This window comes from Haliotis asinina, chromosome 11 (genome assembly GCF_037392515.1).
Source record: "Haliotis asinina isolate JCU_RB_2024 chromosome 11, JCU_Hal_asi_v2, whole genome shotgun sequence".
NCBI lineage: Eukaryota > Metazoa > Mollusca > Gastropoda > Lepetellida > Haliotidae > Haliotis > Haliotis asinina.
In genome coordinates this window covers 7,264,547-7,368,456 of record NC_090290.1, presented here as the reverse complement: position 1 = coordinate 7,368,456, position 103,910 = coordinate 7,264,547, and the positions used below count along the sequence as shown (strand labels likewise).

The following is a 103,910-nucleotide window of genomic DNA, read 5'->3' as shown; positions in this document are numbered from 1 at the left end:
TCAGCTGTCACAACCGCCATGTGCCGGAAACAATGACCCCCACCATGTCCTTCAGACAGACTGAAGTACAGATCATGGAGAAGTTCGTTAGTCTGCAGATCAGACACGTCAGCACAGAATCATGGCCGCGTTGTCTTATGGCTCCAGTGTGACATTGTGAACTGAATCCGATTGAGCTGACCTGATCTAACTGTAAGGGCTTTGTAGCTATTCACAACACGTCCTTTCCGTTATCCGATGTCAAAGATCTTGTCCATAAATCATTTGCCTGAATTACCAGTAGAAGGGCTTAAGGAAGAGCACCACGTGTTGGGCATCGAGGCAAGATAAGATAATACTTTAAATGAAGTAAACTGGGGAAGTACATGGCAAGTCAACAATTTACAAGCAATGCCCTGTCCTGTCGATCTTCAGGTGGTCATGCAAACTATATATTTTAAGACATTAACACGATGGCTGATTTAAGGTTTTCTGTGGGTGTCATACTCTTTTACATATCTCAACACCAACTTTATGGAAGAAAGACACGCAAGATGTTAATCTATAGATAAGACAGTTTCAACACACACGTAAAAGCATAAACTATATTTCAGATGGCCCCTTGTGCTTATGGGCAGCACTTGCCAATCCATGCCAGTTGAGTCGTCAGGGCGTCGTCATGCTGTACAGACCAAATTGCTTTTTATTGTCTGATGTGCTGATTTCAGTAGCTATTCGTATTTTCCCCCGATTTTACGAGTACACATTCTTTTGTGGAGACCCTCTTACGTATTCCAAAGAACGCTCAGGGACAGTCAGTTTGACTCATAAATAATAGCAAAAAAACGCTGACCGATGAATTGCAGTCTACTCGGAAACTAATAAACATAAAACACTCATTTAAACGCATTATCAAAATATCAGAGCAAGTCTGTGCGGGTTTCCCACAATTTATATCCTAAAAATAAAACAAGAAGTATCGTTAAAATATTGAAAGAGTTCACTCACTGTTACGATCGAGGAGTGCAAAGAAACGGACAACCAGATGTACGAGGAACGATGGAGACAGCACAGTACAGGCTAACTTAGTCGACACGTGCTTCTCAATGATGAGATGGGACAATAGGATAAGATAAGCTTTATTATCTCGGAGGAAACTCTTTTTGTATACAAAGCGGCCTCAAACTGAATACATTTCAAATGCACAGGAATATACATAATTACATGCTCGAAAAGAATGCTGTTGATAAAAGAAAGCTGATGATAATTAACCATATAGGTTAGTAGTTAGTCAGTAATTAGTAGTGATCGCATGCATGACTATTAACAAAAGTTGTAGCATTAATAAAACGAATAGAGGTGTGACGATACAGAAAATTCACGGAATGTTACGATTCGATTCAAAACACATCATGATATGCTATCTTAAGTTATTTTCTTTCGAGACGTATATTTTGATATCAAGTAACAGTGTGAATTTTTACCTAACCCTCGATTTCTAGTGACAACTAACAGTTTTGAGGTCAGCTATACTCATCATGGCATGAAAACAAAGTATCGATATATTTATTGTCTGATAAAGTATAACGATTATCGATACTACGATATCTCGCCACAGTTCTAAAAACGAATACTGGATGGCATGGCCGACTGTCGAGTTCTGTTTGTTTCAAGTGATGGTAATCGAAAGCGACGTCCAGATGAAAGTAGTTCAAAATAGTGAGATAAAATATGGGTGCTATCAATTCGTAAATGAAGGGAAAGGCACACTGGTTATTTAGCTGGCAGCATTAACAATTTTGAAAAGTTTTGTTTTTGTTGCGAGCCGACAAATCCCCATACCAACATAAAATATTGTAGATCACCACTCTTTGAATAAAGGTTTGATAAAAAGCAAATCATTGTGGTCCAGTCATTAAAGTCAATTCAGTTCAATTCTTCATTGTTTGATGTGCCCATATACAAAAAGGAATACATATATGATCAACTTTCAAACTAATCAAATATCTTATTAACAAAATTACATTGTAAATAAATAGGGCTGCATTGTGTTGTTTTGTCGGTTCTTTGCAGGAAAGTAAGGAAGAGAATAATTGAGCACTGATTTGAAATGGAGACAGTTGTGACAGATGCTTGTTTCTTATATTTTCATACACAGGACAGATAAACATAAAATGAAATTCGCTTTCAAAAAAGTAACAGAATGGACATAATCTTTGGATTTTCCCCACCGGCACACATCTTCCACTGGTAATTAATATATCATTAAGGCCTATTTTAAAACGTATAAAAGCATTGCGAACATTTCTGTAGCAAAGGGGAGGGAGATAACACTCTGGCTCAAGCAAAGACTTAAATTGACGATATGAATCATATCTAGACTTCCGTTAATAGCTGAATGCCATTTCTGCTTACACATATCAATAGCCCAAATACGAAACTGTCTAATAAACATATTCACATTGCCAATTGTCTGTAACAGGTGCGAATATGAGATGTCCAGTTATTCTTTCCAAGATAATCAAGTGAGTGAGTGAGTGAGTTTAGTTTTACGTCGCACTTAGCAATATTCCAGCTATATGGCGACGGTCTGTAAATAATCGAGTCTGGACCAGACAATCCAGTAATCAACAACATGAGCATCGATCTGCGCAATGGGGAACCGATGACATGTGTCAACCAAGTCAGCTAGTTTGACCACCCGATCCCGTTAGTCGCCTCTTACGACAAGCATAGTCACCTTTTATGGCAAGCATGGGTTGCTGAAGACCTATTCTACCCCGGGACCTTCACGGGTCCCAAGATAATCAAGATGTAGAAGCATCTTGAAGGCGTTTTTAGGCAAACGCTGTCCAGGCATATCAAATATAATTATTTTACACCAATGTTTTAAACAGTGACAATAAATTGATATGTACAATGGGAACATCCCACATTCATCATAAACCATCGCATGTGGTGTTGACAAAGCAACATTTAGAAACTTTTTACAGGCAAGCAAATGAATTTTCCTATAGTATAATAGTCTTTAAAACACCATATATCAGATCCATACAGTAAAATCGGTTGTATCTAGGAGTCAAATAGTTTGAAATAAATAGTCGGTGGAATAACACTGAGCAGAAGAACAATAGAGTGAAGTTGTAACAGAGCTTTCTTTGCTCTCTACGTCAGGTTAGGTACAGACGTATTCAGAATTAGCGTATGGGTAAACAATATGCCAAGGTATTTACATGTATAATCATTGACCACAATCATACGTTTTTCTTTAAAAAAACCCCATTTCTCTCTGGCCGACAAAGGACCACCTCTATGGAATACAACAATATTTGTTTTATCTAGATTCACACATACTGTCATTTATCTGCATAGTTTAACTACTTCATTTTGAAGACAAGGTACAGTACTGGACACAAGAATGTCATCATCAGCAAATAATAACATAAAAAGTTCAGTTACATCGGGAGAAAGTCGGATGCCATATTTACTTTATGATATCTGAATATAACTCGTTAATGAAAAAAGAGAAAAATAGGGGACTTAAAACACATCCTTGACGCAAGCCGACAGGACAATCAAAAAAGTCACTTACGCCATTGCCACAGCGGACACATGAATTTTGCATCGATCTTATGATACCATACATTTTGCCCCTCAAACACCTATTTCTTAGACATTTCCACATTCTACCTGCATCTACAGAATCAAAAGCCTTTTTGAAATCTACAAACGCAAGATACAGATTCCGCTTGCTAAAGGATAAATATCTTTCCATAACAGCATATGATGTAAATATATTATCAAATGTTGAGCAGTCCTCTCTAATTCCTGCTTCAGATTCCGGTATTAATCCCTCATATTCGACCATTGTGTTAACCTACTGCTGATAATAGATGTAGACGTTTTACCAAGAATACTAGTCAGCGAAATACCCCCATATAATTGTAAGAATTTGTGCATTTGCGTTTTTATACAACGGGATAATAACAGACTGCGCCCACAACGACCTGTGTAAAATCCTCGATTAAACATTTTTACCAGGAAGGGCATAATGTCAGGTGATAGGTATTTCAGTATTTCCGAAATAACACCATCACGTCCAGCAGGTTTATCGACTTAAAGACAAGACAAGTCTCCACTATATATCATATTATGCCATAGGAGATTACAGCACAAGGCTATCATTCAGCACCATTCTGTTTGCTTTATATAGAGCGACTCTGTAGAGAACGCATATTTTTCCCAAACAGTTTCGATCTGTTTAAGGAGTTACCGAGTCGCTCAAGACTTGATGATTAGATATCATATTTGAACTTTCTTTCTTTCTTTCTAAATCCGCAGTAACCTTTGTGATTATATTCACTGTGACATCATCTAAACTTTCCTAGGGCCTTCCTGCTATCTATCCTCGCTTGTGTACAAGCTGTCTACAATTCTGACTCATGTCAGGATCAAAATGATTCTTTTCATACTTGAAGCTGAATGAAGAAGACAATCTGCAATCCCCTCTTCATTGCAATTTTCAGATTTATGTAATTAAAAACTCAAAGATTCAAGGCTCATTACAGGTGACATCAGCTCAGTCACCATGTTGATTCCATAGGATCTGTAAGTGTCCTACCCGGTTATAATGCCGCCATGGATCACAGGCAAACGGTAGCGCAAATGGAGTTGCGCAGCATAGATAATATGACAAGTGTACTTATATGCGAGCGAAACGAGCAAAGGTTGGCAACGTACTTCCCACGCTTCGGATCAAAAATTTTCTCATGTCAAAATATAATATCGACACCATCAAAAGTACACTCCCATTTCATCATTTGGTTGTACTCTCAGATTTCCTGTCCCATGTTTAATAACTACTCACGTGAAACATGTTTTATTCAACATTTTAAGGAGCACTCGTGGTATTCAGATCTTTCTTCGCCCCCATTACACCTGCCCGCTTCCGGTTGAACGAGTTGACCTTAAAATGTTGAATAAGACATATTTAACGCGAGTAATTGTTCAACACGGGGTCGGAACTGTGAGATCACAACCCAGTGAAGAACTGGGCGTATACCTTTGATGATGACGATATTTTCTTTTGACATGAAAAAGTATATGTCGAACCGAAGCGATGAAAGTACGTTGCCAACTTTGCTCGCTTCGCGCGCATGTAAGAAAACTGGTCATTTTCTCTATGCTGCGCAACCCATATTGCCTAGACATGGATATGGTGCCATGTTTTCTCCTGGACAAATGATGGCATCGTAACCAAGAAACACTGCACTTTTCTCAGCTCATACAAAGCGAATGTCCCTGTGATGCAGTGCATTTCCCGCTGATATAGTGTGGGCACTCAGATAGCTGCAGATTAACACAGACCAACCATTACCGTCATATATATAGTTTTTAATTAGTTGGCTTCACATTAATTTTCGACTCGCTGTGAGCATGCGCATGCGTCGTTCTTTGTTGTTGTTGTGAGAAGGTGATGTGTAGAAACGACGGTGGTTGTTAGATGTGTTTATGCAAGTACTTGTGGACACAAATTGAGCAAATCCCGATTTTTGCTTCATAACATAATTGAGATAAGTTGCATTCGACATAAAACTATATTTTTTGGTTTGATTTCATTTTCTTTACAGAGTGTTTACACTCTCGGTAAAACATACGACCAAACCGGAAGTGGGCATTTTTACACGCTCTGTGCATGCGCACAGCGAGTCGAAAATTAATGTGAAACTAACGAATATGTACTAAAGTGCATCCACGGGCATCGGGTTATAAAGTAGTATAGAGAATGAAAAACGTTTTCACCATAATTCTGCTCATCAACCTCCACTATGAAAGGACAAACTTAGTGGAACTTCATTTTGTCCCATTCTCTCATTGTCCAGGGCTGTATCCTCTAAGGGGGTTAAGGTTCTTTATAATTATTGTCCTCCTAGGAGGGTAGTAGGTTCCAGTACGTTCAAAGTAAATTTATACTTACTACTTTTTTTTATCTCCAGTATACATGTCACGTTAAAATATGGCTAGACTGTCAAATGTTGCTAACATCTGAAGAGATGATGTAAACCCAGCTCGGGTCCATGCATGGGAAGCAATTGTACTGTAAGTCCGCATGGCCCCTTGTATAGTGATGTACCTTCAGCTGTTGGCAATATATGTAGACTAAGTCTACTTTAATATTGTATTGCCTTTTCATTGTAAGCTGTTTCAAAAATACATACTAGTTTAATTTTCATGGCTTTAGTGTTCTTTGCTGACAGGTTTTGTAGATAAATACCTTTACGTATTCTAGAATTATTACGTGGTGTTAGTCATAATGTGGCTGAAATATTGCCAGTTGACATTACCGTAACTCACTCACTATCTCATTGTTTACACTACTATTAACACGACAGCTCATATCATCCTTGCGCTTGCCTTGGGAAACTCCCCTTATGTAATCACACAAAAATGTACAAAAATGCATCGCTTTGATAAGTCCCATTCCCGTGGGAGGTTATATCACTAATCATCAAAGTAACTAATATGACATCCACTTTCAAAAACATTTTTCTCCAGTATGGCGATGAGTCTGTCCACTGTAGTGTCTGGGGCAAGGAGCTTTTTCGCCATGGCTGAAAAAATGAGAGTAAAAAAAAATAAGTAAGTACCCCCCTGTCATCTACAAACGCAATGACTCGCCAAGGATATTTAAGCACAGTATTTAAATATTTACATGTACGAAAATCATACCCTCTACCTCCCCAGCACAAAGAGGGTGATACACATGTTCCAAACTTTCGTGCAATCTTAACGAAACCCACTGTGTAATGTGATTAACAGCTTTTCTCAACTTGGCTGTAAAGGAAAAGTCCTCTTTGGTAAAATGATATGTTAATCACTGAATATTTAATTCAAACTGGTTCTTGCATCTAGAGATCTTGTCAACGTATGCATACCTCTTAAAGCTTGGACGTGTTCTTCTGCTTTTGTTTCCTGGATCCCCTCTGTATGGAACATTTTGGTGTCGACAGGGCCAGGATCATAGCTCAACACACGGATATTAGGCTGCTCCAGTGCAAGCGTCCTCATGAACATCTCACGGAAAACCTTGCCTGAAGCATTGCAACAGGATGATTTCAACAGGACCCCAAGAAAATAGAAGAGTGGCTCATGTCTGATGCTGCAATAGGGATTAAACTGACTCCACAAATCATACTATTTGAATTAAAGGAAAATCGAAATGATCCTTTGAATATAATTTTGCTTCTTATTCAACAGTTTTTTTCACTACCGAAAATACGGAATACTACCAGATCCAAAAAAATATTTTTAGAATCTGCTGCCAATACTATTATGTTTCAAAATGTATAGCTTTTACCACCTGCTCATATGACAGCTTTACAAAATTTCGATCATCACTACATACTTAATTTGCCTAGCAATGTACTACCTGCCATGGGTATAGTCCATATTTGACATTTGACATTAGCCAAGACTCCGATATTAGCACCATTAGATAGATACATATACAGTATGGTTCAAAATTATTGAGAATAGCTAAAGCATTTCATATTATTAAACGAGAACAAATCAGGTAAAATTGAATGTATTGTGAAAGTGAACTGACCTTTTCATGTTGTGTAGGTAACAATTTAATATTTTATCAAGTCTCCTTGAGCTTCACGGCACAGTCTAAGACGGGTAGGCATACTTCCTATCAGAGAGGTTAGTGTCTCGTGAGTTATGCTGTCCCAGTATCGGACCACTTCTCTCTTCATGTCTTTAATTTTTGTCAACCCCTTTTGATTCACACATACCTTCATCATCCCCCAAATGTTCTCAATGGGATTTAAGTCAGGACTATATGCAGGAAATGGTAATGCAGTCACATTTTTCTCCTGAAACCACTGCTTGGCATGTTTTGCGGTGTGTTTAGGATCATTATCTTGCTGCAAAATCCAGTCATTTCCATAAAACACATGTGCACTTGGAAGGAGAAAATTATCTAATATGTTAGTGTAGCGTTGACTTGTCAGATTTCCCTCAAACACACACAGCAGGGTCGTTCCTAATAAGGATATCCCTCCCCATACATGAAACTTTGGGCTGTATTTAGGTCGTCGATACAACGGTGCTGACGCAGACTTTGTCCATATTTTCACATTATTGGGATATACCCATATTGAGCTTTCATCAGTAAAAATCACATTTTCCCAGTCAAAGTTTTCATGTGCCAAACACCACTCAACACGCCTGTCTTTATGTTCTTGTTTCATGAGAGGAGAAGGAATTCCAGTCTTTTTCTCCCATCCAAGATCAATCAAATTTCTTCTAACTGTAGATTTTGATACAACTGTTGATCCCCTTTCTATCATTTCATACCTGATGTTGGAGATGCTTGCCCTTTGCTTTTTAGACGCTAAAATTCCCAGCCGGACGCGATCTGAGAAGTCCAATTTTCTGGGTCTCCTTGCTCCTTTCTGGTGCCCAAAATCCTTTCCCTCTTTAAAATTCTTCCTAATCCTATACACAGTAGAAAGAGGAGTTCCTGTTCTCTCTGCCAATGTATTTACATTATCAATTCCTTGATTACACAACTCAAAAATCAACCTTCTTTTATCTTCAGCAGACATTGTTGACAGTGCTGAGGAAAATGACGTCTGCTACAGATTCAGGGGAGGTAACTCTAAATGTACTATACTCAGTAGGCCAAGATGAGTTACCTCCCTTATACCATTACTTAGTTTTAAGTATCAGTGAATCGGTTGAGGTGTTAGGATAGCTCAAAGTAAGAAGAACAATTCTCAATAATTATGAACCAGACTATACATAGTGTTCAGAGCGTGCAGTTATTAACCTGATTTGTTGATAATAACTGTTACGAGTGTGTATTTTCTGTATATTTTGTTATTAATTCAGTAATAATTATTATTGGGTCACAATGTTAAGCGTTTTGAATATTAAATATGATGGGTCACATTTCGTTTTAATAGCTGGTCAACACTTTTATAATTCTTGTTTTCCGGAATTTATCTGCTCCTAGTTTTCAATGTGTTTACTTCCTGGGGACTTATTCTTGGGCATTCTACAGTGTTGACGTTGTTCGTTTGTGCCCGAACTTTCGGGAAATGACTTAGTAAATATATATAAAGGCTGGCTGCCGTGCAGGGGGTGACACTCACACTCATTCATGGTTACATCTCTGCCGCGCTTGATCATCAAAACCCGTCAACGCCTGACCTACATTATCTGCTGTCGCGCCGATCGCTGTGTTGACATTCTGCCATAGTTGATTCTTTCTCACACCAAGACTTTGGTGAGTTTGCTATATTGTATTTTGTGACCAACTGACTAAGATTTTGTCTCTCTTGAATTGTACCTGAAATCTGCATTGTGACTTTGTATACCTCTCATTGCAAAATAACACAATTTTGAACGTTTGTGACTTGTCTTTGTTGTGTTTTTCTGGTTCACAAGGGGATTTCTTAAATTGTTGTCACGGTAAATTCTTAACCGTAACATAACATATAACACGTGACCTGTACTTTGAAAAGATGTGCAAACATGAAAAAGACAAGAGGTCAAACAAAATGGGGATGGTGAGAATGGAACGTAAAGAATATGCAGTAAAATAAACCATACAAACATCATTATCATTTGGTTGTGTATAAGTTGTCCACTAAACTGACCTGAACAATAAAGTCCCCAGCTGGCTACAGGTCTATTTACAGCGCCTGATGATATGTTGACAGCCACTTTAGAAGGTACATCTTTAAACACCTGCATAAACTGAGCATTCAGTGCAATAAGTCCGGCCAGGTTCACATTGAGATACTGTGATACCTGGCTTACGTCAGTTAGATTCCGACAGAACTCACTCCCAACAGATCCAGCATTGTGTACAATCATTGCCTGCTGGAAGTCGCTTGCTCGTCTTCCCTGCAACAGTCAGTCAGGTGGGCTGCAGTATCAGTACATCACATCATGTCTACAAAGACATCATATATTTAGACCAATGCATTTAAAAATCGCCATTAAATACTTCTGTGTACAGGGGTTTAGCAACCATTATATAAAATAAATCGGGCTTACACATGATTTTTGCTGGTAAATAATTGTTTTTCTAATTCTTGCCCAAATTACATACAAGCACATTATCAGAACAATGCAAAATGGAAATCCCTCTATGGATCATATTGACTACAATAATCTTTGATGACAAAACATTACCAATACAGTCACCATGTACAGTTAACAAGTCATTCTCCATATGGAAGCTGCCTTTCTTCCAGTGATGATTGTTTCTCCATCGACAATCATATGTGAATCTTGCACATCTTTATATTTATTTTTCATTTGTTTATAATTTCATTTAAAAAAACAACAAGAAATACCCAATGCGTTGTATCAATGCATTAAACGATGTCAGAACATATTTGCATATAATGAAGTTACATTTCAGACAAATTATTTTTCTGTCTATGTCAATTATAGACCAGTTTATGTTCTTATGATTTCCAAATATTGATTAGATAGAAACATTTTTAAGTTACTAAAATCACCAAATGTTAAGCTAACACACTTCAGAACTCATAATAGAAAACGGCACTTGGGCAAGTCCTCAGTACTACCTAAATATAAAAGCTTTGCAACGTATATCGCGTTTACACTCAAGAAATGACTTGCTAGTATGCATCTGGAATATGTATATGACAATCAATGATAGCATCAAGGGGTCCCTAACACTGAATAACGGATTACTGGGGAAATGTTTTCACACGAGAACAAGACTAAATAGAGCAGGTCACTGGACTTCAGGCACCTGAGGTTCGAAATGAAATTCTGATTCATAACGTTTGAAATTTTGGCACTTGCGTTTTGGTAAAGAATGACATACATTATAACATAACAAAGTAAAATAATAATTATCACTGCCAGTTGTTTAATAGAAGTTCTGTATCAATCTTATTTCACAGAATTTCACTAAAACAGCTATTGTTTCTCCCAAAACGCAGACAAAGCCCACAGAGTTCTATGAGTACCAAGCAAGATTATATCTTCAAAAGGCCAAATTCGCGATAATCCTTTACAGTGTAAACAATTAAGGTGTTATTTCATGAGGTTTTCCCATTGGTCGGCTGATGTACGATTTAACGGTGCAGTTAGTGGGGTTAGATGGTCATAAAACTAGGCTTATTTACGGTATTATGCGGTATTGTATATAAATACCCAAACTGAGCAAAACAGTTATTTTTTTTGTTTACTTCACAACATTATTTACAGCTGCAACAATTTTGAACAAATTCACTTGTTTATGAACATGGAAAATATTGGTTAAAGGGAGCAGGAAAAATACTAATTCAGACGAAATTGGAGATTCCGTAAATGGAATCATTTTACCTTCAGAAAGCAAGAAATTGCATCAGAGAGCATATGATTTTTAAAATTTCCCCGGCCGCTTCGCAGTCTCAAAAGTAGATAGTGCCCCGCATAAAAAAGTTAACTACCGCCTTGTTAGGTGTGATGACTCGGCATTCGGCCATTTTCGTGCCGTTTGATCAATGTATGCTATTTAATAGAATTATTTCAAGGGGTTAGGGTTATGGGTAAGCTCTTTAGGGCGAGGGTTGGTGGCCTAATTCCGTATATAGTATATAGGTAGATGTGCGGTGTAATGTATGAATACCATTTATTGCTTATCCTTTTGTATTCTAATACTTTTTTCACCAAAAAACGGGGTCCTAAAATGTCGAAGGTATGCTATGAAATGCAGGAATTTGGGGCTCATGGAGACTGGCCTGGAACCTTCAAGCATTTAAGCCACTTTAACATGCTACATTCTTCTTAGTAATGATTCGTACTCAGCCTCGTACCGTCACTAGACATGCTCATGTCTCCCTCATTCCATAGTGCGATCCACATTACCCGTAACATTGCCCCCAACAACAATGTTGTTTATGATTTTCATAAAAGCACGTCATTCATGCATGCACCGTGAAATCACCGTCTGACGCTTGACACAAACAACCGTTTTCGGTTCGTGGTGGCGCGGTGGGCGAGCTGTCTAAGGCGCCAGGCTACAAATCCAACGAGCTGGAGGTGCCGGGATCGAGTCCATCTGTGTCCGGGTGTAAAATACTTTGGGGGTCAATTTTGTGTGCAGACCCTTTCAGTGTTGTCACAACCCCTAGTGTGCTGTACACAACCCTGTGCACTTTGGTAGATGACCAGATGGTGGCCACACGAATACCAGTCTAAGTAAACTTCGTCTCAGTGTATTTCGTTACACTCCACCACTGAGTCTAACAAAACCTAGTGGAAGGTCGCGTCAGGTAACCTTTGAGCAACCAATGACGGTCCAATCAAATGTGAGATGGTTAAATAGACTATTTAGGGATCGGGGGGACTTTCAAAATATTCAGGTCACCGACACAGATCTCTCCACAAACAAAAATCAGCATATAACACAGTTATTTGACCTGCAGTATATATGCTTTGGGGTTTCTGTTGACATGGTTACCATTAGCTAATATTTCCGCAAATTAACATCCTTGAATATTGTCAAGGCTGTTTACTCACCGTTGTCATATCAGTACGTACGCCGTGTGCATCACCCGGAAGCGATCGTACGCTAAACAGCATTCGGAATCGTTCGGGTACGAACCTTTTCGAGATAAAAAGTTCATAAGGGATGTGCGAATGTGCACTTTCGCGATTTGGTAAGTTGTGTTCTGATTGGTCAATCTCAAAGGTTACCTGACGCGACCTCCCATAAGGTTTAGTTAGACTCGGTGGTGGAGTGTAACGAAAAGTACTGAGGATAAGTTTACTTAGACTGCACGAATACATACACGCAACACCTCATTGCGGGTAGAACAACGAGCAGTAAACATGGACAAAGTACTGTGACTATCTGACCCAGTCCACCCAGCTGTGAATGGGTACCTCGAAAGGATGGGAAAGCCACATTAACTCGGTGCGCCTGATAGGCTGCAAGAGTCCTATGATCCCCAGGGAGTTGAGACTGAAAATACTGTGTGCCGTTGCTATGGACATGCAATGATCGAGGGAAAAGCCCTTGAGTAGTTGAACTAACTGGATATCGGCGCTATACAAATATCTAGTTGTATTGTATATCGGCTCATTCCACACCACACGGTATTCTGGAAATTACGGAATGGGACGAGTGCGCTAAATGGCATCAAAGCCATTCGCCCTTTGTCCGTAGGCGCTCCCCTATCCCTAACCCTAACTAAGGGTCAGAAAAGGGTCCCTAATCCTCAGAAATGGAAAGGGTGCCTAAACCCTAACCCTGCAGATCAGAAAGGGTGCCTAAACCCTAACCCAAAGGATCGAATGGAAAGGGTGCCTAAACCGTACCGCTACCCCCAAGGAATGGAAAGGGACCCTTACCCTAACGAATGGAAATAGTGCCTAAACCCTTACCCTAAGGAATGGAAAGGATGCCTCAAGCCTTACCCCTAAGAAATGGAAAGGGTGCAGCAACCCTTACTGCGAGGAATAGAAAGGGTGCCTCAACCCTTACTGTGAGGAATAGAAAGGGTTCCTCAACCCTTAGTGTAAGAAATCGAAAGGGTGCCTCAACCCTTACTGTGAGGAATAGAAAGGGTGACTCAACCCTTAGTGTAAGAAATCAAAAGGGTGCCTCAAGCCTTACTCTAAGGAATAGAAAGGCTGCATCAACCCTTACTGTGAGGAATACAAAGGGTGCCTCAACCCTTAATGTGAGGAATAGAAAGGGTGCCTCAACCTTTACTGTAAGAAATCAAAAGGGTGCCTCAACCCTTACTCTAAGGAATAGAAAGGGTGCATAAACCTTTACTGTGAGGAATAGAAAGGGTGCCTCAACCCTTACTGTGAGAAATAGAAAGGGCGCCTCAACCCTTAGTGTAAGAAATCAAAAGGGTGCCTCAAGCCTTACTCTAAGGAATAGATAGGCTGCATCAACCCTTACTGTGAGGAATAGAAAGGCTGCCTCAACCCTTACTGTGAGGAATAAAAAGGGTGCCTCAACCTTTACTGTAAGAAATCAAAAGGGTGCCTCAACCCTTACTCTAAGGAATAGAAAGGGTGCCTCAACCTTTACTGTAAGAAATCAAAAGGGTGCCTCAACCCTTACTGTGAGGAATAGAAAGGGTGCATCAACCTTTACTGTGAGGAATAGAAAGGGTGCCTCAACCCTTACTGTGAGGAATAGAAAGGGCGCCTCAACCTTTAGTGTAAGAAATCAAAAGGGTGCCTCAACCCTAACTCTTAGAAATTGAAAGGGTACCTCAACCCTACCCCGAAGGATCAGAAAGCGTTTCTAAACACCAACTCTAAGGAATGGAAAGGGTGCCTAAGTCCTAGCTAAGGATCAGAAAGGGTCCCTAGACAAGAAATGAAAAGGGTTCCTCACCCATAACCCTACCCCTAACGGAACAGAAAGATCCCTAATTGTAAAGATGGGAAAGGGTGTCTAAACCCAAGGCCTAACCCTAAACCCCCTCCCTATTGTTAGCCCTAACCATAAACAGACCTACCAAAGACAAAAGCTCACATTTAGCGTGGAAATTGGAACATAAACATAATACCTCGCTACTGAAACAACAAAAGCGGCAACTTTAAACCGCTAAAACTGGAGTGAAAAACGAAAAACATGCAGCGTCGATTTTGCGCATGCGCATACGGAAAAGGAAGTTTCGACCGCATTTTGCCATTTTCCAGTTTGAACAAAAGGTACATTAATTCTCTTTAAAAATTATTTCTGTTGTGTTATTTGGCAATTATAATCATCACACTTGTGTGCACATTTGTTTAGTTTACCTTCCATTCGTATGACACGCTTGACAGTAATTACAGTGGCGTATTCAATACATTATCTACGCGAGGATACGCACGGTTGCTCGGAAATTCGACAGAAGCGCGGATCATCATGCACATGTGAAGCGGAGGCCAAAGTTAGCAGAGGAAAAAATGTTGCAGTTTCATAGGTTTCCGTTGCCGTTTTCATTGTTTCAGTAGCTAGGTATTTATGTTGCTATTTCCACGATGAATGTGGGCTTTTCTGCGTTTCCGCGGGAAAGTTTTTTTGGTGGGCCTGATAAGGATCTGGCAGAGACGAGATGGAGCAGTTATGGCAATGCAGACGAGACAGCGCAGTACCGCTACATGCAGTTGGATATTTTCCGAGCGGGCATGGGCCAGTCAGGGCTGTTCCAGCTATGGCCAAAAGTGCACTCTCGTACATGTGTGTCCACTTACCTGGAGGGTGTCTTGGAATAATTTTTCGTACTTTTGTTGATCAAGCGTCCCCTGATCAAAAGCATGGGTCACACTCAGAACAGCGGGATTTGCTTTCGTTGACAAAGTCTTGGTGACTGTCAGCTGTTCCACATCCCTCGACAATGCAATGAGTAGGGATCCTGGCGGAAATTTAGATGCAAAGTTGACAGTGATACTTCTTCCGATGCCTCTGCTGCCACCGGTAACAATGCATACAGTTTTGACAGAAAACAGCCCTTTTCCAGCTACGTCAGCCATTGTCTCAAGAATGCAGGGGTATCCAAGTGCCTCGATGCGGTCCTATACAATGAAGACACGACCCTGCATAGATCATGTCTTGACTGTATTAGGACCGTATCGCGCTTCTCGGCTGGTACAGAGGGTGCAATGAAGTTGTCTCCCTTTCAAACTGATTCCTCATGTAGATTACCAGACACCATATATTAGCCTGTGGGCAAACTTTCAAATACTGTCGGATATACGAAAACAAGCTGTATTTACACTATTACTCTGTATCCCTAAAATTTAAACAATTGCAAATAACATAATAGTTATTTCTTTGTAACTGAGAGGTCACTGGTGATTGATCATTAATTGCCGAGGGCGTAGCTCGAGACGCAAATTCATCGACCTGTTAGCAACGACCAGGCTTCGTGTGATTGAATGAAGTATAACTAATTTTTTACCACGCCCATATTCTGCTTTCAAATTTCGAAATCTGCGCGGATTTTAATTTTTTTTTTATTATTCTGTTTGAGATAGCCGCCATGTTTTTTCTCGCGAGTGGGATAATACTGTAGACGACTTTCCACTTCACAAATTGTTGGCGAATCTGAAGATGCTGAACTCTGGACTGATACAATCGATTACATCACTCTGACTAACACAGAGGATTCATCAAGCCATGGACCCGAGGGACCAAGGAACAACGAAAGTTTCAGAACACGTCTATGTTAATTTTGAATCATGTTATGTTATGTTAATGTCTGAAGCATGGGTACAAATCGTTTCAAGCCATCCCTATATGGAGCAGACGATAGGAAAAACATAAGAAGATTTAGAGTTATTCCCCTTCCATGGATTTGCCTTCGCAAAACATCGGTAATTTCCGTGCATCATAGGAGATTCAATGTTATTCGAGATGCAGAACTGCTGTCAAATGAGTTCGGCATTCCCAGCGGGGTACAGAGAAAATGTTACTCGCTTGTAAGCGGGGTACATTGAAAAGAACAGAAAAGTGCTCATCCAATCTGAAAATGATATTTATGCGTGAGGCAAGACAGCAGTACTCGTTCCCATCAAATGCAGAATCTGAAAAATAATAAAGGTTGTGGTCACGATGTTATAATTAATGAATTTGTTAACACCCCAAATTGTTTAATAAAATGCAGTGGCTCAGTGGAATAATTCTTTAAATGTAAAGGTGATAAAGAAATGCCAATTAGTCTCATAAGCTGTCTTGGTAAATTATTTACAAGCATCCTTAGTAACAGAATTCAAAACTTTATAGAAGAGCAAAATATCTTATCGCAGGCACAAGCTTGATTTCGAAAATCGTATTCTACAAATGATCATATATTTATTCTCTATTGTTTAATAGATTTGTTTAGATATAGAAAGAAGAAACTCTCTTGTTGTTTAATTGATTTTGAAAAGGCCTTCGACAGGGTATGGAGAGCAGCACTCTGAAGTAAATTACTTGATCAAGGTATTGACGGCAATTGTCTAAAAAATTAGGGCTGATTTGTCTAAAATCCATGTACAATGGTATAAAATCACGCGTTAGTATACAAGGTGCGGAATCGGATTTTTTGCCATATTTAGTTGGCGTTAAGCAGGGTGAAAATGTATCTCCTGTTATCTCTATTTTCTTTGTTCTTAAATTATTTAGATTTTTTTAATGTCCAGTGAATGCCCTAGTGTAATTGTCCACTCAGAAACATTCAGTATCATGTTAGACTTCTCCCTCAAACTTTTTGTTCTTCTATATGCCGAAGACACCGTCTTCCTAGCTTCTTCAAGGGATGATCTCCAAAAAGCTATTAACCATTTTGAAGTTTATTGCAAAACCTTGAAATTCACTATTAAAAAAGACTAAAATTCTTGTATTTGGTGGTAATAAAAAATAAATGCGTAAAGATATTTTTTCTACACAAAGTCCCTTTAGAATATGTCAATGAATATAACTATCTTGGAGTTATGTTTGATAAAAACTGTTCTTTCAAATCAGCTATATCAAATCTCAGCCAACAAGCTACTGAAGCCATGCATTTTGTCTTTTTGTCGCTAAATGTATCAATACAATGCCAACCATATCTCTTTGTTTCGATGTTGAAACCAATTTTAATGTACACTTTATGTCCACAATGAAAGTACCCATCGTTGAAGATGGGTTTCATGTATAGAGAACATTTTAATAACATTGGTTTGAGCGATGTATGGCTCTCACAGTCGCCTATTTCATGTTCCTGGATCAAAAATACAGCTCAGTCAATCTTAAATGGCAATGCTATTCAACTTTGGAGCTCAGAGGTGGACAGTTCCCCAAAAGGCCAAACATAGTCTCTCTTGAAATCTCGGTTTGAATTTGAAAGTTACCTTACGTCCCTGCCCTTTAACAAAGTTGTCGCCTTACTCCACTTTCGTAGTTCTTGCCACCATTTACCATGCAGTTAAAGGAAGATGGAATAGGATACAAAGAGATGAGAGTATATGTAAATTATGTTGTTTAAATGACATTGGTCATGAATTTCATTATATCTTTAAATGTATACATTTTCGAAAAGAAAGATCAATGTATGTACCAAGTCACTTTGTAAAAAGAACAAATATGTTAAAATTTAGATCACTATGTACGCGTTAAGAGATATCTGTCCTGAAAAATCTCAGCAAATTCTGTAAATGTATCATGCAAACTGTAAAACCTTCTGGCTAACCACTATTCTGCTATATATTCACATCTAACTGCCATTTGTACCTCATGTGCCTGAGTGTAATAAAGTTCTGTTCTGTTCTGTTCTGTTCTGTTCTAGAAGTGAAAGTTAGGCCTCGCATGCAAGGTGTGGTGGTCGGAAAACAGCATTACGACAGGGCGGATATATCAGGTTAGACTAGCAAATAGTCTCTCTGAAATGAATATGTTTTACAGATACAAAAATGGTAGAAGACAGTAAAAAGTAAAATATAATGAAAAGGAGCCACGAGACTTTCTTCATTTTCAACCCGAATCTGTTGAAATATGCCACATTTTCTAGACTTGCGTGGGCTTTCTTCTGTATATTTACTTCAGGGTCTGTATGACAGACTAGTGTCAGGTGTACTCAGACGTGTTTCTTGTTTAAAGCCAGGCTCAGTAATTGTTTAGAGGACTATCCGTCGATTAACCTATCTAAGGTGATCGTAAGTCACTAAGGCTAACTTAGTGCAGTGTTAAAGAACAGAAGTTAAGGCTAACCCTAGTAAAGGTTGCCCTAGGCTACACAAACTCTTGAATGATATGATCACAACAAAAATGCATTTCCGAGGCGCCTATAAATCCACCTGTGAAGTGGCCAGTGGGGCTGTACAAGTTCAAAACAAGCTGTGAAGACAAAAACACAAGGAGGTGGAATGCATGAAGATCGGGATCTTTCTTTAGGGCTGATTTGTTGATCTGTAGTTTGTTGGTGCAACTGGTGATCGAAGGGATTGGGGAAGATTGTTCCAGAGGTGGAGATATGTGGAAGGGTAAGCTCTGTCACCCATGCTTGATTTGCTCACTTGTCTACACAGGAGGATCTGGTACACAGTGCTGAGAGTTAGTGAGTGAGTTTAGTTTTACTTCGCACTCAGCAATATTCCAGCTATGTGGCGGCGGCTTGTATATAATCAAATGTCGACGAGACAGTCCAGTGATCAACAGCATGAACATCGATCTGCGCTGTTGGGAACAGATGACGAGTGTCAACCAAGTCATAGCGTCTGACCACACGATCCCTGTAGTCGCCTCTTGCGACAAGCTTGGGTTGCCGAAAGCGAATTCTTACCTTGACCTTCGCGGTTAACAGTACGAAGGGATCGGCATGGCATGTGAATGGTAATGAGATCTTTGAGATAGATACACAGGTTGTTGTCACAGATGCAAGTGTCTGTCAGCATGGAGACTTTGACCTCAATGAGCCCTGACCTCCCGATCCCCGTAATATTAATCGCTGAAGACATGTTTCGAACAGATCTTCACGTGCCCAAGCTTTACTTATAGTCTAAGCTAGTTAAAATAGTTTCTGAATAGCTCATTCTGAAATGTTTATGTGAGGATTTAAACTGTTAATTGTTTTCAACCAGCCTCGGGGGGGGGGGGGGGGGGGGGGGGGGGGTCATGGTTTCACACGTGCCCATGTGGGGAATTTAACCCAGGTCTTCAGCGTGACGTGCGAGCTCTTTTCGAGTCAGATTGGCAACAGCGTTGTCTTACAGGTCCTATTTTGTATACAGGTCGCCGGGTTGTGCTGTTGAGAACACTCACTCTTCGATTACGCTGATTTAATTCTCACTAACCGAGAACCAAGGTTTAATTCTCAACATATCAGATACGTTAAGTTCATTTAACACATGAACCAAAAATACTAAATGTGACAGACCTGTGCCAAAAATAACTAGATTATATGTTGTTGAAAGTACGAGCAATTTGAGATATTCCGTTCAGAAAGAAAAAAATATCATCAAAATCTTCGACGATGACATGACATATCACAACGCATAGCAGATACGACTGGGACAGCATGCGGTTGGGACCTTGGTCACCTTGTATAATAAAGAAGTTGAACCGTAAAGCAATTTTAGTTTGATTCCTCCAACTTCTAAACAACCTTCTTTGAAACAACCTACACAGAGATGTTGTAAATTATCCCTGATTGAATCGAGTGTGGACCAGACGTACTTCCTTTTGTTGAAAATGTTTTTTTTTGTCTGTGTCACAGGTCTGTCTTCCTGTTAGACCGAGAAAATCTTGTTTTATTCATCAACGTTTCTACATGTTCACCGAGGTAATATTTTACGACCGATTCTTTTAATAAACAAAAGTACATGGGTCCTTCGTGCAATCGTGAGAATTACCTCCTTCTTAACTAGACGGCGCTGAAGTATGTGACTGGTCCTTCCACATCGATACGCGTGTGCATCACCAGGACTGGTACCCATGCCCTTCGATACCTTTTCGACGGCTCAACGCACAGACCCGTGAAGAGGGGAGCGCAATCGCTCTGAGGTGGACTAACCAGTCTCAAATTATTTCGCGACATTAGTTTCTTGTGTGGTAGACGAAACCCAGTAAACAACATAAGTATTACGACATATCTGAGTACAGGACGAAAGTTTCAAAGTGAGAATATTTCCGAAATTTTCACGATACGGACCACTTACATCCACTAACGGCATGTGATGGTAAGTCATATTCTTTCAATGGCGTGTATTGCAGTGGTTGTCAATATGATGCATCGTGTCTAACCTGACACTAGTGACAGACCACTTGTAAGCTGAACACAGCTACTTAGGCCATTGGTGACCTTAGCGTGTTTATCTCAATTTACAGATGCATGACTCATTCATAATTCTCCTTGTGAAATGTATTCACTCTGACACCGATCGTGTATTGATGTTATCAACCAAGTTGCCTTAGCATGAATACACTGGCACCGTGAGTATACTGGCACGTCAACAGTGCGCAGTCCTGATACCTAAACCAGCCCAAAATCCAACTGAATTTCGGCTTTGATGTGGGTGTTAAATGCTGTCAGGTTGCACACTGGTACAGGTTTTCCATAGCCGTCTATAGCAACCTTATGTTTATTTTAGATAATCCAGAATATCAAAAGCCATTTCTTCTACACATGGGTACAGTGAGGCCTTTAAACTAAACGACAGAAACACAAATTTGCCAGCGTATTTTCCGAGCACAAGAAGATGAACACATCAACGCCAGTCCTGCAGTAAATGTCACCTACTTGAAAATGTTTTAAGCACACATTAAGCATAAATCATCGTGATAAGAATGACAGCATTATATATGTAATCTTGTCAGTTTGAAATACTGATAGATGTGCTTTTGAAAAACAAAAATCACATCCACTGTCTCATGTCTCAATCTGGTCAGAAGTCTACATATGCAAAGTTCTGGCTTAAGTGTGTAAGTGATTCTGATTAATTTAGTGGAACCTACAGATGACTCCAAAGTAACTTCAGGTCAGAGTAGCCTTAAGAGTTAATTAATGTCTTCAATGGCATTAACTGAACAAAGCGTTTGCTCATCACACTGAAAACCAGGGTTCCATTTTCCACAAGGGTACACTGTGTGAAGCCTGTTTGTATTGTGCCATTGCTATGATATAGCTGGTATTTGACGCTTCTTAAAAAATATTAAATGTTTCTGGGGCATATTTTTTTCAAAAGTGACGAGGACAGTAGGACATTGTTTAACATAATTCAGCTTGCTACTTTAAAGTGATGACTAATATATATCATGAACATTTTAACTTGAATGGAGTCTTCAAGAAATATTTAGTCATGAATTTTCAGTTACTGAAGTGTGTTTTGTAAGAAATAAACATGCTTTTAGGCCCTGACAGCTTAGAAGATATTCCATTGTCATCTGTTTCAAACTCTAAAACAGAAGTTCCAAAATTATATTCGATTATGAGAAAATGTGATCGATTGCTTGGTTATATGGTAATTGTGGCCAATCTTCGATTAATTCAATTAATCGGAACACCACTACTCTTAGCTGAGTTCAATTTTAGACCCATGAAGGTCTGTGATGGAATAGGTCTTCAGCAGCCCAATATGCTTGCCATAAAAGGCGACTATGCTTGTCGTAAGAGGTGACTAAAGGGATCGGGTGGTCAGACTCGCTGACTTGGTTGACACGTCATCGGTTCCCATTTGTGCAGATCGATGGTCTTGCTGTGATCACTAGATTGTCTCCTCCAGACTTGATTATTTACAGACTACTGCCATATAGCTGGAATATTGCTGAGTGCAGTGTAAAACTTAACTCACTCACTCACTCAGTTAAATTTTGCATTGCATCTGAATTTTTTCAGCCATATAAGATTCCCTCACTCAGTCTCAAACAGACAGTCACGTGAACAATTGAAAGAGTCTCATATTTTACTTGCACTTGTTTGGTAAGATTACAAAGTTCAAGGCCACGTATTTCCAGGTGAAAAACTTACAAGTGTTTGCATGTACTTATGATCATGTCACTGGCGGCTCAGTTTTTTGTGAAACCATAAGGCGTGACCATAAGGCGTGACGATTCGTTGGTAGGCATCGGTGCATCGATCCATGGGTGGCCGATACAGGGAATCAGTGATTACTTTTACATTGTCATATATCCCAATGTGATACTTCAAATAGGCAGTGGTACATTGGTGTTTAACCTTGAATGCTGCCGAATCACGCTACCTGTCACGATATACTTTTTTTTAAAATCAGCACACTCATTATTCTGATTGTCTGACTGCACTGATCAAACGTGCTTTTGATCAATGTTTTCTGTTTATAACAGTATTAATACTATTATGTTTTATTCATTTTGTTCTTGTTTTGAAGAAAGGTGCCTAATACGACTTTTTACAGATTACAGTTTCTTTCATTTCAACATTGTTTTTGGTTTTGATCTTAAGATATTTTATAGTTGGTGTGACTGTTGGAATTAGTATTATGATACGTATGATATCACCACCCTTATATCGGGATTCATATCATCTCACAATTTTAGTGCAAAATTCCTTTGCAATATATGGCCGTGACTACAATTTTAGTATTGTGATGTATCAAATCGTAGGTTGTATGCAAATACCAGCTCTTATCATCACACGTAGAAACTATGCTTAACAGATGGTCAGAGTTCTACAATCATATTTCATTTATAAATGTGGAAAATGTTTGGTAAGAATGGTTGCTTTTATTTAGTAGTATAAAGAAGTTTGGTTACAATACTGCAAGAGAGAAATGATATGGCACTAAAGGAATCCCAATATTACATCACTGTATTTCCTAGTCAGGACAAGATATTATGTATACTAGTTTCCAGACAACTGACGTATGGCGGTTGTTGTTTGAAGTCATTAAAACGTTCATTTTCTTTCTTACCATAAATTATGAAATCAGTCAGGAGTACAAAACAAGAACTATGTACATGATGTATTTGGTTCTCTATATTATTGCAGTTATTAGTGATAAACTTTAATCTTGTAGTAAAATGGCACAGGGAGATTTTAGAACATGTTATTTAATTGTTGTCAACATCGTTATTCTTCACTCTATAACACAGAAAATTCTATTGAAAAAAGGTAAGTTGCATAATTTCTTTGGCGACTTCTTGAAAGTATTTTATTTGGTAAATAGGTTAAACTTATGGTTACTCTTGCAGTGGAAGGGATTGACACCCAAGATGGTTGCATCAAATCCATCGATACTTGTGATAAATCTTGTGTTGAAGTCAATAATTCATTTTCACAGTTCTTTGATTGTAGTATTGGAGTTGATCAAGGCTGTGTCTTGACTTCCTTTTTGTTTTCTATTTGTTGGAATATTGCTTAAAGCAGCGTGAAATTTGCTTTCTCATTTCACTTTTGGAAAATGTTTCGTTTGACAGGTGATTGCTTTCAACTGATATATTTGTACATAAATAAATGTTCTTTTCTTATTCAATGAAGTCAGCAAAAATGATTTGTCAAGCGTTACATGTGATATATGTCACAGGAAACCTAAACTTCCATGAAATGTCACAAAGTGTTCCTCATTGCAGATTTATGAGCACAAAGGCAGACATGTTGAAATTTCTTTGATTGAACCATGTCATGGGAACAACATTTACATGAATGAACTGCTGCCTGTGGTTGGAAATGTGACTTACATGTGGGTCAACATGACAGCAAATGTTACCTGCACTGTGCAGTCTGGACAAAGTGAAATTAATCCCTGCTAGACATGAAACACACACACCCTTGCAGAATTTTAACATTGGACAATATTGGGGCAATGTTATCACTGTTGTTATTTCACATGTACTTACATATCTGTAAACGCGAGCTTGTGGGAATCACTGTCAGTTTGTGTCCCAAACAATGAATGCTATTTCTGAAGAAACCTGTTAGTAAGCATTAAACTTTTTTCGTCTTCAGTACTAATATCACAATGTCTACTCCACCATTTTGAATGTATTAGATTTCAACCAATCAGATTCATTGTATATCCATGCATCAGTTTTACAGTGAATATTATTTATCAAAATTCATTATATATTTAACTGCCACCTGCTCATCAAGCAAGTGTTGGTGTCCCTTAAAATCAAACATGTAGGCGCCCTTCAAAGCCCGCGATTTTGCAGAACCAATGAATCAGTCTGAAGCTATTTGTTTTCCTTTTCATTCACCTGATGAAGCATATATTCCAAAATGTTCGGTTCGTCAAAATAAGTAGGTGATATATGTAAATTTTCATCTCTATGTCTTGGTGTCAGGGGTTTTCGACAATGTAAGACAAGAACATCTTTATCTTAAAGAGTTTGGATACTATGGTTTGTGCGCATACCTTATGCGACGGGATGTGACAGTAGGAGTGCATATTTATGTTACACAGTTTTTTCACTATATCTTGTTTCTAATCATTCGTCATGATATTTTGGTGACTAAGCATTTATCTTTAGATAACCCTGGGCAAGAGTTATCTCTTGTATAAAATTTAATTCGGGTATGCTGTTGGAGAAATTGTTGATATCCTCTGATAACATATTTTTATCCCCCGGCATGTATTGGGATATAGTCGACGCCTCATCTGTCTGTCCCTCCGTAATCATTTTGTTTCCGGAGCATAACTCAGAAACCGTTCAATATTTTTAGACCAAACTTGATAGATGTAATAATCTCAACCTGTAGTTGTGACGTTTGCTATTTACAGAGTTTTGGCATTTTTGTTTTTTTTCGTTTTCCATGGAACATTTTGGTGTTAGTCTAATGGTGGGGTGGGCTTTGTTTCCGGAGTATAACTCAAAATCCATTCAATACTTTTCAGACATAAAAGTTTCAGACATAGTCTCAAAAGTGAGAGGTGTGTTTCGTTTCTGGAGCATTACTCAAAAACCATTCAATATTTTTCTGCAAAACTTTGTGGACATATCAGTCAGAAGTCGAAGTGGTGCGTTTTGCTATGTACAGGTTTGTTTGATTTATTATTTTCTCGGTTTCCATGGATGGGCTTCGTTTTCGGAGCAGAAGTCAAGAACCATTCAGCATTTTTCTGCAAAACTTGGTAGATATATCAATCTGAACCTATAGTGGTGCCTTTTGGTACTAACAGGTTTTTGTGATTTATTATTTTCTCGGTTTCCATGGAAATGTTTCAGACATAGTCTCAAAAGTGAGAGGTGTGTTTCGTTTTGAAGTAGAATCGATGTGAACACCAAGATTCCTCACAACATCTGATGGACAGATATCCGCATCTGCAACTTTGAGGGTGACAGCATCCACCTTGCTTAGTTGTTGTGTTGTGCCCATGACTTCCATGGAAACGATTCAAACTTAATCTAAGAAAACATCAAGTAACTGTCAGATGATTTGTCTTTTCAAATATGTGGGGGCCAGGGGGATATGTCATCTTCTGATGACACTTGTTTATTTATGAGTATTAGACTAGTGTGAATTTACTATATAAAGATTCACTTTATAAAAAAATCTTGTTGTTATAAAAATGTTTTTTTGATTGATGAATCAGTTTTTTTCTTAAGTTCCTGATATTTTACTGAAATATAGTTATAAAAAACACATACTGAATGATAAAAGTAACCAGTTTACCTTTTAAGAGAACTTTTATTGACATATTGCTTTGTACCCGCCCTAACGACAAAACTGCTTGTGCATTCTCATTATGCACATACTCCCCCGTGTAGAGCAGTTGTTGAAGTTATCAAAATGCCGAATTCAGCTTGCTTTGGGACGTGTATCACTTCTGTTCCCTGTTTTAAGACTTCAGCTGAACAAGATTAGTGTTCCAGATAAACATACTTAAACTTTGCATTGTCTATCGCTTGGGTCAGTTAGTTGATTCCTCGTGCCCTGAAATCAGTACTCAACACTGAGGTTATGCGAAAGCGAAAAATACTCACTCTAGCATTTTCCTGTTTTTGTTTTCTGTGCAAGAGGATGTTAACAGAGGATATTACATGAGTGTCCATGTCATTTTATGTTTGTGACACGAGTGCCTAATGTTGGTATTTCCCGTGCGAGAATGAGGGATATACTGGTATTTTGGCACACGTGTCAATAATATAGTATCAACAATGATGTGGGCATGAATATTATATTCTGTTGACAACCAAAGTTGTCAAATTGAGGATGGTATACCCAAATCTACATTCAATCACAGGCTGGATACCCGTCGTTTCTGCATGTAAAATACAACATCACAGAAGAAATGTGACCTCATGACAATGTTCATGACGTGATGTCAACATGACAAAGTGATATTTAGCCCTAGGGTGTCGTATGATTAATCTGAACCACGACATGTTCGCCCACATTGGTAATGATACTGTACACTGAACTGACATGACAGCCCTTATCCACACATGACAACAGTTTTAGATATTCCTGATATATTATTTGTAAAATAACTTCCCATTGCTGTAATTTTAAAAAATTGTTGACATCATTACCTCGTGACCCTGTGTATTGTATGACACCCGTCACAATTGTATCGGCAAAGAAAGAAAATCTTGGAATATGAGAGGGGGTGGTTGGCGAAAAATAGGAATCATGAAATATCTTTTGTTTCATCAATCTTAATGATTCAGAGAGGGAAAGCTTTCTGTTCAAACTGCATAGTTTCTAGTACTGGCTTGTTTATTTGCTCTTTGTTAACAATCACACTGACCTGCGTTCTTTCACTGTCATGTCTGTAAATAATTGAGTCTAGATTAGACAATGATCAGTATTGTGAGCATATTCTGGGTTTCATATGCTGCACTTAACAATATTCCACAGCTTGAGATTGAGGCCAGGTCCATTGGGGTAGCCTAATGGTTCGCTATAGCATCCTCTCTCTTTGACCTGGGTTCAATTCTCCACATGTCAAGTTCATTTCTGGTGTCTTCCCATAAGTGTAGTGTAATGGTTTTGTGTTTGCTCATCTTGCGTAAGACTCGGATTGATTTCCTGTGTGGGTAAAATGTGTGGAGCTTATTTGGGATGATATTGCTGGAATATTGCTGAAAGCAGTGCAAAACCATACTCATTCACTTTACCGAATGTGCTGTTGCACTTTTGGGTGTAACAGGAATGATATATTTAATCTTTGAAGCATGTGCTTGTCGTAAATATAAAAAAATTATATTACTATATTCTGTTGTTTGTGCACTTCCTGACTCCAACATATTATCAGTTAAAACACCAAACATGTCTTACAGAAGCTCATATGCTATTCATGATGATTACATCAGTGAAACATCTTTTTTGCACATCATGATCACAGTTGTTTGGGTACTACAGCTGATAGAAATCGGATCATGTTTCAGATGTGCATACTTCCTGTCTCTGCCTGGTTCATGCGAAAACAGGGAAATTGTGTTACGACATAGCTCTGTACACGGAAGAAAGTTGGAACCAGCGCAACACTAGCTCAAGCCTGTGTGCATGTACTGGTGATTTACCTTCACCTCTCTATTGTTGGTAGCCAGGGTCACCCAGTAATAAGACTTCAGGTGTGTACATGTACTTCTGGCTCTACAAAATGTCTCAAAATCTCAACTGATTTGTCAGTGTTTCATGTGTACATGCTCAGAACTCAGTCTAGTCTCAAAAGGGATTCGGGTGTTGGATAAAACTATAAAAAGTATTGGATTTAGATACTTTGAGGCCATTTTTCGGTAGAGTTAAAATGTTAGTGCTGATGGTTTGTGAATGGGTGATTTTTTTTGTGGGCGAATAAGGTTTAATGTCATTTACAAAGTTATGTCACTGTCGGGTACACCAGAAATATTCTTCACACTTTTTGTTCCCATCTGGTAAAACAAACTGGAGTCATCAACATGATGAGCGAAGGCAAAAACCACCGGGCTACACCAGCAGTGCCCATGGTCTGTAGTGATATGGAATCTGCAAGTCGGATAATTTGTGTTTTCATAAAACCATACCATTTGTTGTGTTAATTATTCGCTACAGTGTGTTTATAGAGGATACTAAACGACCTTCCGTGTAATACCATTTTTATTAAACGAGTTAATGATTTAGTATCAAACGAGCGAAAGCGAGTTTGATGCTAAATCTTTAACGAGTTTAATGAAAATGGTATTTCATGGAAGCGAGTTTAGTATTCTGTTTATTGCTCGCCAACATAAATTGACAGAAACTGCGGCGAAATTGCCTACAGTGTGAGGACTCTCAGCTTTCACATCAAGCAAGGTCTAGGAAAATCGCGACATCAACATTAGCATTGTGACGTCACAACTTTGAACCATTTTGACGTCATACGTCAAGCGGTATTACACTAGTGTAATATTGAAGTGAAAATATTACACTGCTGCATCTTCAACGGGCGAGTAATAAAATGGCATTTACGCTGCAATGTTGAGTGCAGCGGGTAATCAGGGGATGTGTGACCATGTTTGCCAGCTTCACTCCTGAGAGTTTCTATGACTTCAGTCCTGCCCCACCAGGGTGTGATTTAGTGCTTTCTTACTTGCACTGGTGCAACCAAATATTCCAAAGTGCAGCCTAGTTATTAGCCAAACTTGCACCAGGTGTATATCACCTTTTTATAGGGTATACTTCTGAACAAAACATCTATCTTATTCATAATTTCTCAGTTTCTATGGAAATGTTTTGGAATGGAGGAATGGGCTTCGTTTCCTGAGCAGAACTCAAAACCCATTCAATATTTTTCAGCAAAACTTGGTAGATATGTGTGGCAGACCCGAAAGTGGTGCCTTTTGGTATTTACAGGTTTTTGTGATTTATTATTTTCTGGGTTTCCATGGAAATGTTTCAGTCTCAAAATGAAGGTATGTGCTTCGTTTCCGGAGCATAACTCAAAAACAGTTCAATATTTTTCTGCAAAACTTGGTAGATATACCAATCAGAAGCTGCAATGGTGCCTTTTGCTAGTTACAGGTTTTTGTGATTTCTTAGTTTCTCGGTTTCCATGGAAACGATTCAGACTTAGGCTCAAAATGGAGGGATGGGCTTCGTTTCCGGAGCAGAACTCAAAAACTTCTTAATATCTGTCAGTGTTGCTTGGTAGATATGTGTGGCAGATCCGAAAGTGGTGCCTTTTGGTATTTACAGGTTTTTGAGATTTATTATTTTCACGTTTTCTCAAAAGTGAGACGTGTGTTTCGTTTCCGGAGCAGAACTCAAAAACTTCTTAATATCTGTCAGTGTTACTTGTTAGATACGTGTGGCAGACACCAAAGTGGTGCTTTTCGCTATTTGCAAGTTTTTATGATGTATTATTTTCTCAGTTCCATGAACACGTTGCTGACTTCGTTTCCAGAGCACAACTTGAAAACCATTTCATATCTTTCAAAAGATCTTGGCAGATATACGAGACAGATCTTGAAATGGTGACTTTTTCTGATTACAGATATATTGCATTTATATTTTTCATGACTTCCATGGAATTCATATTGTTATTGCTATCCAACCACACCAAACCATGATAAGAGTGTTTGCCCTGCCTCAGTTTCAATAATCTAAAATTGTAATTTGCCGTTGAAAACAGCTTAGTATAATGTGTGCGCAGTGCTGATGGTACACCTGACCTGCCTTACCTTGTTTTTTGTCATTATTGAACAATCACACTTGATGTCTTTATTAAATTTAGAAACTGAAGTTGACCCCCGAAAAGCATATCCATGACTCCCTCTCATGACACCAGGGAGTCATGATGACGAAATAATGATAATGATAATAAAATAAAAAGGTTTGTCATCCTTATAGTACCAACTTCCATAATGCCGTTCAAAGAAATATTGTAATTTCATTTTAAAAATGCTGGCTAGTTTTGTGAAAGGTCAGTACTTTATGGAGAGCTAATTTTTAGGACAATACGAGGAAACCAGCTCAGGGTTGTTTGTCTGAGTCACATGAATAGATCTGATGTGTCTCCAGTTTCAAGTCGCCAAGTTCGGATCATTCAGTTAACAAACACACAATGCTAGGGTTCTTTGCACACAATGTGAATTTAAGTACTGTTTTCCCTACACGTTGCATGGTATAGTTTCCTTGTGCATTGTCACCCAGTGCTAAGTCTTTTGTTGAACATGTGACATATTTTCATGTGTAGATCAAGTACGCAATACTTATGATGATGTGATAAGATTGTAACATGAGTTACATCCCTTTGTAATGTCAGGATCCACAGATTGTGCATTTCAATTTTGGATCTAACCTGATAATTGATTTGTCAACAAAATAGGGATTGTTTTACTCACACAATGTCTGTTGTCTGTATTGCTTTGAACTTGGTTGACGTGGTTGATGAATCATCATATTCCCATTTTGTTACGATGCCCAAGTTGCTGCTGTTTATCACTGGACTGTCTAGTCCAGATGTTATTATTTACACACTGCTGCCATGTAGCAGTGATATTGCTGAGTACAGCTTTGAACAATAAATAATGATAAATTTATAAGTAATATTGTTGTGACAGCATGTGATTTAGCATATTCTTGGGTATTTTCTGTTTGTGAATAAATAGCAAAGCCATCACAGTGCCCCCAAGCTTATATGTTTCTCCTAGTCTGTCTCTAAGTCCCTGAACCACATTTTTTACCTTACTGTCCAGTCCTTTCTGTGATTCTGAAGTCATAAATGATGCAAGTCTAGATGTCTCCAGGACCTTTTCAATTTAGATTGGTTTGTTTGTTAATATCAAACTTTGTACAACACATATACAATTTGTATCACATCTATAAAATTTTGAATGCATCATATATCTGCCTCATTACACATATTCATCTAGCTGACATGCCTGTATATAACTGAATACTTGGAAAAACCCTTTGAAGATTTGAGGTAGAATTGTTCTTTATCATTATTCTTAATCGGCACATTAAGTGAAGATCCAAGTGACAGGGTTTGGTAATCGGGGTTGGTGACTTGGCTGATGCATTTCATCATATGGCACTTGTACTCAAAACATCAATCACTGGATGGTGTTCTATGTCTGTATTTGATTAGGGAACGATGGGGTAGCCAAGTGGCTGAAGCATTTGCTCATCATGCTGAAGACTTGGGTTTTATTCCCTATATTGCTACATTATGTTAAGCCTATTTCTGGTATCCTCTGCCTGATAATATTGCTGGAATTGCTTAAAGTGGTGTAAAAGTAAACTCACTCACTATATTTGATTATGAACAGTGTGATATTGTATTGTGAGTGGAACATTAACCATCAGTCAACACTCTATACAAGCTGGAATTGAACAGCCCAGTTTCACTGGAGATGGCTCCCATGGCCATCCGGAGTAGACTAGGTCTTCAGCAACCCATGCTTACCACAAAAGACGACTATACTTGTCATTAGAGGTGACTAGCGGGATTGAGTGGTTAGGCTCACTGACTTTATTAACACAATTCATCAGTTCCCAAATTGATGCTCATGCTGTTGATCACTGGATTGTTTGGACGAGATTTGATCATTGCCATGTAGCTGGAATATTGCTGAGTGTGGCGTAAAACTAAACACACTCGCTCAGTCAGTCAGTCACTCACTCACTGGGCTGACAGTGAAATGTGGGCCTAAAAAATCTCTGATAAAATGTGTGTGCATGTCAACATACTTGCTGACTGTCCATATAATGATATACCATATATGTATTTAGAGCTGTCCAGCTCATATAAGGTCCCATGTCTGCAACTCATAAAAAAAAATCAGTAATTGCAACTTCCATTCTGATTAACTGAAGGAAAATAATCACAGCAGACTGACCTACATTAAAGGTCACATGCAGCTAAAAAATCAAACATAATTAAAATACAATTATCACTTATTCATGACATATAATATACATTGCTGCTTGTTCAAAAACAAATAAACAAAATTATAAGCTTACAATCGCGATTCGAAAGTGCAAACCGAACCCAGTTTATCACACCTGCCTAATTACATAATGTGGCAGAGACAGGACTTGGATGCACGAGTCATAAATCAATTTATTTTGTTTATGGCATATAACGTGATAGGTGTTAAACTCAAATTGCATGTGGTCAGTGATTGAAGCTGTGTATTGCATATTGTCTTTAGCAGACAGGCAGGCAGACATATAGGTGTCAATAAAATAGACATTGAGTTTTCTCTGTGACAGAGGCTGCATACCACAATCAACAAGGTTTTTTTACGTAATGAGTAGATTATTTACTTGTTTGTGTACACAACATAGATTAGACTACTGCACACGACCTTGGAATACTCCGTGAATGCATATTGTTTCAAGCTCTGCAAACCTATTCACTGCGCATGCATCATGCGTGCAGCGCAGCACAGCTGTTGAAACCACTTTTTCCCGCAGCGCTGGGGAAAATTTTATGAATCTTTTGAACTCGCGTTTTTTTTTAAACTTTATGGGTTGAATTGGCATTTTTGATGATTTATTTTGGTAAGTGCATACCGAAAGATATCAGAATCTGCAAAGTTGTATTTTATGTTGCATGTGACCTTTATAATGAATCAACAAGTACTTGTTTCTTATATTTTTTCAACCAGGTGACTTTGTGAAATATTCCCCTGTATGATCCCTAGGGAGCTGAGAATGAAAATCCATTACACATTAATCGAGCCACTGCTGTCATAAAATGTGTCATAGTCTTTGTTCATTGCAGCAGTTTGACTTTGAAACTATTGATGATGATGACAATGATGATGAACTTTATTGATTCTCAATCAACTAGTGTAAGTACTTGCTAGTATGTTGAGGTACTCCATATCTCAGCTTTAACTATAACAATTTTCTGAGTCAAAGTCTCTGCTTTCAGAAAACTAGCATTTACCAAGAAGGACAAGATACCTTATCTTTAATGTTGATCATGCATTGTGCATTCATCTATTGTATCCGGTTCAGCAATCCTTAGTTGCATTGATCAATGCACCTCATGTCCTGGTTGACATGACCTACTGTCGTAGCTGACCTTACAATCTACTGAACTAAGTCTGTATTTCATTATTTGGAATCACATGACTGGTGGATGAACTGACTACATTTTCCTAGAAATGCTGGTTTGCCTTCCACAACATGGTATGAGTGTTGTCAGCAGTTTAGACTTAGCAGCTGCAGATATTGAGTATGATTTCATACATAGAACTGTAGTCAGTTTTCGGGTTGGAGCAGTCAGTTGCGTTAGGTTAATGATTGTTTATAAGTGGACCATATCGCCCCTGATCTACATACACCACCAGGACATGCTTGCAGAAAACTGGTTTGTACATTTTAATGAAGTTGTGGCAAAGATATTTTGTGCATTTGTTATGTACTAAAAACACTTAGCAGATTGAAATCAGGAAAATTTCTTTTCTTGCTTCTCCAAACTCATTGAATGAAATTTGCACCTTTTTGACGATGCTTCTGTGTTTGATAATCTCGTGGCACAGAATACTATTGACTCCCAATCACTAAGTTGTCTTTGTATGATGTGGTTTTTACTAATATATTGTCAACAATTCAACTTCAACTTCAATTTTTATGATTATTATAGAGAGGTGGACTTGCAAAACGAGCAATACGTAGAACTAGCTAGGTTCAGATTTTCCTTGATGTTGGTTTATTTTTGTTATATTTAGAGACTCTGCAAATTTGCTCTTGCAAATTTTGCATCCAGTGTGAAAGGAAGAAACTTGCTACTATAAAGTGATGACTAATATATCATGAACATAAACTTTCTTGAGTCAAGAAAAATTCAGCCATGATGTCAGTTTCCAAAGAATTGACTATGTTTAAAGATCTGACAACTTCTAAGATATGTCCTATTGTCAAGTGTTTCAAACTCTAAAACAGTAATTCCCAAATTGTTTTTGTATAATAATTAGAAAATGTGATTGGTCGTTTGGTCACTGCGACCAATCATGAAGTATTTCAATTAATAGAGACACCAGTAATATATATACTGCTGGAAAACTAGGGTAGATTGGACCGGTGTAGAGAAAGTGTTTGTGAGAAGTAGGCGGTGCATGACAATGAGCAAACCCATTTGGTTTGTGAAAGGTAGAGCAGATGTAGGCTAGTGCACGTGCAGTGCATGACAGTGAAATTGATTCTGCATATAGCAGTTTGCTGAGACGGGCCATGTGCTTCACCCATCTCACTACGCTTGATTGCGGACAACCTGTGGCCCCTTCATTGTCATTGTATTATGAATTACAGAGGTAGATGCTCATGATGTTGATCACTGGATTGTTTAATACAGACTTGACTATTTACAGAACACATCCATATAGCTTGAATATTGCTGAGTGCAGCATTAAACAACAAACCAACCAAATAACATGAACCCATCAACCTGAATGACATGTGTCATACTCATGATGTCAATCCCTTGGTGTATAGGCCAGGCAATTGACATGACTACTGACGTGTTTGCAGTGTGCATGGATCATTAAACAACAAATATTGCAAGACATTTCAAAGAGTAAGAGATTAGGCTAATGCACATGTATAAAATCACATTGATGAAAAGGCAAATAGATCTGCATTCTAAGACAGCAAATTGTTTCAAATGGCGTGGAAGTTAGTCATTTGTCCATATGAACTCATCACTATAATTCACACATTTTCATGAAGTAGGGAAAAACTGGTACAACAAACGATCATATGAATTAAATTTTGCAGCAAACAAACTATTGGCATACTTTTTAGATCTTATCCATTTAGTGCATGTTTAATTTGATTTTCAATATATTTCGTGGACATTTTTAACATTGCTTGTATGCTTGAGAAAACAACTTGACATTTTCAAGTATTTATCCTAGATTTTCCTTTTTCTCAGACCCAGACAAAAATATGCTGCCATCCACATGTTATCAAAGAAATATTAGAAAATATGTTTGGTCGATTCTTATTCAAGGACTTTGAAGAGTACACCTGATCACAAAGACGATGTTTCATTGAACCAGTGCCTTCAGCAGGGCTTTGGAGGTAAAAAGTAGCACAAGAGCAACAGGTGCTCTTGTCAAGTGAGGGATAGATAAATCAAGCCTTGAACAGCAGAGGACATGCTACATGCTTGGGATGTTTGCGAGATGCTTCTTGTATGTGTCAAGTCTGTATTGTGGCCACAGATTGGCATAAATATCTTTTCAAGACGTATTTATCAACAGTTATTTGGTATTTTTGGTACAGTTGAATTTTTTTTAATTGCCCTACAGGTAAATAAATCTCAACAGAATGCATCAATTTTTAGAAATATCATGTATGTGATTGCCAACAGATGATATATTTGAAAGGTTAAATGGATCTGAAGCTTTAACTTTTAGTGAAGAAAGTGAAGTAAAATTCATGGAGGCAGTTGTTTAGACATGTATAAATGAAGTTATATGTCACTTTGAGGCTCACTTACTGTCCCACAACTTATTAAAACAATTTTATTTACTAAATGTCCGATTGAATGCAAGTCAATGTTTTCTATGCTCTAGTATGTCTCAATTCATATTCAGGAATTCCATTACAGACATGCCAAGGCTATATTGTAATGCTGTCTATTTTTAGATCCACATCAAAACCTGGTAAACAGCTCCCGACTTTTGTGAATACCCGTTGAACTGTCTGAGTTTGTTTGAAGACATGGCTCAGTTTATCTCTATATAATGATAGTGATGATGGTGCAGTGTGACTCTGAAGTATTACGCAACTGGCAGTGTACTTGAGTTTGCCTGAATTAGGAACTCTGCTGGCTCTTTGTTGTCAGGCTCAGCAAGGTTTATTTCTGCATGACAATTCTCTAAACCTCGGGTGAGTTATCTGGGACATTCCAGAGGTGTCACTGAATATTCACTCATGCTTTGTCATGAAGCAGTTGTTTTGGAAATAATTTTCTTGTATAAATCTGATTTCATTTTTATTTTGATTTTGATTTTGACTAACGTCTCAATCTCTTAAACACATGAATAAGTTGAAGAGAATTGTTGATTGAGCATCTATATCTGATGACATACTGTGTGCACTCATGAGGAAGGAGGGATGCTTGTTTAGTATTTAGTAATTTTTTTTTTCATCCCGCTCAACAAATCCACCTCGCTTGATTGGTTGAACTACTGAGTCTAACAAAACCTTATGGGAGGGCGCGTCAGGTAACCTTTGATATTGACCAATCGGAACACAGCTTACCAAATTGTGAAAATGGACATTCACACGTACCTTTTGAACTTTTTATCTCGAAAAGGTTCATACCAGAATGATTCCGAATGCTATTTAACGTACGATCGCTTTCGGATGATGAATACGGCGCACGTTACAACCATGACAACGGTGAGTAAGCAGTTGCTGAAAATAGTGTTATTGGCAATATTCAAGTATGTCTTTATGCATATATATTAGCAAATGGTAACCATGTCAACAGAAACCCCAAAGCATGTATACTGCAGGTCAAATAACTTTGTTATATGCAGAATTATGTTTGTGGAGAGATCTGTGTCACTGACCTGAATATTTTGTCCCTCTGATTCCTAAGTAGTAGCGATTGTCTGATTGGTTAAATCTGTTTAACTGTCTCGCGTTTGATTGGAAGGTCATAGGTCGCTCAAAGGTTACTTGGCGCAACCTTCTACTAAGGTTTGTTAGACTCAGTGGTGGAGTGTAACGAATAACACTGAGACTATGTTTACTTAGACTGGATCGGTTCAGATCGGATCGGTAGTAACTCTCACAGACAAAAGAGGACTGGAAAAATATTTTAACTCGAAACAATAATGAGAAACTTTAAATCCAACTAGAGTCTAAAATTACATGTATTTAATCTATCTTTAACATAGTTCAGTGTTAAGTTTGAGGTTTTCTTTTTGCAGATACATATTTTTGTATAATGTCACTTTCTCTTGGACTAAATGATGTGTTTCTTGACTCGTTCAAATATTAAGTGGACATGCTGCGATTTAACTGAAATATTCTGCCAGTACAGTACAACAAATATTCCAATCACTTAATTCACAGGTTTATGTCCTATTTAGGTAAATGTTCATCTCATTGTTAAGTTTGTATTTTAGTCTTTCTAAGCTGCAACTGACCTTTTCCTTGTTTTAGAGGCAGTGAGGTAGCTTAGTGGTTAAGGTGTTTGCTCATCTCGCTGAATCGCCCAGGATACAATGGTGTTAACTGCTGTGATATTGCTGGGATATAGCTATAAGCGGCGCAAAACATCACCCACTCAAACCCACCCAGCCACTCCTTGTTTTAAATGGGAGATCAAAAACTGTGTGGAATGACTAGACTCTGACAGCTGTAACAGAAAGAGAGTAACCTCCCTTTGATATTACCCTTCTCAGCATGTTTATACCCACTCAAGATTTAATCCAAGTGTTAACTACAACACCGACATAACATTATGCTCGACTTTCTTGTTGAGTGAAACACTACCTCATGCTAGAGGAGGCCTGCATTTATAGTTTCACAGCCATTTATCAGTAGAAGCTTGAAAGCGCTATTTGTGAAGCATTGTCAGAAAGTCCAAAGTCCACAAGACGACTATTTCCTGTTGTCTGCTGATAACTTCCATTGCTTACATCAACAGTGGACCAGTAACAGTCAAGGTTAGACGTTTAGACAGTGGTCTAGCCATGCTTTGTACCAATTCACTGATGACTGCCTTCAGGATGATCTGTCGATAAGGTGGTAGATTTTTTTACTGTATTGTTTACATACGAAGATTTGCATCTGTTTTGACTGGTGAAATTTTGTCCAGACTGAAGCAGACAGGCAGTATTAGAATTAAGTGGCATTCCACAGTACTTGAAATTCCTCTATAGTCCGGGGTCCTGATCTGCTAGTCGGTCATACAGACCCTGAAACAAATATATCCAAGAAATTCCATGCATTAAGTTTAAGTTTAAGTCTAAATATGAAGACAGTCTGGTTGTTTCTTTTGTTTACGTTTTATTTCCTTATTATTATGCACAGATTTTTTCTGTAAAATATGTTCCTTTCAGAGACTAGATGCTGGGCTACTGACCGATCCACCAACACTGCGTAATTTGTACACGAGATAAACTATAGAGTTACAACAAGTCGTAAGGCTTTGTCGATTGGAACAAAGGCTCTAGAAAAACTGTGTAGTTGTGTTTAAAGTAACAAATAATGACCTTTATACAGTTAGTTTCACATTGCAGGAAAACATTTCAAACTCTGTTGCATAACAACCCAGCGTAACGACAGAATGTAGCCTTCTCAGTGCATGTACCTACGTTTCAATACAGCTGTTTATTTACTGACCTAATGCAGCTGAACAACCAGGAACTTTGTCTACTGCTTTGAATAATGCATGTCACGCTTATTGTTAATTAGACTTGTATATGACCAGGTGCATCAACATGTCACCGTTCTCCGATGTGGGGGACAGGTATCACTGGATTGTGTGATCATACCCCAGGTTTTTAGTTAATAATGTGTGTGAGCTCTGTATCATATGCCATGGAGGTTTAATTTGATATCCATAAGTCCTGAAAAGAGGTATATCAGTGTGTTAATGGATAAAACATATGCATGAATGGAAGCAAATAGCTTTGAAAATACAGGTTAAATATTGAAAGGTTCAATTTCGTCATGCGAATTGTGTTGTGGTGATGTTTTGCTGAAGTAAATTGTTCTACAAGACACGTGTTAAACAGTATTGATTTTACACCACGGTTGGCATGTATTGCACATGCTTAATTGCCAATCTACTTGTAGCAACCAAATGTATTCGTCCAGATTACTTGCCTCGCCTGCTTGTCACAAACATGTTCACTGCGCTGGCATCTAATACTTGTCAAGCAGTACAAAGGACGTTTAACTTAATTGTTCCAATATTTCAGTTTCAGTTACAAATGGACTGACAACTCAGTAACATTTTGCTGATTTATAACAAAACCATGATAACACAATCAGCAAAGTATTCTTTTATTGTTTATTGACCTGCTTACACAAGAGTAGCAATGTTGTGGTGCAAATATGAAATGAAGCACACGATAAGTGGTACTCCATGAAAGTCCATTCTGGGGCCCGTTTCACAAAACTCTCGTAAGCCTTAGGTCTCGTAACTTTTCTCACAGCATCTGTAGCTGCTGTGTTACAGCATAAGGAGGTATAATGACTACGAGAGAACTTAGGCTTACGAGAGTTCACTGAAAGGGGCCCCTGTGCTCTAAATGTTCTCTTAAATTTGTCCAGTATTCCTTCTTTGAAGAAATGAGGAGCACATACTCCTGAAGTTGGAAAATTATCTAGAGCCTTGTGATATCATGTGATATCATGACATGTGCAAGCCCAACTCATTCATTGCCTCTTAGAGTTATGTAAATAGCACACAGCAAGATATGAATATAATGTAGCATGTCATCAGCAGTGGTCTAATTCATAAACCAGTATAAACAGTAGATTCAATAGACTGTGGCTGGGGTTAAGGGGTTTATTAATGGGTTACCATCATGCCTAGTGCAGACTACAGCGTTACCATAGTCACTGTAATAGACACCCTTGCCTTTAGATAACTGAGACTGTGTGGCACTTACAGCCTGAGTGAGTGAGTGAGCATTGTTTTACACCATGCTCAGCAATATTCCAGCTACATGGAGGGGGTCTGTAAATAATCGACCTGCTCAATTATGATAAACACTGCAGCTTGTACAAAAACGACATTGTCTGGCACTTATAACCTGAATACACAAGTTGCCAGTGTTATTAGAGATGAGTGATAAACCCAGTTCAGGTATGAATGAAACAAGAATATTTTCGTCTTGCTGATTATACTAAATCATGCAGTTATTACCTTACACAATTTCAGTCCTGAAATAGCAGGGTGCAAACTTACGCTGAATAGTGCGTCTGTTACGCACAAATGTATATAATGGACATATAAACAAATGCATATGCTTGAATGTACAATTTTTCATACTTTCATGTAAGGACCCTTGAAATAAGTAATCAATGACCAGTTAATTTTGTTTGTCAGTGTAAATCCTTGATACAGGCATGTCTGAATATAATTTTACAGTTTGATCTGAAACTAGATTACTCAGTGCACTAAAGGACTTGATAGTATGTTAGTTGGGTAGGCTAGCGGTTAAAGTGTTTGCTTGTCATGCTGAAGACCCGGGTTTAAACCCTGCTTGGGTTCAGTGTGAGAAGCCTTTCAGTGTTTCCACTATTTTTCTTAGCAGTCGGTCAACCTGTCTGACTACCTATTCATTTTCTGGGCCTGCACAAACTCCTTCTTTCACAAAATATTATAATTCTGTTGCCCTCCTTGTAAGCCTTGTGAGCCATTTAAATTCAGATATCCAGTCTTAATTAACTTTCTGGAATTTACTGTAATATATTTTACTCAAAGAAGTAACAAGAAACCACCAGTAGTTTGCCTGGTGTACGATGAATGCATTTTTCCATATCACTGTTAGGATAAGAAGATACATAATCTGACCATTTTGTGATGAGTTCTATCTGTTGTACCAACATGATTGGTGCATTTAATTCATAATTCATAATTCATAGTCACTAGAATCAAGTAACTAGGAAAATGTTTAAGAGACATGGAACTAGTTTTAGATGGAACTAATTAGTTGTTTATCTAAGTGAGATAAACAAACTTGAATGTATCCAAACCAGCTGGGTAACTCAAGGTCTGTTACGACGTGGCAGCCTTACATGTGTTTCCTTGTTTGTGATGCGTTGATTAAATGTCATTTAAATGTTTCAACTTACAATTACTTGTCATGATTGTTGTCATAATTCCTGGATTTTAAACAAAGAAGTCATGGTTAGATATGCATATTCTTTACTATATATTTGAATAACATATCATATTTGCCTTGTGCTGTTTTCGTTGCAGCTGTAGTGTGTACTTGTTTAAAAAAACTTCTATGTACTGCAAGCTATCGACTTCATGTTTGCGCTGACCTGACCTAGAGACCTTGCATGGATGCGTCACATACAGGAACGTTAAAATTTAATGATATGCACAGTTGTATTTGTCACAGCCTATGCACCATTGTGTGCTAATTGTACCCTAAGTGCTGAACAACATTTTTAAACAGGCATGCCATTCAAGAGGAAGTTTCGAGTTAGGAGACTCTGCTTGGCTGCTTGCCAACTCGTGTCTGATTTGACCCATGACATTTTGTTTCCTGTATACTTGTGGGCTGACATTAAGATCACTGAGTTACCGTATTACCTCTGATAACGCAAGAGCTGTATGGGCAGCCTACCACTGTCTCTCATAAAAATGTCAGATATCTAATGAGCAGCTTCTCTACTCCTAATTATGGAGTTGAAAGCCCAGACCAATTTTAATTCTTTTTAATGGATGTTTGTCCTCAGAAAACCTCGAGGCAGTAGTCACAGTAATCACCAGTCAAAACAGTATTCCTTTTAAATACAGAATGTATTTTTGGCAATATGTGAATTGTATTTGGGACAAAAAACAATTTAAAAAATTGTTTTCTTGTGTGTTTACATTTTTGCCAATAAAAACATTAGGATTTTATATTTTGAGTGGGGAAAATTAACTTTTTTCTTTCTCTTGTTAAAATATGAACTGGTGGATCCGCAAAACAAGCAATAAGATTGGTCTGTCCTAAATGATAATTTTGAGATTACCAGAAAAAACAACATAAGAGCATTCCTTATGTATATCCTGACTGATGTAGATATACTCCATTTTGCACATCATACTTTGATAAATAAGTCAAATAAGAATTCTTTTAAAATATTCATTATTCATGAATATTCCATTCGAATGAAATGGTAAATTGAATTCATGAAGCGATACTTTTTGATTCACTGAATACAGGACTGAATCATAATGGTGTGCAAGGGATACATCATATATGTATATGTAACATGAGAAAATTTTGCAAAGTGGGTAATGTCCTTTTTTTTTTAATTCATTATTTCATGCGGCTATGCCGCTTATTCCAAACAATGCTTGTCACAAAACGCGGTTAAGAGATCGGATGGGATGGTGAGGGTCGCTGACTTGGTTGACGCATGTCATGGGTTCACAATTGCGCAGATTGATACTCATGCTTTTGATCACTGGATTGTCTAGTCCAGACGTCATTATTTGCAGACAACAGCCATATAGCTGGAATATTGATGAGTGTGGTGTAAAACTAACCTCAATTACTCACTACATTGAGGGAAATAAATTTGATTCTTCTTGATTATTGGATGATAACTAACATGAAGACCACAAGTCTTATTAATTTTCTGGGGTTCTTTGTCAGGAAACTGTTGTCTGTGTAGGGACTGAGTCATAAACTAGCAGTTCACCTGTATATCAGTTTGAGTGTGTGATAAAAGTTTCCTGGACATGACTTCACAAGTACTAGGTGTTTCCTGTTGCACAAGACAGTTTTGAGTCATACATTTATTTGATTGTGTGTGATTTTCCAGTAAAATAACTTGGAAATAGACTGTTTGCAGGAAGAGTGAGTAAAGTTTTACATCAGTTTATGCAACATTCCAGTAATTAAAATGGCGGGGACACCAGATATATGCTGTCCTCCTGCTGTGATATTGCTGGAATATTGCTAAAAGCGGGATAAAACCCAACACACTCACTCAAAACAGTAAAAGCTGTATCTGTACTGGGTCATCGTTTTGATTTATTTCAAGCCTCAGATATCTGAAAGTGTTTATGTGGATTAGTGTTGGTCCAATTAACTGAAATAATTGAAGGTTAGTTACAGTGACTAAACGACCGAGGAATTGATCATGTTTTCTCATAATCAAACACAAGCAATTTTGGTCCACTTGTTAGCATTAATGATATTTTTCACAAGATTGTTTATGCCTGTGTTAGTGTCATTAAGCATATAATTTCATAAGCACTACGAACACATCCAAAGTCATGAAGTTTTCTTTAAAACTGCAGGAAATTTATTTTCCTAACATATTAGTTGTACTTTAAAGATGTGGAACATCCACTTGTATTTAGTACAAATTGCAAAAATATCCCAAAGAACTACTGTTTTCTGTTTTCTTGTGTGTGTGCCCATTACCCAACACCACAGGGGGATTTGTTTGATGATGTTGACCCATCATTTTTGATGATTGATCGGGAGTAATGAACCAATTATCAGTTATGAGATTTTTATCAATTTCCAACACTAATGTAGATCTCTTCAACTCCCAAAAGAGAGGGAGTTTGGGGTAGCTTAGTGGCTTATCACATCAAAGATTCCCCATATGGACACATGTGTGAAGCCCATTCTGATGGGCCATGATATTCGTTGAATACAGTGCACTGTCTAATTAGAACTGACTTAGGACCGGCTAAAAAGTCCGAATTAGACTGCAGTCCGAGTTGCACAGGAATTTCCTATACAGATTACGGATTACGTTCAGTTCATAAGTTCAGTCTGGTATATACATCAATCCAAGAAAGACAGTCAGAGTTGGAGAGAGCAGACAGTATTGCTAAGAGCGGCGTAAAGTCATATTCACACACTCCACACAAGAGTGTTTTTACATCTTTGTTTAATATTTTTCAGATATCCTGAGCCAAATGTGCTTTGGTATTGGTTGACTCGAGTGGATGCAACTTGACCAATGCCATACAGAAAGGAGATATGTTACTGGAGTCTGCCGATGTGTCCAGCAGACAGGCAGAGGCGCGACTTTGACTTATATTCCAAGTGGTCAAAAGACGTAGACAACAAAAGACTGAAAAGAGGCGAGCACAGGTTTGTGTTTGGTTTCTATACTTTGACCCCTACCCTTACCCTTGAACAAAAAATTGGTTCTTAGGCAGTGGGGAAATGTAAACAAACTGTGCTGCAGACTTTGTGATGATGTGTACATGTCTTTTTTTTTTAATTTTTATTTTGGCCTGTATCTGGAGTAGAACAGGCTGCCTGCACTCTTTTACTTATTTTAAGAGGCATAATAGACTCTGTGTCTGCTTTTAGCAACTTGGTTTGATTATGTGTCTAGTTTCCCAGAAGACAGCGGATGTATCTCATAGAAACAACTAGTTTTGTCTAGTTCCGACTAGACTACATACTTGTGCTTGTAATGAAGTGAACATTCTTGTTTTAATCATCTTTGAGTTAAATCTCACTACTGCAACTGGAACATATATGAGCGGCAGCCTCGTAAGATACCTAAGTACTGATGAACCACTCCAGTAGAAAAACTTGTTTTACGACACACCTAACTCACATGCTCCCTATTTTTCAGGGCTGGTCAAGAAGAAACAGAGATAAAGCGCTGCTATGGGGGTGAGGAAAATGAAGAAAAGGTGGATCCATCCAAAGATGACAACCTTCCAAGGATACTAACACAGACGCAATCCTCTGCAAGTGAGAAGAGTTATTGTAGCAAGAGTGAAAGTGATAATGTCCAAGTTATACCAGTGGCGGACAACAAGGAGACTGAAGAGAGAAAAGGAAATGTGGCTCACATCAAAGACAACCCTCTATGCAATGAGAAAGATTTTCAGAAAACTAACAGTCACATGGGAGTCACACCTCAGTCTGTGTTCAGAAATCAGTTTAATGACTTGGATCAAAGCCCAGCCACTGACATCAGAAACGAAGAGGACATCAGAAACGAAGAGGCCAAACTGGCAACTGGGGTTCTGAACATCTACAATGTTATTGCATCTGCTTTTCCCGAGGATAACTTCTTGAACCATTGTGCCAGAGAGCAGAATATGACAAATCCTCAACAGGGGAGGAAGAACTGTCAGAAAGAAGTGTCTGACGTCCTGAACAGCCTGAGAAGCAGCATCTCAACTGCGGAGGAGGGAGTTGATGAGAAGAGCCTGAGAAGCTCGTTGGTGAGTCTGTACCAGAAGCTCCACTCCAAGCTGACTCCACAACAGCTGAAGAAAGTCATGGATGCCATTGGAATGAAAGGGAAGCAACTCATGCAGGACACCAGTATCCTGTCAAAGGGACGCGACTCTGACTCGAAGAAAGGAGGTCATAAGGTCTATGAAGAGCAGGACCTTGGGTCTGGTACACTGATCCATGATGAGTGTGAGGAAAAGGTGGCTGTTGATGCATTGGAGAAGAATTGTGAAGACACAGAAGTGTCCTTTGCAGAGAAATATAAATTAACAGAGAAGAATTCTAGACAGGGTGTCCTTGTGGACATTAAACACCAAGAGGAGGAAGTACAGGAGAAAGATGAAAATAAGCATCCAGGCACTAGAACAAAAACAGTTGCGTCGGTTTTGGAGGAAGAAGTTGAAATCTCTTGTGAAGATACTGCTGACTGTTTTGACACAGCTGATAAGGCAGTTGAAGAATCTATGGAAAAGCATATCCCAAAGGAGTCAAACAAGGATGGCGAGGAGGGCACTTTTGGAGGAACTGATGACATTTATGATGCTCCACTCTCAGAACAAAAAGAAGATGAAAGATCACCTTTTCACAAGCAGTGTCGAAGTCTGTCAGCTCATGAATTCCAGTTGTGTCAACTTTGGAAGAAGAGATATCTTCAGAAAAAGAAGAAGATTAAGAGGTGGAGCAAAGCAAAGAAAGCAGACCTGGGAAAACCTGTTAGTCATAAGAAGCATTTCAGGATTGACACAGATGGCTCTGCAACAAGCCGAGACACTTGTTGGGACTCAGCATCCCAGGCAGATGAATACAGAAATGGTAAGTGTATTTTGTCCTCCTCTTCCTCCTCCACCTCATCATCATCGTCATCATCATCATCATCATCATCATCATCATCATCATCATCATCATTATCATCATCATGCGTCAATTCCTTTTGGCCACTTTTTAACATATCCCTATGACTTTGACAATAAATCTCTTTGTATGACATGTTTGCAGGAAAATATGTGTAGTATTTTTTCTGTGACTTTGAAGAAATTAGGATTGGTAGATCCATTATCCAACACCTAAGATTAATGCAGGCTTAATAACAACAGTTTAGTTGAATGAAATATTTTACCCTTTGATTATGATAAGAATTTAACTGACTGAATAGTTTACACTTTAATTATGACAGTAGTTTAGTTAAATGAATATTTTATGCCTGGATTATTTTCACAGAGAAGTTAGATGTACGAGCCGGGTATTACAGAACAAGGTCATGCATGAATACAGAAGGAGGGGGAGGTAACTCCTCACTTGGAGGACAAAGTGGAAGTTCTGGAAGCTCTAGAAGTTCCATGAACAGAAATCATAAAAGCAATGTGAGTTAAAGATGTTGGTGGTTCAGCTGGTCAGTTTTGTTGTAAAAACTTCCTAGACTCGAGGCTATCAGTCTCTTGATAGACTGTGTCCAGCTTTATTTGATTATTACGATCGGTAATGATTGTCCAGATTCGTTATTGATGCTACAACTGCTTGTAGCAGTACTATTGCTGCCAAAGATGTAAACCTATGTGACGCTCAGGGTACTGATTCCAACTTGTTGACTGCTGTTGGGCATTACTAATGATATCATACATGGTTGTAAAGTGACAGAATTTCATATTTTCTTCACCTTACAGTTCTTTACAGTGAACGGGGCAGTGGGTTAGCTGGTCATGCTGTGTTTGATGCCCCATATAGTTAGAGAATGTTAAGTGAGGGGCATGCTGTTACTGGAATAGCTCCAAAAGCAGCATAAAACACTCCACTCCGCTCTCACTCACTCACTCACTCACTCACTCACTCACTCACTCACTCACTCACTCACTCACTCACATTGCAGTCATTTGAGTTCAACTGATTAGAACTCACCAGTTTTAGTTCTTGTTTTACGGATCTGCCTGCCATATTTTTTCAAGAATAGGAAAAAAATACAAATTAATTTTTTCCCGCTCAAAAAATCCTAATGTTTTTCTTGTCAAAAAAGGTAAACTCCCAAGAAAATACTTTCTAGGGTTTTTTTACCCATATTCAATTCATAAATTGCCAAAAGTAAAATATTTTGAATATTTGTTAATTGAATATTAAAATCCTATTAATTCTGTTTGATTCTAATAGTAGGGATTTTAGAATGATTTGCAGAGTTCTGTCCCTTAGTTTTGTCAGGCTCTGCTTAAATTGGGTTACAATTTCCCTGCTCATGCTGTGAAGTTTGCCTGGTATGTAATTGTAACTTATTTGTTTGTCTGACACAACACTTGGGTATACACTGCCATGTGTCACTCAAGATGTTGTGATACTCAATGAGTATTATAAACACAAATTCTGCCGTGTGATGAACATCATATAACAACCGAAACCTAATTACACATTTACACGCACACACATAATATGAATCATGATTGTCCACTTTTTTAAACATGATCTCTACTCAGAATCCGACATGCTCGTTGATCCAACAATTTGCTGTGCAATGGATGATAACGGATTAATGAGACTTGACGGCATATGCATCACCATCCTCAGAAGTATTGTGGATACAGCCCAGACAGCAGAAAGTTGATGGTTTTTCCCCTTGCTATATCTTACCAAAAGACATACTAGTTGTTTCACTGCCTGGAAAAGTCAGGGTAACAACAATTGACATATGTCGGAACCACCAGCTTTACACACATCACTATATGACCCGTGAAGATCTGGGTCATGTCATCGTATTCCAGTTGTGTAGATTGATGCTGATATGGATGTTCATCATTTGATTGTCTGGCCCAGACTTGTACAAACCACCGCAAATTTGCTGGAACATTGCTGAGAGCGGTATTAAGCAACCAACCAACATCATTATATAAGTGCAGCACTCTTTAGCGTGAGATTACACCCCATTTCACTCCACTGTTAGAGACAACATGACAAAATGCAGGGTTGGATTCCATGACCTGTTTGATGTCTGTGGCTGGATGCTCATGAATTCAATCACTGGAATATCTGGTCCAGACAACTGCCGTTATAGTAAGTGACTGTCTATGCTGATTTTAGCTGTACTCCAGCAATATCTGATCATGACAGGGATACCAGAAGTGGGCTATATTCATTGTAGCAATGTGGGAAATCAAACCTAGGTCTTCAACCTTATCAGGGGTTTACAGGACGCAATTTCCTGCGTCCTATGCACAAAAAAGTTGACAATGGACACAACGAAATAGACCAGCACGTCCACAGGGATGAAGAAGAGTCAAAATACTTTTTTTAATATGTTGATGAAGTAACAGTAAGCTATCACTGATACTAGCCGGGTTACGATAACATTTGCAGTTTAATTACTGTGATGATCATGAAACAATATACCATAACAGTGACTGAACTGCAATTGCAGCAATATTGTAATAGTATAACGTAGTATTAATAATAATATTTAAGGCTCTGTAACCCCCATTTTGTAGTCCAAGAACCCTGAAAATTAAGAGTATTAGTCTCAGGGACCCTCAAATACAGGACAGAAGCTAAAGCTCTGCATGTTGAGGATGTTTTAACCGCAACGCTACCCCACCATCCCTCTGCCATTATTGTAAAAGACACAGCAGTCCATAAAATTATACACCTAATTCAAAAAAGATGTTTCTGTGCATGTTCTATATATCGTGGTTCCTCTTGCAGGGTCAGCGAGATTCTGATGACGGCAACAACGATAATAGTCCTGACAATAACAGAAGGGTGAGTTCCATTGTGTTTCAGTTCAGAATGTTAAATTAAAATTGAACTCTAGATATCATTTGTAAATGATTTGTACATTGACACTGCAAATATGTTTCATTTAATTGTTTACCCTCCTTGTCACTGTCTGTGAGGTAAATCATAGTATATTGCTGCCCCAAAAGATTACCTTATGCTGCGTAAAAATTGAATGTTTCTTGGGCACATTTTTTTCAATAGTGACGAGGACAGTAGGACTTCATTTTTAATTTTTTTGTAGAAAAATAAGTGAGTATTTTTTCTGTCAACTTGAGAACTTTAGCATGTGTTAATGAGTTGTATATTCAGTCACACTCGTTCTTACAGACACTCATTCTTACAGTGGGGAAATGGATGATCAGGATGCAGCTAAATCACAATTATGTGTTTTTAAATGGCAATAAAAAAATTGTTACGCACTCAAATAGAAGTGACATGCCGATGCCCAAGAAACATTTCACATTTTTTATGTAGCCTTATAAGGGTTTATGAATTATGAAGTAAGGTAGAAATTTAGTTTCCAAGTCTTGGGAAAATTGATTTTGGGGGATAGGTAACCCATAAGTCCTAGAAATGGATAGTTTTTGTTTTCCATATAAGGTATGCTCCTCAAGTCATGTTTGAAATATAAGGCCCCTTGACCCTTGTAAATGTTATCTTTAGAAGGCTTAAGAAGAAAAGTTATATTTTCTCAGGCACCAGCATGTCACGTTTATTTGTGCGCGTAACAATTTTTATTGGCATTTAAAAAATTGTTTTAACTCTGCCGCTAATCTTCCCAAGCTGTAATTCTGAGAGAAAATTATATAAAAAAATAGAAACATGTTACTCCCTCATCAGAGTCCTGCTGCCCTGTTCACTTTTGAAAAATATGAGCCCGAGAAACATTTAAAATTTTTTTGCAGCAGTACCCAGATAAGATTAAACATTCACGTGTCAGTCCATATTTCCTGGTGGTTATTTCCTGGAACACCATTGAAGGGTATATTATTGTCTGGAGGGGCATCACTTTGCATGGTAGTGACAAGTTGTTCTTTTTCACACTGCAGCACTAGTTAAACTGTCACTATTATATCATTCTTGTAGTCTGTATTGTGAACGGGAAGATTATTTCTCACAGGGTCATGACCGACAGCCGTCCGACTCCAGCCTGCCCCACCCCCAACACCTGCTCGTGGAAGCTGACATTCCCGGGCAAGACTACAAGGCAGTCCGCAAAAAACATGCAGAAATGACTGATGAAAAACTCATTGACTTGCTTGGCTCTTTGGTAAGACAAGGTGTAATTTATTCTCAGTTATTTGTGGGTGGCCATACTGTTGGAATCACATTGAGTGTGACATTAAAAAATATTTAGACAAACACTTGTGTCAAACTTGGCTCAATGTGAAAACTTTTCTGCATATTCCTTAATTACTCATTTTTATTTACCCCCATATGTGACAAATCTGATCTGTTGAAGTTACTGTTGACTTGAAATTGTGTTCTAGTGATAAGCACAAAGTTACTCGGAGGACTGATCTGCATCACTGTTCAGTTGTGTAATGTTACAATGACGAGGATTGGTGTTGAAGCTTCACTGAGGAACAAATTATGAATAGCCACCAAAGTAAATCAAGAGAGTCAATAACATGACTAGCCAGCTTAAAAAAGAGGCCTGGGTTTTGCTGTGAATTACTACAAGATGAGATGTTCCTACACGAAACAGCTGTAAATTACTAGTAAAATGGGTGTGGAATCAAGGAGTTAGGGAAGACCCGGGTTCAATTGCCCACATGGGTACAATGTATGAAGCCCATTTCTGGTGTCTCCCACCGTGAAATTGGTGGAGTATTGCTGAAAGTGGCAAATATGGTGTAAAACTAAACTCACTCATTAGTGTGAAACCATGACATCAGTTGACCAGAACTGTGAAACTAACTTGCTAATTTATATTAAAATATGATTCCCTCTTCATCATTACATGTAAATCAGTTAATGTATGCCACGTAAGTGTTTAGGTTTGTTGAGTGAGTGAGTGAATTTAGTTTTATGATGCACTCAACCATATTCCCACATATGGGAACTGTCTGTCGATAATCGAGTTAAGACCAGACAATCCAGTGATCAACAGCATGAGCATCGATATGCACAACTGGGAACCGATGACATGTGTCAGCCAAGTCAGCGAGCCTATTCACCAGATCCCGTTAGTCGCCTCTTATGACAAGCACAGTCACCTTTTATTGCAAGCATGGATTGCTGAAGGCCTATTCTACCCCGGATCTCCATGGGTCTCTAGTTTTCTTGAACCTCGGATAAAATTTTGAAGGATTCATATGAGTCCCTCCAACTTTGACACAACTGAGCTGCATGCAGATCGCTAATCAGAGTTCAGTAATCTATCAATCTTCCATTATAATTATAAAGTGTTCCATGAAACTCATGGGGTCAATATTGGGACACAATCATAACTTGAATTGTACAAATGAAACAACCACTGATTAATACCACAATTGAGATAATTGAAGATACTTCCTGTAGAGACAGGCACATCAGTGTTATGTTTACATTGTAGTGTTCAAGTCAGGAAACAGCATCAGCTGTTCGTCTTGTTTTTAAAGAGGCGGTGGTGTAGCCTAATGGTTCACTCATCACGTGTGAAGCCTATATCCCGTGTCCTCCTCTGGACTATTGCTAAAACTGCCGTAAAGACACACAGACACACACACACAGACACACACTCACTCACTCACTCACTCTTCATTTAACAAACATAGCAGTTAGAAACATGCTTAGATTAATTTAATTTAATTAGATGTTTCAATATTTATAAATGTCGCTTCGTCTCTTGTGCCCAGTCATTATTGCTACTGCAGACGGATCTATTGATGGACTGATAATTTAATCACTTCGCGCCAGTAGAGATAGGTTGGCCCAATGGATTAGAGCTGGATTCAATTCCCCACGTGGTTACAATGTATGAAGCACATTTCTGGTGTCCCCTGTCGTGATATCTGGTGTCCCCCACCGTGATATCTGGTGTCCCCTGCCATGATATCATAGTGCTGAAAGCGGCATAAAATCAAACTCACTAACTCTACTTCAGCACTAGTAGTTGGGATTTGTGATTCAGACCAGACCAAAAATTACCTTGTGTACACTGGAATATAAAGTGTGTGAAAGTGTGTGCTATGGTCCCTGGCTAAGAAAATTTCATCAGTACTACTACAGTTTGCAGTGGTCCTGGTGGCCAGTGAATTTTGTATTGATGTTTTGGACCAGTGAAGTATGGACAGGACCACTAATTATTGTCTGCTAAATGGTACTGTGGTCTAGTGGGAAATTGTGAAAGTTTTCTTCTCTTGGATATCTGGAATGCAGTTCATGCAGTGATAAACAACGTAGTCCCTATTTGTAATTTCAGAGTCCAGGTACCAGTCCAGGCATGCAGGGAGATCCTGGCTTGCTGGAAGACGTAAACCACTGCATGCTGATAGTTCTACATGAACTGTCCATGCAGGATGGCATATATTGCTCGGTCTGCAATGTCCTGCACTACCTCTTCAACCACTTTGCCAGGTGCCAACTGCTGTACAAGAAGTGCAACATCTGTTGGCAGGTGCAACGTCTCTCTCTCTACCATGTGCAGTGCTGTCTCCAGGCGAAGAAGACTGCACGAGAATCATCATCTGACATATGTCAGCAGCTCCTTGAAAGTGTGACCTTCAAAGTTGAACTGTTGCAGAGTAGGAGCGAACAACTGTTCTTGAAGATGAAGAAGTATGTTGATAAGGTGCTTCATCCATTTGGTCTCCATGGCAGCGGGTCCTTGGGGATGTACAATATGTCTGAGAAAGGAGACGGCTTTTCGAGCGCTTCAGATCACAGTCAAACAGCAACTTTGGAGGATTCAATGCCCTCTGGATCATCAGTTAAAGGCCCTCAAGTTCCTGTAGCAGCACCTGTCACTGCATCTTCGATTGGAGGCCACTTTAGTCGGACTGGATCTGGCCGAAACTATCAACCGTCTTTGAAAAGAATTCCCGAAAGCCCACTACGTGATGTAAACTCACTGAAAGTGAATTGGAAAACTCGAGGACGAGGACATGTAGGCAGGCAACTGTCAAATGAGGCTCATTCTGTTGCGCCAAGATCTGTCGAGAATTCCATTGTTGGATCGAAATCAGATGATGGACCTAGCATGGAGTCTGGTAGACGTCCCAGAAAGACAGATGTGCCTCAAGGATCTATTGGAGAACTGGCTGTTGAAAGTTGTCTATCACTTCCAACTATTCCAACTGATGGCAGCAGCAGTAGATCTTCATGGGGTCCTGTTGATGACTTGTCGTTAGCGACATCAGTCTCTTCTGGCCATGATGAGGGACCGACTGCTGAGGACGTCATTTATGACAGGTACAAACCAATGATGGACACCCAGGGGAACATCTTTCAACCCGAACCTCGAGCTTACAGTACTGAGGGGGAACAAGATAAGATCTATGGTGTCACTGGAGCAATGAGTCTGCCTATCAGATCCACCTTTCAGGGTGAACATGACCAGAATATATCTTTAACAATGGCGCCAACGGGGGAGCCTGGGATCGGTGAGGTTGTATATGGAACCCGACGACAGCTCAAGAAGGTGGCACGGTTCTGGGCCAACATTCGCGGACAGCTGGACCACGAGTCTTACAAATACCAGGTTCGAGAAGAAGGAGTTATACTGGAATCTGCCAAGGTTAGTTTGAGGTTGATGCTTTCGTTATTATCCAGTGTATTTTAACTCTGTTCTGATGAGGTATTTTTTTAAATATAACTCAGTTGCCACGATTCTTTTATGAAGCTTTGCTGCAGTATTGGTGATGTGGCATTGTTTTGTGCTAAAAACATTAGAAGGTGGTATTAGTTGCTACCCTGCCTGTTTTTCTTCATTAAGAGGATGAAACGAGAACTGTTTGCTTTGTCCCATTATTCTGTATCTAAGAGTTACTATGGTAACTGCTGGCATCTGGACTGCAAACTGGCACTAGCCGCAAACACATGCATTCAGCTAGCTTTATAATTAAATAACCATCAATACAGCTTTAAACATCATTTCTAATCAGTTCTCTACAGTTTGGACATCACAAATGAAGTTGAATTTGAACTTTGCTTCCTAATGATCTGTATTACTTCTTGTTGGACATACCACATTTTTGCTGTTTTGAGTGTATTGTCGTAATTATATGAATTTCTGGTGCTACATTTTAGAAACATCTCCGAATCTTGCGCACCCGCTACCAGAAGAAGCATCAATGGATGCGACTTGTTCACCTTGGAAATGGCGTCGCAGGCAAGTGTCACCTGGCGAGAGATTCAACCACAGGATTCAGCTTCTGTGTCAAAAGGGTAGGTGGAGCCACCTCCTTAATATGTTAAAATGATAGAACGTTGGTCATGTTTGGAATTGTTTTTTAGGTGAATGTTTTAATGAGTATATTTAGAAACAATTTCTTTAGATCTTTAAGTCCTGTCAATTATCTTTCTACAGAAACAAGACATATTTTCAGAAACTAAGAATGATCATAAAATTAAGAAGTAGAAATATTGTAAGCAAGTGGGTCGCCATGCCAATTTACAGTTATCAGAGGAGTATGCAAAGCTGCAGTCTACAGTCTAAGTTGCAGTAGCTCAGAAGGTTAGGCGGACGACTGTGTGTCTGCTGATTCTGAGGGTGCAGGTTCTAATCCCAGATGGGTTTCATTCGAGCAAAAATACAAGAATCTATACTATGCTAAAAACGTATTGTTCCACAAATAACTAGATGGGTCTCATTCCAGCAAAAGTACAAGAATCTATACTATGCAAAGAAAGTATTGTTCCCCAAATAACTAGATTGGTTTCATTCCAGTTAAAATACAAGAATCTATACTATGCTAAGAAAGTATTGTTCCCCAAATAACTAGATGGGTTTCATTCCAGCATAAGTACAAGAATCTATACTATGCTAAGAAAGTGTTGTCCCCCAAATAACTATATGGTACATGTGTCCACACTCTAAATGACATTGTGTAGTTGTAAGCAAGAGGATGAATCTAAAAAAGAATATCGCACATTTATCCGTTAGTTTGTTGCAAGTGTCTTCATAATATATGCAGATTAGTGTATGTCCATGGTCCCAAGGATAGTGATTAAAGCGTACCCTCAGCATTCCGAAGACCTGGGTTCATATCCCCTCATGTGTGAAGCCTATTTCTGTTGTGCCTGGACGTGCTATTCTTGGAATATTGCTAAAAGTGGCATAAAATCATACTCACTTGCACATTCATGTAACTAAGGAAGTGATCCTGGGTATAAATACACATGGTGTCATTTGGCTGAATGATCATATCATAAGCCTGTTCTTGACATCAATTGTGAACAGCATATTACTGTAGATATTTGTGGAATTTGATGGCCTAGGAAACAATTCTACTGAAAGGGCTGGCATAAAGGTTAAACTTTTGTGAAATGACTGTCTGTCGATCTAAAAGTGGTATTGTATCGGTTCAGGTGAATGAGCCGTATGGATCAGATGGACTCAGGAACGTGTTTGATTACTTGTCATTGTAGTTGCACAGTTGATCATAATATCAATCACTCGATTATGTGTACAGACTCAGTTCTGTTTACAGGTTAACTTATCTTGAATGTTGCTGCATGTTGTTTATACAACTTACAAATAAGAATTATTACAGAATTAGAATTAGACTGGTGATTTTTTTCAGGTTCACATTGCCAAGTACGAAGAGAATGAGCTAGTCATTTGGTGTGACCTTGACCATACGAACATCGTCAAATTGTACGGCGCCATCCGGCACGGTCCAAAAATCTACATCTTCTGTGAATTTGTTGATGGTGTGTTTACTTTGAAATATGTTTTTGATGCTCGTTTTATTAATTTTAGTTAATGGTTGCAGGGGGCAGGTAGCTGAGTCGTTAAAGCGTTCTCTCATCGTCTCCCGGGACCAGTTCCTCACATAAGCACAATATGTGAAGCTTATTTCTTTTGCCCCTATCCATAATATTGCTGGAATATCTCTAAACCATACTCACTCTATAATGTTTGTTGAAAAAGTATTATGAGTGTGAGGTCTGTGTGTTCAAAGTTATCATCTTTAGTGTGACAAGCAAACACTTTAACCAGTAGGCTACCTCACCACCATACTTGTTAAGGAACGTACAGTTTGGCATCTAGGCATCCTTCTTTTCCCAGGAAAGCACTGAAAAAGAGAAGTTTTGTCATGATGAATATTTACATAAAATAAAAAAAATGTGACATTCAAAAATGTGAAAGCAGTGACCTGTAAACACATTGTGTCCAAGCACCCCTTGAGGTTCTTTAATGGTTAGAGATCAATTTACACACTAGTATAGTTCATCAGAAAAGCTAACAAGGTATATTGAGCAAATAGTGTTGTTTGAATACTTGTCATTGAGGCTTACAAGGGCATTGCTGTTGTTGCAGGTGGCAGTCTGACATCACTGATCAATGAGCAGCGTAGTCTGAACCGGCGCCTGAGTCACTGGATGTGTCTACGCTACTTCAAGCAGCTGCTGCAGGTGCTGGTGTATCTACAGGCACGCAATGTACTTCATGAGGACCTCAAAGGTGAGTTAGTTGTTCTAAAACATGCTTGGTATGCTCCTTTTCAGGGCCAGATGACATGACATGTGACCTTTAAACCTAGGAGCCTTCAGCAGCTCATGCTTGTTGTAAGAGTCGATTATCAGGATTCAGGCTCACAGACTTCTTTGACAATTGTGATTGTGTCCCAAATGTGCAGATCGGTGCTTATATTGTTCATCACTGGATTGTCTGGTCCTGAATCAATTATTTACAGACTGCTGAGTTAAACTACAAAACAATGAACCATCCAAACAACTAGCCATATGATTTCTATGTTATGTATTAATGTGTCATGGCACTTTGATATTTGATACTTTGTGTTTTACTACTTGTTTCAAAACATTTATAATTCATTTACGCTTGTGTATGCTTTTTACAAGAGGGGCAGTGGGGTAGCCTAGTGGTTAAAGTGTTTGCTTGTTATGATGAAGAGCCAGGTCTAGATACCCCACATGGGTACAATGTGTGAAGCCCATTTCTAGCATTGACCGCACTGATATTGCACAAATATTGCTGAAAGCAGTGTAAAACCAAACACACACACACTTTTTCAAAGAACTTCTTAACAGCTCATGGCAAACCCTTGTGTAGTTACCTGTTTCTCATGTTTAACGACACCCTAGTCTTTGTCATAACAGCAAGAATACATCAGTGAGGGAGCAAATGCTTGCTTTTGCTTATATTCATCACTACCACAGCTATCTCATATTGCACGATGGCATTCCACAGCGGACAACATTCTTGTGAAGCGAAACACCACCCTGATAGCGGTTACTGACTTCGGGCTGGGGAAGTACCTCAACGTCGACAGCGAGATGAAGGGGATGAGCCCCACAGGGAGCCAGACGCAGTGGAGTCCGGAGAAAGCCACCAGCATCGGCCACGGCTTTGCTGCGGACGTGTGGGCCGCTGTCTGCATCCTAGTCCACATGCTGAGTGGTCACCCTCCGTGGACACAAAGGTTTCCTGGAGCTCAGATGCTGCATTTTGTGGTATGTTTATGGTTAGCCATTTTTGTTTGAATATCATCAGCTGCCAGCTATTTTGTTATTACTGTATCATTTTAACTTTCATCTTAACTAAGAATAAGACTATAGAGTTTCGTATCAAGGCAAACAACAGAAATCTAGACCTGTTCAGCTGTTGTTCGCTTCTGACATACTATTGAGTGATGTTAAGGGTCAAGGTCACTTAGTATGACCTAGGTGTAACATAATTTTTTGTGCATCATAATTCGTGTATTTATGAGTGAAGTCATCAGGTGTGCCTATCCTGAGTCATGATAATGTCAAATGTCAAGGTCAGTATAAACAACAAGTAATATTCTTAGATTTTATTGGACGATACTGAAGATCCAAAACCTTTAGTATGTCATTATCATGACCATTATTTTCATTATTAGAATTAAAGTAACTTCATATGTACGATCTTTGGGTTGTCCTCTGTACCATATGAGCACAGTGGAGACCGTGTTCAAAATGGACATCTGTTGAATATTTGTGTTCTGGATGGGTTTTGAATGGAAAAAGGCCGAAATTAATTTAGGCTGGCTGGCTTAGAACTCATGGATGTTTCATTTGGATTATTCATTGACAAGTGCCTCAGGATCACCTTGCCATCACCTTGGTGAATGTTGTTAGATCTTGACACACCCTGGAATCAAACAGGAATGTGTCTGATGTTTATGTGATTCTCAGCAGTGGGCGGTACAGAGCTTAGTTTCTTCTGTTTTTACCGATATGTTCCTGTTTCAGATATTCATGCAGTCGCCACCACTAGATGACATCCCTGCCAACGTCCAGGAAGTGGTGCGGGATCTCATCACCCAAGGATTCACAGTCGACCCCAAACTGAGACCCTCTGCAGCCAAGCTCCTGAAGCATCCTGCTTTCAAGGTTCTAGGTAGGTGAATGGATAGGCTTCTGAATATGTATTTTTTCATTAGTAACAAATAAACCCAATTTAAATCTAGACCCAGTCAGATAGGAGATTCAGAACCTGTGGAAATCTTGACTTGCTCCATTTAGGGCTTCAGCATTGCAGGGAGGGCTAGGCAATAGTGAAAATAATGTGGTTGAGAGACTATGAGACAGACTAGTGAAGGGATGGCGGACAATTTGTGTGGTTAAAGCATGAGTATGGGAGACTGAAGACATCATTAACTCCCCACATTGGTTCACTGTGCGTCTCTCCCTTGACATTTCTGGAATATTGCTGCAATCAGGATTAATCCCACCTTCCTCAATCTTGGCAATCGTGATTTATCTTTCGATCCTAACAATTTTCGAGAGATTTGTCTTCCATTCCTAACTATTATGGAGCGCTTCATCTTGTGTTTGTCTGCCCTTCCCCTGCCTGCTCTTCCCCAGTACTGGCGACAATATTTCCTGTGTAACAAAAAAGGATCTCCTCTCATTGTAAGCTGGCTCGCTGGATTATGACTGAAACACGGATCAAACTGACGTGACTGGACTCCAAAACAGTGAGGGCAATTGCAAATAAAGTAACTTAATTACATGAAAACCTGATGTAAACAAAGCCATCGAGATGTTTGAATTACTTCCCCTTGCGTAAAGTTACATCCCTGGAAGTAGCTACATGGTCAGTCATCAAGCAGGCAATCTTTATCTGTCAGTTTCATAAGAAAAATGCTAATTTTTTACATCAATTTTTGGCCCAAACAGTAATTGGTCTAAATTAGGGATCTCTGTGACAGCTATGCTCTTAGCAGAGATGCCAACCTTTACGATTTTATCATAGTCGCTACGTATTTTAACTTCAAACTAAGTTAACATTCTACTAGAAATTCTACGAAATTTGAATAAAATGCATTAAAATTCGGATATATAGACAAGAACATATATTTTCACTGATGAAATACATTTTCGGAATTCACGTACCTTCCATTCATCATATTTAATGACATATTTGAACTGGAATGATTGCAAGTAACAAACATAATTTTAGCAAACCTGATTTCAATACCTTTGCGATTTGACACATTTAGTTCCTGCGGAAATAATTTAACCACATGACGGTAATATCATTCATTTTTTTCTCAGAATCCATCATAATTTTGTTTATTTAGTTCACTACGAATTTTATGGTCAAACTACTAATTTTGAGCATTGAAACTACTATTTACAACACTTTTGGGTTGGCATCTCTGTCTCAGTGCAACAATACTGAAAAAATGTAGAACTGGACTGACTCCTGATTGTCTGTTGCAGAACAAGGAGCCCCAACCAGCTACTACTCCACCCTGAAGAGCACTGGGCAGCCTCTACCAGACAATCAGCTGGGCCCCACAGAGGCAAGTGGACCTCAGGAAATGGAGGAGATTCTATCCAGCTTGGCAGCTCAATCTCAGACTGCTCCACATGGCTCCAGACAGTCATCACTTTCAGAGAGAAGACTGCCATCTGTACAGTTCCGAGTCTCTGGTGAAGGAAGCAGTGGTTCAGATTTGGCTTCAAGTTTAGCTAAGCACAATGAGGGTTCACTGCCCTCTTCCAGCTCTCAGCCTCAAAATGAAAATGATGGCCAAACACCAGTTGCTCCCATGGCAGGAGCTGCTTCTCCAGATCCTATGGCAGGAGCTACTTCAACTCACAGGCACTCTACCAGCGCAGCTGAAGCACATGGTGTCCAAGAACATCATTCCGAAGAAGGCAATGAAGCATCATCAGAGGAATTCCCACAGAAACTACCAAAACTGCCGACATTCCTTCAGGGTCCCTTATATGACATCCCAGATGGTGTGCCAGCAGACACTTGGTCATTCTCCCTATTATCCTTTGAAGATTCAGACCAGCATATTCATAGCTTCCTGAGTGATGATGTTCCAATAGTTGACTTTCTGCCTTCTTCACAAACACTGCCTGAATACAGACCACTTCAGAGGATACCATTAAGTATGGATAACATGCCACGACTTTCGTTGTTGTTGAACAACAATCAGCTGACATACAGTGGAATAATCCTGGACGAACAGAGTACTTTGTCACCTCAAATGGAAATGAAATCAGAGATTGACAAAGCATTTGGGCCCGCACGTGAAGATGAAGTTGCTCCATCTGCTGCAAGAGGAGACACATTGCTTATTGCAGGCCAATCATTAGGAAGAAATCCAGGGCCGGCCTCTGAAGGGAACAGAACATCTACTCTAGAGGTGTCCTCCAGAGAAGATGGAACATCCAGTCCGGGGCAGGACATGTCATCTGAACTAGAGCAGTCCCACAGATTGGACAGGTCTTCAGAATCAGGGAAGTCCTCCAGAGGCGAAAGGCCATCTGATCCAGTCAAGTTCTCCAGAGGAGATGGAGTATCAAGTCCAGGGCAGTCCTCAAGAGGGGACAGGTTATCTAATCAAGGACAGTCCTCTAGAGAGTCATCACTTGAGGGTCTTCTAACCTCGCCCATGATAACAGCACAGCAAATCGGTGAATTTGGACTAGCAATGAATAACGAGGGTCAAAACACCTCAGATAGGCTCACACCAATGCCTGTTCTGCAGTCAACGCCTTACACTTCCCCACTATACAGCAGAGTCACTCCCAGTCCACAGGATGACATCGGCCCAACAAGCTACTATCCTCCAACTGGTTTTTATGAAGAACACATTGACAGCTCCGACTTGTTTGGGGACGGCTCAGAAGAAGCAAAGGCAGTTGATGATGCTGTTGTGAATCTTGAAACAGCAAGCAACAACCAACAAGGTTCATCTGTGGAAACCATGGATGATCGATCAGAGGGACCAAACTTTGATTTTTCTGAAACAGCAGTTAGTGCTTCAGCTCAGTCAGTGCGGAGGTCAAGGCCACCATCCAAAAGTGTGACCAGTTTCTTTAGAGGTACACCTGATTATGCTATAGAAACCTCCAAGACAAAGGATTGTCCCATTGAATCAGAAAGCATTGACATTCCTGAACCTTCTGCAAGAAAACAAGAAGGTGGTCGATCGCTGGAGAAGAAGAACCCAGGACTCACTATTGACGTCACATGTAATAAGAAGTTGGCTTATAAGAGAAATCAGTCAACTCCTGCAGAAAGCAAACCAAGATCTCCCCCAAGTCTTAAACACCCACAGAGCGACCCAATGCTGAGAAATGTCGGTGCTGTGAGGGGGGAAAATCAGGAACCTAGTTCAGGGTTGGGTGCCAGTCTGCCTTGCCACCAAGGCCCATCAGAGCCTCATGTCAACTCAAACCGCAGCAGTGATACTTCGGGGGTGTTCCTACTGGACAAGGGCAGACTGTCCTCCACCGAGTTTAGCCCTAAATCACTGTTTGATCACCAAGAGCAGGAGTTCAGTAAGTGCATTGACCCATAATGAGTGAGTGAGTGTAGAGGATGGCTAAAATTATCAATAATATCGTAAATTCACTTTTGTGATAGAAAAACATGTTTAAAGTAACAGTGTACAAAGATTGGTCATCATGGGCTGTATATTTCTCTCTTTCAAATGTTTGGCCTTTTTACTCAGTTTTTTTCTCTGATGTTAATAGATATCGATCGATATTTTGTTAATGATTATCAATGTCCATGATTACTATCGAAAGTCACACAAGTGAGTATTGTTTGAAACCACATCAGCAGTGTCTTAGCTGTTCACAAACTTGTTCTTATATCAGTGGAGCAGTGTCATAAATGTCTGTTTTTTCTCAGTGAGATAGTTTCCTGTTTTAATAATAGCTTTATATATATTGTTGGAGTTATCACTAATCCCTGATCGATAATGTCCAGGGTATATGTTGCAATAAGTCTCCACTATAACCTGGATACGTGTATGGTTTGGCCCGATAATTTTATTACCTCCCTTTGCTGGCTCTGCATTCTCACAGTAGCCAATCAGTTACACCGCTGATGCAACCGAGCTTGCCAGTGTCATCAAAGATAGCTGTTACATCCATCTGATTTTGGGGAAGTCATACAAACAAACTGACAGATCTGAAATTACACAAATACACAAGAACACCTTCCACGTCTTTGAGAGAACTTCTTCATCATTTGTGTTTAATGATGTTAAATCATTATAACCATGTTTAATCAGTTAGATAATTTAAGAAGCTAATGTGAGTTGTGATTGGTATGCTCAACTTCCCAGCACCGACACATTAGTGGATAAAAAGCCAGCCAGAGAAGGTAACAAAATCATCGGGTTGTGCCAAAGATGTATCCAGGGTATATTGGAGATTTATTGAAGATGTCACTCATCTAAGTATGCATATAACTGGATAATACAGTTATGTGAAAATAACTTAAAACTAATTTGGAGTTGCTTCCATACAAATATGCATAAAATGTTTGTATTATTGGAAAATTCTAAGTATTATGGGATATACTGGTATCTGAAGAAGTGCAAGTACAGTGGATCATAATATGCTGTTTGAGTTAATTAACATCTAGAGCTGTAAGCACCTGTTGTCTTTTTGGGTACACTGCTGTAACTATTGTACACGTGTAACTATGGTAACACTGATGCAGGTGTATCTATGGCAACTTCTTGTGTTACAGGTGCCCTTGGTAATGCGTCCCAGTCTGATCTGTCAGCTCAAGAACATCAGGTTATGATGGCCATGGTAGACATTCCTAATGAGGTAGGACACTGAAAGGACACTTAAATATCACGGATGGCAATTTTTCTGAATCTGTGGAAATCCGCAGTCCAAGTAAACTTAGCCTCAGTTCTCTTTGTTACACTCCACTACTGAGTCGCATCAGGTAACATTTGAGATTGACCAATCGGAACCCAGCTTACCGAGTCATGAAAGTGGACATTCGCACATACCTTTTGAACTTTTTATCTCGAAAAGGTTCGTACCCGAACAAATCCGAATGCTATTTAGTGTACGATTCCTTCTCTTTGATGCACACGACGCATGTTACAACTATGACAACAGTGACAACTGAAAATTGTGTTTTTCACAATATTCAAGGATGTGATCTTGCAGAAATATTAACTAATGGTAACCATGTCAACAGAAACCCCAAAGCGTATATACTGCAATTCAAATAACTGTGTTATATGCAGATTTTTGTTTATGGAGAGATCTGTGTCAGTGTCTCGAATATTTTGTAAGTCCCACTGATCCCTAAGTAGTAGCCATTGTCTGATTGGTTAAATCTCTTTAACTGTCTCACTATTGATTGGACAGTCATAGGTCGCTCAAAGGTTACCTGACGCAACCTTCTACTAGGGTTTGCTCGACTCAGTGGTGGAGTGTAACGAATAACACTAAGTTTACTTAGACTGTGGAAATCCACAGATTTAAATGCAAGTCAGTTGATCTTGAGATCCATCTAAATCCGGGAAAAAAATATTTAGGAGGTTGAAGTCCCGCTTATCAATGTCAAGTAACCACCTCTGTGTCTCTTGGGCTATCAAGTTTCAGAATTTCGCTGTAATTTCAATACATTTCAGCCCACAGCCCTCCCAGCTGATTTTCAGCTGAAATCTCTTTCACCTATTGCCATCCCTGATAAATTTCAATGTGGTGTGACAATGGATGGTTCACTAGTATAGTGAATCAATACAAAGTTTTACATTGTTTTTTTTTTCACTCTATACAATACTTCCTCAGGACCACGATACATTGATGTTTAGCTTTGTGTATTGCCGAATCAAAACATCTGTTTATAAAGGAAGGCTTACTTTAGTTTGTTGATTGAAATATGCTTACTTATTTTCCCTTCAGTAGACTAAATGTTTTCTCGGATTCTTGTGTAAATACCTGTGTCAGACATAGCCCTCTCATGTTAATAACATTCCGAAAGTCCATGTATTAATTTAAATATCGTGTTTCATTGAAATGAACATTGAAAAATGATTGTGGAATTAGATCAAATAGTTGTGTTAGAATTAAAGCTTTTATTATCGTATCGCTGCCCTTGCTAATCCTTTCATGCCGATAATTATATTGTACAACTGTGTTCATTTGTCAGTGGTTGTCAATGACACTAAAGTTATGGTTAGGTTAATGAGAATGGAGTTATGTTATTGATCAGTCTTTGAGGTCCAAACGAGGAAAAATGTTTAGCTCACTTGAACCAAAGATTTATGAAACCAAACTTCCTCCCTGACAAGGGGAAGCCTGAAACACTGGGTGAGACAAGTGTTTTTTATCATCATGCCACAACTTGTTTCTAGGACATACATTTTGCTCTTGGTCCTGAACACGAGTCATTCGAAAACCAACTGCTGTCTGTCCAACAGAACCTCAAGACTGAAAGTGATGGTAAGTTGGATTAAATTTTCATGTACATTTGACTTCAGTTCATTTTAAAGCTACTGATAAGCTTTCTCTGTTCTCAGGTCCCCAATATAGATACACTGTCTATTAAATTGAGGAAAACCGAAAATAATTTCTGGATTCTACTGCCTTGGAATATTGAACTTCTGTTGAAATCGGTGCTGAGAATGGATGGTTTTACACCACTTTTAGCAATATTCCAGCAATATCAAGGCAGAGGACAACAGAAATGGGCTACACACATAGTACCCATATGGGGAATCAAACCTGAATCTTCAGCGTGCCAAGCCAACACTTTAAACCCTAGGTTACCCACTGTCAAAAATTGTAAAGATGTAGTTCAGTAAACTACCTTAATAAGGAACATGCTTGCAACAAACTGACAGATATGATGAATGGTAAATGTAACACAGTGACTGTTTGGTACTGGACCTAGATTTTCAAAGCTGTCTTAGCGCTAAGATAGTCGTAAGTTAATGTTAATAAGTGGCACTTACGACTGTCTTAGCACAAAGAGACCTTCAAAAATCTAGGCCCTGATTCTTTAAATGTAAAGAGCTTAATTAAATTGACTCACTCATTCTTTACAGTTTCTGAGTTTGGCGCCAAGCTTCATCTGATCCGAGAAAATGGTGAGAGTTTGAAGAAGATGCTAGTTCCACGTCACTACGAGGATTGGGGAAAGCTGATGGACACAATTGGGCAAGCGGTAGGTCTGTTCGGTTGCTTCTCAGTCAACACAAACTTTCCACAGTCAGATCAAAAGTATGAAGCATTTTGTTATAAACATTTGCTTTCACAACTTCCACTTGCATGCACTTGCACATGTGCACACAAACAAATGCTCACACTCACACACACAGAAATGAAGAAAGTAGGCACGCTCACAATCAAACAAAAGAGCCTATAAACAAATGAGCTAATGATCATCATTGCTCTATCTTTCTTCCCTAAATACAGGCAACCCTTGCCATAAAGCAGGTCTTGGAATCCATGGATGACAAGCGCTCAGATGGTCATGTGACTTTCCGCTACTGTCATTCTCGTCTTGTAGCCCCAAGTATTCTGTGATATGGGGAAGGACCGGTGAGAATCCATCATGTGAGATAGGATAAGTGTCAAATATACAATTTATAATTAAAATTTCAAAATTTTTAAACTTGTCCTACCTCACTGTATGCATTATCCCATGATTGAACCGTGGGCCACAGATTACCCTGTGTCAACTCAACTATTGTGGGGTCGCCTAGAGAAAGCACCAACTCCTGATGTGTTACTTGTTATTTCTTCTCACTGATAAGGAATGACTATACTTCATTTCAAAATTAATAAAGCTTTGATTTGTGTGTGTGCAGGTGAAAGATGATCTTGGTTACGATCATTACACCCTGAAGGACACTGACGGAACCCCTGTGAACTATAACAGTACACCCTCTAAACAAGACAGGAAGGTCATGGTGTGTTGCCTTGAGGCAGGGGAGACAACTGAGGGATGCTGGTGTGATCAACACGAATCACAACTTATACATTTTGCCTGATGTCGTCTGTCCATGAAAAGTTGTTGTGCCCCATGGTCAAGTGCTTATGGCTAGTAGAGGCTTACTAACTGACCTAACTGAAACTGGACATTGATGCTTTGAAATAAGAGTGTTATCAAATGATAGATGTAAAATTATAAGTGTTGCTTTCAGATAGTGTATCAAATGTACTGGAACTGAGAAATGTCAGTCTGATCAGATGGTGGTGGGATGGGCTGGTTGTAGTGTTTGTTATTCACAAGAATGAGATCATGAAGTAATGTTCTCACGAATGAGGTCACAAGGTACACAAAACTCATCATGGCTCTGGCACATGACCAGTGCTGTCCCATCAGTTTACTTCGATATTTTACTAAAATTATAGTAACTTGATGCATTGCATTGCAGGTTGTATGCCAGTACCAGCACTGCTTGACAAATGTGTGTCTGAGTACATGTCTATCTATCACTAGCTCTACAGTCACCAGACAGAAGCAAGAGTGCTTTCCCACCTTAATTCTCCCTGTAAAGTTGCCTCCCTTTGGGTTTGATGTTACTTAGATTTTTAAAGTTGTTTTAAGCCATTTGTTCATGAATCAGTACTCATGAATGTTTATCGTTTTCTGTGTTAAACCAAATATATATACGTCAGTACTTGAAAATATTTATTAATTTCTGTTGAAACCAAATATATATACATCAGTACTTGAGAATATTTACCAATTTCTTCTGAATCTGATTCTTGTGTTGTCAAAAGCGAAACATTGTTGAAGATTAAATGAATGGATCATCTTCAGATAACGCAGACACCAGGTGTTCACAGATAGAGTAAGGATGCCTTGCTTTATGTGCTAACAAGAGAATTCTTAATACCCAGGAAATGTATCTAGCATCCAGAATTCCCACTTACCGATGCAGTTATCACGATTCAGATGATGAAATGTAATGAGGGATGCAGCTGGATTTGCATCCAATTCTATTCCATCTGAGCGTAATGTTTGTCTGCCTAACACAAGTTGGCAGTCTTCTTGCATAGAAGGCCCTTCTAGTCACAGGGTGTGATGTTTTCGATATGTTTTTCAAGAAGGACTCACTTTATACATGCAAGATCAGTGTGTAGTTTGAATATTTGCAGATCTGACTTTAAAGAAGTCATATGCAATGTGGGGATTACACATTCTCTTTTAAGTTAAGTCGATTCTTGTCATTTTCAAGTGAAGTCCTATCTGGGATTCAAACCCATTCTCTCAGAATTTGTCACCTTAGGAACAGTATACAAAGTTAGTGAACAGTGCTGCCACTAAAAAGTACTGAGTGTAATCATAATAACAATAATAATAATGTCATTTTTTTATAGTGCTCAGTATTCAAACACCAAGTGATTGCTTACAACATTTTTGTTAAGACACCTAGATTCAGGCATCTGGGTGATTTTTTTCATTGGAGGAAAGCTTTCAAGTTTGACTGGAAGGGAGACAGTGTTTCAGACTTTTACATGAAGAAGGGCAGGTCATTTCAGAGGGTGGCAGATGTGAAAAAAATGTCTGTGTCCACAGTTTGCCTGTGGGAATTGTAAGCAGTGAGTTGTTAGCTGATCTGAGGCATCAAGGAGGAACATAATCTTTCACTCTGTTGGTCAGGTAGGACCATACTCTGAAAGCATTGTGAATTCACAGCTTTGTCATGTTAGTGATGCCAGTATGTTTTGACGACCAGATGTCAGATGTCTATATGTTAATCAGTTCAAGTTACATTCCAACCCTGTTAGACCCAATAAGGTGATTTTGTTTGCTGTGTAACACAACATTCAGCAATATTCCAGCCATATGGCAGTGATCTGTAAATAATCCAGCCTGGACCAGACAATACAGTGATAAACAGCATGAACATCAATCTGCACAACTGGGATATGATGAAATGTGTCCACCATGTCAGTAGGCCAGACCATCGATTCTGCCTCCTACCACCATGCTGACTGATGCATGTTTTCCCAAGCAGTTTCAACCCACTCTTTACTTATTGCAGAAATAGTTTATATGAACTAAATGCTTTGAGAAAAATAGAATTGTTTTACACATTTATAAATGTATAAACAAAGTGGTTTATCGTGTTGCATGAATAAACTTAACATACCAGCATGTTTTTAATTACCTGTCAGCAAACACAGTAAGTATGAAGGTAGGGAATTTCACAAAGCACATATCTGTTTTGGTGAAGTTCTTGTCTTAGATGATACTGTGGTATCGTTTGTGCTGTTTGCTGAGTACTATTTTTGCTTGAAAAAAGATGTCATTCTAAGATTTTTATTAATGGCTAAATATATATCTGATAACTTCTGATTTGCTTCTTTGTGCATGTTTGCATTTTATGATATTGTGGGACACTATGAATTTGCATAAACTGCTGGGTGTGATGTTTTGGTAATTTGATTAAGTCTGCACAACACGGCTTTGATAAGTGTAAACTAAAGGTCATTGCAAAATATTCATATGTAACAACTTACTATTAATGAACCTGTAATTACTAAAACTGAACACCATTACCAGTTTTGTTCTTCAAATAGTACTTTGTATCTCTTTATGACTGCTATACTGATATATTTAAAACTGTTCCATTGATATCTTTGAGACAGTGGTTTATTAACATCTTTGTGACTCTTTTCTGTTTGTAACTGCAAGACAGGTTTATTAATAGCTTGTGACACTGTTCTATAAATATCTTTCAGACACTGTGTTCTTGTATGTCTTTGGAACTCTGTTTTTTTTTGTTTTTTTAATATCTGTGAGAGGGGGATTGTATCAGTATGTTTGAAGGACTGTTTAGTCATGGCCTCTGCATGTGTACCAACTCGTATTGAGAAAATCCTGAATATCATCCAAACTCAGTCCAGACGGCCATTTTTTACATATTATGAAATTGAAATGTTAATAATTACTGCCAACCTGGCCCATGAGGACCCCAATCAAACTGCATCTTCCCCAATCAGGACCGTAATTGAACTGCATTCAGCCAAACAGGACCATGTTTATTATTATGCACAATCAGGAGGATCTGTAATATCTTCTTTGATACAGGCTATGGAGGTCAATCTGTTACTTGTTATAAGTGTACAAAATTGTGTGTCTCTGCCAGTACTAACCTTGTAGAATAAAATGTGTTTCTGACACTTCCAATGCTTTGTTCTGTTTAGTTTTTGTTAGTATGAATCTATCTCCATAAGACTAATGGAGAAATTGTTACTCACTCAATTAGACAAATTTTGTGTCATTTTCCAGGTTCCTTTTAAGCAAAGCCTGATGTATTTCAGATGGCATCTAGTTTCTATCATCACACCAAACCATTGTGACGGCTGGCTTGATCATTCACTACATATTTTGTTAAATGAAATACGAGACCTTGAAAAGACATCTAGTGATGTCTAAGGTTGAGACTCGTCATGATATATTCATATTTGAAAATCCAATGATCAAAATCATGAGCATCGATCTGGGCAATTCTTGGATGCTCGCCATTATTATCCTCCAACAGATGAAGAAGATGTCTGTTGGAGCTACCAAGCTTTAGCTACTACAGGATATACCAAGCTTGTCCCAGTATGTCTATGTGACCCCCACCCCCCTCTCCCTCTCTCTCTCTCTCTCTCTCTCTCTCTCTCTCTCTCTCTCTCTCTCTCTCTCTAGTCCACAAACATTCACAGTAAATTTAAGTCTACCAGGTTTTTAATGGTAGTATTCATGTTCTTTTAATTTTGTCTAACTTTTCATACAATCGCCAGCAGCTGAAGGGATGGTGTAAATCCAACTAGGGTCCATGTAGGTAGCAAAGGTACTGTAAGTCCCCATGGTCCCTAGTGTGGTGATCTACCTTCTGTTGTTGGCGATCAATAGTCTGTTTTTATATTGTATTGTCTAAATAGTGATATTAGTTTTAACTTTGCATGCTAGTTTCAAATGAAATTGTGATATTCTAGTTGTTTTACTGTCCTTCGTTGACAGATCTTACCACATGCATATATTTCATTTTAAATGTTCTCGTCACGATATGGCTGAGATATTGCCGATGTGACGTAAAATATTAACTCACTCACTCTCTTTCTCTCTCGCTCTCTCTTTCACTCTCTCTCTCTGAGAGAACTACGGGTGCTGCGATATGTATTTCATGTGCATATGACCTATAGCTGTTATGTATGGAAAATATAACATCAGAAAACTGTGACATGTGAAAAATGAGGGCTTTTTATGGCTGTATGGCTTCTTTATTCTGTATAGACGACGTTTCGACATAGATTCTGATGTCGTTGCTACCACTTGCTTGACTACGACATATCTCTGTATCGAAAGGTCACCCATACAGAACGAACAGGTTGTATATCGGTGAAAATCTCCTATAGCAACCTACGTGCTACTTGAAGGAAATGAAATCGTCTGGTCTCAGGATCAAAGATCTCATCTCATTTTTTGTCGATTTAACTATTGACGAAATACCGGTTTAGTCCAGATACTCCCATGTTAATAGAGGGTGGATATAAACATTCTTCATGATAGATGACTGAGTCGTCTCAGACACATGATTCGACGTATCTTACCCGTGTAAATTTAAAGTCCACTCTCGAGTGCTCGAATTCTGGGCCTGGATTTTCGAAGCTGTCTTAGCGCTAAGATAGTTAATGTTAATGCATGGCACTTACGACCATCTTTGCGCTAAGAGAGCTTCGAAAATCTAGGCCCTGACGTTTGACCCTGATTGTTTTAAATGCACGTGGGTTTTATCCAATACGGCCGAAAGCTTACATCGCTGTTCATGTTTGCTGACTATCCCAAAACACCCAAAAGGCTACTATTGTGATCAGTGGCGTTTAGAAACATCACTGGCGAACTGATAAGACAATAAATGATTTTTAATTAAATTCTCCGAGTAAACATCTAATCTTTACACGTTTACGCCGAAAAACGCAGCAACGAAATGACCCTATGAAAATTCATCAGCCATTTGGACCAAAAACTGTAGAGAGTCAATGGCCCGACTGGATTTTACAAGCCACGGGCCACTAGCTATTTCGCACACTGCATCCGGGGATGTAAATCGTCGACGTCACTGACGTTTTCTGTGGCTGACGTTTCGCTCATACCACACTGTCACGTAAAGCGGTGTTAACCCCTAAACCCACTCTCAATAGTAAGAACAAGAATGAATGAGTACGTTAGGTTAACGCCGAATACATTTTCATGAGTGATTGAGTTAGGTTCTACGCCGCTTTCAGCAATATTCCAGCAATATCACGGTTGGTGACAGTAGAAATGGATATCACAGATTGTACCCATGTGGGGAATCAAATACATGTGAGTGAGCAGGTGTAGCGCAGAGTGAAACGATTATCAAGCATTATATTTTTATGTTTGCATAGGTATGGAATGATGTACACGTTAGTGTCAATACAGGTTGGCGTTACTGCATGGTAATTTTTCAAGTGCCCCACCATTCGACCTCGATAGCCGTGATCAGTATCACTGTGTGCCTTGTCTATAATAAGCCAAACGGTTTACACTGCCACTAGTGCCATCGTGAATTCTACTGAGCGTTCAATGCACCCGACGTCCAGAATTGCGAATTTCTTCTTTAATCAGAATGCACATAGAGGGTACATGTTTTCGTTCGCTATATTTCACTCTTATGCCAACAATGGAGAAACAAAGAAATATCTACTAAAATCTATATACTTTGGAAAATCAGTCTGTCAATAACGCTACTGACTTAAGGAATAAGTGGGAAAATAAAAAATAAAAAATAATTCAGTCAGTAAACTTAAGTCTAGTCGTTTTAGTCAGTAGCACTACCTACTAGGCAGCACGTTCTTACTGACGCAGTAGCTAATAGCGTCAATAAGGAAACACACACACACACACATATATATATATATGACTTCAACGTCCTTATTTGACACCTCAGCGTCGTTCATCAGTGGAGAAATAAACATGGTTGGTTAAGTGACTACCACTGTCTCCTTCGTGAAGCAGTTATTCAGGGCAACCCAGAAGAGTGACCGCGTTATCTGTGAACTTCCAGACACACAAGAGACGGTGCAGACAGGGCTGTATGTGTTGTGATTTACTGAATTCAGTCGACACCTAGGTCCATGTAAGTATCCACGTAAGACAGGGATGTATGTGTTGTGATTTACTTTTTTCACCCAACGCCTAGGTCCATGTAAGTCTGCACATGAGACAGGGATGTATGTGTTGTGATTTACTTTCTTCACCCAACGCCTAGGTCCATGTAAGTCTACCCGTCAGACAGGGCTGTATGTGTTGTGATTTACTGAATTCAGTCGACACCTAGGTCCATGTAAGTATCCACGTAAGACAGGGATGTATGTGTTGTGATTTACTTTTTTCACCCAACGCCTAGGTCCATGTAAGTCTGCACATGAGACAGGGATGTATGTGTTGTGATTTACTTTTTTCACCCAACGCCTAGGTCCATGTAAGTCTGCACATGAGACAGGGCCGTATGTGTTGTGATTTACTTTCTTCACCCAACACCTAGGTCCATGTAAGTCTACCCGTCAGACAGGGCTGTATGTGTCGTGATTTACTTTCTTCATTAGCACCTATATAAGCATACATCTGTCAGACAGGGCTGTATGTGTTGTGATTTACTGGCTTTACTGGACCAGGAGGTTCGATTAGGATCTACTGTCATTTTAAAATCGAAAATACGAAGTATCGCCTGAAGTTTGGGAAATCAACCCGCGACGACATACCGACATAGAGACAAGAATCATTTCAATAATCACAAGAAAGTCTACATAAAGGACGTTTGCATCGATCTGAATGTACAAAAATAGGTCAGGAAGAAGATGAAACAGCATTTGTGAGCATATAGTTGTATTCTTCTTGCCTGTGTGCCATAACACCAACTTTCATTTCCATGTTCAATGAATGCTTTGTTTGTCCATACAGAGTACAGACTACTGGTACCTGAATCTGGTCACCCGAACCCTAGCGCAAACCCTAAATCTTACTCTAACCCTAAACCTTACTCTAACCCTAAACCAAACCCCAAGCCTGACCCTAACCCTAACCCTAATCTAACATAAACTTTCAAATGTGGCAGAAGGTGTCCGGTATTCTGGAAACTTTCCAGTCTGGTTTACGTACAAGTTAATTCAGAAGAAACTAAAAGTGTGCTTTACATATTGTCATAATGTGAATCGAGTTAGTGAGTATAGTTGCACGTCGCTTTTAGCTATAATCCAGCAATAGCACGACGGGGCACACAAGCTAAGGGCTTAACACATTGTATCCATGTGGGGAATCGAACCTTGGACACCGAGCAGAACGAACAGGCTACCTAGGTCATTCACGATGCTAACCCGGTGCTTCTCTCTTCCAGTCGACCATGTCAGGACGCCACATCACCTGGGGTGACACCCCACTGACTCGCATGGTGTATGGGTCAGTGACGGACTTAACTGACCTCCCGCAGAGCGACCCTTCGCCCCCCACAGGGTCTGAGATAGTCAGGGGTAGGGCCTCCAACCGACCCCCAGGGGCTGCCTATCGCACACAGGTGTCCGCCCCAGCGGCCTTTGTCAACGCAGCGTTCAGGCATGACTCCGAGAAACGACAAAGTTTTAAAAGTGTGAGTGTTAGTAGTATAGTATATTTATGTATTGAGCGCACATATCCACGCAACTAGTACACGCTCAAGGCGCTCGTACATATTTATCTCGACCATTGGATGTCAGTCTCACCGTCAGTATCTTCATGTATACATCAGTTTGTACTGGATCAATCATCACATTCAAATAAATATGCTACAAACAAAGTATTGGAACACGGGAAGTCTGTAGCATATATTTTGTATAGTTCCACATCATATCTGCCGTCTTATATCACAACAGTGGTTTCACTGAGTTAACACTATTTCAGGAGGTGTCGCAGGGAAGCGACGACGTCTTCTACGATCAAGACATCATCATATCAATGGATCGTCCCCGGGCGGAAGACTTCATAGTGCAAAGTGCCTGTGGACGTGTAACCTTACGCCTTCAAAATAGTGCAAGAAAGTTTGTCATTTCAAACAAAAAAGTGCTAAAACGCTTGTGTCTGCTGATGTTCATATTGCTCTTCTTTGCGTATTTCGGATACGCGATGTATTTTGAATTCGGAGATGACGGATCCATTCGATTGTTAGTCTGCACCATAATTGGAGTGATATTGACAGCGCATGCGTGTGTGTCCGAATACATGGCGTTAATTCTGGATAGATGTTATTGTCTTTGTAGACAAAACCGTTTGGCTGCAAGGATTACTCGATGGTAAATGATCTTTGTTTATCACACATCAGAAGTGTTGAAGGTCTCTCTTTTGATTTCATTGTCAGAACATCTGGTGGCTTGTCTATTTTTCATGGTATTAAATGAATCGAAATATATTAGAATTAGCGGAATAATCCGAGTGCACCCGATTGGGAATTTTAAGTTAGCGAATCAGAGTGTCGTGAAGTTATACCGTAATTACAGTATCATCGTGATAATAACTGTTCTTTCCTTTCCAGGACACTGTACCTGGTAGCTGCAGTGACCATAGCCTTGACCCTTGGTCTGGTGGTAGGGAGGGAAAACCCAAGTAACCTGCGATCCCTCCCTGGTATCGCAATCTTTATCCTACTGACCTTTCTGACGTCACGAAACCCCGCCCGGGTACCTGAGATTAGTGCTCAGCAGACACTATACATAACTGAATTTCTCTAATAAGCGCCTAGAATGGAAAATGTTTGCAATGGATTTTTCAAATAAAATACCGTTGGAGAGTCTAATACTTATGTACGTTGGAACTTTAGGCACCGGGTCTCCAATACGCTCCGGCTCCTATTAAGTGAGATTAAGCAGGTGTGAGATTTTGCTGAAATAGTTAACCCCCAGGTACTTATTAGAGGAAATACGGTAACCAGTCTTACCAATGCAGTAAAACATTTCAGTAAACATTCAGTAACCAAAATCAACGGTAGCAGGTGTTAAATACAAACTCTTTCTTATACACTATTATTGATTTGGGAAAAGTTTTGAGAGAACCGGCGGGCCTGATAAGAAAATCATTCATTTTGACAATATTCTGATCATATTAAGTTGGGTTCGGCAGTTAAATGGTCCAATTTTCATGTTTTTGCCTTCGAATGCCGAAGCTGAGTGAGTGAGTGAGTTATACGTCGCATTTGGCAATATTCCAGCAATATCATGGCGGGGATAGACACCAGAAATGGGCTTCACACATTTTACCCGTGTGGGGAATCAAACCAGGACTTCTCCGTGACGAGCGGACGCTTTAATCACTAGGTTTGACAACTACCCCTTTTCGTGTGCAGAAACCTTTAATATAAGAATCTCAGTCAATTTTGCAGTTACACACTGAAGCAACATAAGTAACTACTATTTCACGTTTATTTTGTAAGTATTGCTCGTAATGCCTACTTCCACATTACCGGGACGGTGATGGTGGGGGAGGGGGTGGGGTGGGGGTGGGGTGGGGTGGGGGTGGGGTGGGGGGGCGGTGGTGGGAGGTCGTCACGCTTAAGGCCCGGGTTGGATTCCATGTGTGGGGCCCATTCCTGTTGATATTGCTGAAATATTGCTAAAAAGCAATTCCTCACATGGGTACAATGCGTCGATCCCATCCCTGTTAATATTGCTGAAATATTGCTAAACAGGTGTCCAAAATGTAACTCACTCACTCACCCACCCACATTAGCAATCTTGCATAAATACACAGAATATGGAGTCATGTGTATTTTAATACATTTCTGCTCTTGATCTCGTCCAGGTTGCACAGTCCAGTTCTGTTCTGTTCTGCAGATTAATTGGCACTCTGTGTTTTGGGGTTTGACAGTGATGTTTTTCCTGGCCTTGATTGTTGTGCGACTAGAATGGGGACACACAGCGTTCATGTTCGTGGGTGACCGGGTGGCTGAGTTCCTGGACTACACCCATGAGGGGGTGGAGTTTGTGTTCGGAAGACACTTTGTGGATCATCGCTTTGCTTTTGCTGTGAGTACATATTTGAAAACCGAGTGAGTTTAGTTTTACACCGCACTCTGAAATATTGGCTATATGGCGGAGGTCTATAAATGATCGAGTCTGGACCAGACAATCCAGTGATCAACAGCATGAGCATCGATCTGTGCAATGGAGAACCGATGACATGTGCCAACCATGTCAGTGAGCCTGACCCGTTAGTCGCCTCCTACGACAAGCATAGTCGCCTTTCTTGCAATGCATGGGTTGCTGAAGGCATATTCTACCCCCGGTCTTCATGGGTCATTTGAAAACTGAAATTATTTACTCAAGATTTTGATATTTTATCAATATGTGACTTTGAAGTGAGCATAGGTTTAGCATCATATCGACACTACCACGGCGGGAGACACCAGTGTGGGGAATAGAAACCGGGCCTTCGGTGGGACGAACGAACGCTTTAACTATCAGGCTACTCCACCTCCTAATAGAAGCATTGGGTATCGGTATCAACATTTGCCGCCCTGTTTTGAACTTAGACGTCCATTTCGGGAGTCCCCCACAGCCCGGGTTCGATTCCCTTCATGGTTACAATGTGTGAGGTATATTTCTGGTGAAGCCACGTCGTGATATTGCTAGCATTTTGCTAAGAGCGGAGTAAAACTAAATTCACTCACTCACCAAACGAAAATATCCTTATTTATTTTTTTCAGACTCTACCGATTATTGTGTTCGCTAGTGCTTGTGTCTCCGTGCTTTACCACTTGGGGGTCATGCAGGTCATCATCCGGGTCTTTGGAAGGTGTCTGTCGTATTGCCTGGAAACCACGCCCGCCGAATCTGTCAGTGGTGTGGCCAACATGTTCGTGGGAGTGGTGAGTTACCTTGTAGCGAGACTGACGGTGAAACGTCGGACAGCACGGGGTCCACGTGCAATGAGGGAGACTATGTCCAATGAACCGAGAATGTCACATGATACAAGTAGAGTTTATACTAAACATGCAACACGTGGTTTCCATATGTGTACCGTGCGCAAACATCCGGGCCATGGGCAAATCTTTAAACCCCATCTGCTTTCATTGAAACTTGTGGAGATCCTCGCTGGACCCGTTGTTCAAAGCGATTTCAGCGCTAACGTGACCGTAAATGCCAAACATTAACAGAAACTTAAAGTAGTCTTGGCGCAAAGGTTGTTTTGTACAACAGCACCCGGGATCTTGAGCGACCCACACTGGTCGTATGGGCTGGCTAACGAAGTCAGTTCCTCAGATTTGTAGAGTTGTTTGGTAGACGTCATCGTATTTCAGTTACAAAGAGACTTCGAGGAGACTAGACCAGACTGGACTACTGTCCGTACGAGACGCACTGATACCGATTTATTGCAATATGACACAAAAACAAATAAACATAAATGAATCACATCAACGCTGACTGCAATAAAAACAACAGACCAACTCTAGAGAACAAATGCATTATTAAAAAAAAAAATAGGAGAAAAAAGTTGTTAAAAAAATGTCATTTATTTGTCCGTTTTCCCAGTTTGTTACAAGGGCGCAGTGGTAACTAAAGGAACAGCTTGAACGCAACAGTAACTGAGGGGGTTGTGTCAATTTTTGTGTGGTGAAATAAAGACTGGAACAACTCTTGGTTTTGAATTTGTGAATACATTTTGATACATTTTTGTTTTTGTGTTGCCCCTTTGTAACTGAACCCAAATCCTCTGATAACGATCCTAACAATTTGTCTCTGAAATGAATCAACTTTCTCAACTTTCAAGGCCCAGGATCGATTCCATACGTGGGTACAAAGTGTGAAGCTCACTTCTTGTATCCACGCCTTAGTATTCCTGAAATATTGCTGAAGAGGCGTACAACCCAGCTCACGTCATGCCACGTGAAGATCCGGCTTAGAACTGATCTTCATTAACTATGCTTGTCATAAGAGGCGACTAACGGGATCGGCTGGTCAGACTCGCCGACTTGGTTGACAAATGTCATCGTATGTCAGTTGCTGTTGAACACTCTGATTATTTACAGACCGCCAACATACAGCTGTAATATTATTGAGAGCGGATTAAATCTAAATTCACGTTTGTATATTCTTCTTTTGCCAGATTGAGGCACCGTTAATGATTAGACCGTACATAATAGAAATGACGAGATCTGAGCTCCATGCAGTGATGACAGGAGGGTTCGCCACACTAACGGGCACTGTGCTGGTTGCGTGCGTAGCGCTGGGTGTGAGTACACGAGATGATTTATTCAAGTGTGAGTGAAAATGGAAATGTCTGTGTCCAGTCAGTCTAGTAGCACGACAAACTAATCACGCCATCGAGACACAATCATGCGGGTTAGTGACAAGCATGAGTACTTGAGGGTGGTTTGAATGACACGATTTAGTATTTTTGAATTGCTGTAACGACCTCCAAGTCTGTGCGTGTACTTGTATGTGGTAGTGTGTGGTCTTGCGCATTGAGAGCGCTGGTCACAGATCATGAGAAGTTAAGCAAACGTGGTCACGGAGTGTTCTTGGATGGGTGACCGTGTTTGGCAGCATGATTCCTGAGAGATTTTAGGACTTCATTTCTGCCCCATAACGAAACATACATGACAGATTTTGTCCAGTCTAGTTATAGCGTTTCCTCCTCCCGCGAAAAACCCGCGTTCGAATAGCTACTGGAAGAAGCAAGCTGCCGAAATCCAGTCGCAGAGTCGACAAAAAGTGATGGTCTGTGGCTATTTCCCTATCCAGGGAGGACCCCTTTGTTGACAGAGCAAGGGATATAGTGGGTTGACATTGTTATGAAAAAACTCCATCTTTGTATGTTCGAAACCTCTTCACAAAATGTTAAGACGTCAAATTTAGAAAACATCAATCAAACTTCAGATCCCCGTGCACCACGTGCTTGGAGCGTGTGTAACGTCAGCACCCGCAGCTCTCGCTGTCTCCAAACTCTCGTGCCCCGAGACTAGAATGTCAAGGTCATCCAAGGAAGATTACTATCGTCTTGAAGCAGGGTATGTGTGTGCTCTAAATCACTTTGCTTCAAAACACAAATGAGAAAGTTTGTTTTTTTATGCCGGGATATCACACTGGAAATCCAACCATAGCTTTTAAGACAGATGGTGTAATCATTCCAGAATTGTTCGGTTTTCATGAGTGAGTTATATCTTCATACGATTTTGAATATATGAAATTACTCAACAGGAAAAGGTCAGTGTTAAACAATACAATTCCACACAATAGCAATTCACAATTTGTCTTGTAAATCACCAGCGAACGTAAAAGTCACCAGTGAATTAGGTTTGAATGACCTATTTGCTGAGGACCCGTGAAGATCCTGGGTAGAATAGGTTTTCATGCTTGCCACAAAAGGCGACTCTGCATGTCGTAAGAGGCGACTAAACGGGGTCGGGTGGTCAGGCTCGCTTTCTTGGTTGACACATGTCATCGGTTCCCACTTGCGTCGTTTGATGATCAAGCTGTTAATCACTGGATTGTCTGGTCCAGATTCGATTATTCACAGACGGCCGCCATACAGCTGGAATATTGCTGATTGCGGCACAAAATTGAACCCACTCACTTCTTGAGCGATACAATGACCCGAAGTATATTTACATTTATGTGATTCAAGAGTTTGAAATCTTTGCCCTCAGGAAAGCCAGTAATATGATAGAAGCTATATCTAACGGGGCGTCGATATCGGTGAAGGTGATTGCAAACATCGTCGTTAACGTCATTGCATTTCTCAGCGTTGTGAAATGTCTCAACGTCACCTTGGCGTGGCTCGGAGCAAGAGTGGGAGTAACTAATTTGTCATTTCAGGTATATCTTGTCTAAGGATGTGCACGCACGTGTGTGTGCATCTTTTATGTGTGTATTCGTGTATGTGTATGTGCACGTGGTTGCAAGAGAGAAAGAAACATCTTCCTTTTCCAACGCTATACAATATTTGGCTCCATTGTTGGTGTGCATGCAGTGATATGGTGGAAGGTTCTAAAAGTGGCATTAATTCTACCAACACCCCTGTCCATATATATGCGTTCTTCAAGTCTCCAGTTGATTTGTATTATACAAATGTTTACAATTAAAACGTAGGCGATATTCCATTATGCGGGCATACCACTAGCCAATGCCAGTGCGTATGCAAATTAAGTAATTCATCACTATAAAGATGAAACATTTTCAAAGGAATGGTATAAATTGTCGCATTTTCTCTTAAATATATTATCTTCATCGGTTTTCTCCTTGGGTTCATCATTTGCATTTTATTAATCCAATATCCCCTTCTTTTTTGAATGGTATAGCGACATTTCATTACAATGAACCGAAAATATCTTTAGGGAGTTATATTTTGATAACATATATTTTCAGCTGATCTGTTCCTATGTTTTGTACCCCGTCGGGTTGTTTATGGGAGTCGAACCCGAAGACTGTCGTGCAGTGGCTGAAATGGTTGGGATGAAAACATTCTCAGATGAACTTAATGCATACAGCACTTTGTCCGGGTACCTTAAAAACAGGCAGCTATTCGAGAACTACACCGCAAGCTACAACGAATCTGAATGGTTTTATCAGAATGAGGATATCGTGCTGTCAAAATGGAACAACATGACACTAACGGGTGGAGTTATTTCGGTAAGGACTTAAGAATAGATTATTTGAGGGTAAAATGAATATAAACTGTAGGGATAATGAAAGTCTTTTTACAAACTGTACCAAGATCATGATGAGAATGGATCTTCAGCATCCCCTGCTTGACGTAACATGGTCAGACACGCCAGAGACGATATACCGAGGGACAGACTTCAGCAGTACTGTATTATTAACCATCATTGTATCGATAATGAGTTCATGCGATACCCCATGAATCCCAGTATATGGTCTCTGGGCTCACCGACTTGGATGACACATGTCATCGTGTCCCAACTGTCGGGTCGGGGTTAGAATATTGTCCTTCGTAAGAACGCGGGTCCGGGTTGGAATATTAGCTTTCGTAATACTATCAGGATCGGATGACCAGACTCGCTGACTTGGCTGACACATGTCCTCGTATCCCAATTGCGTAGATCGATGCTCATGCTGTTTCTCACTGGATTGTCTGGTCCAGCGTGAAACTAAAGTCACTCACTCGCTCACCCACTCTTATAAACTGACTTTACACATCATGTACTGTGCTATTTCAACACCAAATGCCCATTGTGACGTTACGTACAGGTCACCTATTGTGATTGTTTTACCACGCCGTTATACGTGAACCAGCAATATTTTGAAACATTGTACCAAAGTGGGAATCGAACTCAGGACCCCGTGTCAAAATCGGTCATCAAACCGCCCACCTATGAGATACTAACTGAGAAGATGCAAATAATATTACCTTTCACGCGCGATGTAAAAAGAAAAAAAAGTTTCCGCCCGCCCACTCACTTGTGATCTGTTCATTTGCCTCTTCCTTCTCGTCATCTGTGGCCACCACATTCCATCATATGTTGCACTTATAACGCATTAAAGACGTCTTCACTCTCAGTCGGTCGCGTCAGGTTAGGAGTGAGTTTAGTTTTACGCCGCTCTTCCATTCATGAGACGGGTCCTGAGTGTCTGTCATACCGCTAGAGTTTAATGCGAAAACGATTCAAATATTTTTTCAAAAAATGAAACATAATGTAATATGTATATGTGATATGTTACGATGTTTCATTGTTTACAGGCACGGTCCTCTGTGATAGCAACATGCGCTCTGTGTGATGTGTCACGATGTTTCATTGTTTACAGGCCCGGTCCTCTGTGATAGCAACATGGGCTCTGTGTGATGTGTCACGATGTTTCATTGTTTGCAGACCCGGTCCTCTGTGATAGCAACATGCGCTCTGTGTGATATGTTACGATGTTTCATTGTTTACAGGCACGGTCCTCTGTGATGGCAACATGCGCTCTGTGTGATGTGTCACGATGTTTCATTGTTTACAGGCCCGGTCCTCTGTGATAGCAACATGGGGTCTGTGTGATGTGTCACGATGTTTCATTGTTTACAGACCCGGTCCTCTGTGATAGCAACATGCGCTCTGTGTGGTGTGTCACGATGTTTCATTGTTTTCAGGCCCGGTGCTCTGTGATGGCAACATATGCTCTGTGTGGTGTGTCACGATGTCTCATTGTTTACAGGCACGGTCCTCTGTGATAGCAACATGCGCTCTGTGTGATGTGTCACGATGTTTCATTATTTACAGGCACGGTCCTCTGTGATAGCAACATGGGGTCTGTGTGATGTGTCACGATGTTTCATTGTTTACAGACCCGGTCCTCTGTGATAGCCACATACGCTCTGTGTGATGTGTCACGATGTTTCATTGTTTACAGACCCGGTCCTCTGTGCTAGCAACATGCGCTCTGTGTGATGTGTCACGATGTTTCATTGTTTACTGGCCCGGTCCTCTGTGATAGCCACATATGCTCTGTGTGATGTGTCATGATGTTTCTTTGTTTTCAGACCCGGTCCTCTGTGACAGCAACATGCGCTCTGTGTGATGTGTCACAATGTTTCATTGTTTACAGGCCCGGTCCTCTGTGATAGCCACATATGCTCTGTGTGGTCTGTCAGGTGTTTGGTCACTTGGGGTGATGGTTGGAGGTCTTGGTGCACTTGTACCCAGCAGAACAAAAGACATTCATCGTTTGGTCATCAGGGCACTTGTTGCAGCCAATATTGCCTCATTCATCACAGCCTGTACAGCAGGTAAGTGTGAGTGAGTGAGTCGGTGGGTGGGTGAATGACTGAGTGGCTTTGAGACGGATTTCAACGGTCACCCCTTTCCATCACATCTTACGATGTATGCCCTTAACAAAACATATATACAACACAAAACACATATACAACACAAAACACATATACAACACAAAACAAAACATATATACAACACAATACAAAACATATATGCAACACAAAACATATGTGCAATACAAAACATATATGCAACACAAAACATATATACAAACCAAACATTTGTACAAGACAAACCATATATACAACACAAAACATATACACAAGACAAAATATATATGCAAAACAAAACATATATACAACACAAAACAAAACATATATACAACACAATACAAAACATATATGCAACACAAAACATATGTGCAATACAAAACATATATGCAACACAAAACATATATACAAACCAAACATTTGTACAAGACAAACCATATATACAACACAAAACATATATACAAGACAAAATATATATGCAAAACAAAACATATATACAACACAAAACATATATGCAAGACAAAACATATATACAACACAAAACATGTATACAACACAAAACATAGATAAATTACCTATGAGCCCCTTTTCATACATCATAGTAACTCGGGTTTACGAGGGATTGTGATGTCAGTTAGAGCTACACCATGTGCAAATACACTCTTAAACTCACATGAAGTTGTAGGTTCTAATGTAGAATTTACTTTTACGTTCTAATGAATATTCCTCGTTTTATGTCAAAAGCGCAATATAATTCTAAAGTTTGTCACAGACGGTATTTGTTTTCAACTTAAACATGTTATTTCCTGGTTTTACTTGACAAAAATTGGATGCCTTAAAACCATAAACAGCTACAAGATGATATTTTAGTGTGTTAACGCCTTTAGAGCTTGTCAATAATTATTCATTAAGTGAGTGAGTGAGTTCTAGTCACAACGACAATATTCCAGCAGAGTAGTGACTAAACCATGTTACACATTCTTAACACATAAACCGAGGATATAAAAACCTGTTGACGAACGACATTCAAAACAACCAGAAAATCAGACGCAGATGTAGCATGTAAATATAAAAAGTAAAGATATTACAAGGTATTAAACAAGCCATACATCGTCAACAACCAAGGGGTCCTACGCTACATTATTACGGTACCTAAGTTGGATTTACACAACTTCTACCGATTGTCCCTTTTTATGCATTTACGGAACATAAAGGAATTGAATTGCTTAAAAAGTTTTGATAAATACGATATTAATATATACATTATAATACAAAAATACACGACAATGGATCAATTCATCATATTACATGATGTATACACCCCAATAAATAGGTACGTCACAATACACACACACACACACACACACACACACACACACACACACACACACCTATATTATGTATTCATAACAGTCCATGCCTGCAGGACGATATACAAATACTGTAGAAACAAAAACACCCATATATGGAAAGTACTATTACAGCTCATGACATGGCTTTGGTTGAACAACAGAGTGGGAGTTAAGGGGACTATCATTTGTGTAATAAACACTGATGACGACAATTGTGTTTTGCAAACAATAAAATAGTCTTAAAAAAGTCTGCATTTACGTATTATAAACATGAAAATGTGATCTGTAGTCTACATAGTCAAACACGTCGGGGGAAGGTTTGAGTGATTCAGTTCAGATCCGCTCAACGTCAAAATTTAAATTACTTCTAAATTCATGAACACATGTTACACCATGCAACAGACATTCGTCACTTATAGTTCTAGATGCCTCTAAATATCTCAAGTAACCATGCGCTCACACAAACACATACACGCACGCACGCACGCACGCACGCGGACTGCCGTGTCAAAAGGTAAAAGCAATTCCCTATGAACCAGCAAAATATAACAGTGACAAGTCTAAAATATCCAATATTATGTATTGAGCAGAGAACAAGACACAAAGATTCACAATAGAAGTTTCTAATACATTCAGTCAAAAGTAATGGGGCATAAATATCAACTCACCAAAGTCTTGGTTTGAGAGTGAGAAACAGTTACACTGAATGTTATACGGCGATGCTGGATGTTGACAATCAGACGAAGAGTTAGACAGATGAAGATAGGCCGAATGATGACTGCAGTAAATCCGTGGGGGTCATTACCACAACAACCAGCCTTATACATACACAGTCATTGATTTTTCAGCAATCCAGCGAAACGTGGAACCTTCGCGATCGGAAAGTCAGAAGGGAGGTAACTCTAAAGCGCTACATCAAAGGCGTGCCGCTGAAATACTATTACCGAAGATACGAAATGTGACCCACAATAATTATCACTCAATCAATAACCATACAAATTACAGAAAATACAGCCTCTTAGCAACACACACACACACACACACACACACACACACACACACACACACACGCTCGTACACGTACGCATTCACGCACACACAGAGAGTCACTCACACAAAACACACATAGGATTACAAATGTCCAGACGCCCACCATATGCTAACAACACATTGAACGCTTTCGTGCAAAATCACAAATTCTCTGTATAAGTGGTCATGATAATCTGTATTACAAATATACAGCAGATTTCAAGTTCATACCTACAGCACAAATGTATTTTTCTATGTACATGGAACACGGGTGATAAACGTGCAAGGTCATTCTAGAATGTGACATTCTGACGATGGAGATCTAAACGATAGTTTCGTCTTGTATGTTAAAGGTGTGTTATATCGGGATCTGTCGTGAATATAGACGACTGGCGACTGGTGCCACATGACAGGATCTTCTCAACTCTCTTGGAGATACCAGACTCATTATGGGCATTGTGAATAACGGAAGCAAAAGGAATTCACGGACGTTAGATCTGAACCAGGCCTCTCACAGAAGCAGATCCAAATGTGTATTTGAAAATTGTGTTTTGTTCAATGTCGAAGTCAAGAACAGAACTGAAACAGTGTATAGACAGTGAGTGCGTTTAGTTTTATGTCGCTTTCAGCAATATTCCAGCTATGTTTCGGTAGGTATCAAGAGACATATAATTGTACATGACTTGAAACGACGGTCGTGTAACGTTTCACTTACTGAGAATACTAAGAAACTCTGTTGTTGTTTTAAGTCGTACCTAACAATATTAACACTTTCTTACATAATCGACTGTGTGCCAGTGACCCACTCACTGGCATCTCTCCATGCACGTGCCAAAATGACATGGTACAACCATTCTAACTGTCATAGGAGAATACTAACTAAGACTATATTTAATATATGGAAAAACGCATCCTAAAGATCACTTTCCGTATCAGAATTTCTCAGAAAGTTTTTAAAATCGCAATAAAAACGTGAAAAAAGCCCTCGGATTTCCGCGTATTATGGAAACACCGGAGAGTTAATGAGCAGAGGCGGTATCACACACACACACACACACACACACACACACACACACACACACACAGACACACACACACACACACACACACACAGACACAGACACACACACAGAGACACACACACACAGACACACACAGACAGTAACACACAGTAACACACAAACACACAGTAACACACACAAACACACACAAACACAAGCACAAACAAACACTGACCCCATCCACACCCTGACCCTTGTCCGTCAATCTCACCTCATTTATCCAGCCATAAAGAGACTGTTTGAACAGATGAATTACATAGATGATAGTATTACAGTCCACACACTCAGACGTTTTGATTGTACTTATAATACATGTATAGTCTTTGGTGTGACTATGGTGAGTGCATTCCGATGTCACCTGGTCTTGAAAGTAAGCGCTCCAGACTCGGAATGATCTGTCTTTATACTTGGAAAATGGATGAAATGGCATTATTTTCATTGTTCGATGATTCCATGCATCGCCAGGCAACTGAATAAATCATCGTACCATTTGCAAAAACGTCAGAAGAAACACGACTTGTATTACTGGAGCGCTTGGTCTTTAGAAAAGCGGAAAAGGTCACTTGACTTCCAGCGGATTATGGATCATGGCAAAAGGTGAGATAACAGAAACTGTTTTGGCGATTAAGTCGTAAATATTCATAATTTGTAAATGAAACTTTGGGCATATGTTTCTGATGACTTTATCTTTCACACAGGAAATGATTGAAATTCTCTCATATTCTCCTTTAAAGGAATGCCGCCATTACTAGGACGCGCTCAGATATCCAGGTGTCAACATTTATTTAATTCCCTTGCAATTTGACAATATGCATTACGATCGTGTAACTTGGCGAACCGAGGCAAATTCTGTGATGCGCACAAATGTCTTAATTTCATGGCTTGTTTCAAATGTGACGTTTAGAGTATATAACAGTCTGGGTGGTGAAAAGAGTATGTAATAAATTTAGAACGTCACACTGGTGTATTTGTATATGACATGAACACGAAAAAAGAACTTCGAAACGTTACATGTTACTCTCTTAGCATGACATCTTCTCGTATGTGCGTGTGTGTTTATGTGTGCGTGTGTGTTTATGTGTATGTGTATTGAACGAAAAGAGTCACATGAGCAATATTGCAACCATATTGTGACGAGAACAATTTTATGTATATCAATATCAAAATCAATAAATTTAGAACGTAAAAAACCCTGTTATCAAAGGACAGTAAATACTAGTTTATCTCAGTTTATAACTAGTACGCTACCATAAACACACATCACTGGAGACCACAGTGCTGTCTAATAAAAACGGGCTGTAGATCGCTTTTAACTGAAAGTTGATCGCCATACCAAGAACCATTTGGACTTCTTAACGAGTATATGTCATTCCAAGAGAGTAACACAATATTCATAATATATTTCTAGTACAGAGATTGATATGACCAACCAGTTGATAGAAACAGAGTGAAGTGAGGGTGGAACTGGTGTTTCAGGTAAAGAACGCTATTCCTGGAACCAGCGCCTTCTATCATCAGAATTCTGTTATCTACCGACACAGTGTCGCAAGTCATGACAAATAGGTTGCCCAATTTGGTCGTCAGGGTGTGAGTAGCAGCAGTCAAACGATATCATGTGTCAACCAAGTTAGCTAGCCTGACCATTCAATCCCGTTAGTCGTCCCTTCCACCAAGCATGGGATGTTGGAGAACGTTGTTGCTTCAAGTACGTCCAAAACTCTCCATGCAGTTACGGATCTGACAACAGAAATGGGTGAAATGAACTTGTCACTTAAACACGGATGGATGACCTTGAACATTCTCTAGAGGTCAGAATCACAGAACGTTTTATGCAGATTGCATTTGAAGTTGCTAAAGAAGAAATGTTTTCCGTGCAGAACTAGACTGCAGGTGTGACGCCACTAACTGACCACATTAAACCTACAATCGCCATTAAACATGTACCAAAATACGACGACGAACACACTGACAACAATGTGACTGTGCACAGGGTCAACCTTTTGTTCTGTGACTGACTAAAAATGCGAGATATCCTAGCTGTGAACAATGTGAGAAGACCTGGCCACCAAGGCAAAGGGGATATTAAAGGTACATCTGGCAAGCATTGAGCACTTGAAGAAGGTGAAGTCTGGGCTACGGAACAACAGTAATGCAAGAACGTGTACATAGTACCGGAACAAACTTGAGAAGTACGTGATACACAAACGGCTGTTAAACAACTCAGAAAAGACAATGACCTTTATCTTCGTAGAACTAAAGTACTCCTCTATAGCTGCTAGGATCTATGGGGGTTTTGCTACTGGAACTGTCGAGGATGTAACGAACCCGACCACGGTAATTCTGAATTCAGAAAATTTGCTGTTTCCCAATGTGACGATGGTGTTACTGCCCAGTGTAAGACGTTTCTTAAAGGAGACGATTCTCTCAAACTTCAGGGATGTACATGGATGGGTTACAATCGTAAAGTGACCAGCGGAAACACCAGACGAGGATCTGGTGGTGTTGGGACGTTTTTGGGAAGTCGGTATCGAAAATGAGAGAAGCACCGTCATCCTAATAAAAGTTGTTCGCGAGGACATCAGTAGTTGTACAGATCCCTGTTCTGTTCTCACACAGTAGGAGTCTTACTCTGAAAGCATCTACTCTGATAACAGGTCGCGGCCTCCTTTCATAAAGGACTAAGGTGATCGTAAGTCACTAAGATAACCTTAGCGCAATGTTAATGAATGAGAGTTAGGGTTAACCTTAGTAAAGGTTGCTTTGTGAAAGGAGCCCCGCATCTACAGTCTGGCAGAAAACATTTTGGGACGGTGTTTGGTCACTTTACTCAAAAACTACAAGTGCTATCATTTTCTAATTGGGCATGATGCGTTTTGATTGTTCTACCAGCGTACATTTTGAATTTCATTGAATACGATTAAATAACTGACATATTGTCTGTATATGGTTTTATTTCTTCAAGGCCAGTAACATCTGAACTGTCAAGGGCATTAAGAAGACTAGTCGGAACAGACACTTGGCCATGGAAAGGACAAAAGGGGTCAGCTCAAAATCAGATACATCAATGTAGGTAGTTAGTCAGATAAACTCTGCTCGAGCAAAGCCTTAGCATGGCTTATTTAAATACCTACCGTGTAAGGGTGACTGACCTACACATGCCACGACACACCACAACTTGCACAGTAGCCGATGATATAGGATGGACGACATGCCTCAGTATGCAGAGAGTAGAAACATTTAGCGTTTTTATCACGATTAACACTGTAATTGATGACCGATTATACAAAAGGATTTTACATCAAAAGAAGAAAAAACACAATCGTTTTATACTCTACCAAGGTATGAAGTCTTAATACTGATCTGATATTCTTGAATGGATCAACACATCAGAAAATCATGTTGTAGAACCAGAGAAATGATCTATCCACACAGCGCTACGATTATACACTACGATTATCCATAGAGAAGGACAGACACAGCAAACCCCCACCCTTCTACATCTTAGATGGTGTCCCATCTGCCCTTTCAATGAGTTAGTGAGTAAAAGTTTACAATCACAGAGGCAGTATTTCAGCCATATTGTGACTTGAAATAATTATGAATTCATGATAAATGGGCAAATGTAAACAAACAATAACTGTCGACGAAGGAGGGTATAACCAACTATATATCACAGTAACAACACATAACTAGCATATATCTCTAAAATATTATTTCAAGTTAGGGAAATATGATATGAAAAAGGCTGATGATCGCCTGCAAATAAAAGTAGACCACCACTCAAAGGGACCATGGGGACTTGCAGTACCTTTGCTACCTGCATGTACCCAAGCTGGTGTTACACCACCCCTTCCTCAACAGGCGATTGACACAAACATAGCCCAAAAATTAAAATCGTACATATTCTTCAAATGGAACTTATTGCGGACTTATAGTACTCTGGCAACCTGCATGGATCCTGCCTGGATACTTCCTTTTTGAATAAAGCTTTTTACAGACCTCTCCTTTCAAATTCTAGTTCACCACGCCAGCAGTTTTAGTGAAATTTTAAATAATGTATCTACTTCTGTTGATATCGCAACATTAAGAAATGTAGCTTTTACTGCATGCTTTAAGACGCCAGTCTTTTATCCTAATGCTCTTTATACATATTTTCCTTGTACCCTTTCAACTAATTTCCTTTCTTATCATTTATCTACCATTTTGTACGTTGTATATATGTAGTACGTCTTAACAGAGTTTCATTAGCCAAATAATGGCTGGTTCTTAAACATATCTTAGTACTCTTATACCATATTTATATTCATATTTAATGTTTAACTTGTTACAAATACATAAAATACTTCTGTCCGCCTAAATATAACCTGGTTCTTCTGCCTGCTGATGGAGACAAGGCTTGTTTTAATTCTAAGATAGTCTTTGACGAAACAGAACCCTTAAGTGTTTGAGAACAAGATATAGCGAAAATATCACTTCTCGTAAATACACGTGTCGATCGATGCTCGTATTCTCGGGGCATATTTCCCTACATACTGAAAGCAGGTAACCGGAAACCATATATTTTCTAACTTTGATAGTTGACGAGCAGCCAAGGTAGACCCCCACTCCTCTAAATCTTAGATTGTGTCCCTTTTGTCCTTGTCGTTTCCATTTCAGAAAACCCGTGAAGGTCCCGAGGTAGAACAGGCCTTCAGCAACCCATGCTTGCCATAAAAGGAGACTATGCATGTCGTAAGAGGCGACTAACGGGATCGGGTGGTCAGACTCGCTGACTTGGTTGACACATGTCATCGGTTCCCACTTCCGCAGATCGATGTTCATGTTGTTGATCACTGGATTGTCTGGTCCAGACTCGATTATTTACACACCGCCGCCATATAGCTGGAATATTCCTGAGTGCGGCGTAAACCTAAACTGAGTCACTCACTTCCATTTCATACGTGAAGGTGTACAATCAATTCAAATATGTTTCAACCAGGGGCATAATTTTTCACATACAACCTTGATAACAATACGATTTAAGTGAAGCCTACAACATGTGAAAAACAAAGTTGCTTGTTATATGCTTCAAACAAAACGTATGGGAATGTCTTATACTCTGATTGTCATTTATAAACTTAAATGTGGCGAGGTTCTTTATACACAAAGGTGAGCTTAATAGGCACTACAATGGGCATGTTAGAACTTGCAGTAAAGTAACTGATTCAATATTTGTTGAATCTGAGTGAAATGAAACATTGTCAAAAACAGTGAAAACACTTGGTGTTGAAACACACCGGTACCATGTTTGATTCAAACGCTCAAACACAAGAGACAGACTTCCCATGCAGCTTTTGGCAACGTTGTCTTTAAAAGAAGCTACAGACAGTATTGAAGGCTCACAACTTCCTCAGACCTGTAAGCGCCAGTGACAGAAGCAGGGCCATTGTATGGTTTTGTTTGTGTTGTGCTTGACGTTTCAATCAAACACAGTGCTAGTGTGCTTCACAACCCTTGTTTTTCGCTGTGTTTGACAATGTTTCATTTCACTCAAACTGAACGAATATTGAACCAGTTGTTTCATGCATGACCTATCTTGTCGATTAAAGTGCCCTTTAAGCTCAAAAGGAATTGTTTTTACCTTGGAGTATAAATAACCTTATCACGTTTAAGTTTATATTTGACGATCAAATTATAGGGTGTCCCTTTACTTTTTGTTTGTGGTATATTAGAATGAGGTTGCTGGTTATATTAGGCCTGAGGTATGTAAGTATCTCTGTTGACTGAATGTTGCGAATTTCATGTAGAAATTGGTCGGTCACTGCAGCTGGTCAAAGGTCTGAGGTAACAACTGGTATGTTATTGGTCTGAGGTGCGATGAGTGAGTGATGTGGTGTAGTGGTGTGGTGGGTAGCTAGTTGCTAAAGGTATGTGAGCACAACGTGATCTAAGATCTAAGTAGATATAAGGTACTTGTAGTCGAGTGGTCTAAGATGCAGCTCGCTCAATGGTATAACATACAAGTAGCACAATGGTCTAAGGTGCGTGTAGGTATGTGATCCTATGATTAATCAGTGTATGTATGCAGGTGTGGGAAGTCAGTTGGTCTTCAGTAGCTCCGTGGTCTAACAATATGATTTGTGGTGTGAGGTACGGGTGATAAGGTTGTTCAGAGGATTAGGTTGTAAGTTCCACAGTCAAAGGTGAAGGTAGTTCAGACATCAAGGGTGAATAGGTTCTGATGTAAGGATCATGTGACGCAGTAAAGTGAGCTCTGTGTCAGCTTCACCTTATGATCCTATTCTTCAATATGTCTCGTTGAAAGAGACATCAAAGTGTTGTGTCTGTTTGTTCTTAACGACTCTTTCAGCAGTATTGGAGATAAATGGCACGGTTGTGTAGATAATTCAGTCTGGGCCGCCATGGACAGCATTCTAAGCAACTGTGATGCGATAAGATGTTTCAGGCAACACATACAGCCACGAAGGTAACGACACGACCTGTAACAAGATTAGTGCATTAGATGGAGTGGTGTAACACTTGAGACCTCCTAAGCAAAATAGCGAAAATGTTCTTATAAATATTAATACAAAGGCGCTATAGAAAAGGAAATTTATTCCACATTAAAACAACAATATCAGTGTGTCAAAAGTTAGTTAGTGTCAGTTTCATATACAGCTAAAATATGTATGTCCTTGGATTCAAATCTTGGTCATATGGAAACGTATTAGTGGCACGATCTAAAACAAAATTATTGTGTTCTTAGAAGATACTTTCATCAAAATGCCTTCATAAACGTAGACGATATTTTCACCTGAGTGCCAGAGGAATTTCAGATCTTCAACAATATGATTTCATCGATATTCTCATCTCCGTAGAAATTACTTTCATCGATGGAGAAGATATTTTCATCGATGGAGAAGATATTTTCATTTGCGTAGAGAATACTTTCAGCACCATAAAAGATACTTTCATCGCTTTGAATGCATTTCTATCTATGTAGCAATTACTTTCAGCAACACAAAAATACCAAGTCCTTCATCTGCGTAGAAATTACTTTCATCAACATGAAAATACCATCATTAACGGAGAAGATACTCTCATCTGCGTAGAAATTACCTTCATGCACTTAGAAGATACATTAATTGACACTTTAAATTTCCTCTATGTAGAAGTTGACTGTGATGTCACACACACGTGTAAGCACCATATATGTATGTACGTTAAGACTGTGGCACGAATATACATCCATACGTCATGCGGTAAACCAATCGCGTGTAGTGCCACGTGACTATTCTTTGTTGAAAGGCAAGAACAAGAACTGACAGGCCCTCCTATCAGACTGATAGCAGTTGTCGCTATTTTCGTTCTACAGTTTGTGATACTCTGTGTAAGCCAGTTTCAGTGACTTATTGACATCGTAGTCGTCCTGTCAGGACAACACAGTCTTCGGTGGGCTACGTTTTTGTCGTTTCAAGATACCGGTGTGCAGTGTCTTGTGCCAAACGGCATTGCAATTGCATGCTACCTTGTGACAGTTTCCAGATACCGGTGTCCATCACCTGACACTGTCTGCCTGGCATCGGTGTCCACAGTCTGGTGTCTACTCTCAGAACCGTGGCAGTCGTTCAATAACACAAAAAAAGATGATACTAAGATGCTCAAGGGACTGTGTCAAATTATTCCTGGAAATAGCAGTTGTTTTCATCTTTGTATTGTCCACGTCAGGCATGAAACAGTGTAAACGGAAGAATATCAGGAACCTTGGCATCAAGTTGTGTCAGCTGAAATGTAATGAAAACAATCGATGTTCGGACTTTGAGTATCACATTGAAACGCTACCCTGTCGTTTGACAAGAAACAATTCAACGAAGATAGAGGAACAGAAAAGCCCCGGGGGCATATCAAGGAATCGTTCAGATGTAAGTAAGACAGAAGCCTTCTTTAAGTAACAGTGTACTGTGATTCCGACTATATCTTAAGTGAGTGAATGAGTTTAGTTTTATGCCGCACTCAGCAATATTCCAGCTATATGGCGACGGTCTGTAAATAATCAAGTCTGGACCAGACAATCCAGTTATCAACAACATGAGCATCGATCTGCGCAAATGGGAACCGGTGTCAACCAAGTCAGCGAGCCTGACCACCCGATCCCGATAGTCGCCTCTTACGACAAGCATCGACTATATCTTAAGTATATGATTACGATTCTTCATTGTGATAAAACCATGTATTTTCAGAATATGGACATGTGATAAAACTAGATGTTTGCAGAATGTAGGCATGTCATCAAACCAGGTGTTTTCAGAATGTAGGCATACCATAAAACCAGGTGTCTTCAAAATGTAGGCGTGTGATAAAACCAGGTGTCTTCAGAATGTAGGCATGTTCAAAACACAGAAACACATACGCGGCAAAATAAGGAGTCATATTAGTCACCGAGTCGTAGTTTTAAACATGTCAACCACTTGAAGGATTTGCGACATGCTAGAGTATTGTAAGTTTGATCACTTAGCAAAAATCTTATGGCGTTTTGGGCCAGTGTAGTATGACGCAGATCGAAATTCAAAATGGCACCCGTGAAGAGCCACCTCCTCGTGCTGGGTGCTGGGTGCTGGGTGCTGGGTGCTGGGTGCTGGGTGCTATGCGCTCTTCTCCCATGTGGAGCCGGGACAGAATGTGTCCACATCACCCCATTGCTGCTCGTATGAGGCGCCCAAATTGGGCAACCTGTTTGCCATGGGCTGCGTCCCGTGTCAGTGGAGGACGGTAGTCTGGTGTTTGAGGGCAGAAGGAGAACCATTTTGCTCCTATTGCTCAACACACCACTAGACGGGTGGTAGAATCGGCCCGATTCTATCAATCGGCTGGTCACGCCAAGCCCTGGTCACGCCAAACCCCTTATTTATTTATCATCACACAAATTTGATTTGAAAATGTTAACCTTTGATCTTGGCAAAATTGTTCCCATAAAATGTTTACAATTTTGAACTATGATGTTTTGCACATTGCCTAGAGTCTTATGCCAGAAGGAGATGGCTCATGGGCCAATCTGGTGAATTTGTTATTTGTAGCTCTTATGCTAGAGTATATCATCCGAGTATCCTTGTTGCTGCAAGTTGGAGACGCACTTTCTTTCAGCATTGTCCTTGTGATACTCCGTGGTGGTTGGGTAGCTCAGATGATGAAATCTAAAACACAAACCATGGCTTATGAAACCCCAAACAAAAAACCAAAAAACAAACAAAACTAAACGTCCTCTTGAAAATGACCTTGCTGACAACGACCACAGACTGTCCAAACCAATTGATTACTGGCCACGATTTGTTGTCATGGAGACAAATGATATGACACCATTAAAACTGAACCCTTTTGCTGTGTCTAAGGGCATCCAAGTCATTGTCGGTGATGTGAAGAATATTAGAAGACTGCGTTCTGGTTCACTCTTGACCGAATGTGCCAAAAGACATCAGTCAACTAACCTTTTGAACACCAAAACTTTTGTTGGTATTTCTGTTACCGCCTCGGCTCACAAAACCCTTAATACGAGCAAGGGAATTGTTAGATCTGTCAAATTATCGAGCAGTTCCACTAACTAGTTGTGTTTGCAAAACCATGGAACGCATGATAAATAATCGGCTTGTTTGGAACTTGGAAACAAATAACCTTACAATCGATATACAGTGTGGTTTCCGTAAAAAAGAAGTACTGTCGATCACTTAGTGCGTTTGGAATCATGTGTTATAAACGCTCTAATTAATAAACAACATGCTGTGTCTGTCTTTTTTGATCTTGAGAAGGCATATGATACAACCTGGAAATATGGTATTTTACGAGACTTACATGACTTCGGCTTGCGAAGTCGTTTGCCTCAATTTATAGCCAACTTTTTAAATAACAGACAATTTCAAGTCCGAGTGGATTTTACCCTGTCTGATCCTTACAAATCAGGATCAGGGCGTTCCACAAGGCAGTATTGTGTCTGTGACACTTTTTAACATAAAGATAAATAGTTTATCGAAAATTTTAAACGATTCGATTGATGGATCGTTATTTGCGGATGATTTGAATATTTCTTGTCGTGGGAAAAATATGCATACTACTGAACGGCAACTGCATTTATGTTTAAACAAAATAGATTAATGGTGCCTTGAAAACGGCTTTAAATTTTCTAAATCAAAGACTAATTGCATACATTTTTGCCGTAAATATAAACCTCATAAGGACCCAGAACTGTTTTTAAATGGTACTCCCATCAAAGTTGTCAACGGCACCCGTGGCGAGCCACCTCCTCGTGGTGGGTGCTGGGTAATGCTAAGAGCTCGCCGACACCCCCGTTGTGGACCCGGGGGCATATTTGGTCCACCAACCCGTTTGCCGTGGGTTGCGGTCCTGTGTCGGTGGAGGACGGGAGTCTGGGGGTTGAGGGCACTGGGCCCCTGTAATCGTGTTCCCTTTGGTCAACACACCCCTTCGACCGTCTTACTTCACCTAGACGGGTGGTTGAATGGGCCCGGTTCAACCTATCGGCTGGTCATGCCAAACCCTGTGCATGGAGTTTATGTTGAAATTTGCACAAACTGTGATTTGGAATTGTTTAAACTTTGGTCTTGGCGCCCTTGGTTTAAGTAATATTATTTAACTGTACTTTTGTTTACATGACCTTTGCCTAGAGTCTAATGCCCAGAGGGCGGTGGCTCATGGGCCAATCTTGTGGTGCATATCTCTAATGCTACTGCTTGAGTATATCCTCTTGGTCTCCTTGGTGCCGCCTGTCGGAGGCCCACAGGCATTAGGCATCGTCCTTGTTGACACTCCGTGGTGGGTGGGGAGCCAGGAGGATGAAACACAAATCTATTACCATGGCAAACCAAAACCCCAAAAAGCAAAAACGTTATCACATTGATGATACTGATGATGAGGATGATATCATTACCAGACTCTGTTACTCTGAACGTAACACATGGCCTCGATTCATTGTCGCTGAATCAAGTGAGAAAAAGTTAACATCTTGTTCTCCCTTTCTGCTTGAGAAAGCAATACAAGGAATTGCTGGGACTGTCAAGAATGTTACAAAAACTCGATCTGGTTCAATTCTCATATAATGTCTAAAGAGAGAGCAAGCGGCCAATCTTCTGGAAGCAAAATCATTTGCAAATATCTCTGTAAAATGCTATGCTCACAAATCTTTAAATTTTAGCAAAGTAATCATCCGAGACAGAGATAAGAGTCTTGCTGATCTGTCAACCGATGACATTGTTAGTCAGCTGCGTATGCAAGGAGTGGTCGAGGCTAAGCGATTCAGCTTTAAAAAGGACGGAATATATCTACCCACAAATACTTACTTGCTTACGTTTGATGTACCCAGTTTACCTCAATCAATTAAAGTAGGATGCTTCTCTATGAAAATTGACATGTATGTTCCAAATCCACTGAGATGTTTTCACTGTCAGAAGTTTGGCCATGGGCAGAACACTTGTAAGAATCATGCTTCTTGTTCACGCTGTGCTGGTAAAGATCACGACAGCAGCACGTGTTCGTCTGAAATCAAATGTGTAAATTGTTCTGGATCTCACATGTCGTCTTCTAAAGAATGCCCGGTATGGCAGTTTGAAATGAGTGTCCAACGTATTAAAACTGAGAAGAACATAAGTTTTTCAGAAGCAAGGAAGTTGGCAACTTCAGCTACACCATCTGGTAGCACTGCATTGAGAGGTAAGTCAACATATGCAGAGGTGATGAGACCTTCCACTAAATCTATTGATTGCCAAACAGACCTGACTTGGCTGACAGCTCAGACACCTATGAGTATTCAGGATCTTCCTTCTGTTCCTTCCTCACGAAAAACTTTACAATCCTCCGAAACTCAAACAGCACCTACACCGGTTATCAAAAAGAAGAATGTAAATGTAGATTACTCTAAGAAGCAAAATACAAGTGACCGTCTTCCTAAAGGCCAAAGAGGCTCTGTGTCACTTGTAAACAGATTTGATCTTTTAGATGACTTGGAGGTGTCACCTCCTCTGACAACTCGCTCTCGGAGCCATTCTCCTAAGAAAAAGGGTCGTGAACTGTCACCGATAACACATCCTAAATGACCGATACACTAATACAATGGAATTGCAGAGGACTTAGGAAGAATTATAATGAGATTCTTCTATTGTTACAGGACTTTAAACCTTCAGCATTGTGTCTACAGGAGACGTATCTGAAACATACTGATGTTTTTAACGTAAGACAATATAGTTGCTACCATTCATTTTCTCCCCATGGGGACAAAGCTACGGGAGGATCTAGTATCCTTGTCAGACAGGACATGATTCATAGTGCCGTTCCGCTGAATACTAATCTTCAAGCTGTTGCTATCCGGCTGACCTTGCACATTGCTCTTACTTTGTGCTCACTGTATGTACCACATTCATCAGTTCTTCGTCAAACTGACCTTCAAAGTTTGTATGACCAGCTCCCAAAGTCCTGCATCATTATGGGCGACTTAAATGGGCACAACCCTCTATGGGGTAGTACAAATACAAACAATAAAGGGAAAGTTATTGAAGATTTTATTTCCGATAATAATTTATGTGTTTTTAATGATGATTCCAATACTTACTTGCATCCAGCCACTGGAACGTATTCTGCACTTGATCTAACTCTCACAGAGTCGAACATTGTCAATGAATTTGAATGGTCTGTACATGATGACCTTTGCGGAAGCGATCACTTCCCTACGCTCCTGAAATCTGTAACACCAGGTGACAATCCACCTTCATCCCGGTGGAATTTCACTAAGGCAAATTGGCCTGTATATCAGCAATTATGCGTTGAAAAATTAACACCTGATCACTTCAGTAATGTACCAGATCCCATCTTGATGTTCTCAACACAACTGAATGAAACTGCTGATCAAACCATTCCTAAGTCCTCTGCAACTCCTCATATTCGTAAACCATGGTTTACTGACGAATGCAAACAGGCAAGAAAACGTAGGAAGAAAGCAGAAAAATATTTTCGCAGACATCCTACTGTTCATAACTTCAACAACGTTAAAATTACTAGTGCTAAGGCACGACGTACGTATAAGCAAAACAAGCGCCAATCTTGGAGGAACTATGTTTCAAAAATTAATTCACGTACACCCATGTCTAAGGTGTGGAACATGGTTCAGCGAATAAAAGGCAAAGGTTCAAAATCTGCAGTTCACCATCTTAAAGATGGTGACAAATTAGTAACTGACAAAGCAGACATTGCAAATAAAATTGGCGCAACTCTTGCCAAAAACTCATCATCATCAAATTATGTTCCTGAGTTTCAGAGGTATCAGAAACACCAGGAGAAGACAAATGTTAATTTCGATTCCAATAATGGTGAAGACTATAATGAAGTGTTTTCGTTACATGAGCTCCATACGGCTCTTGATCAAGCTCATGATACTGCAGCAGGTGATGACAATGTTCATTACCAGCTATTGAAACACTTGCCTGAACCACGTCTAGTCACACTTTTAGATATATTTGACAAAATATGGACGTCTGGAATTTTTCCTCCTTCGTGGCGTAATGCCATTGTAGTGCCAATACCAAAACCTGGCCGGGATCACACGGACCCATCAAATTACAGACCGATATCTTTAACCAGCTGCGTCTGTAAAACCATGGAACGAATGGTAAATAACAGATTAATTTGGTATTTGGAAACTAATAACCTCATTACAAATATTCAATGTGGTTTTCGGAAGAATCGAAGTACTATTGATCATTTAGTACGTTTAGAATCCTTCGTCAAAAATGCTATTATCACCAAACAACACGCAGTATCTATATTTTTTATCTTGAGAAAGCATACGATACTACGTGGAAGCATGGCATTTTAAAGGATTTACATGATTTTGGTTTGCGAGGTCGTTTGCCTCTCTTTATATCACAGTTTTTAACCGACAGGCAGTTTCAAGTCCGAGTGGGTTCAACCCTGTCTGCTCATTATAATCAGGATCAGGGTGTCCCACAAGGTAGTATTTTGTCGGTTTAGTATTAAAAAAGGTTTTAAGTGATTCAATTGATGGATCATTATTTGTGGATGATTTTAATATTTCTTGCCGTGGTAAAAATATGCGAACTATTGAGAGACAGTTACAAATTTGTCTAAACAAAATTCATAAATGCTGTCTGGAAAACGGGTTTAAATTTTCTAAAACTGAAACCAATTGTATACATTTTTGTAGGAAATACAAACCCCATAAAGACCCCGAATTATCATTAAATGGCACATCCATCAAAGTTGTGAAGGAGGCTAAATTTCTTGGTCTCATCTTTGACTCGCATCTAACCTTTCTGCCCCACATTAGGTACCTCAAAGCCAAATGTCTGAAGGCACTCGATTTGTTAAAAGTTGTTTCCAATTCAAAGTGGGGAGGGGACCAAACTACCCTCCTTCACTTATATAGATCTCTGGTTCGATCGAAACTTGATTACGGTTCCATTGTGTATGGTGGAACCTGCAAAAGCAACCTAAAGCTGTTAGATTCTGTACATCACCAAGGTCTGAGGCTATGTCTTGGATCTTTCAGAACATCTCCCATTGACAGTCTCTACGTTGAGGCCGATGAACCATCTCTAAAACTTCGCCGTATCAAATTGTCTTTACAATATATCACAAAGTTATATTCTAATGAATCCAATCCTGCTCATAACTGCATTTTTAATCCTCTTTATGAGGATTTGTATAATAAAAAAACTTCACTTGTTCCACCTCTTGGGATCAGAATCCAGCAATTCAATTCTGCTGCTGGCATTGAGCTGAAGAATATTTCTCCTTCCCGGCTTTTGTCTTCTCCCCCTTGGCAAATGGTGAGGCCACAAGTTGACCTAACACTGACAATGTTTAAAGTGAGTGAGTGAGTGAGTTTAGTTTTACGCCGCACTCAGCAATATTCCAGCTATATGCGTCAACCAAGTCAGCGAGCCTGACCACCCGATCCCGTTAGTCGCCTCTTACGACAAGCTGAGTCGCCTTTTATGGCAAGCATGGGTTGCTGAAGGCCTATTCTACCCCGGGACCTTCACGGGTAGACAATGTTTAAAAAATCAGATACTAATGAACTATAATATAAACAAGAGTTCATTCAGTTAAAACATAAATATAATACATACAAATCCTTCTTTACATATGGGTCCAAGGATGGTGGCGCAGTAGCTTGTGCCACTGTCATTGGATCTAGAAAATCTCTTCTAGAATACCTAATGATAGCTCTATTTTTACAGCAGAAGCAAACGCAATACTAACAGCTCTTAAATATATTCAAAGACATCCTAAATATAAACAGTATATAATCTATTCAGACTCTCTTTCTTGTCTTCAGGCTATTAAAAACATATCTTGTAACCATCCACTATTAACAGAAATTATTGAGTTGTATAATGTTCTTGCTACTGGCCAATGCGACATCGTCTTTTGTTGGTTACCCAGCCACGTTGGCATTTCTGGCAACACAATGGCCGATCTTGCCGCTAAGGCAGCACTCAATAAATCTGTGACACCACTTCTGATTCCATACTCAGACTATAAAGGTACAATTAGATCTTACATCCGTGATCTAATGCAGAAGCAGTGGGACACCCAAGTGGGTATTAATAAATTACATGAAATAAAACCGTATATTGGTTACACCTACTTGGGTTGTCAGTCCAGATTTGAGGAGGTTGTTATGCGACGATGTCGCATTGGCCATACTAGATATACTCACGAATATATACTTAAAGGTGAGGATCCTCCGTTTTGTATGCCTTGTGATGAGGGAATCACGGTGAGGATATCTTGCTTGACTGTATTGATTTTGCCATCACAAGGGATAAATATTTCAATGTCAAAACAATGAAGGATCTTTTTAATGTTAATTATCATTTAATCATTGACTTTTTAAAGGAAATAGAATTATTACATAAATTGTGAATAATATGTTTTGTAAATAGAAAGCTGATATTTTAACCATGGTGGTAAGAATTGTCAACTGCGATCGTTAGTGGCTGTGCCCTCAAAGGGGGTTAAAGCAGCGTAAAATCATTGTCCCCCTGAGAGGATACGTAAGTCCCAAAACTTTCAATGTGAAATCTAAATTGACCAATTTTTTAAACGTAGTATTTTTGTCATTTTAAATTTCGGCTATATTTTCCTACAATCACCAACGGCTGAGGGGATGGTGTAAATCCAGCTAGGGTCCATGCAGGTAGCAAAAGTAATGTAAGTCCCCATGGTCCCTAGTATGGTGATCTACCTTCAGTTGTTGGCGATCTACAGCCCGTATTTTATATTGTATTGTCCAAATAGTGGTATTTGTTTTAACTCTCCACACTAGTTTTAATTGTAACTGTGATATTCTAGTTGTTTTACTGTCCTTTGACGACAGGTGATTATAATGTATACATATTTCATTTCAATATCAAAATGTTCTCGTCACGATATGGCTGAAATATTGCCGATGTGACGTTAAATATTAACTCACTCACTCACTCAAAGTTGTCAAGGAGACCAAGTTCTTAGGTCTGGTTTTTGAATCCCATGTAACGTTTCTTCCACATATCAAATCCCTAAAACTAAATGCCTGAAAGTCGTGCCTAATTCAAAGTGGGGAGGTGATCAAGCTACCCTTCTACACCTATATCACTATAGGTCACTTGTCCGTTCGAAGCTTGACTATGGCTCAGTTGCAAAAGCAACCTAAAACTATTAGATTCTGTCCATCATCAAGGTCTAAGACTTTGTCTTGGCTCCTTTCGAATTTCATCTGTTGACAGCCTGTATGTCGAGGCTGATGAACCATCTCTTGAGCAGCGACGTATAAAATTAGCTTTACGGTATGTATCAAAACTATATCCCAGTGAGTCAGACCCTGCATATAACTGTGTTTTCAATCCTCTGTATGAGGATTTATACAACAAGACATCTTCTCTTGTTCCGCCTCTTTGTTTAAGAATAAAACCACTTATTTCTGCTGCCAGCGTTGAGCTGGATAATATAGAGCCTTCCCGTCTTTTTTCTTCTTCTCCTTGGCTATTGGTTAGGCCCCAAGTGGACCTAACATTGACCAAATTTAAAAAATCAGAAACTAATGAATTTCAATATAAACAGGAATATAATCAATTAAAGCATAAATATAGCAATTATAAATCCTTATTTACAGATGGATCCAAGGACGGTGGCGCAATGGCTTGTGTCACTGTCGTTTGGATCCAGAACAATATCTTCTAGATTACCGGATAACAACTCTATTTTCACAGCTGAAGCTAACGCCATATTAACGGCTCTTAAATGTATTA

At 39.5% G+C, this 103,910-nt stretch overlaps 3 protein-coding genes across 7 annotated transcripts; 2 read left to right on the top strand and 1 right to left on the bottom strand.

Moving 5' to 3' along the window:
* Positions 1 to 6,148: 6,148 nt before the first annotated feature.
* LOC137256012 (sepiapterin reductase-like) lies at positions 6,149 to 15,604 on the bottom strand. Its single transcript, XM_067793667.1, has 4 exons — positions 15,223 to 15,604; positions 9,648 to 9,897; positions 6,915 to 7,070; positions 6,149 to 6,590 (listed from the first exon to the last, which is right to left on the bottom strand). Exons 1-4 carry the CDS (start codon positions 15,499 to 15,501, stop codon positions 6,481 to 6,483), a joined length of 795 nt encoding a protein of 264 aa, XP_067649768.1. The 5' UTR covers positions 15,502 to 15,604; the 3' UTR covers positions 6,149 to 6,480.
* Positions 15,605 to 20,540: 4,936 nt separating this feature from the next.
* On the top strand, positions 20,541 to 69,572 carry LOC137255674 (uncharacterized). Of its 4 annotated transcripts, none has more exons than XM_067793153.1 (17): positions 20,541 to 20,664; positions 43,949 to 44,140; positions 44,637 to 46,063; positions 46,469 to 46,611; positions 48,926 to 48,982; positions 50,121 to 50,270; positions 52,407 to 53,720; positions 54,233 to 54,370; positions 55,729 to 55,858; positions 56,469 to 56,612; positions 57,360 to 57,622; positions 58,385 to 58,532; positions 59,861 to 61,942; positions 63,147 to 63,229; positions 64,780 to 64,867; positions 65,473 to 65,591; positions 66,238 to 69,572. In XM_067793153.1, the coding sequence occupies exons 2-17, from the start codon at positions 44,007 to 44,009 to the stop codon at positions 66,418 to 66,420; spliced, it is 6,603 nt and encodes a 2,200-aa protein (XP_067649254.1). In that variant the 5' UTR covers positions 20,541 to 20,664; positions 43,949 to 44,006; the 3' UTR covers positions 66,421 to 69,572. The 4 variants fall into 4 exon arrangements, with proteins under 4 accessions (XP_067649254.1, XP_067649257.1, XP_067649256.1 ...); XM_067793156.1 differs by having other exon boundaries at positions 66,217 to 66,283; XM_067793155.1 differs by lacking the exon at positions 20,541 to 20,664 and adding an exon at positions 36,123 to 36,218.
* Positions 69,573 to 72,434: 2,862 nt separating this feature from the next.
* LOC137256163 (uncharacterized transporter YutK-like) lies at positions 72,435 to 89,560 on the top strand. 2 transcript variants are annotated; one of them, XR_010954550.1, is made up of 13 exons: positions 72,435 to 72,534; positions 73,792 to 74,040; positions 74,331 to 74,719; positions 74,959 to 75,103; positions 76,253 to 76,444; positions 77,125 to 77,286; positions 78,525 to 78,650; positions 79,298 to 79,428; positions 80,068 to 80,236; positions 80,786 to 81,049; positions 82,964 to 83,144; positions 87,088 to 87,219; positions 88,099 to 89,560. XR_010954550.1 is itself a non-coding variant. In XM_067793868.1 (12 exons), the coding sequence occupies exons 2-12, from the start codon at positions 73,798 to 73,800 to the stop codon at positions 85,938 to 85,940; spliced, it is 2,028 nt and encodes a 675-aa protein (XP_067649969.1). In that variant the 5' UTR covers positions 72,435 to 72,534; positions 73,792 to 73,797; the 3' UTR covers positions 85,941 to 86,543. The 2 variants fall into 2 exon arrangements, 1 of the variants encoding a protein (XP_067649969.1); XM_067793868.1 differs by lacking the exons at positions 87,088 to 87,219; positions 88,099 to 89,560 and adding an exon at positions 85,915 to 86,543.
* Positions 89,561 to 103,910: the final 14,350 nt, after the last annotated feature.

What these genes read in the sequence shown, in the direction of transcription:
- LOC137256012 (XM_067793667.1), bottom strand. Translation starts at nt 15,501, where the DNA reads ATGGCTGACGTAGCTGGAAAAGGGCTGTTTTCTGTCAAAACTGTATGC. An exon ending in TATTCCAAGACACCCTCCAG is followed by an intron (nt 9,898 to 15,222) that starts GTAAGTGGACAC and finishes TGACTGTTGCAG; the next exon opens with GGAAGACGAGCAAGCGACTT. An exon ending in ACACGTCCAAGCTTTAAGAG is followed by an intron (nt 6,591 to 6,914) that starts GTATGCATACGT and finishes TCATTTTTTCAG; the next exon opens with CCATGGCGAAAAAGCTCCTT.
- LOC137255674 (XM_067793153.1), top strand. Translation starts at nt 44,007, where the DNA reads ATGCCATACAGAAAGGAGATATGTTACTGGAGTCTGCCGATGTGTCCA. An exon ending in TTGACTTGCTTGGCTCTTTG is followed by an intron (nt 50,271 to 52,406) that starts GTAAGACAAGGT and finishes TTGTAATTTCAG; the next exon opens with AGTCCAGGTACCAGTCCAGG. An exon ending in TCAGCTTCTGTGTCAAAAGG is followed by an intron (nt 54,371 to 55,728) that starts GTAGGTGGAGCC and finishes GATTTTTTTCAG; the next exon opens with GTTCACATTGCCAAGTACGA.
- LOC137256163 (XM_067793868.1), top strand. Translation starts at nt 73,798, where the DNA reads ATGTCAGGACGCCACATCACCTGGGGTGACACCCCACTGACTCGCATG. An exon ending in TACTATCGTCTTGAAGCAGG is followed by an intron (nt 79,429 to 80,067) that starts GTATGTGTGTGC and finishes CTTTGCCCTCAG; the next exon opens with GAAAGCCAGTAATATGATAG. An exon ending in CATCACAGCCTGTACAGCAG is followed by an intron (nt 83,145 to 85,914) that starts GTAAGTGTGAGT and finishes TGTATGTTAAAG; the next exon opens with GTGTGTTATATCGGGATCTG.